This window comes from Onychostoma macrolepis, chromosome 10 (assembly GCF_012432095.1).
Source record: "Onychostoma macrolepis isolate SWU-2019 chromosome 10, ASM1243209v1, whole genome shotgun sequence".
Lineage (NCBI taxonomy): Eukaryota > Metazoa > Chordata > Actinopteri > Cypriniformes > Cyprinidae > Onychostoma > Onychostoma macrolepis.
Genome location: NC_081164.1, coordinates 1,397,427 through 1,541,605, shown reverse-complemented (window position 1 = coordinate 1,541,605; position 144,179 = coordinate 1,397,427). Strand labels below are relative to the sequence as shown.

The 144,179-nt window shown below is 39.9% G+C and overlaps 4 protein-coding genes across 6 annotated transcripts in view; 2 read left to right on the top strand and 2 right to left on the bottom strand.

Moving 5' to 3' along the window:
• Positions 1-3,453, top strand: part of ppp2cb (protein phosphatase 2, catalytic subunit, beta isozyme) — a 19,198-nt gene extending 15,745 nt beyond the window's left edge. Inside the window, exons 5-7 of the mRNA XM_058789255.1 lie at positions 972-1,133; positions 1,223-1,341; positions 2,705-3,453. Of these exons, the coding sequence (XP_058645238.1) occupies positions 972-1,133; positions 1,223-1,341; positions 2,705-2,777 (354 nt within the window). The 3' untranslated portion in view covers positions 2,778-3,453. The remainder of the gene's footprint in view (positions 1-971; positions 1,134-1,222; positions 1,342-2,704) is intronic.
• Positions 3,454-7,228: 3,775 nt separating this feature from the next.
• On the bottom strand, positions 7,229-12,204 carry ubxn8 (UBX domain protein 8). Of its 2 annotated transcripts, XM_058788345.1 has the most exons (8): positions 12,086-12,194; positions 11,622-11,747; positions 11,451-11,524; positions 11,210-11,332; positions 10,076-10,207; positions 8,605-8,646; positions 8,374-8,448; positions 7,239-8,296 (listed from the first exon to the last, which is right to left on the bottom strand). In XM_058788345.1, exons 1-8 carry the CDS (start codon positions 12,159-12,161, stop codon positions 8,126-8,128), a joined length of 819 nt encoding a protein of 272 aa, XP_058644328.1. In that variant the 5' UTR covers positions 12,162-12,194; the 3' UTR covers positions 7,239-8,125. The 2 variants fall into 2 exon arrangements, with proteins under 2 accessions (XP_058644329.1, XP_058644328.1); XM_058788346.1 differs by lacking the exon at positions 11,622-11,747 and having other exon boundaries at positions 7,229-8,296; positions 12,086-12,204.
• Positions 12,205-13,823: 1,619 nt separating this feature from the next.
• hint1 (histidine triad nucleotide binding protein 1) lies at positions 13,824-16,830 on the top strand. 2 transcript variants are annotated; one of them, XM_058789347.1, is made up of 3 exons: positions 13,824-14,015; positions 14,449-14,523; positions 16,535-16,830. In XM_058789347.1, the coding sequence occupies exons 1-3, from the start codon at positions 13,905-13,907 to the stop codon at positions 16,697-16,699; spliced, it is 351 nt and encodes a 116-aa protein (XP_058645330.1). In that variant the 5' UTR covers positions 13,824-13,904; the 3' UTR covers positions 16,700-16,830. The 2 variants fall into 2 exon arrangements, with proteins under 2 accessions (XP_058645330.1, XP_058645329.1); XM_058789346.1 differs by having other exon boundaries at positions 13,835-14,015; positions 14,419-14,523.
• A 33,557-nt stretch (positions 16,831-50,387) lies between these two features.
• Positions 50,388-135,304, bottom strand: LOC131548310 (chondroitin sulfate synthase 3-like). Its single transcript, XM_058789538.1, has 3 exons — positions 134,124-135,304; positions 132,707-132,990; positions 50,388-53,264 (listed from the first exon to the last, which is right to left on the bottom strand). Exons 1-3 carry the CDS (start codon positions 134,728-134,730, stop codon positions 51,693-51,695), a joined length of 2,463 nt encoding a protein of 820 aa, XP_058645521.1. The 5' UTR covers positions 134,731-135,304; the 3' UTR covers positions 50,388-51,692.
• Between the last annotated feature and the right edge of the window lie 8,875 nt (positions 135,305-144,179).

Here is a 144,179-nt window from a genome sequence, read left to right as displayed (position 1 = left end):
TCTGAAGTGCTTATGGCATGCAGAGCCACTGCTGAGGATGTGTGCTTTCACACTCGTTCACATGACCTGCAGTGCATTATGGGCTTTCGTACTTTGCGCTTATCACAGGGTGTCTACAGATATGAACAAGTTAGATTTAAGACCTTTTTAATACCACCATATGTAAAATTTAAGACCAAACCTGTGAAGGAAATACACATTATATTACATACGTAAATGTAATATTTAATGTGTTTTTAAATTTAAAAAGAAAACAAAATATCGCTGTCAAAAATGCTATTTATTATTACGATATACAGAGAACTTTTCATATCTGAAGACAATATCCCATACAAAATATCCCTCAAAAGCTCCACATCAGCAATATTTTTGGTGGTGTAAATGAAGCAATATTTTCATCAGTTTTCTATTCAGCATTTACATATTTAAATCTGCATGTTTTTAATATTTACCCCAGGTTGTTATTTACCTCCATAAAGTCCAATATTTTTAAACCTTATTAAATGTATGTGTCATCTTTCATGTCAAATTCTTACAACTGATGAAGAAATTGAATATACACAACAGGGCTGTTAGCAATCAAATGAAATAATTTGCACTGCAAATTTACAACCGCAATAAATAATGTTATGAGATTCCGTCTGTCCAATGATTGTAAACAGTCCCTGGGTCCGTCAGACTGGTGAAACTTTTGCGGTAATGAGACCAAAGATATTTAACACCCACTGAATCTGAATTTAAGACATTTTAAGACTTATTAAGGACCCGCGGCCACCCTGTATCAAGATCAGATTCATGGGTTTTAAGCTGAACTTTGTCTCTTCAACTTTTATTAGCTCCTTAGATGAAATAACCAAGATAACAGCTATGCTTGTAAATGTTGAGTATTTAAAATGTGTTTAAGATATGTGGCATCTGTATGAAATATTTGGCTGGTTTATGGAGAATGGCTGCACATCTTTGTGTTTCAGGGACCCATGTGTGATCTGCTGTGGTCAGACCCTGATGATCGCGGTGGCTGGGGAATCTCTCCACGTGGAGCTGGTTACACGTTTGGACAGGACATTTCTGAGACCTTCAACCACGCTAACGGCCTCACGCTGGTGTCCCGCGCTCATCAGCTGGTCATGGAGGTGAGAGATTCACAGTCCAGCTCTTCACAGCCCTTCAGTGGGATAAAGATCATAATTAGATCAAATAAAACTACTTTTCCCCCCCCTAGGGATACAACTGGTGTCATGATAGGAACGTTGTCACGATCTTCAGTGCTCCAAACTACTGCTATCGCTGTGGAAATCAGGCAGCCATTATGGAACTGGACGATACTCTTAAATATTCGTTGTAAGTTGGCGCATCTTATGATAATCTTTTAAATATGTACTGTCATAATTCAGACATGTAGTTGAAATCACATTTTATATGTCAGTTCAAGAATACAAATGAAGCTTATTTCTTAGACTATAGAGGTTTTTTAAAAATCTTTTTGGCATTACTACCCCCACAATATTTTATTGCTGCAATGCAAACGGTCTTTAATTTTAAAGTGAAGTGTGTTGTTGCCCACAAAAGGTTTTCTGAACACTCCCATGAGTGTTCACAATGTAATGTTTTCACAGCACTTGTTGGACACTTCAGTTGGGCCCTATGAAATTTTTTTCCAAATTCCGTTTTTTTTTTTCTTCGTTTACGTTTTTCAAGATGGTTAAATTAAATTGTATTCATCAAAAAGCATGTCTAATTAATTGAAATCATGAAACTTATATTAAACCGCAATTTATTAAATATTGAACAAAGTTTTTTTTTTTTTTAAAGCCCTATTAAATGTTTTTCAAATTCAGTTTTATTTTTTACCAAATCCATTAATTTTCTGGATTCTATTTTAATTAAATATTTGCTTAAAATAAGTAATGTTTTATTAAATATTAATAATTAAAAGCATAAAAAAAGCAAAAAAGTTATTTATTATTTTATTTACATTTTTCTGCCAAATAAATTCTGGTAAATAATTTTCCTGCTAAATATTCCTTTAAAAATAATGTTTTAATACTTTTCTTAGTAGTAGTAGTAGTAGTAATATTTTTGTCATGGTTTCTTTAAATTAAACCAAACTTTTGCTTTGATGGGTTCCTGTGAAGACGAAACCGCATATCTGTGCCATTCATTCACACACAGATGCATGTAACATGCAGGATTCATATTTAAATGGTATACACAGACACTAGTTCATATCGCGTTTTGATTTAAGTGTACTAACCTACTTTTGACACATCCATCCAAAATTTGGCAAATTCCGTGACTTTTCCGCGTTAAACTGTAAATTCCATTTGTATGGTTGGATTCCACGATTGCTTCCGCTTTCTCCGCATCGTGGAAATTATAGAGCCTTACTTAAGGAAGATCAACCTATAAATGTCTCCCTGCATATAAACCTGGATAGGAGAGAGAATAAATGACTTACAGTAATAAAACTAATGACAGTGGTTATAAAAAAATAAAACTCCAGACAGATATGAGAACTGTGGGGTAAAATGTACTTAATTGCCATTATTCAGAGTCTTTTTTGCACTTAAGACATTTTAGTCTTAAAATGATGCTTCATTGTTATGCCTTCTGCAAAATATATTTTCTTTTTTATTGAGGTTTTGGAGTGAAAGTAATTTGAACAGTGAGATGTGCATTTAAGCGGCTTTTTTCTTTTCCCCAGCCTTCAGTTTGATCCAGCTCCTCGACGCGGAGAGCCTCACGTCACCCGCCGCACCCCTGACTACTTCCTATAAGCGAGCACTGGCCTGCCATGAAAGAGCCCTGAAGCAAGCGGAAAATGATGACAAATCCAAACGTGTATACATCTGTTCATCCAATGTGTATATAAAGTGGGGAAATATTCTGACACAACACTAACACGGACCAAAATGTGCCATACAAGCATTTAATGCCCAAATCTGATCGCTCTGTCTCAGTACTGCTACAAAGTGTCTCGTTTTAGCCTATAGTGCAAATTGCCTGCTGTATACAATGAATAGAGATGTTCCCTTCGTTCTTCAATTGTAAATTACTCTTGAGTAAAAAAAACAAATGTAAGTGACTAGCTTTCTCTCTCACAGTATCACTGGATTTAAAAAAAAAGTCCTTTAAGTTGGCAATGCCAGGCATGTGAAAAACGGTAACATTTTATACAAGTGCACAAGCTGACATCCTTTCCTTATCTTCACAAAAAAAAAAAAAAATCCAATTGGGAAGGAATGTTGAAACCGAAGGACGTGCCTCTTCCGTTCTGGGAGTGTACACACAAGTGTATATGGACTTTACCTGACTGTCCCTCTTTGTCTATCCTTACCATTTTCTTTTCTTTTGTGTTACCTGTCTTCTGTGTATTTGTCAATAAGTGATAGCCTCTTCTTTGGTGTATTTGAACTAATAAACTACTTTTAATCGCAAGCTACTCCAAAACTACTACACACTAGTTGTGCTTTTGTTTGAAATTGATAGATCATGTTATCCATAATGAAACAATACTGACAATGTGAAACAGGACATATTAGCAGCCACAAATAATGTAGAGTTGCATTCTATTGTTCTATTTTACATTAAGAATTGACTGGATCATAAAAAATGGTGCAGATCATTTTTCAAGGTTTGACAGGTTAGCACAGTCCTCTGCTGATACAAGTTGTAACTACAATCTCTGGCTGCAAAGCGTTTCTTATCATTACTTATAATAATCATTGCTTTGTTTTACCAGTGACTGATATCTTGGTTTAGGGGGCTCTTTTGGGGATTTGTGACCCTGGATCACAAAACCAGTCTTAAGTCGTTGGGGTATATTTGAAGCAATAGCCAAAAATACATTGTATGGGTCAAAATTATACATTTTTCTTTTATGCCAAAAATCATTAGGATATTAAGTACAGATCATGTTCCATGAAGGTATTTTGTAAATTTCCTACCGTAAATATATTAAAACTTAATTTTTGATTAGTAATTTTCTCGATTTTGTCAATATTTAGATTTTTTTTGCACCCTCAGATTCCAGATTTTCAAAGAGTTGTATCTCTGGCCAAATATTGTCCTATCCTAACGAAACATATATCAATGGAAAGCTTATTTATTCAGCTTTCAGATTATGTACAAATCTTAAAAACGATTTTGTGGTCCAGGGTCACATTTGTTCCGGATGACTAACCGCCATTGATGCTAACGTTAAGTAGCGCTGTATACAATACAGATTGTGTCGAAGTAGCTTTTCAGTGTTAAACAGGAAAATAAAAAGAGGACAGTACTAACCAGTCAATTGTTCAATTCATTGTTGATTCAGTTCAGTTTAATAACTGTGAAGTTCATCGATTATGAAATGAGTTTAATTCAAATACTATAAAGCACCTATGTAGAACAGTGATGCATCGTCCAGTTCAGTTCTCATCCAATAGTGTGTGTGCAATCAAGTTGATAATATTGCCAAGAATCACGTGTCCCCAACTAAGCCAAAAGGCGACAGTGGCAAGGAACCAAAACTCCATTGGGGCCAGACGAAACCAGTTTAGGGATCAGGGGGTGGAGACAGGTAGGTTTAAGTAAATATAAGGTGGGAGGAGTTGGATCTAGGTCCAACCACACCCCCTGAATCTTGTGTTCTGCAGTGAGGACCATCTCAAAGGAGTCAAAGCAAATGGTTAGCTCTCTCCAGATATTAAGTCTGAAGCCCGAGCTGAATGTAAGTTTGTAGTGGATTGTGGGGGATCCACTCCTGAGACGTGGAGGTTTAAGGTCACTACCTAGAATATCACACATCCCAATAGGGACACTTTTTTCAGTTCTAGTATTATAAACTGTTATTGCTGTAACATTTACGTGAATAATGGTGAATAATTGACAAGGTGTGAACAACTGGCAAGACCGCAGCACCTACAACAGCAGCCATTAGTTGTTTTAGAGGTGGGGCAAGTTATTACATTTTGGTGAAATATATTCATGAGAATAACAAACTGATGTATCATTCACACTAAGACCAGGGTATGTTTTTGAATTTAAAATAGAATTTATTTTGTGGTCAGTAAGTCTCTTCTGCTCACAAAGGATGCATTTATTTGATGAATCCATAAAAACAGTAATATTGTGAAATATTATTACAACTATGTTTTCTATTTTAATGTGTTTTAAAATTTAATTTATTTCTGTGACAGAAAAGCTGAAAAGGAAAACCAGTAGGTGTTTATAAAAAATATTTATCAATGTTGAAAACAGTCAGTTCTAGAAAACCAATAAGTAGCACAACTGAGATCCCTTTTTTTTAAGGATCCAGGCATCAATTTAATGCACCCTTGATGAATGAAAGTATCAAATTAAAAGGTCAGACTGACCCCAAACCTTTTAGTGTATGAACATTGTGATAGACAGCTAAATCATCTCAAATAAAATTAATCTTTTATACAGCATGGTAGCATTTGTTGTATTCAGTGTTGGGAAGACTACTTTGGAAATGTAAAAGGTTACAACAAGTTACCCTAAAATGTAGTGTAACTATTTAAATTACTTTATTAAAGTAACTGATTACACTGATTACTTTTCTAAATTTCTAACGAATATTTTCAACTGATAATCATTTTCAAACATTTAAAGCAGGCAAGGTTAATCTTACAGTAGTGCTCAACACTGATTACTGTCAGACTTTGAAATCCTCCATCACTTGAATTAAGATGATAATAATTTAATTTGCCAAGACGAAATCAGACTTTAGCACCTCTTTTTACTTTGAGATCTCTGAGCATAAATACAGAGAAGTTGGGACGTTTTATAAAATCAAGAATCTGTGATTTGTTAATTCTCTTGAACTTTTATTTAATTGACAAAAGTACAAATAAAATATTTCCAAAGTTTTCACTGACCAACATAAATGTATTTTGTAAACATGAACAAATTGTGTTTTTGACGGCTGCAGCATATTCCAAAAAAGTTGGGACAGAGGCAAAATAAAAGTGAAAAGGTTATAGAATATCCACATTAAACTGTTTTGAAACAGTTCGCAGTAAGCAGGTGAATTGGTAATGGGTCAAGGTATCATGTTTGGGTATAAAAGGAGCATCTCAGTCTTTGCAAGCAAATCTGGATCATGGCTCATCACTTTGTGCCAGATTTCACGAGAGAAGTGCCAAAAAAATCCCAAATCACATTTCACATTGCAAAATTGCAAAGAATTTAGGTCTTTCACCAAGTACCGTACATAATATTATGAAAAGATTCAGGGAATCCAGAGAAATCACAGTACATGTAGGGCAAGGCAGGAATCCTCAGTTGAATGTGCTTGACTTTTGGGCCCTCAAATGGCATTGCATAAGAAACCATCATGCTGTGGTGTTAAATATAGCCAAATAGGCTCAGGAGTACTTCAGAAAACCACTGTCATTTACCACAGTGTGCTGCTGCATCAAGAAATGCAACTTGAATATCTGTTACTCTAGGAGAAAGCTATACATCAATTCAATGCAGCGATGCTGCCAGGTTCTCTGGGCCAGAGCTCATCTCAGATAGTCAAAAAAAACAGTGAAAATGTGTACTGTTCTCAGATGAGTCCACATTTCAACTTGTTTCCGGGAAAAATGGATTTCTAGTTCTCAGTCCCAAAGGCCAAAGGGACCATCCAGACTTTCATTAGCGACAGAAGCAATAGCAAACGTCTCTCATGGTATATGAGTGCATCAGAGCAAACAGCATGGGTGACTGGCATATGTGCGAAGGTACTATTGACATGGAGGCATATATTGGGATTGTACAGAGACATATACTGCCATCAAGATGATGTCTTTCATGGGAAGTCTATGGTTATAAGATCAAGACAATGCCAGGCCTCATTCTGCATGTGCTACAACAGCGTGGTTTCGTAGAGACAGAGTGAATGTGCTAGATCAGTCCAGATCTGACTCCTATTGAAAATCAAATGTATGACCAGTCATGAAAAGGAGAATCAGACAACAACAGTCACAGACTGCTGAGCTTCTGAAGTCTTGTATCAAGCGAGCCTAGACAAAAATTCTGCTTGCTGTACTTTAACAATTAGTATCCTCAATTCCCAAACAATGAAACATTGTAATTAAAAGGAAGGCTGATGTGACACAGTGTTAAACATGCCTCTGTTCCAACTTTTTTGGAGTGTGTTGCAGCCATCAAAATCTAAATTTGTTCATATTTACAAAATACATTTACGCTGGTCAGTGAAATCTTTGGAAATCTTTTCTTTGTACTTTTCTCAATTAAATAAAAGTTAAAGAGAATGAACAAATCACAGATTCTTGATTTTATTGCATTTTACAAAATATCCCAACTTCTCTGGAATTGGGGTTGCAGTTTAATAGTTATGATGCTGTTTTTGAAATCAAATCCTTGCATTGCTATGACAGGGAACACTGGAATATAACAATGCTTTGGAAAAAAAAAAACGTTAATCTTAAAAAAAAAAAAGCAATATACATTTTGGGATAGAAATCAATTCAATCTGTATGTGTGTGTGTGTGTGTGTGTGTGAGAGAGAGAGAGTAAATATTCAGATGTAACCCCCTATGTAATCGTTAACATTTTCAGAAGTAACTAATTTAATTACACATTTTTTTCTCAGTAACTAACAGATTATAGTTACACTTAATTTTTATTTTGTCCTTGTTACACGTTACATGTAATTACTATAGTATTAGCACAAAATTATGTAATAATTACATGCAATAACCCTAAACAAACCTCTAATCCTAATCCTACAGTAAATACGTGTTGTTAATTAATATTACTCAGTACTTAAATGTATAATTACACTGTAACAAGGAGACCTTAAAATAAAGTATAACCTTATTTGGTCATTAAATTACGTAATTCCATTACATGTAACTCGTTACTCCCCAGCACTGGTTGTACTGGCTTTCATTTTTATGAAAATTTTATTTTATGAAAAGGTTGATTCTCAAGTCTTATAGAAAATCTAAGATCAGCAAATGAAAAGCATTTGCACTGAAATGTATCCCAATTATGCCACATGTAAAGAATAAAGTCCTGTCAACTGGTGCATGAGATTACAGCACTGACATTGATATCCATAACCAGCTCCATTCAGTCCAATAAAAGCTTTTCAGAAACAGAAGCGCTCTTAGGTAATGGACGGCTCTTTCTCCTCCACATTCAGCACAGTGTTGGTGAGAACGCCAGCCTCCTCCAGGCTCACGTCTGCAGCAGCGATCAGCTCTGTCCTGGGGTAGGATGTACACAGCGTGTAGAGAGCAGGATGGTATCCTGTCTTCATCATCCAGTCAAGAAGCAGCTAATGATAATAAGACATGAACATAAGCTTTTCATCTTCTCTACTCAAATCAGATCACAGTAATCAGGGAGACTCACCAGAGAACTCCAGGTTTTGAGGAATCTCCTGCAGATCGTTCTTCCACTTGGACATCTGAGAGCTATTTTTACAACCTGTCAGTAAATTACACAGCAGAGATGTAACTATAAATACATGCCTTCACAGAAGAAAGTACCAGTTATTATTGGGTCATGATCTGCTTCTTGTTTTTATTTCTGTGGAAATAAAATTTTCTTATTCTATATTTTCTGTGGTGTAAGTTCACTCACCCCCTCAGTATCCGCTGACGGCTCGTCAGGCAAAACTATGACCTTTAACAGGAGAAAAAAAAAAAAAACCATTTCTTCCACACAGGACCTTAACCACAGTTTCTGAAAGTGCTACATAAATACACAGTTGTGCTCAGAATTATTGCCCCCTCCCTTGGTAAATATGGGCAAAGAATGCGCTGGAAATAAAATTCTGCATTGTTTCTACTTTTGATCTTTCATTCAAAATATTCTTTCCGTGGTTATAAAATACCTTCTGATGTTCATTCATGTTTATTTTGTGCTTTAAGTAAATATGAAAAGATGATCGGTTCACGTGTGTCGCTTGAACTGAGCCGCTACATGATCCGTCACTGCATTTGTTTTTCTGGTCACACTTTATATTAAGTGGCCTTAACTACTATGTACTTACATCAAAAAATAAGTACAATATACTTATTGTATTGCAAAACACCTTTACTGCTATTAAGGTGGGATATGGGTAAGGTTAGGGACAGGTTTGGTGGTCTGGGTAGGTTTAAGGGTGGGTTAAGGTGTAAGGGATGGGTCACCAGTGTAATTATAAATGTAATTACAGAAATTAATTACAGATGTAACTACATACAGGTATTTTTAAAAATATAAGTACAATGTAAAAACATGTATATACACAATAAGTGCATTGTATCAAATGATTAATTTAAATGTAAGTACATTGTAGTTAAGGCCACTTAATATAAAGTGGGACAGTTTTTCTTTTTTATACGCAAGTGCAAGTTTTTTTATATGCAATATGCAAGTTGAATAGTGCACAGAAGATTTTTTCTCTTGAAATCCTCCCAAACAGCTTGTAAATGATTTCTGATATATTTTTAAGGCTTTTTGACCCCAAGACTCAACTAATTTCTGCAATCTTCAGCTGTGATACTTGGAGAGTCTTTGGCCACTCAAACTCTCCTCCTCACCACGCAACAAGACAATACACACGTCTTCTTCCAGGATTTGTAGCAATTTTCAATGCTTTAGTTTTCTTACAGCCACTTTCTAATTTGTGAAATTTAGCAGTCTTGTTCTGCACATCATACGTGATGGATGATGAAGGGATTTTGGCCTTTGTGTTCCCTATTTATATTTGTAGTCCTGTGAAATAGAAAAGTCATGGCTTTTTATTCAACCTGATGTGCTAAAATGCAAATATGAATAGGAATTTGCTTCAGAGATATTTTATTAATGAGAATTTATCATTAATTCTCATTATTTCTCATTAATTTCATTAAAAAAACATTAATTTCATAATGTGATTTTCCCTCCCGCTTTCAACTGTTTTACTTCAATGAAAGGAAATTGTTTTGAGTGAAAGATCAAAAGGGTAAACAATGCAGAACTTTCCACAGCCCTCGTTGCTCATATTTACCAAGGGGGCCAATAATTCTGGTCACAACTTTATGTCTATAATCAAAGGCTCCTTTCCAAGAAAAATCCTTTTATTCACCTTCTTCTGCTTGGGCACTTCCTGTTGGACAGGATCTTGGGTAACGGTCTGAAGAAGCTTGCGTCTCCTTCTGGCTCCCTGATTAGGATTCTCGTCTGCATCAGCATCACCACACATCTGATCCTCTTCCCCCTGAACCATATCATAGGTGCAGTCAGTAATCTAAATTGTTTATCTATGTTTCCAATGGTTCCTATGGTGTCATTTCAAACTACTTTTTTTTTTTTGCTGCTCGCATAAAATTCAAGGCATTGATTTTGCCTACAAAACCACCACTGGCTCTGCTCCCCTTTACCTAATTTCATTACTTCAGATCACTCTCAAAACACATTTTTTTGTGTTGACTATTATAACACATTTTGTGTCATTTTTTGTACATAATTGACACAAATTGTGTAACTATAACACATTAGTGTGCAGAAATTAGCAGGAATAGCACATTGGTTGTGTTAAAAGTAACACAAAATGTGTTGTCCTGAACTAGACACAGAGGTGTGTTAAGAAACAGCACAGGTTGTGTTATTTTTAACACATTCTTTTTAAGAAGTTTGCGTTCTGCAAGTGAACGTTGCTTTATTGTGCATCCCAAAGAGGCACAAAATCATGTTCACTGCTGGTGGAATGACCTGCCCAACTCAATCCGAGCAAGAATCGGCTAAAAACACATCTCTTCCATCTTTATTTGACTCTCTAACTCTACCACTCTCTATTCTAATTCTATTTAAAAAATAAATGAATTAATTAAAAAACTTGCCCCTTTTAGAGTTGCACTCTATTCATTTACTAACTGCTCGTTTTCTTAAAAAAAAAAATAAATAAAACTAACACTAGCTTCTCTATTCTATCCGTTTTCTTTATATTTATTATATAATTAATAAAAAACCTTGCTACGTGCACTGCGTTATGCTAACTGAGACTTGTCATAGCACTTGCATATCATTGCTCTTTTGTTGATTTTGATTGCTTCCATTGTCCTCATTTGTAAGTTGCTTTGGATAAAAGCATCTGCTAAATAACTAAATGTAAATGTACTTTAATTCTTATTTTTAATTGTTTAAAAATAAATAAATAAAAGAAGTAGACAGAACAAGTCATGTCCTGGTGCATGTGGAAGGTGATAATGCGTTTGCTCACCCCGACAGGAAAACCCTGGCTCAGTTTCCAGGTCTCTCCTGTCATCCGATGGTATCTTTCCATTCTCTGCTGGAGTAACACGCTCTGCCTCGGCTTTATCACACTTTCAGCATAGTCAGATGTCTTCATATTATGAGAAACAACACAAGTATCGTTAGAATATTTTATATTCATATCATACTCATCTACAGTGGAACATTTAATATTGATTCACTTTTAAAGGCAGTGTCATGTGTTGAACCTTGTCATTGTGTTGATGTTGTTGAACTCTTCTAACTTGCTCTTGTTTCTGTCTGTTGGATTCATGCAGGGGGCCTGCGAGATGACATACCTCAACTTCAGTTATAAAAATAAGCTTTTACAGAAAATACACAACTACACAAACATCAGATTGTCATCTGAAAGTACGCACTGTCTGGGAGCTCCTGACACACTGGAAAGAAGAAATATTTCAGTCTCGGGAACATGTAAATCAGCCATGTGCATATGCCCAGGAATATGAACCCGCGTCCAGCTAACTTCAGAGCATCTTTAACACCTTTAACACACAAGATCACACACGTATAACACCTGTCCTCTTGAATTTTAGCTGCCCTGGCTCACTTTATCACTTGCAGTAGCATTAGCCCAAGCTGATTTTCAAGATTTATAGCAATGATCTCAAAATAAGAACAATACCCAATTCCACTGAAGAAATTTCATAATTTGATAAACAATAAGATGATGTAATGATTCCATGTTAACATTAGGAATTTCATTTTTTTTTTCTTCTTGCTCTCCTAAAAGTGAGCTCAGCATGATGAAATTCTGGATTTTCTGCTTTAATTTTTATGTATTTTTTTTGCCAGAAAAATGATTATCATGATAATGTCTTACCAATCAACGAGTGTTTCCATGAAATGAAGCAAAATCCTGCCAGTAAAACACAGAATACAACACATCTGTTAGACATGTCAGCAGTGATAAAAATCACAACACGGAAGTAACACGTTTCAAAATAAAAGCCAATGGACGCGGGGAAAAAATGTCTGCAGAACAGTAATCTGTGGGCGTGGCCTAAAACGGAGGGGCTTTCGGGAAAATTTCACATAGGCCTACACGAGAAGAAATGGTCAGGATCCAAGCCAAATTTCATTCATTTTCTTTAAGAGACTAAGGACTACTGCACCAGTTTGGAGAACATTGTTAATAAAATAGCAAAGAAGACTTAATATAAGAATAACATTTTTCACGAATATGCAGGTTTTGATTCATGAATCAGTGGTTTGTTTCTACATTCTGGCATGTTGTTATACATTTTTGTAAACTGTTGTATATTTTTTTTCTGGTCAATAAAAAAAGGCATCATTTTTGTTAGTTTGAAGTCACCAACTTTTGCTCTGCAGAGACCCCACATTCCGAAAATAACGCTGAAATACATAAACAGTTAAGTGTTACTAGACTTTACTTTATTACTCCATTATGGAGTTCTTAGGTTTGCATTGAGCTTTATACTGCTCTAATTCAGTTTCCCCCCCCCTGTTCTGTGCTGTAACGGATCCATGCAAATTTCAGCAGCAAGATCACAGTCATAGAATATTAAAATTAAGGAATAATAAAACCTAATTCAAATGAAAGATTCCATACTCTGTGACTGCGATCTTGCTGTGATTTTATTATTCTGTGACTGGAATCTTGCTGCTGAAATTAGCATGTATCTGTTACAACACAGCAAAAATAAATAGAAATAGAGCACTCTAAATATCAATGTCATTCAGTTAATATAGGTAATTTGGTTTAATTAGGTTTATATTACATTTACATTTAGTCATTTAGCAGACACTTTTATCCAAAGCGACTTACAAATGAGGACAATGGAAGAAATCAAAATCAACAAAAGAGCAATGATGAACAAGTCTCAGTTAGCCTAACACAGTACACGTAGCAAGGTTTTTTATTTTTTTATGTAATAAATAAAAAGAAAACAGATAGAATAATAAAAAAGAATAGATCAAGCTAGTGTTAGAGGTCTTATATATATATATATATATATATTAGTTTATTAGTATGAATATAGTAGACTACCACTGTACTGAATGCATATGTGACCCTGGACCACAAAACCAGCCATAAGGGTCCATTTTTGGAAATTTTTGGATTTATACATAAAATGAAAGCTGAATAAATAGGCTTTCCATTGATGTATAGTTAGGACAATATTTGGCCGAGATACAATTTGAAAATCTGGAATCTGAGGGTGCAAAAAAAAAAAAAAAATCGAAATATTGAGAAAATCACCTTTAAATTTGTCCAATTGAAGTTCTTAGCAATGCATCTTACTAACCAAAAATTAAGTTTTAACATATTTATGGTAGGAAAATTACAAAACATCTTCATGGAACATGATCTTTACTTAATGATTTTTGGCATAAAAGAAAAATGGATAATTTTGACCCATACAATGTATTTTTGGCTATTGCTATAATTTAATATGCCCGTGCTACTTATGACTGGTTTTGTGGTCCAGGGTCACGTATTAGATGAAATAAACTTGGAAAAATTAGCTTGAGAAAAAAAATAGGCTTTTATTATGAAAAATAGTTAATTTTAGCTGTCCAATTATGTGCTCGATCGTCAGTGGGAATTGTCCAATCGTCGTTGTCGTTCTGTGCTGGTCTGCGCTGTGTGTGATTGACAGAAGCAGATCTCTGTGATCATGGCGGATGAGGTGTCTCGAGCGCAGAGCGCGCAGCCGGGAGGAGACACGATCTTCGGCAAAATCATCCGCAAAGAGATTCCTGCCAAAATCATCTATGAAGATGATCAGGTGCGATCTCCACTGTTTGTGCAGCTGCGCTGCTTCAGCGCTGATACGCTAATGCGGTTGATTCTGCAGCATTAAAATGCGCTTGAGTGACAAACTCTCTGATCTCTGTTATTATCGATGTATCTGCAGTTCAGTTGCAAATTCAGCTCGTGCTCTGCAGTTCAGCTGAAATAGAGGCGGTCTGGAAATGTGCCATATTTTTGTGCTAGTTCACGTGTATCTTGACTTGACTATGAACTGTCGCATTTCTCCACAACTTTGTGTCGTGCATTTCGATTGCGTATATTTTAATTAATGGTTTTAGTTGCACAGCAACTGTATTATTTTTGTTTTTTAAATATATATTTCATATACCTAGTTGAATGTATAATATACGTTGTTAAACTTTCTCTGTGTTTATTAGTGTATTGCCTTCCATGATGTGACCCCTCAGGCTCCCACTCACTTCTTGGTGGTCCCCAGAAAGCCCATCACTCAGATCTCTAAAGCAGAGGACGCTGATAAAGAGGTCAGTATTAAACTGATACTGGAACACAATGTGTTTGAAGTTACTACTTCACTAGCCACAGACCTCCAAATGAATCTAGTGCCCATGAATCTGTTGATGTACATATTCCTGGCTTTGTTTCTGAAGTATTTTCTTTGTTTTCTCCATGGACACTTAAAAATTATTTAATAAACCGTTCTGCACACAACATTAAGTCAAGTCACCTTCTAGTTCTTTATACAGATTTTTTCAAAGCAGCCTAAGAGTAATAAACAGGAAAATAACAAAATCATTGATGCAGACAACTTTAAAAAAGATATGAAAAAAAATTCAAATTCTGCTGTAAAGTAGCTCTAAAGTAGAGCTCTATGGAAGACAAAAGTGTTGTTATTCAGCTCAGGTCAGTTCAATGTTCAAACCGATTGAAGGTTTATCTTGTCGCATAGAAGAGACAGAATTCCACATCCAGAGATAGATTTGCAGATATTTTAATTTTGAATGCATAAATTTTAGTATTTAAAAAGCCTATATTTGCCTTTAGAAACACCAATGTGTATCTGCCCAAACAAGCTTTCATCAGGGTGCCAAACAGTAGCAAACAGGAAGAGATTAAATGAGTTCACCTGTGTTCATGGCCGGACTTACCATTGTGCTTGACTGGGCTGCAGCTCATGGCCTTTGCCTGTTTACGTTTGTTTGATTTGTTCAGTTATATGCATTTCCACTGCACACGCAAGGACTAAACGGGCCAGCCGGGGCTAACAGTTTCCAACTACGACCTTCAAGGCCATAATCAAACGGCATAAACTGGTATTTATGATTATTTCACATAGAAGAAGGACACGTATTGATCGCGTTTGTGCCGATTAGTTTGTAATTACATTGCACACTTTGAACAGCTCCAATAAACCTTTAGCCTAAAAGCGCGCAGCGCACATATAGAAAGATAATGATAAATTTGTGAAATGTTCATGCCTCGTTTCATTCCAGATGATGATTCTATATTATATTAATATTCCATTAAATTATGTGATTTGAGCGCTCTCTGTGGGGCAGAAATGTCATCAAAATGATTTAAAAAAAAAAAAAAAAAAAAAATAGCCATTTAATGTGTTTCTGTTTTATAACATATGCCTTATGATAGGACTTGGCCTATCACACAAACAAGAGTCCTGTTTTTTTTCCCCAAATATCTGCACCATCGCAAATGTGGTTTCATATTTTAAAAAAGTAGCTTATTTCATTTTTTGCAGTCATTTAATATTTCTACATTTAAATGTTATATTTAAACTTTTCATGAGTCTGTTTGTTATTTCAGGGTTTTGATCTCTCAACTGAGAGAACACATGTTGCTTATTGTATTATAATGACTATTTAATATTACATCTAAACTTTGACTATAGGCTAGACATGTTGCAAATTAATATGTGAACCTCAAAGTATATTGTTATTTTTGTGTATTTTGTGTTGCTCCATAATGATGTTCTAGTTGAGGGCATTTGTAGTGTATAGGGCCCAAACGTAACTGCAAGCCCAGGGGCCCCCGGTCCCCAAAGTCCTGCCCTGCCTGTGTTCATCCATTTTAGCAGCGTCTCTAACCACTAGATGTCTCTTAGGAGTAAAAAAAAAAAAAAAAAAAGTGAACAAAAAGTGTATAGTGTAAGCAAAAAAGGGAACAATTACAAAAGTAAGTCTCAGTTAAGCAACATCACAACAATATATTTTAACAACAGAGAAAAATAACAATATCAGACTGCTATAAAAAATTCTCTTTTCTGTGAATTCGTGACTTCTCTGATTGGTAGATTGAAGATTCTCTTCATGGATTGTGGGTAGTGTAGATTTTCACCAGTAATTCAGTTATTAAACAATTGAAAGGTATTTGTTAAAAATACATTTTCATTATTTAAATGAGTATTACTGTCTAGTTTCGTCAGCTTTATTATTGAGACAATTTTTAAAACTATGCCACTAGACCTACTGGTTAATGTCTGTTTTGAAGTGTTATGATTGTTTGTTTATATTGGCACAGCTGCTCGGACACCTGATGATCGTTGCTAAGAAGTGTGCGGAGGAGGTGGGATTGCCCCGAGGATATCGACTGGTGCTCAATGAGGGTCCTGACGGGGGTCAGTCTGTTTACCACGTTCACATCCACGTGCTGGGGGGTCGTCAGCTGGGATGGCCTCCTGGCTAACTGCTGTTCTCAGGATATCACTGTATCTCTAGTAGTGTCATTGTTCGCCATAAGTGAGGTTAATTGTTACATGTCGATTAGGAGTCCATCAGAAATACAACTAAGGACATCAATAAAAACCATTAAATGCTGTTGTTTGGGGTCATTATTTCAGTCTTGCCACAAATATTCCAGAAGTTTTTGGTTGTTTCCTGGGCTGACTTTTGAATGCCATCCTATGTGTTATGAATTACTGCTTTGTTAACCTTGAGAAGTAAACATGCAAATAAAGATTGTGTTGAGCATTTCCCCCCAATGATTAAAGGGATGGTTCACTCAAAAATGAAAATTGTCATCATTTACTCACCTTCAAGTTGTTCCAAACCTGAGTTTTTCTTCTGTTGAACACAAAAGATGTTGAAGAATGACAGCAACCAAACAGTTGCTGATAGCCATTGCGTTCCATAGTATGAAAATAAAATACCATGGAAGTCAATGGCTACCATCAACTGTTTGGTGATCATCACTATATCTTATTTTGTGTTCAACAGAAGAAATAAAATAAATTGCATTTTTGGGTGAGCTGTCCCTTTAACGTGAGCATCTGAGCAACAGAGTGAGTCAATGTATGAATCTTTTAAAATAATGTCAGCTTTACAGTGTGTGCATTCAAGTTGCATTTGCTCAGTAACTTGTATAATAAACACTGATCACACATTTGTACAATTCAAACAGGCTTCATGACATAAATGTAAATAACAGGAATGCTGACAGCCACGACACAACTTTGGTTCATAACCTATACATTGAAATAAACGAAATGGATGTTTCTTGCGTTATAGCGCCCTCATTTGGTTCATGTGGGTCACTTGGCTGAGATTTTCCAGGAAAAATGTAAAAAGTTTCATGCGCCCCCTGCAGTTACAGTGATTGCTAAACCAAGAAAACAGAACAGCTAGAGAATCAAGAAACAACTAAAGACACATCTCTCCCATCTACACTTGATCCTCTAACACCAGCACTCTTTACTCTGTTTCTATTCTATCTATTTGTTTTCTTTTTATTATAAGACTTTATTATTTACCCTCTAACACTTGCACTCTCTATTCTATCACTTACATTATTGCTATTTTGTTGGTTTGATCGCTTCTCTTGTCCTTATTTGTAAGTTGCTTTGGATAAAAGTATCTGCTAAATGATTCAGTGTAAATGATTAAATGTAAATGTTATAATAAGGCCATAATGAAAATTAAGAACATAAAATAAATAAGAAACTATTTACAACCCGAATTCCAGAGAAGTTGGGACATTTTGTAAAATGCAATAAAATCAAGAATCTGTGATTTGTTCATTCTCTTTAACTTTTATTTAATTGACAAAAGTACAAAGAATAGATTTCCAAAGTTTTCACTGACCAACATAAATTTATTTTGTAAATATGAACAAATTTTGATTATGATGGCTGCAACACACTCCAAAAAAGTTGGAACAGAGGCATGTTTAACTGTCACAACGGTCCTTTTAATTACAACGTTTCATTGTTTGGGAAATGAGGATACTAATTGTTAAAGTTCAGCAAGCAGAATTTTTGTCTAGGCTCGCTTGATACAAGACTTCAGAAGCTCAGCAGTCTGTGACTGTTGTTGTCTGATTCTCCTTTTCATGACTGGTCATACATTTGATTTTCAATAGGAGTCAGATCTGGACTGATCTAGCACATTCACTCTGTCTCTACGAAACCACGCTGTTGTAGCACATGCAGAATGAGGCCTGGCATTGTATTGATCTTATAACCATGGACTTCCCATGAAAGACATCATCTTGATGACAGTATATGTCTCTGTACAATTCCAATATATGCCTCCATGTCAATAGTACCTTCACACATACAGTGGGGCAAAAAAGTATTTAGTCAGCCACCAATTGTGCTAGTTCTCCCACTTAAAAAGATGAGAGAGGCCTGTAATTTTCATCATAGGTATACCTCAACTATGAGAGACAAAATGAGAAAAAAAAAATCCAGAAAATCACATTGTAGGATTTTTAAAGAATTAATTGGTAAATTCCTCTGTAAAATAAGTATTTGGTCACCTACAAACAAGCAAGATTGCTGGCTCTCACAGACCTGTAACTTCTTCTTTAAGAGGCTCCTCTGTCCTCCACTCGTTACCTGTATTAATGGCATCTGTTTGAACTCGTTATCAGTATAAAAGACACCTGTCCACAACCTCAAACAGTCCAACTCCAAACTCCACCATGGCCAAGACCAAAGAGCTGTCAAAGGACACCAGAAACAAAATTGTAGACCTGCACCAGGCTGGGAAGACTGAATCTGCAATATGTAAGCAGCTTGGTGTGAAGAAATCAACTGTGGGAGCAATTATTAGAAAATGGAAGACATACAAGACCACTGATAATCTCCCTCGATCTGGGGCTCCACGCAAGATCTCACCCAGAAAAAATCCCAGAACCACACGGGGGGACCTAGTGAATGACCTGCAGAGAGCTGGGACCAAAGTAACAAAGGCTACCATCAGTAACACACTGCGCCGCCAGGGACTCAAATCCTGCAGTGCCAGACGTGTCCCCCTGCTTAAGCCAGTACATGTCCGGCCCGTCTGAAGTTTGCTAGAGAGCATTTGGATGATCCAGAAGAGGATTGGGAGAATGTCATATGGTCAGATGAAACCAAAGTAGAACTTTTTGGTAAAAACTCAACTTGTCGTGTTTGGAGGAGAAAGAATGCTGAGTTGCATCCAAAGAACACCATACCTACTGTGAAGCATGGGGGTGGAAACATACTTTGGGGATGTTTTTCTGCAAAGGGACCAGGACGAAAGTAAAGGGACCGTGTAAACGAAAGAATGAATGGGGCCATGTATCGTGAGATTTTGAGTGAAAAGCTCCTTCCATCAGCAAGGGCATTGAAGATGAAACGTGGCTGGGTCTTTCAGCATGACAATGATCCCAAACACACCCCCCGGGCAACGAAGGAGTGGCTTCGTAAGAAGCATTTCAAGGTCCTGGAGTGGCCTAGCCAGTCTCCAGATCTCAACCCCATCGAAAATCTTTGGAGGGAGTTTAAAGTCCGTGTTGCCCAGCGACAGCCCCAGAACATTACTGCTCTAGAGGAGATCTGCATGGAGGAATGGGCCAAAATACCAGCAACAGTGTGTGAAAACCTTGTGAAGACTTACAGAAAACGTTTGACCTCTGTCATTGCCAACAAAGGGTATATAACAAGGTATTGAGATGAAATTTTGTTATTGACCAAATACTTATTTTCCACCATAATTTGCAAATAAATTCTTTAAAAATCTTACAATGTGATTTTCTGGATTTTTTTTTTTTTTTTTCTCATTTTGTCTCTCATAGTTGAGGTATACCTATGATGAAAATTACAGGCCTCTCTCATCTTTTTAAGTGGGAGAACTTGCACAACTGGTGGCTGACTAAATACTTTTTTGCCCCACTGTATGCCAGTCACCCATGGTGCTCTGCTGCACTCCCATACCATGAGAGACGTTTGCTATTGCTTCTGTCGCTAATGAAAGCTTAACAAGATTACTGTTACAAACATGAACCGCAAGATTACTGTTACAAACATGAACCGCAAGATTACTGTTACAAACATGAACCGTGTCCAAAAGGTAAAGGGGGAGGTGTTGCTACAATTTATAACAATATTTTCAGTATCTCTCAGAGGTCGGGTTTCAAGTATAATTCGTTCGAAGTAATGGTGCTTCATATAACGTTATCCAAAGAAACAAGTATTAATGATAAATCCCCTGTGATGTTTGTACTGGCTACTGTATACAGGTCACCAGGGCACCATACAGACTTTATTAAAGAATTTTCTGATCTTCTATCGGAGTTAGTGCTGACTGCAGATAAAGTCCTAATCGTTGGTGATTTTAATATCCATGTTGATAATGAAAAAGATTCGTTGGGATCAGCATAATGAGCACACTCACGCCCTAAAGAGAGCAGCCCGGAAAATGGAGCGCAGCTGGAGGAAAACTAAATTAGAGGTATTTCGTTTAGCTTGGCGGGAAAGTACCCTATCCTACAGAAAAGCATTAACAACTGCTAGATCTGATTACTTTTCGTCTCTTCTAGAAGAAAACAAACATAACCCACGGTATTTATTCAATACAGTGACTAAATTAACGAAAAATAAAGCATCAACAGGTGTTGGTGTCACAAGGTGATGGACGAAGAGGAACTATTATCACGGGAAATGTTTCCGGGTGGGGGCAGTTATAGTGGGACACCGGGCCGGTTCCGGTTTTTCCCCCATGTCTTGTGCCCGGGCGCAGCTACTAAATGAAGAGACGAGCGTCAGCTGTGCGAGAGGAGGAAAGTTAACAGTGATTGGGACACGTATCCACAATGTGGATTATAAAAAGGGCATTCTGGCGTGAAGAGCGGGGGATACGGAGCAGAAAGGATTAACGCGGCGTGAAGGCGGAACTTTATTCTCGGCGTCTCGGGGAACTAGAAGAATGGATCTATGAAGTGAAAGCGATAAGGATTGAAGAGTGGCTGAGCATCCACATCATCTATGCAGCATATACTCCTTACAGCGTTGGATATTCAGACCTATTAATGGGAGAGGACGCCGGCTGGGACCGCGAGTGGGAGTCTTATTCACTGTGAGTTTGTTGTGGAGTGCAGTGCTTGGTGTGAAGTGAACACGTGTGACTCTTTGAAGTGATTTATGCACAAGTGTGGGTGTATGATTTTGCTTCCACCCGTTGGCCCAGTGGGCAGATCTGTGAGTAGATCCCTTACCATTGTCTGTTCCATCATCTGCTGTCTGTTCTGAAGAGAAGCCGCTGTGTGAAAGTCTCTTATCACAGTCTGTTCCATTGTCTGCCGCTGTTTGTTCTGAAGAGAAGCCGCTTCTGTTCCATTGTCTGCCGCTGTCTGCTCTGGAGAGAAGCCGCTGTGTAAAGATCCCTCACCAAAGTCTGTTCTATTATCTGCCGCTGCCTGCTCTGGAGAGAAGCCACTGTGAGTAGATCTATTGCCATTATCTGTTTCATTATCTGCTGTCTGCTCTGCAGAGAAGCTGCTGTGTGAAGATCTCGCACCACAGTCTGTTCTATTATCTGCCGTTGCCTGCTCTGAAGAGAAGCCGCTGTGAGTAGATCTATTGCCATTATCTGTTTCATTATCTGCTGTCTGCTTTGCAGAGAAGCCGCTGTGTGAAGTTCTCTTCCCATTTACCTGTCCCATTATCTGCTGTCTGCTCTGGAGTTAAGTCGCTGTATGAAAGTCTTTTACCACAGTCTGTGCTATTGTCTGCCGCTGCCTGCTCTGAAGAGAAGCCGGCGTGTGAAGTTCTCTTACCACAGTCTGTGCCATTGTCTGCCGCTGACTGTTCTGAAGAGAAGCCACTGGGAGCCGCTCTGCTGTCTGTTCTGGAGAGAAGCCGCTGTATGAAAGTTTCTTACCACAGCCTGTTCCGTTGTCCAAGGCGGTGCGGCAAGTAAGATCCTTTCTGGGTTTTGTGGGGTACTATCGGCGTTTCATAAAGGACTTCTCCAGGACTGCCAACCCATTGAACCAACTTCTTGCAGGCTCGGGCCGCCCTCGTGGCCGAGGATCTCCCCCCGTCACTTGGGATTCCGCATGTGAAATAGCCTTTCAAAGGCTTAAACAGGAATTACTGCAGGCTCCCATTCTGGCCTATGCGGATTTCACCCAACCCTTCATCCTCTATACTGACGCCAGTAATACTGGGCTGGGAGCAGTGCTGGCCCAACGACAACAGGGAATGGAACGGGTTATTGCTTATGCGAGCAGGAGCCTCCATCCGCCGGAGCGGAACGATTCCAATTACAGTTCCTTTAAGATCGAGCTGCTGGCCATGAAGTGGGCCGTGTGTGAGAAGTTTAAAGATTACCTGTGGGGAGCACAGGTACTCGTGGTCACGGATAACAACCCGTTGGTACACTTACATACAGCCAAATTGGGGGCAGTCGAACAGCGGTGGGTTGCTCAGCTGGCCAACTATGACTACCAGCTACAGTATCGACCGGGCCGAGAGCATACTAACGCTGACGTACTGTCCAGACTCCCGGTGTCTGATACTGGTGGCCCTCCGCCAATGCGTTCAGCTGAGCATGAGGAGGAGCTGATGGTAAGAGTGGTAGAGGCGTCCGGATGTCACCCGGAGGAAACTCCTGCTAGTTGGGGCTGGAAGCCTCAGCGATGGAAGGAACGGCAAAAGGAGGACGGTGACCTGGTGGTGGTATGGTCTTGTCTGGAGAGGGGGATTCTTCTTGGAGCAGCAGAGAGACAGACTCAGACACGGGTAGTGAAGAAGCTTCTCCGACAACGGGAGCGGCTCTGCCTAAAAGGTGGAGTGGTTTGTCGCTCCGTCCAGGACCCGGTAACCCACGAAGCTGTGCTCCAGGTGGTAGTACCGGAAGGTCAGATTCAGCTGCTGTGACAAGTTTATCATGCCCAGTTGGGACACCAAGGGCAGGAGAGAACTGTGTCCCTGTTGCGGAGATGCTTCTACTGGTCTGGGATGGAGGCGTCAGTGAATTCGTTCATCCAGGGATGCCCTCGCTGTATGCTCTTCAAGGCCCGAAGAGAGGTGAGGGCCCCTCTGGTTCCATTGCGCCCTAAGGCCCCCTTACACATTGTGGCTATGGATTATCTGACGCTAAGCCGACCCACCGATCGTTTCCAGAATATCCTGGTGGTGACAGATCTATTCACAAAGTATGCCTGGGCGATTCCAACTCTAGACCAAACAGCGACCACTACTGTGAATGCCCTCTGGAGGACGGTGTTTCAACCGTTTTGGGTGTCCGGAAACCTTACATTCTGATCAAGGGCCAAATTTCGAGTCCAAGGTTGTGCAGGAACTGTGCCGGCTCTACGGGTGTAAGAAGACCCACACCACTCCGTACCACCCTCAAGGCAACGGAGGGTGTGAACGGTTTAATCAGACCCTGTAGAGCCTATTAGGAACTCTGGACACAGACCATCAGAGCCATTGGACAGACAGCCTCCCTGCCCTGACACAGGCGTATAATAACAGTGTGCATAGTACTACCGGCTACGCCCCTACCTACCTGATGTTCGGGAGACATGTGCGCCTGCCCACGGACCTGCTCTGGGGGACGGCTACGGTCGGAGAGTCTCCGAGTCTTACCGATTGGGCGAATCGTCATCACCAGCAACTCCATGCGGCCTACCAACGAGTCACGGATCAAATCGGTAGGGCGGCTGTTAAAAACAAGAGGTTGTACGATCGAACGGCTCAAGAGGCTCCCTTGTTACCTGGAGAGCGGGTACTCATACGGGATAATCGGTGTCGAGGGAAGGGGAAGCTCAGTGATCGGTGGGAGGCTCAGCAGTACGTGGTGGAGCGACAACAAAGACCCCACCAGGATACATCGTTCGGCCCGAAGGGAAGTCTGGTCCTGAGCGGGTGTTGCATCGGAAACCTACTCCGCCCTTGCCCAAATTATCCGAAGCCCACGGCAGGTATTCCTGCAGTCCCGGTGTGGAGGTGAGAAGAGTGGACCCTGTTTCGCCCCCTAGACGCTCCCAACGGGAGACATGAGGACAACCCCCTGAGAGGTATGGAGATTGGGTTTCGATGCCCCCGGTCTAGGGACTAGACCGAAATGGTGGGGGAGGATGTCACAAGGTGATGGACGAAGAGGAACTATTATCCCGGGAAATGTTTCCGGGTGGGGGCAGTTATAGTGGGACACCGGGCCGGTTCCATTTTTTCCCCTATGTCTTGTGTCCGGGCGCAGCTACTAAACGAAGAGACGAGCGTCAGCTGTGCAAGAGGAGGAAAGTTAACAGTGATTGGGCATTCTGGCGTGAAGAGCGGGGGGATACGGAGCGGGAAGGATTAATGCGGCGTGAAGGCGGAACTTTATTCTCGGCGTCTCGGGGAACTAGAAGAATGGATCTATGAAGTGAAAGCGATAAGGATTGAAGAGTGGCTGAGCATCCACATCATCTATGCAGCATATACTCCTTACAGCGTTGGATATTCAGACCTATTAATGGGAGAGGACGCCGGCTGGGACCGCGAGTGGGAGCCTTATTCACTGTGAGTTTGTTGTGGAGTGCAGTGCTTGGTGTGAAGTGAACACGTGTGACTCTTTGAAGTGATTTACTGCATGCACAAGTGTGGGTGTATGATTCTGCTTCCACCCGTTGGCCCAGTGGGCAGATCTGTGAGTAGATCCCTTACCATTGTCTGTTCCATTGTCTGCTGATGTTTGTTCTGAAAAGAAGCCGCTTCTGTTCCATTGACTGCCGCTGTCTGCTCTGGAGAGAAGCCGCTGTGTGAAGATCCCTCACCACAGTCTGTTCTATTATCTGCCGCTGCCTGCTCTGGAGAGAAGCCGCTGTGAGTAGATCTCTTCCCATTTGCCTGTCCCATTATCTGCTGTCTGCTCTGGAGATAAGTCGCTGTATGAAAGTCTCTTACCACAGCCTGTTCCGTTGTCTGCCGCTGCCTGTTCTGAAGAGAAGCCGGCGTGTGAAGTTCTCTTACCACAGCCTGTTCCGTTGTCTTCCGCTGTCTGTTCTGAAGAGAAGCCGCTAGGAGTCGCTCTGCTGTCTGCTCTGGAGAGAAGCTGCTGTATGAAAGTCTCTTACCACAGCCTGGTCCATCGGTTGCCGTTGCCTGCTCTGAAGAGAAGCCGCTGGGTGAAGGTCCTTTTACCACTGTCTGTACGATCACCTGCCGTGCCTGTTCGAAGAAGAACCGTTGTACGCTCGACCCTTACTATCGTCTGTAAGGATACGTATCCTTCACTGTCCTGAAGAGGAATTACTATATCCATCATCGACTGTTCCGGAAAGGAACTGCAGAGTGGAGATCTCGTAGCATTACCTGTTCGATCCCTTACCATCGTCTGCTTTGAGGAAGACCTATTGAGGGACCCCTCCCTTACTATCGCCTAAAAGGCTACTTACTAGTGCTGTCTGAAGAGGAACGATTGAGCCGATCTTCCGTTCTGTCATCCGCTGGGTTGTGACTGTTGCACCAAGGGCTCCCACCGCTGCTGGACAGAGGAGAACAGAGTTGGAACTCTTCCACTACGTGTTTTAGTAGTTAGGATTTTAATTCAATAAAACTGAACTTTTATTACTTACCTTGTTGTCCGTCTGTGGTGTCTCTGGGTAACTCCTATTCAATAGGGGCTCGTTTCGGCCTGTGACATTGGCATTTCCCAAGAGCATAGCAGTAATGACTTTATGAACTACTTCACTTCCAAGATCGATACTATCAGAGATAAAATTGTATCCTTGCAGCCGTCAGCTACAGTATCGCATCATATAGTGCACTATAGATCCCCTGAGGAACAATTCCATTCATTCTCTACTGTAGGAGAGGAAGAATTGTATAAACTTAAATCATCTAAACCAACAACATGTATGTTAGACCCTATCCCATCTAAACTACTAAAAGAGCTGCTTCCAGAAGTCATAGATCCTCTTTTGGCTATTATTAATTCATCATTGTCATTAGGATATGTCCCCAAAACCTTCAAATTGGCTGTTATTAAGCCTCCCATTAAAAAACCACAACTTGACCCCAAAGATCTAGTTAATTACAGACCGATCTTAAATCTCCCTTTTCTGTCAAAGATACTAGAAAAGGTAGTATCCTCACAATTATATTCCTTCCTAGAGAAAAATGATATCTGTGAGGAATTCCAGTCAGGATTTAGATCGCGGTGAAACACACCAAATTGAGAAACTAACGGAATGCATAGTCGATATAAAAAACTGGATGACGAGTAATTTTTTACTGCTAAATTCTGAAAAAACAGGTGTTAATTATCGGACCTAAAAACCCCACATGTAATAACCTAGAACATTATCTAACACTTGACGGCTGCTCTATCAATTCTTCTTCATGAGTTAGGAACCTAGGTGTGCTGTTTGATAGCAATCTTTCATTTGAAAGCCATGTTTCTATCATCTGTAAAACTGCGTTTTTTCATCTCAAAAGCATATCTAAATTGTGACCTATGCTCTCAACGTCAAATGCAGAAATGTTAATACATGTGTTTATGACCTCAAGGTTAGACTATTGTAATGCTTTATTGGGTGGTTGTTCTGCACACTTGATCAACAAACTACAGTTGGTCCAAAATGCAGCAGCTAGAGTCCTTACTAGAACCAGGAAATATGACCATATTAGCCCGGTTCTGTCAACACTGCACTGGCTCCCTATCAAACATCGGATAGATTTTAAAATCTTGTTAATTACTTATAAAGCCCTGAATGGCTTAGCTCCTCAGTACTTGAGCGAGCTCTTATCACACTATAGTCCTCCACGTCCACTGCGTTCTCAAAACTCTGGCCGTTTGATAATACCTAGAATATCAAAATCGACTGCGGGCGGCAGATCCTATTCCTATTTAGCACCCAAACTCTGGAACAATCTACCTAACACTGTTCGGGAGGCAGACACACTCTGTCAGTTTAAATCTAGTTTAAAGACCCATCTCTTTAGCCTGGCTTACACATAACACACTAATATGCTTCTATTATAAGAGTCCAACACCGTGGTATAATGAGCACACCCGCGCCCCAAAAGAGAGCAGCCCGGAAAATGGAGCGCAGCTGGAGGAAAACTAAATTAGAGGTATTTCGTTTAGCTTGGCGGGAAAGTACCCTATCCTACAGAAAAGCATTAAAAACGGCTAGATCTGATTACTTTTCATATCTTCTAGAAGAAAACAAACATAACCCTCTGTATTTATTCAATACAGTAACTAAATTAACGAAAAATCAAGCATCAACAGGTGTTGGCATTTCCCAAGAGCATAGCAGTAGTGACTTTATGAACTACTTCACTTCCAAGATCGATACTATCAGAGATAAAATTGTATCCTTGCAGCCGTCAGCTACAGTATCGCATCAGATAGCGCACTATAGATCCCCTGAGGAACAATTTCATTCATTCTCTACTGTGGAGAGGAAGAATTGTATAAACTTGTTAAATCATCTAAACCAACAACATGTATGTTAGACCCGATTCCATCTAAACTACTAAAAGAGCTGCTTCCAGAAGTCATAGATCCTCTTTTGGCTATTATTAATTCATCATTGTCTTTAGGATATGTCCCCAAAACCTTCAAATTGGCTGTTATTAAGCCTCTCATTAAAAACACAACTTGACCCCAAAGATCTAGTTAATTACAGACCGATCTCAAATCTCCTTTTCTGTCAAAGATACTAGAAAAGGTAGTATCCTCACAATTATATTCCTTCCTAGAGAAAAATGATATCTGTGAGGAATTCCAGTCAGGATTTAGATCGCGGTGAAACACACCAAATTGAGAAACTAACGGAATGCATAGTCGATATAAAAAACTGGATGACGAGTAATTTTTTACTGCTAAATTCTGAAAAAACAGGTGTTAATTATCGGACCTAAAAACCCCACATGTAATAACCTAGAACATTATCTAACACTTGACGGCTGCTCTATCAATTCTTCTTCATGAGTTAGGAACCTAGGTGTGCTGTTTGATAGCAATCTTTCATTTGAAAGCCATGTTTCTATCATCTGTAAAACTGCGTTTTTTCATCTCAAAAGCATATCTAAATTGTGACCTATGCTCTCAACGTCAAATGCAGAAATGTTAATACATGTGTTTATGACCTCAAGGTTAGACTATTGTAATGCTTTATTGGGTGGTTGTTCTGCACACTTGATCAACAAACTACAGTTGGTCCAAAATGCAGCAGCTAGAGTCCTTACTAGAACCAGGAAATATGACCATATTAGCCCGGTTCTGTCAACACTGCACTGGCTCCCTATCAAACATCGGATAGATTTTAAAATCTTGTTAATTACTTATAAAGCCCTGAATGGCTTAGCTCCTCAGTACTTGAGCGAGCTCTTATCACACTATAGTCCTCCACGTCCACTGCGTTCTCAAAACTCTGGCCGTTTGATAATACCTAGAATATCAAAATCGACTGCGGGCGGCAGATCCTATTCCTATTTAGCACCCAAACTCTGGAACAATCTACCTAACACTGTTCGGGAGGCAGACACACTCTGTCAGTTTAAATCTAGTTTAAAGACCCATCTCTTTAGCCTGGCTTACACATAACACACTAATATGCTTCTATTATAAGAGTCCAACACCGTGGTATAATGAGCACACCAGCCCCAAAAGAGAGCAGCCGGAAAATGGAGCGCAGCTGGAGGAAAACTAAATTAGAGGTATTTCGTTTAGCTTGGCGGGAAAGTACCCTATCCTACAGAAAAGCATTAAAAACGGCTAGATCTGATTACTTTTCATATCTTCTAGAAGAAAACAAACATAACCCTCTGTATTTATTCAATACAGTAACTAAATTAACGAAAAATCAAGCATCAACAGGTGTTGGCATTTCCCAAGAGCATAGCAGTAATGACTTTATGAACTACTTCACTTCCAAGATCGATACTATCAGAGATAAAATTGTATCCTTGCAGCCGTCAGCTACAGTATCGCATCATATAGTGCACTATAGATCCCCTGAGGAACAATTTCATTCATTCTCTACTGTGGAGAGGAAGAATTGTATAAACTTAAATCATCTAAACCAACAACATGTATGTTAGACCCGATTCCATCTAAACTACTAAAAGAGCTGCTTCCAGAAGTCATAGATCCTCTTTTGGCTATTATTAATTCATCATTGTCATTAGGATATGTCCCCAAAACCTTCAAATTGGCTGTTATTAAGCCTCTCATTAAAAACACAACTTGACCCCAAAGATCTAGTTAATTACAGACCGATCTCAAATCTCCTTTTCTGTCAAAGATACTAGAAAAGGTAGTATCCTCACAATTATATTCCTTCCTAGAGAAAATGATATCTGTGAGGAATTCCAGTCAGGATTTAGATCGTATCATAGTACTGAGACTGCTCTCATTAGAGTTACAAATGACCTGCTTCTATCATCTGATCGTGGTTGTATCTCTTTATTAGTTCTACTGGATCTTAGCGCTGCGTTCGACACTATCGACCACAACATTCTTTTGAATAGACTAGAAAACTTTGTTGGCATTAGTGGAAGTGCCTTAGCATGGTTCAAATCGTACTTATCTGACCGCCATCAGTTCGTAGCAGTGAATGAAGAGGTATCATATCGATCACAAGTGCAGTATGGAGTACCTCAAGGCTCAGTACTAGGGCCGTTACTTTTCACGCTTTATATGTTACCCTTGGGAGATATTATCAGGAGACATGGTGTTAGCTTTCACTGTTATGCTGATGATACTCAGCTCTATATTTCTTCGGCCTGGTGAAACACACCAAATTGAGAAACTAACGGAATGCATAGTCGATATAAAAACTGGATGACGAATAATTTTTACTGCTAAATTCAGAAAAACAGAGGTGTTAATTATCGGACCTAAAACCCCACATGTAATAACCTAGAACATTATCTAACACTTGACGGCTGCTCTGTCAATTCTTCTTCATCAGTCAGGAACCTAGGTGTGCTGTTCGATAGCAATCTGTCATTTGAAAGCCATGTTTCTAGCATCTGTAAAACTGCATTTTTCATCTCAAAAGCATATCTAAATTGCGACCAATGCTCTCAACGTCAAATGCAGAAATGTTAATTCATGCGTTTATGACCTCAAGGTTAGACTATTGTAATGCTTTATTAGGTGGTTGTTCTGCACGCTTGATCAACAAACTACAGTTAGTCCAAAATGCAGCAGCTAGAGTCCTTACTAGAACCAGGAAATATGACCATATTAGCCCGGTTCTGTCAACACTGCACTGGCTCCCTATCAAGCATCGGATAGATTTTAAAATCTTGTTAATTACTTATAAAGCCCTGAATGGTTTAGCTCCTCAGTACTTGAGCGAGCTCTTATCGCATTATAGTCCTCCACGTCCGCTGCGTTCTCAAAACTCTGGCCGTTTGATAATACCTAGAATATCAAAATCGACTGCGGGCGGCAGATCCTATTCCTATTTAGCACCCAAACTCTGGAACAATCTACCTAACACTGTTCGGGAGGCAGACACACTCTGTCAGTTTAAATCTAGATTAAAGACCCATCTCTTTAGCCTGGCTTACACATAACACATTAATACGCTTCTATTATTCAAATCCGTTAAAGGATTGTTAGGCTGCATTAATTAGATCAACCGAACCGGGAACACTCCCCATAACACACGATGTACTCGTTACATCGTAAGTTGAATGGCATCTACGCTAATATTTGTCTGTTTCTTTCCTAGTCTGTTTCTCAGTCCGTATCCGATCAGATGGTGGATCAGCACCAAGAGATGATGTCTACAGCCCTGATCGTCAGCGGAGACCAGCACACCCAGATGACCCCCAGATATATCAACCAAAAATAACAAAATAACTAAAATATAATAAAATACCTAACTACATAATACTACTATTGTTAGAAATTGCAACAAAATTAAAATAGAAATATAAACTTTTGAACTGCGGGTTTCGTCTGGTCAGAGGAGAACTGGCCCCCCGACTGAGCCTGGTTTCTCCCAAGGTTTTTCTCCATTCTGTCACAGAGGGAGTTTTGGTTCCTTTCCGCTGTCGCCTCTGGCTTGCTCAGTCAGGGACACTTAATTTCTAGCGATTATCGCCGATTTGATTGCACAGATACTATTTAAACTAAACTGAGCTAGACAATGACATCTCTGAATTCAATAATGAAATGCCTTTAATTGAAAATTGAGTGTTTAATCTTATCATTATACATTACTGACACTCTATCCTCCAATTTGATACTGTTAAGTGCTTTGACACAATCTGTATTGTAAAAGCGCTATATAAATAAAGGTGACTTGACTTGACTATTATTCAAATCCGTTAAAGGATTGTTAGGCTGCATTAATTATATCAACCGGAACCGGGAACACTCCCCATAACACACGATGTACTCGTTACATCGTAAGTAGAATGGCATTTACGCTAATATTTGTCTGTTTCTTTCCTATTCTGTTTCTCAGTCCGTATCCGATCAGATGGTGGATCAGCACCAAGAGATGATGTCTACAGCCCTGATCGTCAGTGGAGACCAGGACACCCAGATGAGCCCCAGAGACATAGTCCCAGTGAAGACCTCGATTAAAATACAATAAAACTAAAAATATAACAAAATAACTAAAAATATAATAAAATACCTAACTACATAATACTACTATTGTTAGAAATTGCAACAAAATTAAAAATAGAAATATAAACTTTTGAACTGCGGGTTTCATCTGGTCAGAGGAGAACTGGCCCCCCGACTGAGCCTGGTTTCTCCCAAGGTTTTTTTCTCCATTCTGTCACAGAGGGAGTTTTGGTTCCTCGCCGCTGTCGCCTCTGGCTTGCTCAGTTGGGGACACTTAATTTCTAGAGATTATCACCAATTTGATTGCACAGATACTATTTAAACTAAACTGAGCTAGACAATGACATCTCGGAATTCAATAATGAAATGCCTTTAACTGAAAATTGAGTGTTTAATCTTATCATTATACATTACTGACATTCTATCCTCCAATTTGATACTGTTAAGTGCTTTGACACAATCTGTATTGTTAAAAGTGCTATATAAATAAAGGTCACTTGACTTCACTTGAAAGACCCAAATTCTTTGAAATTTAGCATTGTGAAATGTGTTTTTATATTTCTTAGCATTTTAGATTTCTAGAGTGATGAGACATGCCCATCAGGGGGCGCTGTATGCATCATAGTTTGAGTAGCACTTCATCATCTGAATGCGAATAGGAAGGTTCTAGGCCTTCTGTGGGTGACAAACTGTCTTAGCCAGAATGTTTTTGAAGGTGATGAACAGATGTGCGATGTGTGTGAATAGTGCTGAAGACAGTAACCAGCTTACAGTTTAGAGTCCGGTTGTTTTCAGTCCAGATTGGTGGTAAGACTTCTTTTCAGAGCCAGCACCATTCATGACATTATAGGGATTCACACAGATTCACTGTTACTCAAATATACTGTTATGTTATCAGTGTTGGGAAGGTTACTTTGGAAATGTAATAAGTAACAGATTACAAGATACCCTATTTAAAATGTAATTACTTTATTAAACTGATTACATTTTGATTAATTTTTCAACTGATAATCATTTTGAAACATTTACAGCAGGCAGGGTTAACCTTACATCACAACACAACACAGATTACTGTCAGACTTTTAAAATCACTTGAATTAAGATGATAAAAAAATTAATTTTAAAACAGCTACCACAAAATCTTACTTAGCACCTCTTTTTACTTTGAGATCGTTTTGAGGTTAATACAAAATTAAAATCATAACAAGATATAGTTTAATAGCTACAATACTGTTTCTGAAATCAAATCCTAACTTTTGTAATTAAATTACGTAATTCCCTTACATGTAATTAGTTACTCCCCCAACACTGTAATGATCACAAATCTGTAATGATCTGCTCTGGCAAAGTCTGCATTTCATGCACACTGAGCATGCTTTAATCAATTTCAACACTTTAGCAGCAGCACGTTATGAGATCTGAAGAGCGTGTCAATTCATTTGTTTTCCCTTCATTCAGATGATAATGTAGCAGTCACTTCATCACTTCTACAAGCAAAATATTATTCATACCTCTTCTCATTAAAAAAGCAAAGACATCCAATTACTGTTACAGTTTTACCAATTGTTTACACGCTAAAATTCGAACTTGAAAAACTTTAAGCAAAACCTGAAAGTCATGTCCCAATTCCAGACTAAATCTGCAAAATGGCAAGCAGTTCTTGCTTCACACTCATGTTTTAACAGGTTGCATAAATGTACTGATGGGATGTTCATAGTAGTATAATATAACATTATTTAATAATTAATTAATAGTCAGGTGCCTCAACAAGTCATAGCATAATGATATCTTATAATAAATAAGTAATTGAACATAATAAATGTGCAATTTTTTTCAAAAGTTTAACCACAAAAAAAACAAACACACAAAATGTATATAAAAAAAACATTAAGCTGCATGCTGCCTTCTACTTTGGCCTGGCCACTACACCTCATCTTTATCACAAGCAATATTCTCCCTGGCTCAAAGGCAGAGAAAGAATTGTGGAGTGACAATTCAGTTGCTGAAAGCCCACACATCAACTTCAATTCAAGTCACCTTTATTTATATAACGCTTTTAACAATACAGATTGCGTCAAAGCAACTTTACAGTATCAAATAGGAAAAATGGTTGCTCTGACAGAGCAGTCCTACTTTTAACACTCAGTAGGACTGACTTTCATTCATTAGATGAACTAAAGTTTTTAAGTTGTCGGTTGCTAGTTGAGTTAACTTAAAAAGTTGATTGCGATAGGTTGCCTTTTTTTTTTGAGTTAGGTCAACTTTTTTTTTTTTACAGTGTGTGTCAATAATGTAAAATGACAAAATTAAACATTCAATTTTCAGTTAAAGGCATTTCATTATTGAATTCAGTGATGTCATCGTCCAGCTCAGTTAAGTTTAAATAATATCTGTGCAATCAAACCGATGATATCGCTGGAAATTAAGTGTCTCCAACTAAGCAAGCCAGAGGCGAAAGAGGCAAGGAACCAAAACTTGTAAAGCGTGAAAAGTAATGGCCCTATACTGAGCCTTGAGGTACTCCATACTGCACTTGTGATCGATATGATACCTCTTCATTCACGGCTACGAATTGATGGCGGTCAGATAAGTAAGATTTGAACCATGCTAATGCACTTCCACTAATGCCAACAAAGTTTTCTAGTCTATTCAAAAGAATGTTGTGGTCGATAGTGTCAAACGCAGTGCTAAGATCCAGTAGCACTAATAGAGAGATACAACCACGATCAGATGATAGAAGCAGGTCACTTGTAACTCTAATGAGAGCAGTCTCAGTACTATCTTGGATCACCTTCCAGTTCCTGCCGTGCTGCTGAGAGGTTGGCGAATGTAGCTCTGTGTAGCTTTGTTTTTCTGTTGAATCTCTATCTTACTATCACTCTTTGTTGTTTAAAGTGAAAAAATATAACTTAATTCCCACCTTATTTCTGATATAATCTATCAAACTAATCTGACTAATTTGATCGCTTTTAATTTAAAACCGCGAGTGCAGCGTGCTAGCATTCGTTAGCCAGTTAGCTTGTCATTAGTGTGTCCATTTGTGTTTCTATTTGCACCCATTACTGTTTTCTTTTTCTTGCTCTGTTTCATTTCTCTCTCGCTCCATTTTTTACAAGTTCATCAAACAACAGTACAAGTCGAAATCATTCATCAATCACGGTGACTAATGGCTTCTCCTCCTCCAATTGTTGTTTGCACCGCTTGCCAAGTGTATAGTTTATCTCTCTCTGTCGGTGATAAGGGATTCACATGTGATAAATGCAGGGAAATAGTTAGGCTGACAGAGAAGATTTTAGGACTAGAGACACGCATCCAATCTTTAGCTGAGGATAGTAAGAATGTGAGGGCTGTAGATACGGCTTTGGATGCGACTAGCTCAGGGAGTCCCGTACATTGTTAGGTTCTGGTTACAGAGCAGGGAAACTGGGTGACTGTGAGGCGGCATAGTCGCAGGTCAAAACACCGCTCTTCTATTCCGATCAAAACATCAAACAGGTTCTCCCCACTCGGTGACGCACCCGAGAAACCTGATGAAAGTGCTCTAGTTATTGCTGAACGTGAAAATTGAGACACCAGCCACCATAGTCCATTGTTTACTGGGAGCCAGAGCGCCTGACATCTTGGCAAATTTAAAAGTGCTGGCTAATGCTAAACGTAAATTCAGTAAGATTGTTATTCATGTCGGCACTAATGATGTTCGACTTCGCCAGTCGGAGATCACTAAAAATAACATTAAAGAGGTGTGTGAACTTACAAATGCGATGCCAGACACTGTAATATGCTCTGGTCCCCTCCCTGCTTACCGTGGTGAAGAGATACATGGCAGACTGTTGTCACTCTGGATGTCTAAGTGGTGCCCGCAGAAAAACATAGGTTTCATAGACAATTGGACGAGTTTTTGGGGCAGACCTGACCATTTTTCTCTAAGAAGGAATGTAATTGGGAGGATACTACCTTTTCTAGTACCTTTGACAGAAAAGGGAGATTCGAGATCAGTCTGTAATTAACTAGATCTTTGGGGTCAAGTTGTGTTTTTTTAATGAGAGGCTTAATAACATATTTTGGGGACATATCCTAATGACAATGATGAATTAATAATAGCCAAAAGAGAATCTATGACTTTTAGTAGTTTAGATGGAATAGGGTCTAACATACATGTTGTTGGTTTAGATGATTTAACAAGTTTATACAATTCTTCCTCTCCTATAGTAGAGAATGAGTGGAATTGTTCCTCAGGGGATCTATAGTGCACTATTTGATGTGATACTGTAGCTGACGGCTGCATGGTAACAATTTTATCTCTGATAGTATCGATCTTGGAAGTAAAATAGTTCATAAAGTCATTACTGCTGTGCTGTTAGGAAATGTCAACACCTGTTGATTATTTATTTTTTGTTAATTTAGCGACCGTATTGAATAAATACCAGGGGTTATGTTTGTTTTCTTCTAAAAGAGACGAAAAGTAATCAGATCTAGCAGTTTTTAATGCTTTTCTGTAGGATAGGGTACTTTCCCACCAAGCAATACGAAATACCTCTTGTTTGGTTTTCCTCTTGCTGCGCTCCATTTTCCGGGCTGCTCTCTTTAGGGCGTGAGTGCGCTCATTATACCACGGTGTTGGACTCTTTTCCTTAATCTTCCTTAAGCATAAAGGAGCAACTGTAAATAAAATCCTAGAAAAGAGAGAGTCCATAGTTTCTGTTACATCATCAAGATTTTCTGTGCTGTTGGATATGCTGAGGAATTGAGATAAATCGGGAAGATTACTTACAAAGCAGTCTTTTGTGGTAGAAGTGATGGTTCTACCATACTTGTAACAAGGAGTAGAATTTACAGTTTTAGCTATATGGAGTTAACACGAGACTAGATAATGATCTGAGATATCACTTTGCTGCAGAATTTCAACACTATTAACATCAATTCCATGTGACAGTATTTGTGATGGCCAAATCTGAGGCCACACATTGATAAGGGTAACTCATGCATTCATAAAGCATACCTTTTCCCCCACATACATTTCGTTATATATTCATTTACATATTTGAGTCAGTTTTCTTACTCTGTATTTATCTTTAAGTTTATAATGTAGATTTAGGGTTTGTTATATGAAATAAGAAAATTGATACACAGATCTTGTTTGACAGTTGTAACACTTTATTCAGTTTAGTGCTTCGTTCGTTGGTTTGGAGTGCACACTTACTAACTTGCATTGTGCTATTCTGGTTTTCTTATATTTGTTTCTATTGAGTTTAAGTTACCGTGAGGTGAAGTGGAGCTGGGATGAATGGCGTTTGGCGGTGAGGTGTGCGTCCATCTGTTCCATCTCTTGATTGGCAAAAGGCTGAGGGCCGTGCAGCAGTGCAGATTTACGGCCTGAGGGTGCCGCTCGCCGATACCAATTAAATCTACGTCATAGGGGGTGAAGGAAATGGACTTTGATCTTGGTTGATTTTCTTTCCCCTTATTTACTATTATTAATATTTGTTGTTTGTATTAAAATTTTCTTTTGTATGTTCATTTTTCACTTGTTGAGTTGTAAATTTATTTCTTAATTTATAAAATGTTGATTGCCTGTTTCCCCTGTCTTGTTTAAGTGAGCTCACCGTTTGTCTTAAATACCTGTCGGTTATGTCAGTTAGGAGGTCAGTTTTGTTCTGTTCAGTTCTCCTTAATTTTTCTTGATAGTGAGTTAAAGTTTGTTTTGACCTCAGTTATTCCAGTCTAGCTAGATTGTTTATTGGACCTAGTTGATTTACCTTTGTATTTCTTTTGTGACTTTTTCTTATTCTTTTTGGATAAAATAAAATTCTTTTTTTTTTTTGGAATCATGTGTCCTCCTGCCTGTTTACCTGGCTTCTTCACAGTATTAAATCTAGAGTATGATTTCGACAATGAGTAGGTCCTGACATGTGTTGTCTAATCTCAACAGAATTCAGAATGTCTATGAATGCTGATTCTAATGCATCTTTTTCATTATCAACGTGGATATGAAAATCACCAACAATTAAGACTTTATCTGCAGCCAGCACTAACTCGGATAGAAAATCAGCAAATTCTTTAATAAAGTCTGTATGGTGCCCTGGTGGCCTGCATACAGTAGCCAGTACAAACATCACAGGGGATTTATCATGTTTGTTATGTTTCTCTAGATAATGTTATATGAAGCACCATTACTTCAAAGGAGTTAAAGCCTGCCCTCTGAGAAATACTGAGAATATTGCTATAAATTGTAGCAACACCTCCACTTTACCTTTTGGCTCATTTTTAGAACAGTAATCTTGGGGAGTAGACTCGTTTAAAATAATGTATTCATCTGGTTTTAGCCAGGTTTATGTCAAACAGAGCACATTTAGGTTATGATCAGTGATCATATCATTTACAAAAAGCGCTTTCGTAGAAAGGGACCTGATATTCAGTAAGCCAAACTTTATCGTTTGTTTCTCTGTACATTTTTTATTTGTTGAACATCAATTAAATTGTTACTCATAAATCGGTTTGGACGTTTTTTGTATTTTCTAGTTCAGGGAACAGACACAGGTATCTAGGTGAAAGAGTCTCTATGTGCTGAGAATTAACTGACTTCTGTGGCGTGAGGCGGCTAGCAGTCTGTCTGCTTCCTGACCTGGGCCCTAGTTAGTCACGTACGAACTCTAAGACTATGTGCCATATTTCTAGAGAAGAGCGGCACCACCCCAGGAGGGATGAGACCATCTCTTTTCACAAGTTTCCTCCAGCATCTGGAAAAGAGGCATATCACCATATGGGTCATACATTTTAGCAGATGCTTTTATCCAAAGTGACTTACAAATGAGGAACACAACAAGCAATTCATCCTAAAGAGGTGAATAACACAAGTGCTCATAATACATACTTTCAGACATTGTTTAGAACAAGTTAGAACGGGGAGGATTAAGGGAAAGTGAAAGCATTGAGCGATTTGGCATTCCAGATGAAGGTGGGAAGAAGATCATTCCACCAGCAAGGAACAGTGAACAAAAATGTTCTAGAAAGTGATGTTGTGCCTTTCTGCATTGGTACCATTCGGTGTTGCTCACTTGCAGATCAGGCTTCTGGAGGGGATGTAGATTCGTAAAAGTAAGTGGAAACATGAGAGCCTGTGGCTGTTCTGTACGCAATGTCTTGAACTTGATATGAGCTGTAGCAAGTGCAGAGAGATAAAGAGAGACAAAAAAAAAAAAAGAGCATTGCAGTAGTCCAGCCTAGAAATGTCATGATGTTGTGCAGTGCAAACCTGCATGATAAAGTCATCTTTGCAATATGGTATTTGAAAGGCGGCTGGTCATCAAAGATTGCTCCATGATTTCTGACCGAACTTGATGGGGGTAATTGTTGATAAACCTAGCCGGATTTGATTTTACCTATCAAATACATTAAATCAAACAATTATTATTGATTAAAACAAACGCATTATTAAAGCAAACACAACAAACAGTAAGTTATTGTTTATAAAGCTTTTATTGAAGATTCACATTTAAGTACTTTTATATATCACAAATTATCTATTTTCTCTCATCTCAGAACAGGATGTCTGCTGTGCATCTGCTATGGTAACACGGCAACTTTTAAAAACAGTTAAAAGAACAAATAAAACAATTAGTTGTTACCTCTATCCATTTACATTCACCAGGATCTTAATATTCAGATATTACAAATGCTGATATTCAGATAATATTCTGGAGGTCATTTGGTAGGGCTCTGGTAGTGCTCATCCTGTTCCTCCTTGCGCACAAAGCAGCAGATACCAGTCCTCCTGATGGGTTAAGGACCTTCTATGGCCCTGTCCAGCTCTCCTAGAGTAACTGCCTGCCTCCTGGAATCTCCTCCATGCTCTTGAGACTGTGCTGGGAGAAACAGCAAACCTCCTGGCAATGGCACGTATTGATGTGGAGGAGTTGGACTGCCTGTGCAACCTCTGTAGGGTCCAGGTATCGCCTCATGCTACCAGTAGTGACACTGATCCTAGCTAAATCCAAAACTAGTGACTGCCTGAATTAAAATGAAATTGAAGTGCAGACTTTAAGATTTAATTCAAGGGGTAGAACAAAAATATAACATAAAATGCTTAGGAATTACAACCATTTTTAAAAAAAAATTTCATTTTTAATATTTTGTTGAGAATCCTTTGCCGGCGATGACTGCCTTATTTCTGGAACTCATGGACATCACCAGAGACTGGGTTTCCTCCTTTGTGATGCTTTGCCAGACCTTTGCTGCAGCTCCCTGACTGCATGATGTGGGTTCACAGCAACAGCTTCCAAATGCAAATGGCACACTTAGAATCAACTCCAGACCTTTTACCTGCTTAACTGATGTAGAAATAACAAAGGAATAGCCCACATCTGTCCATGAAATGGCTTTTGAGTCAACTGTCCAATTACTTATGGTCCCTTGAAGGTGGGTGGGGGTGACCTGTATGTTTAAAGTATAACCGCACAGGCTGACATGATAGAAATTTTAAATCATTATATATAAAATGAAAACTTTTTTTCTCAGAATTGCATGATATAAACTCGCAATTGCGAGTTAAAGTCCAATTTGGGGGGGGGGGAAAGACTATGTTCTCAGAATTGCGAGTTTATATCTCACAATTCTGACTTTATAACTCGCAATTCTGACTTTATAACTCGCAATTCTGACTTTATAACTCGCAATTGCGTGTTATAAAGTCAGAATTGAGAGTTTATATCTCGCAGTTCTTACTTTATTTCTGAGAAAAAAAGTAAGAATTGCGAGTTTGTATCACGCAATTATGAGAAAAAAAAAGTCAGAATTGTGAGATAAAAAGTCGCAATAACCTTTTTTATTTTTATTCAGTGGCGGAAACGGGCTTCCAGACTTGTCTGTATTCTTTAAATGTCACATCAGTAAAGATTAGGATGTGTTATTATGGCAGTAGGCCTACTTCAAAATGCATCAAACAGTGGTTTAAACAGACAGAAGTTTCATCAAGACATAATAAGCAACTTGTTGAAGTGACTCCCACATTCACAGTTGGTGGAGCTGAAACCACTAGATAAACAGTTCTGGCCACAGGTTCACACAGACTCTGTGTAATTTACATGCACAGGGACATTTTTCAGCGTAACAGCAGGAGAATTGTGGATAATTTCTGTGAGTGGAAGCTTCAGATGAAGGGCTTCAGTCGCTGATTACAGGCTCCTGCAAAGGTATTTAAGTGCATTTCAATATCACAGTTTTTCACAACAGTTAAATGTTTGCTGAATCTTTGGCTCATTGTCCCAAAATTCTAAACAGAACCACAACCACAAAATGCAAATCTCTAGCAAAAGCAAATACTTAATCCAAAATACTTGAGTACTTGAGACTTGAGTAAATTGTAACTTTATGCAAATGAAAAGCAACTTTTGGGAGTCACAACCAATATGAATGAAGCAGGAAAAATGTGTCCTTTCTGTTAGCAATTAAAGCAAACAAATCTATATGCTGTAAATTATTATTATTATTTTTTTTACATTCATCAGATGTAGTAAATAAAAGTTAACATTAATATTGATTGTCAAGTCAAGTCAAGTCACCTTTATTTATATAGCACTTTTAACAATACAGATTGTGTCAAAGCACTTAACAGTATCAAATTGGAGGATAGAGTGTCAGTAATGTATAACGATAAGATTAAACACTAAATTTTCAGTTAAAGGCATTTCATTATTGAATTCAGAGATGTCATTGTCTAGCTCAGTTTAGTTTAAATAGTATCTGTGCAATCAAATCGGCGATAATCGCTAGAAAATTAAGTGTCCCCAACTGAGCAAGCCAGAGGCGACAGCGGCAAGGAACCAAAACGCCCTCTGTGACAGAATGGAGAAAAAAACCTTGGGAGAAACCAGGCTTAGTCGGGGGCCAGTTCTCCTCTGGCCAGACGAAACCCGCCGTTCAAAAGTTTATATTTCTATTTTTTATTTTGTTGCAATTTCTAACAATAATACAACAATAATGTAGTTAGGTATTTTATTATATTTTTAGTTATTTTGTTATATTTTTAGTTTTATTGTACAGAAAATACTGTTAGACGTCCTACACTAAAATAAATAAATCAATAATTAGCGGATGGTTTGTTTCTGTTTACCTATGATCATGAATACCTGCCAAGGGACCGTGGATGAAAACTAGCCATTGGCTAAATTCGATACAATGCATGAAATGGAAACATTTGTGTTAAAATTGTACATGGTCCATTTTCAAATAAATTTTAATAAAATAAATAAAATGTTGGGTCCCACTTTATATTAGGTGGCCTTAACTAGTACTTACATTTAAATTAATCATTTGATTCAATGCACTTATTGTGTACATACATGTTTTTACATTGTACTTGTAAAAATACCTATATGTAATTACATCTGTAATTAATTTCTGTAATTACATTTATAATTACACTGTTGACCAATCCCTTACACCTAAACCCACCCTTAAACCTACCCAGACCACCAAACCTGTCCCTAACCTTACCCGTATCCCACCTCAATAGCAGCAAAAGTGTTTTGCAATACAATAGGAACACATTGTACTTATTTTTTGATGTAAGTACATAGTAGTTAAGGCCACCTAATATAAAGTGTGACCAAATGTTGCAAACATTTATTTATCTATTCTTCATTGTAAAATAACTTTAAAATAATTGTGTATATCCTTTTTCTAATAAATAGGTTGAGATGCTTATTCCATTATTTTAAAAGAAACGAGACTGATTCATAAATTCAGGTATGACTGTGTAATATTTTGAATATTGTGACGAGTGTGTGTACCACACTGGAGTTGACTAAGGTCAAATTTTACTACTATTTACTATTTTACTATACTACACTATTCTTTCAGCTTGTAACGATCGGCCTTATCGGCCGAATTACATGATTTTAAAATGGGGTCAGATTAAACGTCTGTTCCTCGAGGGAACGAGACGCTGCGTCCAAGAACGCTAGGGGAACGCCTCCAGCGTGACCACGCTCTGATACAAATGTAATCTGTCCAAAGGATGGGCGAGACGTCACGGGCGGGTGACGTAACGGCCAGGAGGCATAAAAGCACGTGCGGTGGAACCGGCGTCAGCTTCAGGAATGAAGCAACCGCTCGTAGGGATGCCGGAAGTATGGCCTTGAGACGCAGCGTCTCGTTCCCTCGAGGAACTGGGGTTACATACGTAACCTAAGACGTTCCTCTTCAGGAACTCGAGCTGCGTCCAAGAACGCTAGGGGAACGAGATCCCCACGCCAGACTGACAAATCCCTGCCTAGTGTGGATGGAGCACAGCTAGGGCGAGAGAAAAAAGGCCACAGGTGGCTAGGTGAGAGGGGCCTGCGTCCCGAAGGCCAACTTCTGAAGAGTGAGTCTTGATCCCCAAGAGGGGAGAGCAGAGGACTCGAGGCTATGGAATAGCATCCTGATCCACCACATAGCAACGCTCTCTGGCCGGAGGCCTCAGCCTCTGGAGGAAACATGTACTAGGGGGTGTCTACCCACTGAAGGTCACCGAGAAGGGCGCGGTAGGCCGGTATAGCCGCCACGTAAACCCTCAGGGTGGAGTGGGTTAACCCTGCGGAGGAACAGGCCCGCACGAACTCCAGAACTGTACCAAACGGGCAGTTGGCTGGGTCGAGCTGGCAACCTCTGCACCATGAAGTGACACTTCACTTCAGGGTGTACAAGTCCCTTGTGTTGTGGAGAAAGCATGTAACTAGGGGGTGCCTACCCACTGAAAGGCCACCGAGAAGGGCGCGGTAGGCCAGTATAGCCACCACGTAAACCCTCAGGGTGGAGTGGGTTAACCCTGCGGAGGAACAGGCCCGCACGAACTCCAGAACTGTACCAGTCGGGCAGTCGGGCTGGCGGTCTCCGCACCAAGAAGTGAAAAGTTCCACTTCAAGGCATATAGTTTCCTCGCTGAGGGAGCTCTGGATTGGAGGAAGGTCTCAACAACCTCGGTTGGGAGACCGGAAGCTATGGGCTGTGCCCCCTCAGGGGCCACACCCACAACTTCCAAAGCTCCGGGCGGGGGTGACAGACTCCCGCCTGTGAGAGGAGATCCCTCCTGACGGGAATCTCCCATGGAGAGCCGTCGAGGAGAGAAATCAGGTCCGAGAACCATACTCGGTCCGGCCAGAACGGTGCTACCAGAAGTAGACTGACCTCGTGCCAGCGCACTCTCGCCAGAACTCCCGGGAGCAGAGCGATCGGGGAAAAATGTACAGACGAAGCCTCGGCCACGTCTGTACCATGGCATCCAGCCCCAGTGGAGCAGGATGAATTTAGAGAGTACCAGAGGGGACATGCGCTGTATACTTACCCGAGTAGCGAAGAGGTCCACCTGAGCCTGGCCAAACACTCTCCAAATGTGCTTCAACCCCTCAGGGTGAAGCATCCATTCCCCGGGCCTCAGCCCCTGCCTCGACGGGATGTCTGCTCCCACACTGAGATGCCCAGGCATGTGAACTGCTCTCAGCGAGAGGAGTTTGTCCTGGGACCACCCAAGGATCTGGTACGCCAGCCTGTGCAGGGGGCGTGAACGCAGACCTCCTCGGTGGTTGATGTAAGAGACCACCGCAGTGTTTTCGGTGCTATCGCACCAACACCGGCGATCTCTAGGTCTGGGAGAAAGTGTTTCTGTGAAACACCGCCAGCATCTCCAGGCAGTTGAAGTGCCACATGAGACGGCGAGTACTCCACAGACTGCGGGCAGGGTGAGGGACACGTCCGTCGCTAGCGTACACAGCAACACGGAGCTCCCAACACCAGGCCCTGAGACAAGAACCAAGGATGTCTCCACATGTCTAAGGCACGTAGGCACCACCACGTGACCTTGATCATGTGAAGCGGTTTTCCCCTTGGGGAGAACCCCTTGGTCTTGAGCCACCACTGTTGAGTGACTGGCCTTCTTTCACTCTCCTGACTGCTGTGAGGATTGACTCGATCCGAGCAGGGGACACACGTGCCTGCATCGTGGTCGAATCCCACACCACACCAAGATAAGTGGTTCTCTGTAATGGAGAAAGCACACTCTTCTTGGCGTTCAGTCTTAACCCCAACACTTTCATGTGAGCAAGAACAACATCTCGATGTTGAGCCGCCATCTGCTCTGATAGAGCAAGAATCAACCAAAGTGGATATGCGGATGCCTTGTAGCATAGCAACGGAGCTAACGGCATCCACACACTTTGTAAAAGTGCGTGGTGAGTGTTAGGCGAAGGAAGAACCCGATATTGGTGAGCTTCGCCTCGAAAGCAAACCTCAGGAACTCCCTGTGAGTGGGAAGGATGGAGATATGGAAGTATCGTCTTTTAGATCGATCGCGACAAACCCGTCCTCGGACCTGATCTGAGACACGACCTGTTTGAGCATCTTGAACTTCAGTCTGCTGACTGAGTGGTTCAACTGATGCAGATCTAAAATGGGACGCCAACCCTTCATCCTTCTTGGGAACTATGAAGTACCGGCTGTAGAACCCGGAATCTCTTTCGTAAGGAGGGACCACCTCGATCGCCTCCTCTCTCAAGAGAGTACTCTACTTCTCGTTCCATTACCAGAACCTGCTCGGGGCCCACCAGAGTGGGATTCAACCCGTTGAAACGAGGCGGAGGAGAACCAAACTGGATTCTGTAGCCTCTTTCTACAGTATGCAGGTCCCATGGAGACACATTTGGCAGTAGTTTTCACGCTGCCAAATAGTCTACTAAGGGAACCAGTTTCTCAAGACTGGCCTCTGGTATAACCAGGGCGGCTAGCTCGGTGTCCTGGAATGGCACGCCGGCAGGAGACGGCCAAACTAGCTGCTCTAGAAACCCCTGAAGGGGGTGGCGAGCATCTCAGCTCCGCTACGTTTCCGGGCGGAAGAAACTGAGATGTGTGCTCGCTGGAGATCGCTGCGCCCTGGAACACCGACGTGGCAGGGTTGGCAGACCGATCTCCTGAGGGCACTGAGGAGAGACGGGCACTGTGTACCGCGGTGTACGCTGCTCTTCCCCAGAGGGGCCTGCCCTCATAAGTTCTGGGCCATGGGCACCAGGACTGCCTCAGCCGAAGTCTCCTATTGAAGCGACTGTCCTCAGACTCGCGTCATCTTCAAGGAAGACTAGACTGGTAGAACCAGAGCCTGCAATGCAGGACCCAATGAGACACGCTTGGCAGGGGCTCCCACACCGCCAGGTGCCTACTAAGGGAACCAGTCTCTGGAGACTGGCATCTGGTATAATCAAAGCAGTTAGTTCGGTATCCTGGAACGGCACACCGGCAGGAGAAAGCCAAACTAGCTGCTCTAGAGACCCCCGAAGGGGTGGCGAGCATCTCAGCTCCGCTACGTTTCCGGGCGGAAGAAACTGAGATGTATGCTCGCTGGAGATCGCTGCGCCCTGGAACACTGTACGTGGCAGGGTTGGCAGACTGATCTCCTGAGGGCACTGAGGAGAGACGGGCACCGTGTATGCCGCTCTTCCCCAGAGGAGCCGGCCTTCAGAAGTCCTGGGCCATAGGCAGCAGGATGTTTTTAGCCAAAGACTATCCAGCGAGTGACGGTCCGCAGATCCGCCTTCTGCTAGAAGGCCTCGGCCGGGCGCCACTCTGACTCCAACATACTGGGGAGTACGAGAAGTGACGCTCCCTATAGGAGGAGCTGGAACACGGTTGGGGCTGCTCCGCCCAGCAGCCCCTGCTGACCACATCAACCTCCTCAGAGGAAGAGAAGTAAAACATAGTGCTCTCACTCGAGAAAATCCCAAGTTTTCTTAGGCTCCTTACACATACACATCTAACTTCTCCTAGTTAGATGAAATAGATCATTTAATTCCTCAAAATTAAATGGAGAAAAACAACCAGACAAGTAAACACGGTCTGATATGAAAGGATTCATGAAACGAACGAGAATGACATAATGCACGCGTCGCCTTGGCAACGCGCACTGCAACAGTGAGCTCTCACTCAAAGGGGGAAGAACCGCACCGCGGGCTTCCAGCCCCGAGCGAGAGCGCTAGATCTGGGGATTGCAGGTGGAGAGAGGGCGAACCCGTCTCCAACCCGTCTGCCAGATCTATGTGCGATCCCCGCGATCTCATTCGCCGCCGTGCCTCAGCAGCGGCGGACCGGTTTCTTTTTAACCGCGAGATCATACGGCGGGGAGAAGCACGATCAGCCCCTTTTTTTCGAGCTGACAGCGCGAACTCCGTTCCTAAGCAGGGACACTGCTATAATGACAAACTCGTTCATAATAAGCTTGTGCAAACACTGCGATTTTACAAAGCTCATCGACACCATTCACCACGTCTACCTCCTCGGAGAAAGACAGGCGGAGCGTCTCATCCTCTCTCTCTGGGGGGGAAGTACCCGCGGGGCTTCCGAACCCAGAGAGCGGGCGCTGGATCTGATGGGAAGGAAGAAGATAGGGGCTCGCCCGTCTTCATTCCCTCCACCTGATCCATCTGCGATCCCCGCGAGCGCAGCGTGCTCTGCTCTCAAGCAGACCACACACGGACTGTTAGGAAAAACACACAGCCTGTAATGCGATCTGCTCTCGCCCAAGTGCTAGTTTCTCTGCACTTTAGACATTGTGGAGCTTATTTCAAGTGACAAACAACACTAAATAAGACTCACAACACAGATCGACAGACACACAGAGTAGCGGTAGCTGAATGACAAAAGCTGACGCCGGTTCCACCGCACGTGCTTTTATGCCTCCTGGCCGTTACGTCACCCGCCCGTGACGTCTCGCCCATCCTTTGGACAGATTACATTTGTATCAGAGCGTGGTCACGCTGGAGGCGTTCCCCTAGCGTTCTTGGACGCAGCTCGAGTTCCTGAACAGGAACTGTGTGAGGGCTTTGAGTGTTTAAAAAAATGAGTCAGACAACAATGTTAAAAGTGAAAATCAAATATGTATTTACAATGTTCACAAGGGAGCTAAAACAACATAATAAAACCGTCGTTTAAAAACAATAAAAGAGTCTTTCCGTTCCATACCATTAAAACAGTCCTTAAGAATTCCAGCATGCTGTAAGTCCCAATGTGAATGTGAGAAGTGTCCAACCGGTGTATATACAATCCAAAGAGGGTGAGAATCCAATAAAGTGAGATTCTGGAATGGTAAATCCACAAAGGTAACTCGTCAATCCAGCCCCCGATTGTTTTGCATGCTGCCTCCTTTATGCTGTCCCGCTTCCTATTTCCTGTCATGTGATCTGACATGACAGGCAGAGCCAGACTCATTTAAAGACATACACACATTAAAATGGTTAAGAGGAATAAAATGGCTAAGACAACATGAAAACCTATTAAAACTCAAATATACATAAAATCATTATAATATACTGAGCAGGTTAAAACATGTGTTCTGTGAGACAGTGTCACAAGCTGTTTTTTAGTAATTTTTAAATGGGCTTCATTTCATTGTAAAATGATCTGAGAAGTAACAGATTGAAGCATTGCTCTTTTAGTTCAAACGTGGGTGGCTCTTTTAAAAAAAATAAACATAAAAACATGCTGATTTTCCATAGACACACTGGAGATATTTATATATAAATGGTTGCCCAACAAATTATTCATTGTATCAGCCTGTATCAGAAAAAGAGTATGTAAAAGTAGTATTTAGCAGAAACAAATATTGTTAGCCCCACAGTACACTGGAGTGTTTACCAGCTCTTATGTTTCATTAATTATTCTTAAAGTGTGTGCATACCTCACGAATCCAGACATTAACCTTTAGAGCAGGATGGCCACAATGATTCTTTACACCTGTCATGATGATACTACTAAATCAAAATGTCTCAAAGGTCAAGAGGCTTATTTACAAAGTTTTTCTGACAACACAACCCTCTGGACACTTTGGCAATTTAATCACCATTGGCTAGTATATGTTTTAGTTTACTCACCAGACTGATATACTATATGTGTGTGTGTGTGTATATAAGCCATTTTACAAATTTTTAAAAATGTTTATATATATATATATATATATATATATATATACACACACACCCACGTATGTATTATAATACTATATATAATACTATATATAATATAATATTATAACTATATATAATGTATTAGAATTAATATGTATTTTAATGTATTGGAATTAAGGTAAACTGGAGGGAGCTGGTCAACTGATTTATCTGAAAGATTGCTGGCATATCTAACTTGTAGAGCCTATTACTGTATTATCAGCACAAGAAAGACATGTTTAATAAATTTTATTAACAAAAAATAAACAAAAGTAATCAACAACTACTAAATTAATACCATGCATGAAAAGGAGTAAAGTACATAAGATGTATAAAATTATTAAGTTGTATATTATCTTAAGGTAAACTGTTGCTTCTTTGAGACTAATAAGGTCAAGAAACTTATTATCATCAAACAAATAAACAAAGATTTGTTATTAACTGATATTAGCTATAACATCTGATGTAAAATAAAAAATCATATACTGCTAATATACAATGCCAATGTTGGACAGTTTGTTTGTTTGTGTTAGTCCACCAAGTTCCAATCAAAATGTTGCAAACCTTTGTTAACTGTCGTTGTCAGAGATGAGCCCTGCAATAAAACTGGACCCTGGAATGTGCTGTCCACAGCAGATCCTTCAATTTGAGACGTCCTTCAATGGAGCTTGATGATGTGGCAGCCTAGTTATGCAGTTTCACTAGGATATGTCTTTCCATTTGAGAAGCACCCAATGTGAACCAGGCCTATGGGGTGCCTGAGGGTGTTCAGCAACCTCAAACGACAGCAAGAGCACCCTCAGTTACACTTGTAATAGCATATTGGCGAAACAGATATGGCAAATGATTCAGTGTGTGTCTGCGCTCTGGACAGCATCAAAGGTTTCTGTTTACAACAAGACTACAACATTGTTTTAATACTACAACAATGTAGCCAATCACAGACATATCTGTTGATTTTTGAATACAATAGGCAAACGAACAATAGAGTTCAAAGTGATCTTGCGATAAACTAAGATTAGAGACAGCTTTTTAGTGATTATAAAGGGAGTGCTCTTTGTACCATAGCAATGGACAGGGTAAGAATATGTCACAACAGATGTGAATCAAGGCACCCTTCACTATTTTCAGAAGCACCTTCAGTGATTTGATTCTGAGACCAGGCCTGGTGTGAATGCTAAGCAAACCAGGACTAAATGTATTTTCTGCTTTGGTCTGCACCAAAAGAACCAAGAGAACGGAACTACAAGTGTAAACACACCACAAATCTCAGATCAAATCATAAAGAGTTTATATAAGCACATCATACACAAATTCAGTTTAAAGAAGGAACAATTTTATTATTTACCTCACCTATGTCACAGATTTTTCTGAGCTAAGCAAATTAGAAAGAGGCTTACAAACTAGTGTGATTTTTGGCATCCATGTAGAATTTAGCAAATGTTCTCAGTCTTTCTTTATACTGATGTAAATTTAAGGTGCACTGTAAAGAAGCAGATCTCCAGCGAAGCTCTTGTTCATTTTCTCTTTAGTCCCTCTTCTCCTTTTGCATAATGAGCCTTATAATGTGGACAAAGATGTGAAGCTGCTTATCTCAGCAGAAGCGCAGAGGAACCATGGGAGAAGAATTGGCTGAGAAACATGAGCACAAAGCGGTTGTGTTGTACAATTTGGGTTTTAAATGATGTACCACCTAACAAAATAATTAGCTCAGTTGTACAGTGGGAACAGTCTGCACATACAATATCTGTTTTAAGAAAAGTTCCTAAATTTTTTATAGGCAGAAAATTGTATACTATAATTATTTCATGATGATATGCTGATATGTTATGTGCATACCTAATCTTAGCTCTTGGAAACGGACATTTACTGTAACATTTGGATCCATTTCATGATGGACTTTTAATATGATGGATAATTGCATCCTTCCTGGTATCAGATGGATGTCTAAAATCTACATGGTCTAGGATTTCTCACATAAAATCTGACATGAAAGTAAAGGTAATATTGTAATTAAAATAAAGGAAATAATGTAAAAACACCAAAAAAACAAAAAAAAATTAAACCACAGACAAATGCATATCAATGTTTTTTTTATTATAAATAATTTTAATGTCACTGAATTTTTCCCACCAACAAATGAAAAAAAAATCATAAAAGCCGCAAAGCAAAAACAATTGTAAGTTGTTCACTGGAGCACACAAGAATAAAGAAAAAAGACATAGCCACATGGTAACCAGTACCGTTATATTATGGAACAAATTTAAGTAAAAAATAAAATCATTGAATAGTTCATTAAAAAAATACTGCAATAAGGTACAATATTTCTCTTTGTATAAATCAGATAACTCAATTTGTCTTGTCATTTTCCTCAGCGAGGAAATTTAAAGCACATTTGTGGCACTTTCTGTACATTATTATTGTCATCTTTATTATTATTATAACCACTGAACTAGCTAGTTTCTATTGAATGACATACAGAGAACACCAGTTTCCTTATTCCATGTTGTGTTCATGTGACAGAACGTGCTCCTGAGTGTATGAGAAGATTGCAAGATGGAAAACAAAATAAGCTCATTGCATAAGTTCCAAAATGACCTTTCCAGACAGCAAGCAGTGTCGGCTCAGATCCGGCCCACATCTGGCCCGCATGGATTTCACACGGGCCAGATGTGGGCCGGATCTGGGTCAACACTATGTTGCTGTCTGGGTTCTTTTCAGACCTGTTCAATAGATTTCCTTCTGAAGATGCTGCAACATACTTAGATAGCAAGAAAAACTTTTGAACATTGCACTAAAGGAGTTGGAGTGTACTTATTTGATAGGACGTACATTCATCCAGAAAATACAAATAATCACACATACAGTGAATGAATTGCTTTGCACTTTTGAAGATCTGAGGTAAACTCCAGGGATTGCTGGGGATTGTTTGCAACATCAGGAGGAAGTCCTGTTATAACCGACGCCTAAATGTTTGGACAACCACAATTCTGCCAGCTGCATTGTGGATGCATAAGTGCTCGCTTTGGACCCGACACACATTTTGTATTGCTTAGGGTCTAAATGTGTGTCACACAGGACAGGATGATAAATATGTACAATACCTGCTTCTTGAGAGCGAAACACTTTCAAGCCAGAATTAACGACTTTCGTGAACAAATCGACATCCTCTAAACCCCAGCCTTGTATTGAGGTGTCAAAACCCCCAGCTTTAAGCAAGTCACTTTTGAATATGCAGGTGATACCAAATCCATAATCTCGCCAGAATCCACTCTTCTTGGTGAAAACAAAGGCGCTGTCTTCAGGAGGACCCCCAGCATAAACTATTTTTGGATCATACTGACTGAAGACGATAGGGAAATATACTTGACTTCCTTCGACGGTGTTGTCTCGACACCTTTGGAGGGCGTCAGCATTCAAGACCAGGTCCACATCACAGAAAAACAGCAGTGAGTTGTTAGCCAGCTGAGAAGAGCCCATCTCAAGGGCCAGGCCTCGAGAAAAGTCTCCCGTCATGGGTATGATAGACAGGTCTGCTTTAGGATATCTGTTATGATATTCCTTTATCAGCTCCAAGTGTCTCTCCTTATCCTGGTTTGTATCACTGTCAACCAGGATTATGGTCAGTTTCACGTTCTGGTTCGGGATCAGGCAGATTCTCTCAAAGTTTTCCATGTATCGTACAAAGACTTCATAGCGGCCCGTGAGTGGTACAAGGAAGTGTATTTTCGTTTGCCTTTGCTCTTGCACCTCTTTTGTGGATTCTGAGATCTGGAAAGAAGAGAAGATCTTGAGCGAGCTGGAGAGGAAAGAGAGCGAATGAGAGTCACCGTTGATAGCGTCTACTAGGTCGCCAACATGCAGTTCCTCTGCCTCACTGAAGAATGGTTTACTGAAGGACTGCTGAAGGTAAGCGTGCCTCCTCACTGGCACCGACACTTTCCTGCCCTTGTGCTTCTTGTAAAGCAGCAGAAGGTCCAAGATGTATTCGGCACCGTGAAGCGGATCCACCCTTCTATAGCCATACTGGATCTCCTTGAAGTCTATAATGCGGCCTCGAGTTTTGGAGTTCTCGTTGATCATCTCCATCACTTGAAGCACTGTATCTTCGAGCGCCGAGCGGACCAGGTTTCCAAGGCCTTGACGGGGCATCTGCCTCTCTCCGGGGGAGTACAGGTGCCTGCCGGTCAGAAAATCCCACTCTATGACATCTCCCCGCTCTGTGGGGCGGTAGCGTGTGTAGGACGGTGGAGCCCCCAGTAGCTGGTCCTCCCACTGCACTGCAGCATTGCCCAGTCGGCTCATGGTGACGCCTTCACGGTGCAGCTGAATCGTGCGATACCGGAGCTGAGAGATCTTGCGGCTGAGCAGGTAGCTGTGCAGTTTGTACTGATAAGCTGGACGCTTGTTGGGGTGCAGTGTGATGGCATTGTGGATCTTGCTACTGTGAAGGTCCTGGATGAATCCTTTCTTGTTGTGCTCATAGTTCTCATAGAACAACTGCTGCATCTGCAGAGAGAAAGAAGAAAACAACAGGCAATTTGAGTATTTTAGTGATGTGTGTCAACTAGTGGTGTAATGGTACACATATTTATACCGAACATTTTCAGGAAAAAAGGATATTTAAGACAATAAATGCCGTTTTGACGCTCTTTGATGTGGTGTGACAAGCTTGCTGTTTAAACGCCTCAGTTCTGATGAAGTGTTAATTTCGTTAACGAAAACTATGATGAAAAATGTTTGTTGGAATACCTGACACAATAAACACTATTCTGATGGCAGCGCTGAGCACTATCATCCCTTCATCTTTATAACTAGTTTTAATGTGAAATAAACATGAATTAACATCTCATGCCTCATGTAATCGCTCAATCAGTGTTTCACTCGCGGAAAGGTGTGTTTAAAATGTCACATAGTATTTCATTTACCTCAGGCAAGTCGTCAGTGTCTACAGCTCATTATTTGCTAGAGAAATTAAGTCTAGAGAAGAGCATTTCATGAAATATTAAACTATATACTCATTGTATTTTACTTTACTTGTTAGTGATGTCTTATTTAATGTAGGCTATATTTAAATAAATCTTCTATGAAACAAGTTATGACAGCCACTGTGTAAATGATTGTATTTCAACAACAAATGGAAAGTGTATAATTTAGAAGTTAATTTAAAAACTGCATTGAGTGCAATTTACATGTTTGCATACAATTATTTAATTTGAGTGTTGATTATTATAGTTAAAAATAAATGGTAATTAAATTTAAGTTTGGGCTCTTTTGTTAATTGTAACTTTATAGTAGGCCTAATGTAAAAGGGCTTCCTGTAGTTTACAGAGCAGGATAGATTTTTATAGATTTTTAAATTTTTTAAATTTTATGAATTGAATTTATTAGAAAGAGAAATTTGTTCAATAAAACATTGTTTAATTCCATTGATGTATGGTTTGTTAGGATCAGACAATATTTGGCCGAGATACAACTATTTGAAAATCTGGAATCTGAGGGTGCAAAAAAATCTAAATATTGAGAAAATCGCCTTTAAAGTTGTCCAAATGAAGTTCTTAGCAATGCATATTGCTAATCAAAAATGTTTTGATATATTTACGGTAAGAAATTTACAAAATATCTTAATGGAACATGATCTTTACTTAATATCCTAATGATTTTTAGCATAAAAAAAAAAAAAGATAATTTTGACCCACACAATGTATTTTTGGCTATTACTACAAATATACCCCAGCGACTTAAGACTGGTTTTGTGGTCCAGTGTCACATATGTTTAGTATTTTTTCCTCCTGCTGTACCGAAACAATACCGAACCGTGATGTCAAAACTGAGGTACGTACTGAACCGTCATGTTTGTGTACCATTACACCCCTAGTTTCAAACCATCCAGTCAATATGGAATAGAAATATCTGATTGAAAAGAGCATGGAAAGCCGTCCTCCTGTGCTTACTGTACATGACAAAAAGCCTTTATCCTTCCCTATGCTGCTACAACAGCTTCTTACACGAAGACCTGATTGGTGAAGATCTTCCGCACCAGACACTGTAAACTACAAAAAATCTTACAACACTGTAAGAATACAGTTTTTGCATTATCTGGTACAAATCCAAGTGTGTTAAACACTTTAATAAGTGTAAGGAAAACTGTGTTAGTGTTTAAATTATGTTTCAGAATGTTGCTTTATGCAAAAACCCTGCAATAGACTGATTTCTTAAAGACGAGTCAATAAAAATAGTTCTACAAGGCATCATTTTGAAAGTAGCATGTCTGTTGCAAAGATCTGAGCAATACTGTGTGAAAGTTTTGAGGACGTTTGTGCTGTCTTCCAAGACTTGCCTTTGCAATAGTGAGCAAACTCCTGATTACAACAGAGAATAGATAGATCTGAACAACTGATGAAGTCATAATCCCTCAAGATGTATAACATCTTGTGCAATTATTAGAAATGATTCTTATATTAGATTATTAGTTTTAACCCATGTGTTAGATGACTCATATTGTATGTGACACCTTGAACCAGCACTATAACTGCAAGTGTGCTTCTTTGATGTTGTGCTTTGATGTGCTTCTTGACATTCAGGACAAACATTAACACTTTTATTCTGACCTGCACTGTACTCATCACACTCATGTGCATTCCTTTGCTCTGAAAGTCACTGCCGACACGCCACTATTGATGTGATTTTGTTGTTTGAGCGACTGATGTAACACTGGACACATTTCTTGGCTGTGGTGTTTTTCCACCGTTTTCACACCAGAACTGCAGACGTGACCAATCACAATCCTTGTCATTCCTCCAATGAGATGAGGCAAGTTCTCTGCAGTCATTAGAACTGTTCAGACACATCTACTTCCACAGATAATCAGGATGCCCTAAAAACCCTTAAGATCTTACTTTTGTTTTTTGTTTTTTGTCACGAGTGAATTACAAAATAAATAAATAAATAAATTTTAAAAAAATAATAAAAATGCTTGAAACAAAGCTCCAATTGCGATTGTAATAAAGAAGTAAAGCGGAACATTCTCAAGGTAAATCTCTTATGACTCATTTCTAGTTATCAACAGCAGTTTCCTAATGTGACAAATGCTGATGTCTGCAACTTAACCCTGATCATTTATCTACTGACAGGATGTAAATGAAAAGTTGGCGCTTGGCTCTAGCACTCAGTTTATAAATGCTGCAGTCATGCAGTCGTCAGCGTTCAGGAGGTCCGGGATATTTTGCATCCAGCATAAAGCAGCCAGTGTCTCCAGAGCAAAACAGAACAAAACTCCGCTCTGAAAAGCATGACTTTGTATTTGGTGTAAATGTAAATATGTGAATGCAAAACAAGCAAACATGGCCCTAGATCAGAGGTGGGACACAGTAAACCCTCTCTGATGCTTTAAACCTACCATGAAATATGTACAACAAGTCCAGTCAAGTGTCATGTGCAGACAGAAATATATGAACTTCTGCAATATGTGGAAGAGTGAGAGGAGAACGTGTCAAGTCACTTTTATTTATATAGAGCTTTATACAATACAGACTGTTTCTACAGTTTTTAAAAAAAATTGGTTTGGTACTATTTTTACAAGTAAGGTGTACATTTATAAAACTCTTAGTACAAAACTTTAAACTGATCACACTTGTAAACCACTAGTCATTCTTTCAAAACCTGATCTCATGATTTCATTGTAGTTGCGCATATTTTCATTCCACATAATCATTGTTTCAGAACACATGGTCATTGTGATATGTATTGAGAACATTTGGTTTAATCACCAAAACACAACAGTAAGATCTTCTTTCAACTTAGTGCTTTTAACAATCAGTTCATTCAAGTGCAAACAATGCAAGATTCATGTTTCAAATCACCTTTGTTGCTGAAATAATTACAGTAATACAGGAAATAACTGTCATGTTAGAAAATATACATACATTACCTAACTTGCATATCTCACATAAAATCAATAATGTTTGTAAAATGTTTATCCAGTGTGTTATCAAAAGGTGTGATGAAGGTATGACATGGCCATAACGTTTTGTGCTAGAACAGAATTCACTGTCAATGCAGTAAATGTCCTCACTGTGCCATTTGACTAAATCTATATTCTAGCTGAATTTTTCAGAAGAAGGGTGAGTTATAGTAATGTGCAGTCTTTACCATGGTAATGCTTCTATAAACAGTATCACATGGCATAATGTAATGTAAAATGTTGTATTTGATGCCATCTGTCTCCCTTCTTGTGATCCATCTCCTGATCAATTCCTCTCCCTTGTGTCCGGCTGTATGTTCACAAATAGCAAAACACACGGTTTTACAACTGAGGACGTCCTCAAAGGAAGATTTTAGGTGATTTTGTCAAGTTTTGCTTACTTCTGGGTACCAATTTGTCCCCAAAATATGGTTACAGTAAGTAGGCACACATACACACACAGGTTTTCCTATCATTATGGTGACATTCCATAGGAGTAATGGGTTTTATACCGTCTCCCCCTACACTAACCCTACCCTTATGAAAAACATTTTTTTTCTCATTGAACCCAAAAAAAGACAATGATTTCAGATATTGCCATCTTTGTGGGGACATTTTGTCCCCATAAAATAGGGTTTACCTGAAACACACACACACCCCCCCCTTACAAAATAGTGGTTATCATCTTCGATAAATCACTTTTAGTGTAAAAATAATTCAGTGCTTTTTGTTATCCCTAAATTGCTAAAATATCTATTGAATCTATATCTATAGATGCACAAAATGATGAACTGATTAACCATTAAAATGAGTTAGATTAAATAATAGACAAATGTATTAAACTGAATGAGAAGGCATGCTAATGAAAAGTTTGATAGTAATAGATTTATGAAAGGCAGTTACTGTGAAAAAAAAAATCTTCCTGCATGGCAAATACAGGCCTGACATTGGTCTCCTGTGATGTCATTGCACGCATCAATGGCCTGGAGAGACTTGTTTGTGAGGAGCCTATTGAAAACCTTCCACCTCCATGTGGAGAAAAACTCCTCAGTCGGGTTACAGTAAGGAAAGGGGAGTATGGGGTAAATACAAGGTGATAAACTGTGGATGGGCCTGAAACTGATTGCTGTCAGTTGCAAGGAATTCTGGGCCCATTGCACTGATTTTGCTATGGGGTCCCCTCAAAATCACATTCAGTGGGGGGTGGTCGGGCCCCCCAGAGAACACTGTTCTGGGACGCTGGGCTCTCAACCTCTCCTCCATCTCTTGGCCAGGTTAAAGCCTGCCTCATCCAAAAATATGAATGGTTTTCATCAGCTTCCAGCTCTATCACCCTCTAAAAAGACATTTACTGTAGGAAAAAAGTAAAAATACTGATAACAATGATATAGAATTTTTGGGGATTTTTTTTCTCTCCCAACAACAGGCATCTTGAAACTGATCATATGTGAACATACTCAGTCCTCAGTTGCTTTCATAATCTAAACATCTAATATTGTTCATCATTTTCCATTCAAGAGTTATTCAACAGTTACGTAGCATTTTGAGCAGTTGTATCGATTGATAGTTAGATCATTGTAATGAAATGAATATTTGAAATAGTAATACTTTGATGTTAAGTTGTGTCATTTTGAACCGGTGATTTTAGGTCAATGAACAAAATATCTTTGGCTCATGTGTATTGTATCCAAACTGTTATGGAGCTGAACTAGGATTGTATTCTAAGGTGGTTCGGATTACTCTAGCCTTCCTCTTGGTGTGTTGATCAGAACACAGGAGTGGATCAGGCGGTCAACTTCAATCAAAAGGGTTTATTGAACACTGAAGATGCATTGAAGGGTGTATGTGTGTGTGTGTGGTTAATTAGTCACACACGCACAATATAACACACAAAAGGAGATTATTTCTCCCGCTCCCAGGACAAGTCTCTCTCTTGCTTCATTTTGCTGCGTCATGGCGATGACCGAAAGGGGTGCGCTAAGCCCCGCCTTTCCAACACAAGCATTTGGAAAAAGTGTTAAGTGTTTTGAAAAATGTGCATTTTGATCATCGATTGTGAATCATGCGTCTAGAAGCTTCTGTTATTAGTGCAAAAATGATTGTAAAAAAACTAACTATTATGAAAACATTTGAGAGTTTTGCTCACAGTGTTTTGAGAAAATTATTTGCATGATTTGTAATTTGTATGAAATTAATGAAAATGTTTAGGACAATTATAAAGTGTTCAGATGTCAAAACAGTGACATGAGTTTAGAGAAATGTGTCAAATCGATTGAGAAAAATTTAAATTTTTAGCATCCTCATTCAATAATCAAATATTTTACTGAATATTGTCTTTAAACTCTACCAGGAAATAGTAGAGAAAGAAAAAAAAAAACTTGGGAGAAAGTTTAGTCAGGGAGGTCAGTTATTCTAACAGCATGAACACAGCAAGTTACAACACAAGTCAATGTTTTTGTAATTTGATCTTTTTGTAAATTAGCATTTTTATCACAACAGCTCCTTCTCCTTATAGCCCAGCATGAGCCATAATGGAACTGGCTGAAATCACTGAGGTTCCCTTTTGAGGCTGTCATATTGATGCTATGGGAATGCACTTTTTCACTTTTGAAATCTAGGTTGATGTACAGAAATGAAGGCGGATTTAATAACTTCAGGCACCTGCTCTCTCTGCTCACTTTTCCAGCATTGTATTAAGAGGAGTAGTTTGGACATGTTGAGTAAGAAATAAAATCCTTGTCAGCACGCTCTCCTAAGGGGTTTGTTAGGCAGTGCTGAGAGTAGGAATGTATCTTGGGTTTAAAAGTGTTCTGCTCTCCTCCAGTGTTTGACTGGAATATGATGCATGACAGCGTGCTTCTCTACTCTGCGGTAAAGGACTTTCAGTTCTCTCCTTGCTCAGTAGTGTGACTGTATCACTCTGTTAAACATTGTTTCATGGTGGACTGATATAAACCTCTGGAGGCCGAAAAAAGGATCTTATATAAAGTCAGCCAAGGAGCTTGTTGCCTGTGAATCTCATGGTCTTTGGCTCTAATGGTCTTTGGATTGACGTCTGCAGTCTGTGAAAAGGATCAGCCGGTAAATCAAGTGATCAGATGTGTTTCATTGGCATTTCTGTAATGTAATCAGCTCATGTGACTCCACAATGCTCTCTACTTATATGATGATCAAACACCCTCACCTTCATTGTGTTTCTGCCTAATATTGCCATTGGTACATTTATATAAATAAATAAAAAATAATAAAATGTGCCAGGGAAATTACTCTATAAATTGATTTCACTATGACTTCTCCCTTTGATCTTCACAGAGACCGAGTGTCTGTATTTGGGGAGGTGAATAATGACATTTCATCTGGAGACACATGCCACACACACACACACACACAAAATCAGAGCAGAACACATGTCTTAGAACAAGTCTACATTTGCTCTTAGCTATTTATTTAGGACCCCTTAAACTACGTGACAGTTAATTTTTTTAACTGCTTACACACAAAATCTTTACTTGTCACAATTTCTGTCACTCAAACACCAGAATCACACACCAAATCTGCAAAACCATATACTAATTCTCTGCCTTTGACTGTTTTTGCAAAACACAATGCACAATTCTCTATGTGACACACAAACATCTAACAGGAAGTACCTCGATTTCCTTTTTCAAACAAAACCAATCAAAATGCCACACATTCATCAGTGCCTCACACTCACTCGTCACGTGCTTTACTTAACACCAACCAATCATGGCTTTAGAATAGGCCTATAAATACACATCTACAATTCTTCAGCATCTCTTTGCCAATTACTTTCAGTCTTGTACAGAAATACACATAGGAGCTCATGAAAGAAGAGCATGTGAATTTTGCAAGAGATGTGAGGCATTTTGCATTTTGTGTGTGCAATTATTAGATTTGTGTGTAAAGTTTTGAAAAAAAGAGGCAAAATGTGTGTAAGCAGTTGAAAAAAACTGTAAGATCTGAATTACATAACTGATTCACATACAGCATAATGGTAATTACAACTTGGCGTGAACACAGTACAGTATACACAGTATAGCCCTATTGGTTCATTTGTTTATAGCTTTGTTATTGTAACCTGCTGTTGTTAAGTTGTCCTGTTTATTGTTGAGTCAAGTCTGTTCAAGTCTAATTCTCATTCTTCATGTCATGGTTTAGTTAGGTTATTTTTGTATTTGATTATTCTGTTTCTGTTTATTAAAGGGATAGTTCACCCAAAAATGAAAATTCTGTCATCATTTACTCACCCTCAAGTAGTTCCAAACCTGGATGAATGTCTTTGTTCTGCTGAACACAAAGGAAGATATTCTGAAGAATGTGGGATACATAGCAGTTCTGGGGCACCATTGACTTCCATAGTATTTTCTTTTCCTACTATGGAAGTCAGTGGTGCCCCAAAACAGCCTGGTTACAAACTTTCTTCAGAATATCTTCCTTTGTGTTCGGCAGAACAAAGACATTCATACAGGTTTCGAACTACTTACGGGTGAGTAAATGATGACAGAATTTTCATTTTTGGGTGAACTATCCCTTTCAATAAACTGCACATGGGTTCTGTTGTAGTACTGTTGTTTCTTCATAAATATAATCAAGTACAAGCACAAGGAATCCATTTTTAAATGCTCTTGAGTAAAGTACAAATCCCCCAAAATAATACTTAAGTACAGTAACCAAGTAAAATTAATCAAGTATTTTACACCCCTGAGTAAGGTTGTGAATTGAAAATCGATTCCAATTCTGGAATCGGATACGTAAGGTTAGGAATCAGATACTTGTTATATATTTTCAGATATACCAGATACCTTTTTTTTTCTTTTCTTTTACACATCATCTCTGAAGACCTGACCTGGCAATCTGAAAGGACCTTCTGCACTAATCTAAACATTAGTTTACATGATGGACTGCAGGAATTGCTCAAAAATGTGGCTACATTTTGCAAAGCCTAAAGACAAAGCTAAGTGTAATTATTGTAATTAACTAATATGTTGCAAGAAAGGTATCATCACCAATATGGCAAAGCATCTGCGGTTGGTTCACTGTATAAAAATTAAAAGAAGTCACCGTTTTTGATGCATTGCACATCCTGAGTGCCGAGTGCCCTTTCATTAGCCAGCACTAGTATGGCAACAACGGCACTAAATGTTACATGTGAAACCCCATTCTCCCTTGCTTTGAAGGGAAAGCTTACACAAGTACTGTATACTGTATACTGAGGAGTGTCACAGGTCAACCATAGCATTTATGGCCAAAGGGTTGCATCCCTTTTCTGTTGTTGAGTCACCATCGTTTAGGTAGTTGTTACATTAGAGCGAAAAAACAAACAAACAAACAAACAAAATAATCATAATAGTAATAATTTGAGTTAGCCAAGCGATGTTTGTTTATACTCAGATGACCAGGGCTTCAACTCAAAGTACAAACCTTCCAGGCACAGCTTGTCCAACATCTTAATACTTGCATGGTACAAGGTAAAGACAAACAGTGCAAACTAATGTGAGGAAAGCTTCTCTGACCAGCGGCAGAGAAGGTCAAGCATCTCCCAAGATCAGTATCTCACAGTGACGGCACCCTACATTCTTAAAGAGGAATATAATGGATAAAATAGTGGCTGTCAATGACGACAATGCTGTGAATATGGATGTGGCAATAAAAAGGCTAAAATTCATAAAGCTAGGTTGGTTTGCCCATACACTTAATCTTGGAGATCAGAGTGGCATCAGTGACTACGTTTACATGGACATCAGTAATCTATAGTGTTGGGTGTAACTAGTTAATATAATTAGTTACTGTAATTTAATTACTTTTCCCTTGAAAAAGTAAAGTATGGGATTACTCTTATTTTTTTTCCCTATAATTTAATTAAAGTTACTTCTTATGTAATTGAACTTAATACTGTGTAGACTGTAGAACATTTATATACAATAGTGAATTTAACATCAAAATTTTAAGTCTAACTTTAAAATGCATGCTTTTTATGTACCCTTCTCACTTTAAATACTTTGGTGAGTTAATAAGAATATTGGTAACACTTTAGTGTCCAATACTCACTATTAACTTGTTGATTATTAGCATGAATATTACTGGGATATTGGCTGTTTATTATTACTTAAAAAGCACATATTAATGTCTTACTCTGCAAGACCTTATTCTAAATCCGCAATCCTACCCCATTCTTAAACTTTACAACTACTTTACTAAGTATTAATAAGCAGTAATTAGGAGTATATTGAGGCAAAAGTCATAGCTAATTGGACCCTATTTTAAAGCGTGACCAGAATAATTTATGTAGTTATCCATTATTTATTTGAAAGAATAAAAATAACTGTTTTATGTCTATCCTTGTATCATTTACTTGTCGAGGTTGATATAGGATTTAGAAAGTAATTAGTAAGAAGGAATTAAATACTTTTTGGAGAGAGTAATTTGTACAGTAATCTAATTACACTGTTGAAGATGTAATTAGTAACTAATTAATTACTTACTGATTACCCAACACTGGTAATCTAGTTATTTACCTTATTCTGAATGAGACAATATTATGATTAAAGTGTTTACATGAGTTGCTTTTAGAATATTCCTTTCATGTTCCCGTTTTACATATTATAGTACATAGATCGATTAATGGCACACGTCATTACGTCCCCACGTCCCCTCGAAAATTTCACATATCAACATACAGTCCGTCTTCATTTTGGGGCCATATACAGTTTTGGGTGTTGCATTTTTAATTTTACGAAAGCTTTAAGTGCAGGTAATTATTTGTCATGCTATACGTGCAAACAGACGACGCCATTGTTGAAGCCATGCTCTTGTTTGCCGTCAAATGTTTGACCACTGCTGTGTGTATCCTGTTGCAAAATGTGACAAAAAGTCCTATACGACGGTAATAGTGTGATTAAGGTGCACATGTCTATACTGAACTTCAATAATGTGACTAAAATAGGAATACTCCACGTCTTACAGTTTTTTCCAACTGCTTGCACACAAAATCTTTACTTGTCACACAATTTCTGAAACCTGACACTCAAACACCAGATTCACACACCAAATCTGCAAAACCATACACTAATTCTCAACCTTTGACTCAGTTTTTAATTTCATAAAACACTTTTTGCAAAACACAACACACAATTCTCTATGTATCACACAAAATCTAACAGGAATTACAGTAATAACTGTAAAGTCCACCAAATGTGCATACACTCTGTATATACAGTGTAACTCCTTCACACTGGATTCCCAAATTAAATCTCTTCATAATATAAAGTGTCTCTTCAGAAGAATCGGATTAGATTGCTTGATTCATTGGGATTATTTTTATGATGTCTTTATGAACTTTTTGAAGACTGAAAATTTTAGATTAATAAAATCATGATGGAATATTAAAAATACCTTTGTATTCTGAAGATGAATGGAAGACTAATGGGACATGAGAGTGAGCAAAAGATGACAGCATATTCATTTTGAACTGTCCCTTTATAAAGATATTACAGCACAACAGCATTCATCACTCAAGTGGTGTTGGTCTGCTGTTGTGCAGATATTATCTTAAAGGATGATCTTGTTTTATTATGGTGTATTTGAAAAACACATACTGAGACAATGACTGAATGACAGTGAGATAGTCAGAAATGAACGTTCATTAGTGTCTTTATGATAAAGTCTGTTCAAATGATGTGTTTAGCAGTATTGAGTGCATTTATCATTGTAATTTGAGCAATGTGAATGTAAGAGCATCAAATGTAGTTCATAGGTCCACAAAAGCGGCTGAACACAGATAATAGCACAGAGAGAAAACAGCTATGTGACTGATACAGAGATGAAAAGGACTGCAGTATGTAGTCAACACTCAATCTGTGAGTAGGCGTCATTCCTCAGAGAATGCTGTGGAAAGATCTCCAGCAGAGAAGCTGCCGTGTGTGCTGTTAAATCCATTTATACACTATGACATGATTTCATCCATCTTCAAATTCCTGTTTCAGAAATACTCAATAATATGTTAACCTCTTTAATTTATTGATAAGCAATACACTTTTTTAATAAGACTGAAGATGTACAGATGCCTTTAGAATACAACAACAAATCACTCTATAATTTCATTTACAACCCAAATTCCGGAAATGTTGGGACATTTTTTAAATTTGAATACTGTAAAATGAAAACTAAAAGACTTTCAAATCACATGAGCCAATATTTTATTCACAACAGAACATAGATAACATAAATGTTTAAACTGAGAATTTTAAATGCACAAAATGAGCTCGTTTCAAATTTGATGCCTGCTACAGGTCTCAAAATAGTTGGGACGGGGGCATGTTTACCATGTTGTAGAATCTACTCTTCTTTTCAAAACAGTTTGAAGATGTCTGGGCATTGAGGTTATGAGTTTCTGGAGTTTGGTGTTGAATTTGGTCCCAATCTTGCCTGATATAGGTTTCCAGCTGCTGAAGAGTTTGTGGTCATCTTTGACATATTTTTCGTTTAATGATGCGCCAAATGTTCTCTATAGGTGAAAGAACTGGACAGCAGGCAGGCCAATTCATCACCCGGACTCTTCTACTACGAAGCCATTCTGTTGTAATAGCTGCAGTATGTGGTTTTGCATTGTCCTGCTGAAATACACAAGGCCTTCCCTGAAATAGACATCGTCTGGAGGGGAGCATATGTTACTCTAAAACCTTTATATACCTTTCAACATTCATAGTGCCTTCCAAAACATGCAAGCTGCCCATACCGTATGCACTTATGAAGCCCCATACCATCAGAGGTGCTGGCTTTTGAACTGAACGCTGATAACATGCTGGAAGGTCTCCCTCCTCTTTAGCCCGGAGGACACGGTGTCCGTGATTTCCAACAAGAATGTCAAATTTGGACTAATCTGATCATAGAACACTTTCCACTTTGAAACAGTACATTTTAAATGAGCCTTGGCCCACAGGACACGACGGCGCTCCTGGACCATGCTGACATATGGCTTCCTTTTTGCATGATAGAGCTTTAGTTGGCATCTGCATATGGCACGGCGGATTGTGTTTTCCGACAGTGGTTTATGGATTTATTCCCTGGCCCACCATTTAGTAATGTCAATGACAGAATCATGCCGATGAGTGATGCAGTGTCGTCTGAGGGCCCGAAGACCACAGGCATCCAACAAAGGTCTTCGGTCTTGTCCCTTACTCACAGAGATTTCTCCAGTTTCTCTGAATCTTTTGATGATGTTATGCACTGAAGATGATGAGATTTGCAAAGCCTTTGCAATTTGACATTGAGGAACATTGTTCCCTTTCGATACTTCCACACAGAGACTGCGCACTCACTGGCTACGTTTACATGCACAATTTTTGGTTCAGTCGGACTGAATTCATTCCGATTGAAATAAAGTGATCGGGTTGATGTGCGTGTTTATATGTCACAAGCTTCAAATCGTAATTGTTTTTTTTTTGGACATGCGCACACTGCACAAATATGTTTCTCACACTGTTTCCACATAATAACTAATCTCTGTTTCTATTTGTTTTTAACAGCAGAATTTATATTTTTCCATTTCTGGACAAATATACATATAAACCGCAGTGCTGTGCTGCTCATATTTATCATGCAGAAAAATGCCCCTCCCCGTGCACAAAACGGGTTGCCTGTGGATGAGAGTCCGAAACAAGGACTGGTGGGAGTTTGTCCTGCTCCACTTCACAGTTGCTGAGTGAAAGGAGAGTTTTATAATGACAAGACACACATTTACACAACATTTTAATCAAAAGAATGACCCGCTTGTTCTGCGCCGCGCGTCATATGTCATTCCGCTATTTCTACGTCATTGCACATGCGCAGTCCTTTCAGTTTCGGTTTTCAATCCGATCGAGTGTTTACATGCACGCTCAATCGGATTAGAAAAGGAATAATCCACCCCCTTCAATCCGATCGAAATTTCATTCCGATCAAGCTCAATCGGATCGATTAAGGTGTTTACATGAAACCTTTTCAGTCCGATTGAGTAATCCGTTGATTACAAACGGATTATTTGGTTGCATGTAAACGTAGCCACTGAGGCGGAATGCTCGCTCTTCTCCACTCGCTGACCTTCTCAATGAAGGCAGCTCCGCTCTCCCGTTTCTCCCCTCTCAGCAAAGCTCGGAGAATAAAACAACAGAGCCAAGGAGCTAAGTAACTGGTTTTGAACGATCCCACGCCGGCTCAAGAGTCCGCGTGCTCGTTCTTACAGCAGCGCTCTGATCCGCCGGTGTTTTTACACGTGAGAATCACCGCCCCTTGTTACAATGCGCGGCTCAATCCTCTTGGGCTATCAGAGTAGAAAGCTATCATTGACCGCTTTGCATTTGTGCTTTCACTGAAAGCCGTCCCTGATTCGCTCGCTATCCTCTATAAGGTGTCCACCGCCTTCCCCTCTTTCATGTTTCTCTTCTCCCAGTCACCTTGAAGAAAGGAATGCTTAACTTGCGAGGCAGAGCGATCAGGCCAGCGTGTGTTAACACGTGAGGATTAGCGCCCCTCGTTACAATCGGTTGGCTCAATCCTTCTATGCGGATTTTACAATTTTGCGCTGGTTGGCTCCGCCTTCCCCGCTCTCACGTTTCTCTTCTCCCTGTCATCTCGGAGAAAGAGACCGTAAAATCGCGTCACTCTGAATCGTTTCAATCTGCACGGAGCGCTTGATCTGCCAGTGTGTTTACACTAAGGATTAGCGCCTCTCGCAGCTCTTTGATCTGCTACAGCTGCTTTTAATATGAAAGTGTCTGTACTCGCTGCGCTCGCGGTTATCCTTCTTCAACGAAGGTGGCCCCGCCTCCCCTGCTCTCGCGTTTCTCCTCTCCCAGTTACCTCGGAGAAGAAATAGCGACTCGCAGGTTTGAGCGTTCAAGACTGAGTGAATTTACGCTGGCCAAGCATCCGCGTTTCACTCTCCACGTAGCTATTTGATCTGTCAGAGCAAGAGTCTGTGTCTCGCCCTGCTTCGCTCGCGGCTCGCCTTCTTCTACTAAGATGGCCCCTCCCCTCGTCTGCTACAAGTGGATCTGAGAGAATGGAGAATGCGCGCAGCACTTTTGATCTGCCTGGGTGTTTACACATAAGGATCATCAGTACCCCTCTTCTATGAGTGGTTTGGTCATTTTAAGCAGATTGATAGAAAAGGGCTGTCATTATGATTATCTCTGACAGCTGCAGACTCTAGACGCGTCTGGGCCACGCCCACGGGGGCTGACTGCTCTCGTTATGAAAGCATTGAATCTAGCGCCCCCAAATGGCCTCTGTCATGCCTCCGAGCACCCCGTTCAGCTCCCGGTGTCGACAGTAATGTGTTTGTGGTAAATACTGTTGTGAACACTGGGATGGGCCCACTCAAGTAGCGCCCACACAGCCGATCACTGTTATAGCAAGGAAAAGTAAAACACAAACATTTTCAAAAAAGTAATTTTCTCTTATCATGATCATCAGGTCCCCGCTAGGTGGCCTGTCACTCGAACCAATTCAACCCCTCGCCACACGGGCTGAGGCCTGGCAGGCCACCCCCGGAGTGTCAACTGGGTTTTTGGGGATAGTAAAATGAGGTTACACACTCTATTTCACTCGAAGACCCACGCGGTTCAGCGGCGTGTCGCCACCTCAGTGCAGAGCAGGAACGCTCATGTTCTGCGAGCCGAGGTAAAGAATTTGCTGGCAAAAGGAGCCGTAGAGACAGTTCCGCCAGCTCAGAGCGAGTCAGGCTTCTACAGCTGCTACTTCCTCATCCCCAAGAAGGATGACGGCCTTCGGCCCATCCTCGATCTCAGACTACTGAACCGCGCCCTCATGAAACGGCCGTTCAGAATAATTACTCTGAAGCAGATCCTCTCGCAAATTCGCCCAGTCGACTGGTTCTTTTCTGGATCTGAAGGATGCTTACTTTCACATCCAGATAGCCCCCCATCACAGATGATTCTTGAGATTCGCCTTCGAGGGAGTGGCTTATCAATACACGGTCCTGCCCTTTGGGCTATCCCTGGCTCCCCGCACTTTTACAAAGTGCATGGACTGTCTCCCCTCTAAGACAGATGAGAGTCCGTATCCTGAAAGCCGAACCCCTCCCCCACCTCGGGTAGTCGGACCACATCTCTGTTATGCTAATCCCAGCATACAGACCACTTCTCAAACTTGCCAAACCAGTTCTAAAGCAGATCACGGTATGGCCAGAAAATGCTACCTCAGCACTGCAGGACTGCTTCCAGGACACAGACTGGAACATGTTTAAAGAGGCGGCCACCTACAACAACCACACAGACCTGCAGGAGTACACTGAAACTGTGACTGCTTACATCCAAAAGTGCACTGATGATGTGACAGTCACCAAGACCATCACCACACGCGCCAACCAGAAGCCATGGATGACAGCAGAGGTTCGTGGGCTGCTAAAGACCAGAGATGAAGCTTTCAGATCAGGAGATAAAGCAGCCCTCAAAACAGCAAGAGCCAATCTGTCCCGCAGCATCAAAAATGCAAAACGGTCATATGCTCAAAATATCAACAATCACTTCACAGACAGCAGAGACACATGGAGTCTGTGGCAAGCCATTCAGACCATCACAGACTACAAGCCCCCGCCACAGGCCTGTGATGATGACACATCCCTCCCAGATACACTCAACCACTTTTATTCACGGTTTGAATTGCAGAATGACACACCTGCACAGAAACTGCCCACACCTCCCAACGGCCAGGCACTCTGTCTGTCTCCAGCCGACGTAAGGAAGACCCTATCTAGGATCTACCCACGGAAGGCTGCGGGTCCCGACAACATACCTGGCCGTGTACTGAAAGACTGTGCTGAACAGCTGACAGATGTCCTAACAGATATCTTCAACACCTCGCTGAGCCAGGCAGTCGTCCCCACATGTCTCAAATCCACAACAATCATACCGGTACCAAAGAAATCACCTGTGTCCTGTCTAAATGACTACCGTCCCATAGCACTGACTCCAATCATGATGAAGTGCTTTGAGAGGTTAGTCATGCACAACATCAAAACCAGCCTCCCCAACACACTCGATCCGCTCCAGTTTGCATACCGTCCAAACCATTCTATGGACGATGCAATTTCCTCCACCCTCCACCTGGCTCTTACCCACGTAGAAAACAAAGATTCTTATGTTAGAATGCTGTTCATTGACTTCAGCTCAACATTCAACACAATAATCCCACAACAGCTCATAAATAAACTAAACCTGCTGGGCCTTAACAATTCCCTCTGTAATTGGATTCTGGACTTTCTAACCGGAAGACCTCAGTCAGTCCGTGTCGGCCACAACACCTCGAGCACTACCACACTGAGCACAGGTGCCCCACAAGGCTGTGTGCTCAGCCCGCTGCTCTTCACGCTGCTGACCCACGACTGCACTGCCAAGTCCAGCGCCAACCACATCATCAAGTTCGCTGATGACACAACAAGTCAAGTCAAGTCACCTTTATTTATATAGCGCTTTTACAATACAGATTGTGTCAAAGCACTTAACAGTATCAAATTGGAGGATAGAGTGTCAGTAATGTATAATGATAAGATTAAACACTCAATTTTCAGTTAAAGGCATTTCATTATTGAATTCAGAGATGTCATTGTCTAGCTCAGTTTAGTTTAAATAGTATCTGTGCAATCAAATCGGCGATAATCGCTAGAAATTAAGTGTCCCCAACTGAGCAAGCCAGAGGCGACAGCGGCAAGGAACCAAAACTCCTCTGTGACAGAATGGAGAAAAACCTTGGGAGAAACCAGGCTCAGTCGGGGCCAGTTCTCCTCTGACCAGACGAAACCCGCAGTTCAAAAGTTTATATTTCTATTTTAATTTTGTTGCAATTTCTAACAATAGTAGTATTATGTAGTTAGGTATTTTATTATATTTTAGTTATTTTGTTATTTTGGTTGATATATCTGGGGATATATCTCTGAGGGTCATCTGGGTGTCCTGGTCTCCGCTGACGATCAGGGCTGTAGACATCATCTCTTGGTGCTGATCCACCATCTGATCGGATACGGACTGAGAAACAGACTAGGAAAGAAACAGACAAATATTAGCGTAGATGCCATTCAACTTACGATGTAACGAGTACATCGTGTGTTATGGGGAGTGTTCCCGGTTCCGGTTGATCTAATTAATGCAGCCTAGCAATCCTTTAACGGATTTGAATAATAGAAGCGTATTAATGTGTTATGTGTGGTAGGTCTCATCAGCAACAATGATGAAACGCACTACAGAGAGGAAGTGGCACAGCTGGCGAAATGGTGTGGCACTAACAACCTGTCCCTCAATGTGAATAAGACAAAGGAGGTTGTGATGGACTTCAGAAGAAACTCCGGTGATCACCCCCCATTGACCATCGACAGCTCGCCTGTGGAGAGAGTCAGCAGCACTAAATTCCTGGGGGTGCACATCACAAAGGATCTCACCTGGACCACCAACACCATGTCACTCTCCAAGAAGGCACAACAGCGCCTACACTTTCTCCGCCGGCTGAAAAGAGCAAGTCTCCCTCCACCCATCCTCACCGCTTTCTACAGGGGCACCATTGAGAGTGTGCTGACCACCTGCATCACTGTCTGGTACGGGAACTGTACCGCAGCAGACTGCAAGACCCTCCAGCGGACAGTGAACACAGCTGCAAGGCTCAGTGCTTGGACCACTTCTCTTCTCCATCTACATGTCGTCATTAGGATCGGTAATTCAGAAGCATGGCTTCTCTTATCACTGCTATGCTGATGACACTCAACTCTACTTCTCATTCCAACCAGATGATCCGACGGTAGCTGCTCGCATTGCAGCCTGTTTGAGCGACATTTCTAACTGGATGAAAGACCATCACCTTCAGCTCAACCTTGCCAAGACAGAACTGCTCATGTTCTCAGCCAATCCATCACTTCAGAATAACTTATCTATACAGCTAGGTTCGTCAACCATAACTCCTTCCAGGACGGCCAGGAACCTTGGAGTTGTGATCGATGATCAGTTAAGCTTCACAGACCATATTGCTACAATGGCTCGGTCGGACCTGCAGATTTGCCTTATACAACATTAGGAAGATTAGACCCTTCCTGTCGGAGCATGCCGCACAACTCCTTGTCCAAGCTCTTGTTCTCTCCAGACTGGACTACTGCAATGTTCTCTTGGCTGGCCTTCCCGCATGTACTATCAAGCCTCTACAACTGATCCAGAATGCAGCTGCCCGAGTGGTCTTTAATGAACCAAAGAAAGCTCAAGTTACCCCTCTCTTCATCAGGTTACACTGGCTACCAATAGCCGCTGGCATCAAATTCAAGGCACTGATATTTGCCTACAAGACGACAACTAGCACTGCACCAATATATCTAAACTCACTAGTTCAAACTTATGCACCCTCCAGAAGCTTGCGTTCTGCAAGTGAACGACGCCTTGTGGTGCCATCACAAAGAGGTACCAAATCTCTCTCACGGACCTTTTCCTGGACTGTGCCCGGCTAGTGGAATGACCTCCCGATCTCAATTCGGACAGCTGAGTCTTTAGCCATTTTCAAAAATCATCTAAAGACATATCTTTTTCACCAGCACCTGACCAACTAATACTAACACTTATCTATTCCATCTATTTATTAAAAAAAAAAAAAAACCTGGCTATATATACTGTGCTGGGCTAACTGAGACTTGTCATAGCACTTGTATACTGCTGCACTCTCGATGGTCTTATTGCTTCTATTGTTCTCATATTGTACGTCGCTTTGGATAAAAGCGTCTGCTAAATGATTAAATGTAAATGTAAATGTAAATGCAAGGATCATCGGTGCCCTTCTCCCCTCCATCCTGGACATTTTCCTTACACGATGCTCCAGCAAAGCCAATAGTATCATGAAGGACTCCACACACCCCTCCTACATTCTCTTCCAGCTCCTACCATCAGGAAGATGGTACCGAAGCATCAGAGCCCGCTGTGCCAGACTACTCAACAGCTTTTTCCCCCAGGCTGTGAGAGCCCTGAACTCAAATCACCCCGCCCCTCTCTGAAACCCCATACAAACCCCCTACCTCCTGAAACATGGACCATCTGAAACTTATGGAACTTTTTTTGTGCAATCGAAGTGTGCTACACACAGGTGAGTGGGCCTGTACAAACCACCTGTAGTAGCACACTCTCCTCCTCTATGCGCACTAGTCACTTTTCACACACCCTGCTGTGTGTATACAAATCCCACAAAAAGACTCAGTAATATGTATGTTTACATGCTCATGCACTACAAATCATCCTGCACTGTTCCCCAGCCAGCTGCTGACTCACAATGTTTCTCTTCGCACATGTACAGTATTTATCTTAAGCACTCGTATAGTTTGTATCTTTCAGTTTATGTATAGGTAAAACAATTTTTTATATATAGTATATTTATAGTCAAAATCTATCAGTAGAATAGTTGTGTATAGGTTTATATTGTTTAACTTCATTGCTGTATGCCTGTATGTAGCACCGTGGTCCTGTGAGGCATGACATTTCGTTCCACTGTATGCCCCCGCATGTAGCGGAATGACAATAAAGCTCAACTTGACTTGACTTGAATTACTTCGACGACTGGCTCATTCTGGCACAGTCAGAGGCAGAGCTGTTAGCCCACAGGTCCCTCCTCCTCAGCCACTTGGAGCGCCTGGGATTCAAGATCAATTTTGCCAAGAGCTCACTGTCCCCCAGCCAACAAACTTCGTTCCTGGGAGCAGTTTTCGACTCAGTCCACATGAGGGTGGCAGTCGCACCAGATCGTGCACTGGCTATACAACAGCTCGCGGCATCATTCAAAGTCGGAGCCTTATATCCTCTCAAAGTGTTTCAAAAGATGCTGGGCCTCATGGCCTCTGCTGCTTCAGTACTTCAGTTGGGCCTTCTCCGGATGAGACCCCTTCATTACTGGTTGAAACCTTTGATTCCGCCGCACGCATGGCATCAGGGTGAGCCCCCTGGATGAACACGCAATGGTTCAAACAAGGCGTGATGATGGGAATGGTCTACAGAAGGACGGTTGTCTCGACAGATGCTTCCAACACAAGTTGGGGAGCTCTGTGCGAGGGCAATCCGACCTTCGGCTCCTGGTCGATAGCAGAAGGTCGGTTACACATCAACTGCCTCAAAATGATTGCAGTATGTCGAGCGCTTCAAACCTTCCTGTCGGACCTGAAGGGACACCACGTGCTAGTCCGCTCAGACAGCATGATGGTGGTGGCCTATATAAATCGCCAAGGCGGGCTCACTTCGAAACACCTTTTCGAGATGGTAAGGCACCTCTTGGAGTGGGCACATCTCAACTTACGTTCATTGAGGGCAGCACACGTGCCTGGCGTGCTGAACCAGGGAGCAGACATGCTATCTCGGAGCAACGTCCCCTCAGACGAGTGGATGCTCCACCCGCAAACGGTTCAGAAAATCAGGGAGATCTTTGGCAAGGCAGAGGTCAACCTCTTTGCCTCAAAAGACAACTCTCACTGCCAAACTTATTTTTCGAAGAGCAAGGATGCGTTGGCCCTTACGCTTTCCTCCCGATCGCTCTGATCCCCCAGGTAATCAGGCGAACCAGGGAACACAGACACAGAGTACTATTAGTGGCCCCTCTCTGGAGAAACCCCTTTGAGCCACTTCAGTCTGCAACCTTGAAAGTGCTTTCGCTGACTTGCAGGCTCTTTCGATAAACCCTGCAGGTCTTGAGTTTGGGCCTAACGACTCCAAGGTCGTCCTAAAGCCCAGACAAGGGTATGTCCCTAAGGTGCTCTACACCCCATTTAGAGCCCAGGTTATTACTCTCTCTGTGCTCCCTCCTTCTGAGGAGGACCAGGAGTTTAATCTTCTCTGCCCAGTCAGGGCACTGAGAATTTACATCGAGTGTTCCGCCCCTTTCAGGCAGTCAGATGCTTTGGTTTTTCGTATGCTTTGGTGGCCGCACCAAGGGGTCTCCGGTCACAAAGCAGAGTATCTCTTGATGGTTGGTAGGCGCTATCGCACTGGCCTACTTCTCCCTGGGTCTTCAGAACCCTGTGGGAGTGAGAGCCTATTCCACTTGAGGCGTGGCATCTTCTTGGGCGTGGTCTAGTGGTGTGTCCATAGCAGACATCTGTGCGGTGGCTGGCTGGGCCTCGCCGTCCACCTTTGCCAGGTTCTATAGCCTGGACGTTACGGCCTTACAGGCCCGGATTTTATCTGCTTAAAGAGGCATATGCCTATCTAGGTGGTCTGACTCTCAGGCTTTGCCCGTTTCTTCAAGAACGCTTTTGGCCCTAATAATAGTGCTGAGGCTGTACATTAGACCCTTGGAACGATTATCCAAAGCTGGGCTGACCTCTACGGCTGCATATAATTGGTCCCTCTGAGTCCTTATCACTCAAGGCCAGTTTATATCAGTCGTTCCCCTTACATGGCACGGCGGGATTGAATTGGTTCCCCATTAGCGTCTAACGACGCAGTACGAGTGAAGTATCGAAAGGGAACATACTCGGTTACTTACATAACCTCGGTTCCCTGAGATATGGGAACAAGTACTACGTACATTGCCGTGCCATGACGCTGCACGACTCAGTGTTGTCGCTTCAGTCGAATTTACCCGAGATCCTATGACGAAATGCCTGCTTATACAGCCAGATGGCCCTGCCCATTCTGGCAGGCTTCACCGCCATACTCATTTCCCGTATTTCAGAGAACCGAGGTTACGCAAGTAATCAAGTACGTTTTTAAAGTATTCCACAATCTTTTTACACACTCTTTCACAGATTGGAGAGCCTCTGCCCATCTTTACTGCTGGGAGCCTCTCGAAGACATCCCTTTCATGTTACAGACTTGATATCAGTTAACTTAATTAGTTGCTAGATGTTCTCCCAGCTGAATCTTTTCAAAATGTCTTGCTTTTTCAGCCCTTTGTCGCCCCCGTGCCAACTTTAAGAGCTGTAGCAGGCATCAACTTTGAAATGAGCTCATTTAGTGGAAAATGTCTCAGTTTAATCATTTATGTTATCTATGTGTGGTCAGGTAGGGGAAGTTACCAATAATAAGAAGAATCCTATAATCGACTACGCCACCTGGAATACACCAGGACAGAACAGCCCCATATAAGGGCACACAGGTTCGTTGCCAAAGACAGGGTGAGCATAAGAATAAACAATAATCAACAAGAATCACTTTATTCAAAATTAATAGAAACAGTCAGTCAATACAATACATCACAAGGTCTCAAATCACAATACCAGTAACATACAAAATGATTAAATGGAGATAATCTAGTAAAGAGGGAGGTTGCACATGACACACACTCTTGTGAAAAAGGCAAAATGTTAAGCACAGCACTCCATGTGGACACACCAGTACAGGGTACCATGGCCAACCCCTCCCACTTTGAAGACCTAAATCCACACACAAAACACCACAAAAAGACGCACACAAATCAAGTCAAATTCAATAACGGTTTACACAAAACACCAAAGCACAAACGAACACAGCCACTGGCACGGAAGGGGGAAATAAAATGGCAAAGAGCAGCCAGATTATAGAAACTTAGCCTCCCAGCTAACTCACACGCATACCATCGCAATCCAGTGCCAGTGCTTCAAACAGACATAAAACAAACAAAATAACAGAATGGACCCATGTGAGTTCCAGACAAAACTGTTAAAATGATAACACCACAAAGACAAAACGGAGCAGCAGTGCAATCAGTTACTCGATGGTCGTTAGGCTTTAATTAAGATCACTTAATCAACCTGCCGGATATTGAACAGAAATGTTACTCATAAAACTTGTTAAAAACAAACAATAAACTACGTACATACCAAAGAAATGGTGCAATGCTGCAATGCACATGGTCGCTCACCGCGCAGGATTACAGCTACTTGCAGGCCCATGACTGAGAACAAACAAGATAACACTGAACAGGCAAAAGGCATCTTTAAAACAGGGACTAACCTGAAAACTGGCCAACAACCAGCAAGCATGACAGACAGAAGGGTAACCCAACTGCTAGCACTCATTCAAACATGCCACATATCACAAAGGGGCACTACCAAGGATGATTCATCCCAAGCGACTACACACTTCCCTCTTTTATATTCACCACACCGGCACTAATAGGCTCATAAAACTTAAATGACTAACCAATCATAGTGAAGTACAAACACTGATTGGTTCACCTGGTTGGATGACGCCAGCCAATCATACCGGGGCTATACCTCACTCTGCTACATATGTTCTATTGTGAATAAAATATTGGCTCATATGATTTGAAAGTCTTTTAGTTTTCATTTTATTCAAATTCATTTTTTATAGTACAAAGTACATCCTTTTATTGTACAAAGCTTGTGGCTACAGAATCATATCATAGGCTACTATAAAATCATACGTACTAGACTATATGACTACAAAATCATAGTTGGGTTTTCCCCAAACTATAATTCCTGACTACAATGTTTGAAATCGTGTAAACATTTTTGAATATGATAGGCAATTCATTGTATTTAAATTTCTTACGGCGCAATGATGTTTTCATGCTCTATATAAAACAATAAAAGTAATATGAGTGTACACTGTAACATGATGAATGCTACGAATCTAAGTATGTTTAGTACATGTTTATTATTAATAGCCTACTCTGTTCAGAAATAGATTTTAATAACGTGCTAAACAATAATAATTAGTTTCTCAGATATAAGATTTCTTTCTCTTTTTTTATGATAGTACAAGCATGTGTGAGTCAATGGCTACAAAACCTATATATATACAGATGTTCCTGATATTATCATGCTCACAAATGGGTTTTTTTTTTTTTGGTTGTTTGTATTTTATTGAATCAGATACCAGCATCAGATGTATCCTGATTTCTCTTCAAACTGTTTTCCTCTGAGAGCGCTGTACCAACATCAGATGTTCAATTACAAACAAGCTCCTTTTCTTCTGATTATGTTTTTTTCTTCTTGAATCCATGGAAAGAAGTAGAAACACTTAAATAACACATGTAAATATCAGGTATGATTTACTTGTTTCACTTGTTGAACAGAATCTGTTGCAGGAATGACTCAAAGTCTGTTCACATCTCTGTGGCTAGATCAGTGTGCACAATAATGTGTCTTTGACCTTCATTATGTATGTTTTGATTATATTGTGTTGTAAATAAAATACAAATAATTTAAAAACCCCTTGTTTTCAATCTCCTCACTTTCTCTCTTACCTGCCTCAAAGTCACAGTCACACTGATGGGCCATTAGGGGAGGGCCCTTTGTTTCTCAGGTGAGACTCACTTAATATTCATGGCCATTGCCACTCCCTCGCGTATAGACCCTCGATCACAAAACATGTCTTGAAAATTTTAAATAATAATAATTCCTTACATTTATATAGCACTTTTCTAGGCACTCAAAGCGCTTTACATTGTGAGGGGGGGGGGTCTCCTCATCCATCACCAGTGTGCAGCATCCATCTGGATGATGCAACGGCAGCCATAGTGCGCCAGAACGCCCACCACACACCAGCTTATTGGTGGAGAGGAGACAGAGTGATGAAGCCAATCAGCAGATATGGGGATTGTTAGGAGGCCATGATGGTCAGAGGCCAATGGGCAAATTTGGCCAGGATGCCAAGGTCACACCTCTACTCTTTTCGAAAGACATCCTGGGATTTTTAATGACCACAGAGAGTCAGGACCTCAGTTTAACGTCTCATTCCAAAGGACGGTGCTTTTTACAGTATAGTGTCCCCATCACTATACTGGGGCGCTAGGACCCACACAGACCACAGGGTGAGCACCCCCTGCTGGCCTCACTAGCACCTCTTCCAGCAGCAACCTAGTTTTCCAGGAGGTCTCCCATCCAGGTACTGACCAGGCTCAACCCTGCTTAGCTTCCGTGGGTAACCAGCCTTGGGCTACAGGGTGACATGGCTGCCGACAAAAACAAACTGGCACGGAAGCATCATCAAATCAATATATTGTTTTCTGTGAATGAGTAAGCAGAATGATTTTCACATAATTTTGAAGTAAATATTCTAGCCTACAAGACAGATTACTCAAAAGTCTTATTCAGAACTATTTAGTGTGGGTTTTAAGGCCTTATTTCAGCTACATTTTTTTCCCCAAAACTTACTAACCACGCATAATATTTTTTTTCAAAAAAATGCAAACATGTACATCCATCTTGGTCACATATTATTGAAGCACAGTTTGTGCTGAATACAAAAAAAATTACATGTTGGTCAATAGTATGTTTTAAGTAGTTAAAATAAGCACAAATATCAGGGCATGTCAAAACATCTCAAGGGCCCCAAAATGACCTCAGACCCCAGAGGGTTAAAAAACGTCCCAACATTTCCGGAATTCGGGTTGTATATAGGGTGACCACACGTGCCATTTTTCCTGGATGCGTCCTGGCCAGGATTTCTATATTGCCTAAAACATCTAGGTTTTGACTTTGTTTGCGTGTGCAGACCGATCGGTGTATAACATGAAAGTACCATACGAACGGTTCCTTTATGCTTTCAAAATGCTCTTGAGGTACTTTGATGTCAAACACTGATGATCTGAGCTGTGCCGCGTTAAGTCAAACACACCTAAGATGTACGCGTTTTTGCAACGATTTGACCATACATTCCACCTTCTCACACACCATTATGTACCATGCCTGCATGTTATTGGTCAAACTACTTTTCGATGAAAACAGCATGAAAACAGGAAAACAAAGCCAAAACAAATCTTGGCAAGAACGTGTCCGGGAAAAATGGCATGTATGGTCACCCTACTTTATACAAAAGACACAGATCTAATGGTCCAAACAACACATGGCCTGGACTTTGCAGCTCATTTGTCACATTTACAGGTATAAAATTTTACGTCATCTAACAATGTAAAACTCTTAAAACTACAATGGATTATGCATTTATCAAAGGTTTAATCACTTCTTAAATTCAGAGGCGGCAATCTAAACATTAGCTGGCAGACAATAACTGGAAGAAAGACAAAGATAAGATGATAATTCAATGAGAGACACACAGAGCAGTGGTAGATGGAGGGAGTGTTCAGAAAGCCTGTTTGAAAATCATTATTATTGCAGTTTGTCTGGTGATGCCAGTGGCAACAAATCCTGGATGCCTGGACATATTCAGTAGCTCAAGAACTCAAGAACTGCTTGACCAATTCACTCCATGAGAGTTGATGGCAATGACAACGATGCTTAAGAGTGGGGATACTTAAGATACTTGGTGGGGACATGTCACCCATGGATATTCAGATCACTAACAATACAAATACAGCCAAAGTGACATGTTTGAGCACAAGGCATAATTGACACTGCTTTATTTAAATAAAGCAACCCTCCCAAAAATTTATCTCAACATGTTATATTGTTTTCAGTGAAAACTTACACCGCTATCTGCATTAACATAACGTGTCCATGGCAACAATCGATTTTTTTAATGCCAAAACCTGGGTCACTGTCGTGAAACACTTAACGGTTTCCCTTTGCTAAGGGAAGTGTTTAAGGGATTATATGCAACACCCTTAAGTCATTCCCTTAGGTAAGGGGAAATCATGCCTTAAGTCTCATACTTGATTGTCTTCAGAAACATTTTTTGTTATGCTGGTTGAAAGTCAGCATCCCGATAGCAATCATTAAGTTAAGTGGTCTAAATGTATTTATCTGTATTTATATATTCTGTGTGTATTTATATATTCTGTGGAAGGCGTAGGACCAAGAAATGTTCATCAATTTGCACTGGCTACCAATAGCTGCTCACATAAAATTCAAGGCATTGATGTGCACCTCTTTACCGAAATTCACTACTTTAGACTTATGTGTAAGATTGTGGTCCCTGCTGGTGGGATGACCTGTCCAACTCAATCTGAGCAGGTGAGTCTTTAGACATCTTCAAGAAACAGCTAAAGACACATATCTTCCATCTACACATGACCCTCTAACACTTGCACTCTCTATTCTATTTCTATCTACTTGTTTCCTTTTCCTTTTAAAAACAAAACAAAAAAAACATTGTCCTCCAACTGTTAGACTTTACCCTCTAAACTCTAACTGTTGATTCTTAATAAATAAAAAATCTATAATATGTCTAATATTATAGAAAAGTTCTAGAATAGAAATTGAAGAGAGTACTAGTGTTAGAGGAAAATAATTTAAAAAAAACAGTGTTAGTTTAACTTGACCCTCTAACATTAGCACTCTCTTTTCTATTTCTATTCTAGATAGTTTTCTAGAATGATAGAAATTTTCTAGATTGTTTTCTTTTTATTTATTAAAAATCAACAGTTAGAGGTTAGATAATGGCATAATTTGATAACTTCACCCTCTAACATTAACTCTATTGTATCTACTTGTCACGGTGCACACAGCAGGGAGGAACGAGGAACACGCAGACGAGGAGTAACTTCAAAATAACAGTCTTTAATGAGGACATCAAGGCAGGGCAAGACAAGGCAAGGCAAGGTTCACACAGACAGGAACACCGGGGAATAACGAGTAGACCAGACAAACACTAACTAAACAGGCAGGAACTAAATACACATGACAATCACTGATAATTACTGAAACACGGCTGGACAAGACTTAACTAATAATCACACACGTAACAAGGACAGGAACAAGACCAAATATGGAAACAAGAGGCGGGAACACATGACAGACACGACAGAGGATGTAACACTACTTTTGCTCTTTCTATTTATTATTTAAAAAACAAAAAATCTCTTGCTACGTGTGCTGCATTAGACTAACTGGGACTTGTCACAGCACTTACAAATTGTTGGTCTTTTGTTGGTTTAATTCCTTCTATTGTCCTCATTTGTAAGTCGCTTTAGATAAAAGTGTCTGCTAAATAATTAAATGTAAAAGTCCATTTCTCTTGATCATCTTTGAGATGCTTCTACACTTTGACTGGAGTTGTAACAGGGCAGACGAGATGTGAGACGTGCGGATCCATGTGCAAGCTTTTATAATGAAACATGGTCATAACACAGGCAGGATAGAACAACAGCAAACAAGTATGGCACTGGCAAGACACAAGAGTATTCCTAGGAAAAGCATGAGTCTCTGATCTGCCAACAACATCCAGAGGGCTTGATCCGATAACGTGAGCAATAATCCAGACGAGGAACAAACAGAGTCCGAGCGGTGAAACAATGGTTAATGCAAGGAACACGGGCAGGAATCAGGAAACAGGAAACAAGGCAACATGAAATGACAAGACTAAACTAGAACTAGAAACTAGGCTCCGTAAAGCAGCAATCACTTGGTGAGTGATAAACGCTAGCTAGACAATATTCGGCAATCTGAACAGGATCTGAGTGGGTGTTAAACAGAGTGTGTAATAGCTCTCAGGTGAGCGTGTGATTAGTGACAGCTGTGTGATCAGTGAGTTCAGCTGTGTCAGTGCAATGGATGATGGGAACTGTAGTCCAGTGTGACGTGCAACAGTCTGTGCGGTGCGAGAGTCAATATGATGGAAGGGTGACCTCCGATGGCGAGTGGACAGAAGATCATGAACCGGATTCGTGACAGAGCCCCCAAACCCATTCCCAGATAGTACAAAACCTCCATGGCGGAGCAAACAGAGCAAGAGCCCACCAGTGCGGAGCAGATGGAGCAGAAGACCTCCACGGCAGAGCAGACAGAGCAGGAGTCCACCAGTGCAGAGGAGACAGGGCAGAAGTCCTCCACGGTGGAGCAGACAGAGCAGGAGCCCACCAGTGTGGAGCAGACAGGGCAGAAAACCTCCACGGTGGAGCCCACCAGGGTGGAGCAGACGGGACTGGAGCCCACCAGGGCGGAGCAGATGGAGCAGAAGCCCTCCATGGCTGAGCAGAAGACCACTACAGCAAAGCAGGTGGAGCAGGTGGAGCAGAAACCCCTGGTAGGGACTGGGACCTAGGGAAAACTGAGACACAAGAAACAGAGAGAGCATGTAGGAACTCAAAGACCAAGGCAGGCAACATAGGAAGTCCATCAATATTTTCCCTGGTGGCAACTGAGCGGGCAGACAGTCCATAACCAAACTCCCTGATCAAAACTGAACAGGCAGACCATTTTAAAATTTAACTCATTAACTGGAACTGGACAGGGAGACAGTTCAAGATCTGACTCATTGACAGTGACTGGACAGACAAGCAGTTCAAAATCTGACTCATTGACTGGAACTGGACAGGAAAACGGTTCAAAAGCAGATTTGACTGCAGAATTCAAACCAACAGACAGTTCACACTTGGATGCATTGACGGGTACTGGATTGGCAGCCAGTTCAGGGATTGAAGCTGGATAGACAGACTGTTCATAATTAAATGCTTTGGCTGAAATGGGACTGGCAAATAATTCACAATCAAAGGCATTGACAGAGGCTGAAGCAGACAGTTCAGTGACAAAAACTGGCAAGACAGACAGTTTAAAATCAGACGCATTAGGGAAAATGGGACAGACAGACAATTAAAAAACGGATTCATAGGTTGATCCTGGACAGACTGACAGTTCCTGATCAGATAGATTGACAGAAAGGGGTAAGACAGAGAGTTCAAAATCAGCATCTAGACAGACAGACAGATCACAATCAGCTTCCAAGGCTGATTAAGAGCAAGGCAAGAGTTCACTGACGGCCTCCATAGCCGTGACAGGACAGACAGAGAGTTCACAGGCAGCCCTCATAGCCGTGACAGGACAGGACGAGGGTTCATAGGCAGCCTCCATAGCTGTGACAGGACAGGCAGAGAGTTCACAGACGGCCTCCATAGCCATGACAGGACAGGACGAGGCACCACCTCTGGAGGTTCTACAGCAGTAACAGTCTCTTTGACCGCAACACGACAGGCTGAGAGTACATTGCTGGGCGCCACCACCATACAAGGAACTGAAGCGAGCACCGCCGCTTCGGGAGGTTCTGCAGCATGTGCCACCACCTCTGGAGAAGCTGCAGCGAGTGCCATCGCTTCAGAGAACACAGCAGCGAGTGTCACTATCCCAAGATGTTCTGCAGCATCAGCCGCCATCTCTGGAGACATCACAGTGGACGTCGCCACCTCGGGCAGTTCTGTGGTGGTGTACGCAGCCCAAACGCAACACAAAGCGATCTCCATCATGGGAAGGGCTTCAGACAGGAGAATTAGTTCAGGAAAAGAAGGGCTAGCTTGAGTGGGTTTGGAGATACCAGCTGCACTTGCAGATACCAGCTGCGTGTGCAGACACCAGCGGTGCATCCTTTACACTGGAAACCAGACTGGGATATCGAAGGACTGACCTTGAATATCCAGGTGCAAACAGACAGGGTGTGATAAGACTCTGGATGAACAGCTGTGAGGTGACAAGTCTCAGGATGATCAACGGTGATGTGACAAGATTCTTGAAGATCAACTGTGACTTGACTTGATTCATGACGATCAACTGTGACTTGACTTGATTCAGAAGTAGCAGCTGTGACTTGACTTGATTCATGAAGGTCAGCTGAGAAATGACGGTACGTTGTTGTGCCCGCCATTTTGTGAGTGTGCTCTGGTGCGTCAGCCATTTTAGTCACAGACGCGGTGTCATGTCCCTCGTCCGCGACTCCCGCTGTAAACAAAGAGGCAGCACACAGCAAAGCATAGTCCACAAAGTCCTTTAAACTACAATTAAACTTCCCCTCAGGTAACCATGACTTTATGGGCTCAGTCAGTCCGAAACGGAAAATGCCTTTTAATACAACCACGTCAAAAGGTACCTTAATAGATAACTCACAAAACTGAGTGCTCAATGGACAAACTCCCTAGTCGCAGGTCAAGCAGCTGATCGAATGGGTCCATACCTGGCCAGAGTCCTTTAGAAAAGCCGCTGGATCCTCGTGTGGCCGAGTATTCTGTAACAAGGCAGTCGAGACGTGAGACGTGCAGATCCATGTGCAAGCTTTTATTATGAAACATGGTCATAACACAAGCAGGGTCGAACAACAGCAAACAAGAATGGCACGGGCAAGACACAAGAGTATTCCTAGGAAAAGTGTGGGTCTCCGATCTGCAAACAACATCCAGAGGGCTTGACAAGAGAGGTAGTCCGATAGCGTGAGCAATAATCCAGACGAGGAACAAACAGAGTCCGAGCAGTGAAACAAGGGATAATCCAAGGACCACAGGCAAGAATCCGGAAACAGGAAACAAGGAAACATGAAATGACAAGACTAAACTAGAACTAGAAACTAAGCTCCGTAAAGCAGCTATCACTTGGTGAGTGATAAACGCTAGCTAGACAATATTCGGCGATCTGAACAGGATCTGAGTGGGTGTTAAACAGAGTGTGTAATAGCTCTCAGGTGAGCGTGTGATTAGTGACAGCTGTGTGATCAGTGCGTTCAGCTGTGTCAGTGCAATGGATGATGGAAACTGTAGTCCAGTGTGACGTGCAACAGTCTGTGTGGTGCGAGAGTCAATATGATGGAAGGGCGACCTCCGATGGCGAGTGGACGGAAGACCATGAACCGGATTTGTGACAGGAGTCCTGTGACCTGTGGCAAATTTAATATTTAATATTTAAAAAAATGCACACCTAGGTTCCTAAGAGCACAGTGACCTCCATAATTCTTAAATGGAAGAGGTGTATAACATCAGGACATTTCTGGAGCTGGCCATCCAGCCAAAGTGAGGAGAAAGGCCTTTGTAAGAGGCAGGACCAAGAACCCAATGGCCAAATTCATTACTTGCACAATACCATGCCAGTGATGAAGGGTGCTATATAGCATGATGCTGTAGCAGTGTTTTTAGCAGCAGAGCCTGGGGGACCGGTCAGGATAGAAGCGCAGCTTGTTTATTAGTACTTATAAAGCACATATTCTGCATGACCATATTCTACATCTCTAATCCTACCCAATACCTAAACTTAACAGCTACCTTAATAACTACTAAGAAGCAGCAAATTAGCAGTTTATTGAGGCAAAAGCCATAGTTAATGGTTTGTAAATAGCGAGAATTGGACTTTAAAATAAAGTGCGACAAAATTTTCAAACTGTATGACTAATTCATGCCTAAATATAGGTCAATCATATACTGTACAATTAACATGGCACTTCAATGTATTACCACAGTATCAAAAATAAACCCTTTGGCAGTTTCAGTTTAGCAGACAATAAAAGTGTGAAATGAATAATGTTGAATTGCAAAGAATGGGTACAGCATTCAGTGTACATAGCGCAGCTACATCAATTTTTCCCCAGCCCATAATAGTAGGCTGTGTATAGAAATAATCACCATATGAATAATAATGTGCTGTTAGGAAATCATTCACATGAGAGGAACACAGAAAATACACAGCATGATAAGAGTGCTCTCAGAGTTTACCACTAAATAAAAGAGGCCCTTCACTATTGTGCCCAAGTCTACAGCAAACAGTGGAAGTGTTAGGATTTTCCAAATTAATGGCAGGTGAACGTGTGGGAAGTGTCTCAAGTGCAGTGTTTGAATGGCTCATATCCTGAATATCATTATGACACACTGCTGCTGCTGTAGTGTCTGATGAAATGAAGGAGGAGGAGGATGGAACAGTAGATATGAAAGATGAAATGACAATCACACAGGCTTTAATTGAATAGTGCTCAGAGACAAACTCATGCCTCTTACACTGTCACAGTTTCATCTGTGGCAGTCCAAAACGCACACTCACAGTTTAGAATACTGTGACACTGAATGCATCTCAAAAGTTCCCATAAAATGTATCATTGATGATGGTTTGATATAGTACATCTTTTTCTCTCACTGCTTTCTTGCCAGTAAACCATTTCAAAATTAATAATTCTTATCTTTTTAGGTCAGAACACTAATTAAAATAACACCCAAATGATGAGAGCTGCTTAGTACTGAATGACAACCTCTCAACTCTCATTAATCATGTCTGCAGGGAAACATATAGTACACAGTCTTAACATTTAGGATACAGTAATAAGAAGAACAGTAATGAAACGAAGGTAAGGTGACAGAGAGCATCATGAATGTGCTTTTCTATTTTTCTACAAAGATCTGTCTGTTTGTGTTTATTCAATTCTGCGACACTCATTCTCAACACACCTTTATTCTTCACATACTGTGTGGATTCTATACTAGGGTTCACTGTTGGGCAGTAACTAGTTACAGTAATAATATTACTGTGTGCAGTAACTAGTGTAACTAATTACTGGATTAAGATTTCAGTAATACTATTACAGTTACCATCCATACAACAGCTCGTTACTTAGTTACGTTTGATGCCTCATACCCTACTGATCTGAAATCCAACAATCCAATAACTCCTAGATTTATTTTCATAATTTTCACAACTCACATGAAGTCACCAGAGCAGCAGGCAAGCTTGGAATATGAAAAAGCTTACATTCAACAGATGTAAATATTACCATTACATCGATTTTGTCAGAAGAAAAGATGATCTTACCTACCCACATCCCTCTGATCCCAATGTAAATTGAATTACTATAATTTAAAAAATTTTTAGAAAATAAAACATTTTCTTACGAACTTATGTGATGACTTTTGATAAAATACATCATGAAATATAATCGTATATGGGTAACAGAGAAATTATAATTACAATTAGCTTCAAGCTACATATGGCAATTAATGAGGTTAATACAACACTTTTACTTAAAAGTCACTATCAATCATCATTGAGTGTTTGTAATAACTGACTGCAATGGATTTTGTGGATTTTGTGGATTTTGGTCGAATGATGAGGGAGAAATTTATTTTGTTAGTAACATTTCAGAAGATTTTTTTGGGCAAGGTACGAGATTACAACTTCTGTGGGTGTAATGCCACGCCAGCAGAGGGAGCCCTCTCCCGAGTATTGACTGTGTTCAGCTCCCTCTGCTTCACAGGTTACTTCCTGTTTGGTAGATATTTAAAAGGGCCTGGCTAACAGGCCGTTGCAAAGTATTGCCAGTCTACCTGCCTTACTGAGCGTTCTACTATCATTGTCTTATCCAGTGTATGACCATTGCCTGCCTTATTCTGTTTACTGTTTCGGATTGTCCCTTGCTCTGACGTTTGGATTGGACTGCCTTTCTGTTTATTTGAACTTTGCCTGCCTCACGTGTATGCTATCTGCCCACCGATTTGGATTTGTTTGCTGTGGATTTTAAAGGTCCTATGGCATGAAAATTTCACTTTATGAGGTTTTTTAACATTAATATGAGTTCCCCTAGCCTGCCTATGGTCCCCCAGTGGCTAGAAATGGCGATAGGTGTAAACTGAGCCCTGGGTATCCTGCTTCGCCTTTGAGAAAATTAAAGCTCAGATGGCCCAATCTGGAATCTTCCCTTTATGTCGTCATACGGGGAAAGGTTACCTCCCCTTTCTCTGCTTTGCCCGCCCATGAGAAAATGAGCTACTACCGTGCGAGGCGAGCGTAATATTTTTTTTTCCTCAAGAGACATCATGGCTTGCAAACGAGCGAAGCATGACAGTTGCTCAGTGTTTGGATGTACAAATGAACACCAAAGTATTTTTTTAGTTCCTTCATCCAAGCCTATGAAGTACGTATATTGAAGCCCATGTGTAACATGGCTTCAATATACGTGAACATGGGCAACTTTGTCATTAAAAAAATTATCCAGAGTACAGTCTTCTCTAAACTACAAAGATTACTGATATAGATGCTAATACAGCTTTAGAACCATAGCAAATCAGAGCAACATGAAAAGCCAACAACTTAGGCTAGCATTAGCTACATGATAAAAATTGTGACAGCATACATAATCAAACCAACTAAAGTACCGTATCCAGACACAATATTTTAAACTAACCATTCGGAGACGTCCTGCTGTAGGCTCTGAGTTGCAACTTCTTCATCCGATGCTTCTCCATCCGGATCAGATTCTGGGTCAAACTAAAAAGCTTGAACTACTCTGTCTACGAGCCATTGCGATACATCCACTGTCAACATTAGCGCATGGTAGCGCAAGCTGGTTAAGGCCACACACCCACCCTCCACCTTGCCCCGCCTCTCTCCTCCTCATTAGCATTTAAAGCTACAGACACAGAAATGGCATGTCCTAAGGAAAGCTCATTGTGGAACTGGCTTGTAGTGGCTGAAATTCTACACCAAGGCTGAATTTCGGGAAAGAGACTTCAGATACAGTACTAGGGACCACTTAGGCCTATATAAAAGCATCCAAAAAGCAGCATGTCATGGGACCTTTAATAAACAACAGCATATGGATCCTAACTCTGCTTCTGCCTTGTTACATAATACTTTGCCTCCGATGGATCCAGCGGTAGTTTCTAATCTACAGGCGGCGTTTGCTTACCAGAGCGACATTCTCAAGGGATACCAAGAACAGCTGGGTAACCTGTGAGCTGCTAAGGACTACCTGACGCAGTATATCCGATCGCTACCACCAGCCATGCCCAAGAAGGTAAGCTTTGCTTTACCCGATAAATTTGATGGTACAGCTAGCAGTGTAAAGGATTTCTCCGGCAAGTAGAAATCTTTTTCAACCACCAAGGCGAAGGTTTTGAGTCTGATGAGAAGAAATGTGCGTTTCTCATGTCTCCGTTAACCGACACAACTTTTACAACTATCTCAAGGCCGCCAATCAGCCGCTGATTACGCCATAGAATTCAGAACTTTTGCAGCTCAGAGCGGTTGGAATGACATTGCACTCAAGGCTGTGTTTCAACTGAGTTTGAATGTTGAACTACAGGCAGAACTAGCGTGCAAGGGAGAAAACCACTCATTCTCGGAATATGTGACACTTGCTATCAAGATTGATAATCTTGTGCGCAGCAACCTCACTAAATCTAAGTCACCACCATCAAGAATCATTCCAGCCAACTAAACTTCTCCGTTACCCATTCCAGCCCTATCTACTGTCCAATCCAACCCTGAACCCATGCAGCTAGGAGTTACAAAACTCTCTACAGAGGAAAGATCATGCCGGCTGATACACAACCTGTGTTTTTACTGTGGAGAGGCAGGCCATGTTAAAGCTGCGTGTTCACTAAAAGCCCAGAGGATCACCGCAACTACCAACCGGGTGAGTGTTGACAGTCTTTCTCTCCCAATTACGAAATTTCTCACTGTCAGTATCAAGATTACTACTGAAAATGATTCTATTGATTTCAAAGCGTTAATTGACTCCGGGTCTGCATTGAACTTGATCCATCAAGACCTCATCAAAAAATTTGACATCCCCACGCAACCCTGTGATCCACCACTCAAAGTTAATGCTGTTGACAATAAACCCATTGGAGATGGAATCACTCAACAAACACTGCCCATGCAACTGCAAGTAGGATTATTTCATCATGAAGTCAAGTCAAGTCACCTTTATTTATATAGCGCTTTTAACAATACATATTGTGTCAAAGCACTTAACAGTATCAAATTGGAGGATAGAGTGCCAGTAATGTACAAGATTAAACACTCAATTATCAGTTAAAGGCATTTCATTATCGAATTCAGAGATGTCATTGTCTAGCTCAGTTTAGTTTAAATAGTATATGTGCAATCAAATCGACGATAATCGCTAGAAATTAATTTCATAATTAATGAAACCATCTCATTCTACGTGATTGATTCCCCACACCACAAAGTTATCCTGGGATACCCTTGGCTATCTGTTCACGACCCAGTCGTCTCTTGGCATCATGGTGAGATTACACAATGGTCCCAATTCTGCCATTCCTATTGTTTGAGCTCCATAGTTGCCAAGTCTTGTCTATCCACAAGTGTTGAAAGCCCTACTTCTAAACAAGTCACCATTCCATCGTGCTACCAGAAGTATCAAGAATTCTTTAACGAGACTAAAGCTACCCTGCTTCCACCTCATCACTCCTGGGATTGTGCCATAGATCTCCTACCCAACGCGATACCTCCCAAAAGTAAGATCTATCCCCTGTCACGCCCTGAAACCCATGCAATGGAAGAATACATAGAGGAATCTCTCAGTTCTGGTTTCATTCGTCCATCCACTTCCCCAGGTTTCTTCTTCGTGGAAAAGAAAGATGAAGGACTTCGACCTTGCAATGCCTACCGTGGTTTGAACAATGTCACAGTTAAATTCCGGTATCCACTACCATTAGTGCCTGCTGCCCTAGAACAACTCAGAGAGGCAACAATTTACACCAAGTTAGGCCTCTGGAGCACCTACAACCTCATCAGAATTAAAGAAGGTGTTGAAGGGAAAACAGCATTTTTGACCACTAGGGGGCACTATGAATACCAGATTATGCCGTATGGGCTAGCTAATGCACCAGCAGTCTTTCAGTCCCTTATCAACGAGATTTCAGAGATCTCTTGAACAAGTACGTAATTGCATATATTGATGACATCCTTATTTACTCCAAGACAGAAAGTGAACACACAGATCATGTCAAGACTGTGCTATCCAGACTGTCAGAGAACCAACTTTATGTAAAAGCAGAGAAGTGTGAATTCCACGTCAAACAAACTTCGTTCCACATCAAGCAAACATCAGCCATCAAGGCATGGAAATGGACAGTTCCAAGATTTCTGCAGTCACTGAATGGCCCCAACCATCCACAGTCAAGGAACTTCAACGTTTCCTAGGATTTGCCAACTTCTATCGACGCTTCATCCGTAATTATAGCATGATTGCTGCACCACTGACATCCCTGCTGAAAGGTAAACCTTCAAAATTATAAAGGTCAGAAAACGCCACACTAGCCTTTACCAAACTCAAGGACAGTTTCACGTCCACACCCATTCTCAAAAATCCAGATTCCGACCTGTTGTTTATCGTAGAAGTTGACGCTTCGGATAGAGGAATCGGTGCAGTGCTCTCTCAACGCCACAGACAGCCAGGCAAGCTCTACCCATGTGCCTATTTCTCAAGAAAACTTGAGAAAAAAACAGATGCAGACGCAACTATGATGTCGGCAATAAGGAACTCCTATCTATGAAAGCAGCTATAGAAGAATGGAGACATTGGCTGGAGGGTTCCACTCCAGGTAATCAAAGACCATAAGAATCTGGAGTACATCAAGAGTGCCAAGAGATTAAACTCTCGTCAAGCGTGCAGGTCACTTTTCTTCACAAGATTCCAGTTTACCGTAACTTACCGATCTGGCAGCAAAAACCACAAGGCCGATGCACTATCCAGGCGACATGATCATCCTCAAACAGAATCCAAGCCAGAGCCCATCCTACCACCATCAGTTATCATTGCACCTGTTACATGGGATCTGATGGATGAGATTCAAAGAGAGCAACAGAATGAGCCCGCACCACAAGGTTGTCCCCCCAACAAGCACTATATACCTGGAAATCTTCGTGTAAGAGTCATGCAATGTGTCCATACATCACTTTGCTCAGGCCCTCCATCTCACACAAAATTAATTCTGGTGGCCATCAATGATTAAGGATGTGGCCAAATATGTCAAGTCCTGCTCAGACTGTGCCCAGTCCAAAACACCCAAGGAACTACCCTCGGGTCTGCTACAACCTTTGGCCATTCCCCAACACCCTTGGTCACACCTTTCACTACAATTCTAGTTATCATTGATCGCTTCTCAAAAGCCTGCCATCTCATACCCATGAAAGTCCTTCCCACTGCCATGGTAACCGCTCTAGCGCTGTTTTCACCATGTTTTCAGAGTTTATGGCATACCCGAAGACATTGTTTCAGATAGAGGGACACAGTTCACCTCACAATTATGGAAGGCCTTTTGTAGACAACTGGACATCAACATCAGCTTAACCTCTGGATATCATCCTCAGTCCAACGTACAAGTGGAGAGACTGAACCAAGAGATTGGCAGGTATTTACGGTCATACTGTGGTCGTGAACAGCAGCGCTGGTCAGAGTTTCTACCATGGGCAGAGTACGCCCAGAACTCGTTAAGGCATTCTTCAACCGGTATCACCCCATTTCAATGTGTGCTTGGATACCAACCCCTATGTTCCCATGGTCAGGAGAGCCATCTATGGTACTTGCAGTCGATGTCTGGATTCGTCGTAGTGAGAGGGTGTGGGACAGTGCTCATGTACGTCTGCAAAGGGCTGTCAGGAACCAGAAGATCCAAGCCAATAGGCGACGTCGCCCACACCCTCCCTACCAACCTGGACACAGAGTCTGGCTCTCTTCACGGGACCTCAAACTGCGGCTACCAAGCAGGAAGCTCAGCCCAAGGTATGTAGGCCCATTTAAAATCTTAAGACCAATTAATGAGGTCACATACCAGTTGGAGCTTCCTGCTAATTATCGTGTCTCTCCATCCTTCCATGTTTCCCTCCTCAAACCGCTGGACATTGATGGATCTCCTGCATACGCGGCAAAGGAGTTGTTGGACTCCAGGAAGAGAGGGGGGCGGCTCCAATATTTGGTGGACTGGGAGGGGTACGGACCTGAGGAGAGATCTTGGGTAGCTGCTCACGACATCCTGGATCCATCACTCATTGAGGATTTTCATCGAGCCAGACCTGATCGTCGAGCGCCAGGAGTTCTGTAATGCCAAGCCAGCAGAGGGAGCCCTCTCCCGAGTATTGACTGTGTTCAGCTCCCTCTGCTTCACAGGTTACTTCCTGTTTAGCAGGGCCTGGCTAACAGGCCGTTGCAAAGTATTGCCAGTCTACCTGCCTTACTGAGCGGTCTACTATCATTGTCTTGTCTTATCCAGTGTATGACCATTGCCTGCCTTATTCTGTTTACTGTTTCGGATTGTCCCTTGCTCTGACGTTTGGATTGGATTGGACTGCCTTTCTGTTTATTTGAACTTTGCCTGCCTCACGTTTATGCTATCTTCCTACCGATTTGGATTTGTTTGCTGGGGATTTTAATAAATAACAGCATATGGATCCTAACTCTGCTTCTGCCTCATTACAGTGGGGCGTGAAGGAAAAGTAATGTAACTAGCAGTGTAACTAATTACTGTTACCAGAAAGTAATAAGTTAAGTAATAATATTACTTTTGAAAGGACTAACTAGTAATGAGTAATACATTTTTAAAAATTGAGTAACGAACCCAACACTGCTAGGTGTATAAATGTAATAGGTAATTATAAATGTAGTGTATCGTCAGTTTTCATCAGTATATTAGCTACTGCACATATATCAGCTACTGCACATACTGAGCATGATCATCTTTGATGCTCTGTGATGGTCTGGTCTGTGGTGCTTTGTGAGTTATGTGGGTGTTTCATACTGAAGTTCTCCAGGAATATTAAATATTACATCTGCATAACTGACCTGAGCAGTAATCAGCCTGCAGCACTAACGCATTAAACCCATGAGAATTTACACAGATACTGGTCTGCTGGGCTAATCTGAAAGATTTCCATTTAAAAAGGAAAACAAATTTGCACTGAGAATAACGAGCAGCACACTACCACTCCAACACTGCTTCTATACAGAAACAGATCAATTATTATGAGCAACTAACAGGAGACTTATGAGAAACAGGGAGAGTAAAGGAAAGAGAACAAAAATTCTATTTAATGGCAGATTCACAAGTCCCCATTATAACTGAAAACAGTGATCTCTATTTTCTCAATCATTTAATATAATCTGCATCTAATTAGTCCTGCTGAGCATAATCTTTTTCATGCATTTATCAAGAATGTACGGTGGCCGAGAGAGCTCAACGCGCTGCAAATAGAAAAAACACCTGCAAATTAAGAAAACAACTTCATCAATTTGACAACACGCGCGCTGCAAATGCTCACAACACAACCCAATAAAGAAACGCACTGCAAATAGAAAAAAACGCCTGTAAATTAAGAAAACAACTTCATCAATTTGACAACACGCGCGCTGCAAATGCTCACAACACAACCAAATAAAGAAACGCACTGCAAATACTCCCAACACAACCAAACAAAACAAAGAAACGCGCTGCAAATAAAATTCTTTATTTGGTTGTGTTGTGAGAATTGGCAGCGCATTTCTTTATTTGTTTGCGTTGTGAGCATTTGCACCACCTGCTGTCAAACTGAAGAAGATGTTTTCTTGATTTGCTGGTGCTTTTTCTATTTGCATGTGTTTTCTGAAGTTGCAGCGCGTTGAGCTCTCTCGGCCACCGTAAGAATGTCTTGTATATACTGTATACCTGAAAGTGTATTGTGTTACAGTGTGGCTGCTCTAATCTGTTAACATAGGCAGGAAAGGAAAGGAAAATCAACACGCAGCAAACCCGCTCCGCGACGCGTCCGCCACAGCAACAGCAACATCAGTCAAAATAGAACATATATTTATTTCAAACACGATTAAAATACGAAAATGTAGTGAGCTAAGCTAACAGTTACTCTTCATTAAATTGAGCTTCACTACACTAAAGCTACAGCCCTGGGAAATGTAGTAAGCTAAGCTACAGCAACATGGCAAAAGTAGTTTACCTCATCTAAGCTATTTTTTAAAAATTCATTTTTATATTGAATCAACATCATACCAAGTCAAGTCAATATCAGTGATCAATAAAACTGTCAGTCAAGCAGATAGACAGGCATAATAGTTCAGGTCAATTGTTTATTCAACAACTGTTCCAAACCAATTTGTCAGCAAAAATCAGTATCATGTACAGGGCCGGATTTACCTCATATTGTGACATAGGCAAAATACATTTTTGCTGTCGGCCGGAAACCTCCTATTGGTAGTTGGTATTGTGGCTTTATTGTATACAGATACATTTAAACAAAGGGTAACACTTAACAATAAGGTTCACTAGATAACATTAGTTAACAAGAGTAGTTAACATGAACTAAGAATGAACAATACTTCTGCAGCATTTATTAATCTTAATGTGCATCGCATTTACGTTTTCATTCTGTCACTATGTGGGCGCTCAGTTTTTTCTGTTATTTGGCCAAAATATCATATCATAAAAGATTCAGCGCTTCACACAAGCTATTTGGCAGTGACTCGACAACAAATGATAGACTAAGGCACTCTTCTCTGCTCCTTAAAAACAAAAAAAAAACATTAGCCTTCATAAATATAGTGTTTCTTGAGTAAAGAAAACACCACTTATTCAATCAACAGTTCTTTTTTTACCTTCAGACTGCAAACAAGCAACTCATTTATATATATTTTTGTATTTTAAAATGCATTCAGACAGAAAAGTTATTTTTAATTGTAAATATAGTACTACATAATATTACTGTTTTTGTTGTATTTTTGAACCAATAAATGCAGCCTTTGTGAGCAGAAAAGACTACTTCATAAACATTAAAAAATCTATATCATTATAGTGTGCGGTGGTGTTCTGAAATTAGGTTTTTTAATACGTTTTTTTTTTTTTTTTTTTAATCAAATGTAAATTCATGTCCCAGTCACATTTTCTTGGTTAAATAATCATTGCTTACACTATCAGAAAAAAACTTCTATTTAAAAATTTTTACATTAACAATGTAATCACACCTGCAGCATCAGTCATAACTGGTAATATTATTTCCCCCCCATTCCCTTTGCAGCGGGGAACAAGGCAGGGATGTCCGCTTTCCCCTTTATTGTTTTGTCTATCTCTTGAACCCTTAGTACAAGCCATCAGGAAATCTGAAGTATCGATTAAGATTCATGATCATAATCATAGTATTTCATTATACGCTGATGATATTATTCTATATTTAGACCACTTTGATGTTTCAGTCTCTAGTATAATTAAGGAATTTGATAATTTTAGTAGCTTATCAGGATATAAAATAAATTGGAGCAAATCTGCTTTAATGCCAATTAACAATGTTAAAGTTAATTCTTCTATTCCCTCATTTATCCCTATTAAGGAATCTTTCATCTATTTGGGCATTACCATACATAAAAACATTCATAAGATTGCCAGAGACAATTTTAATAATATTTTAGTTAAGGTCAAAAATGACATTCAAAGATGGAAGAATCTTAAAGTCTCTCTTCAAGGAAGAATCTCCACTGTTAAGATTAATTTGTTACCTCGATTTAATTTTTTTTCTCTATGCTACCACTTTCTCCCCCTCCAGGTTACTTTAAGGAGATCAACTCCATAATTTCTAAATTTATCTGGAATGATAAATGCCCCAGAATTAAGCTTACCACATTACAACATCCTAATAGCGCAGGAGGACTGGCTGTACCAAATTTTGAACTGTATTATTGGTCGTTCCAGCTTAAGGCTCTTCATAATTGGGTTGATCCTCAATCTACAGTTTCTTGGAGAGTGATTGAAGCTGACAAGGTTAAACCAAATAGACTCCAAGATATGTTATTTACTGGCACAGGAAAAAAAGGGGATAATTATAAATTTGGTCCGGTTGTGGCCAACTCTATTAAAATCTGGAAAACGGTGGAACGTCGGATAGGAGGAACCTTCAAATTTTGTAACAGTACACCTTTATGGCACAATTTTAATTTTGTATGCGGAAATCGTCCATTTGTCCAACCCTCTTGGTCCTCTTTGGGTGTAAACACATGCGGTGATATATATGATAACCAGGGCTTATGTTCATTTCAGACATTAAGAACCGAATTTTGTCTACCAGCATTCGCATATTTTGTCTTTCTTCAATTACGTTCTGCTCTCAAAGCGTATGGAGTTCCTTGGGCATCTCCCATCTCCTCTCATCCTATGCAAGATTGGATTGCACCATCTGTTGGTCGGCCGTCTGTTTCTTTAATATATAATATGATTATTGATTGCATTACAAAACCTCTTTCTATTAAAACTATTTGGAATAGGGAATTATCTGACCTTAATTTGTCTGTCGACTGGGAGAGAGTGTGGTCTAATCTCAGTTTAACATCTAAAAATCTGGCTCATCGTCTTATTCACTTCAAAGTCATTCATAGAGCATACATAACTCCTTACAAAAGATTTAAAATGAAACTACAACCGAATCTCAACTGCCATATATGTAATACTACATCGTCAGGTACTTTTCTGCATATGTTTTGGGAATGTCCTGTTGTCATCAGTCTACGGACACATGTAAACCTGGTTCTATCATCCTTACTGCATATTGATTGGTCTGTTAATCCAAGTTTGTGTCTTCTTAATGATGATTCTGGCCTCTGTATAACTTCAATGCAAAAGAGAATGTTGTTTGCTGGTTTTACAGCTGCAAAGAAGACAATAATACAAAACTGGTTTACACCGCACATGTGTGGAAAAACATATTGGATCCATAGCCTCCTGCAAATAGTGACTTGTGAATGTACAACAGCACGAATCAATGGGGCCAAGCCTTCTACTATTGATGCTTGGCAGTGCTTTCTCTTTGATATACGTGACTGTATAAAGGAGTGACTTTTATGTTTTTCTTGTCCTTCCCTCTCTCCCTCCCTTTGACTGGACTTTGAGATATTGAGTATGTGTCTGTTGTTGTTGTTTTTTTTTTTGTTTGTTTTTTTTATTATTATTTTGTATTTTTTATTTATTTTTTATTTTTTGGATGTTATGTATGAAAAATAAAAAATGTTGATAACCAAAAAAAAAACAATGTAATCAATATTCTATTTATTAAAGTCAAGTATGAATCACATCACGTTAGTATTTTTTTTTAAGCATTTTACATTTATTCCAAAATAACACTTCAAGGCAATAACAAGGTAGCCTAAATATTGGTTGCAGACATGGAGATTTACTTTAAATGACACCAAACCGATTACTCACTAAAAACTCTCACAGAGTTTTCAGGCCATTTCAAGTCTTATTTTGATGTTACAAATTGGTTATATAAGTGTGTGAGTTGTTTACTTACTTTCTTCCCATTACCACCATTACATTGTTCATTCAGACCAAATCGCGAATGCGGGAGGCGGGATTTACCGCATGAACCAATCACGGTTGAACATAACCAGTCATGTCCAATCATATCACGATAGAGGCATTCCTCCTCTCACATGACTTTCCCCCATTCATTCTCAATTACCCACCACCAATGTCACCGCACGCTTTAGGGGTCTGTTGTAACAGACACCTGCCAGTGTCACTTTATCTACCGTTAACACCTCCAGCAGCAGAGACGGAAAGCACCAGGCCCAGACGGTGTCACACCAGCCTGTCTGAAAACCTGTACTGACCAGATGGCCTCCATCTTTTCACAGATCTTCAACAGATCACTGGAGCTGTGCGAAGTCCCTGCCCGCTTCAAACGCTCCACCATTATCCCCATCCTAAAGAAACCCAAAATTACAGGACTTAATGACTACAGACCTGTTGCTTTAATATCTGTGGTCATGAAGTCATTTGAAAGACTGGTGTTGGCTTATCTGAAGAACATCACTGGACCCTTACTGGACCCCCTACAGTTTGCTTACTGAGCAAACAAGTCCGTGGATGATGCAGTCAACATGGGACTGCATTTCATCTTGCAACATCTGGATAAATCAGGGATTTATGTGAGGATCCTGTTCATGGACTTCAATACCATCATCCCAACACTCCTCCAGACCAAACTTACCCAGCTCTCTGTCCCTAGCTCTATCTGTCAGTGGATCACCAGGTTTCTGATAGATAGAACAGCAACGGCTAGTGAGAACTGGTAAATTCACATCCAACAGTCGCACCATCAACACTGGCGCCCCCCAGGATTGCGTCCTCTCGCTACTGCTCTTCTCCCTGTACACCAATGACTGCACCTCTACTGACCCCAGGGCGTTTCCTCCGAGGAGACATACAGTACAGGTGCTGGTCATATAATTAGAATATCATCAAAAAGTTGATTTATTTCACTAATTCCATTCAAAAAGTGAAACTTGTATATTATATTAATTCATTACACACAGACTGATATATTTCAAATGTTTATTTCTTTTAATTTTGATGATTAGAGCTTACAGCTCATGGAAGTCAAAAATCAGTATCTCAAAATATTAGAATATTGCTTAAGACCAATACAAAGAAAGGATTTTTAGAAATCTTGGCCAACTGAAAAGTATGAAAATTAAAAGTATGAGCATGTACAGCACTCAATACTTAGTTGGGGCTCCTTTTGCCTGAATTACTGCAGCAATGCGGCGTGGCATGGAGTCGATCAGTCTGTGGCACTGCTCAGGTGTTATGAGAGCCCAGGTTGCTCTGATAGTGGCCTTCAGCTCATCTGCATTGTTGGGTCTGGTGTCTCTCATCTGCCTCTTGACAATACCCCATAGATTTTCTATGGGGTTCAGGTCAGGCGAGTTTGCTGGCCAATCAAGCACATTAACACTATGGTCATTGAACCAGCTTTTGGTACCTTTGGCAGTGTGGGCAGGTGCCAAGTCCTGCTGGAAAATGAAATCAGCATCTCCATGAAGCTTGTCAACAAAAGGAAGCATGAAGTGCTCTAAAATTTCCTGGTAGATGGCTGCGTTGACTGTGGACATCAGAAAACACAGTGGACCAACACCAGCAGATGACATGGCAGCTCAAATCATCACAGACTGTGGAAACTTCACACTGGACTTCAAGCAACATTGGATTCTGTGCCTCTCCACTCTTCCTTCAGACTCTGGGACCTTGATTTCCAAATGAAATGTAAAATTTACTTTCATCTGAAAAGAGGACTTTGGACCACTGAGCAACAGTCCAGTTAAGATGCTTCTGACGTTGTTTCTGTTTCAGAAGTGGCTTGGTAGCCCTTTTCCTGAAGACGTCTGAGCGTGGTGACTCTTGATGCACTGACTCCAGCTTCAGTTCTCTCCTTGTGAAGCTCTCCCAAGTGTCTGAATCGGCTTTGCTTGACTTTATTCTCAAGCTTGCGGTCATCCCTGTTGCTTGTGCACCTTTTCCTACCCAAATTCTTCCTTCCAGTCAACTTTGCATTTAATATGCTTTGATACAGCACTCTGTAAACAGCCACACCTTTCAGTAATGACCTGTGACTTACCCTCTTTGTGGAGGGTGTCAATGTTCGTCTTCTGGATCATTGCCAAGTCAGCAGTCTTCCCCATTATTGAGATACCCAGAATTTATGCTGTAGGGATTGTCATTTATTCAAACTCAAATGTAAATATTCTAATATTTTGAGATATTTATTTTTGACTTTCATGAGCTGTAAGCTCTGATCATCAAAATTAAAAGAAATAAACATTTGAAATATATCAGTCTGTGTGTAATCAATGAATATAATATACAAGTTTCACTTTTTGAATGGAATTAGTGAAATAAATCAACTTTTTGATGATATTCTAATTATATGACCAGCACCTGTATATACATGGATATCACATATAGCAGATATGAATTTCATCATTGTTGTTTTTATGGAAGAAGAATCTGCACAATTACTGTTACAAGTATTTTTAGCTGCTGATGTGATGAGGAAATACTTCAAAGGAGAGACCTACAGAAATGTATTAATGTTAATTGCAGCCGTGGGACATCTTGACTAACAAGATGTATGCAAATACAATACAGAAAGATGAATTTAACAGATTAATATTATGTTCCATTGGTAAGTAAGTTCCATCATATTAAAAATTCCATCATGGACCACCACTGGTAATGTTTTTTTTTTTTTTGCTGCAATGGTTCTTAAACTATATTGGTATCCGATTTTATCAGTAATACATGCAGTTTGTGATCATATTTTCAAAAGATATGGCCATTTTATCTTATGGCCATTCATGCCATTTTAGCTTAAAATGTTCCCAGCGTTACTTGTCATAATTGCATTTGTACTAGTAAGAATTAGAGAATTTTAGTCATATTAAAGAATTAAATTAATGTAACTGATTACATTTGATTACTCAAACATGTAAACCAGGCAGGGTTAACCTTACAGTAGTACTCAACACTGATTACTGTCAGAGTTTCGAAATCCTTCATCACTTGAATTAAAATTATATTTTAATTTTAAAGAAGACATTGGATGCAAAATATCTTCATTTATCTTCATTTGCATATAAATGTGTCTTAGCAGTATGTGGACACAACCACCCTACAATGATAAAAATTCAGTCATTTTTTTTAATCCCCCAAAACCTAACAGTCTCAATTATCAAGCCATTTTGATTTTGGAGTGAATACCAGCGCTCTCTTCCACCTTCAGTACCACGACTGAGGTGAGACCCTTGAGCAAGGCAAAAACCCCCAACTGTTCCCCGGGCGCCACAGAAGTATGGCTGCCCACTGCTCCGGGTATGTGTTTATGGTGTGTGTATTCACTACCAGAGCATGTGGGCAGAGCTGAGCGGTGAGAATTTCCGCTCCCCGCTCACGTGGGTGTTCGCTCAATTCCACACCCCGCTCACCTACAATTTCATCCCGCTCCGGTGAAATCGCTCCACGCTCGCTCAAATTTAAAATTCCTCTGCATGCCTAAAAAACCTGCCGTTTTCAACCGAAGCCTAGGACAATGCCTGCGTGGCGGACATGGAGCGGGTTTGTTGCGTGACTCCTGCGGAAAAAATCCGCTACACTTCTGTCGCGGGGCCATGGTTGCGGTGTGGTTGGACCGCACCTGATACGCGCGTATTCTGCAGGCAGTGTGGCTGCTCTAATCTGTTAACATAGGCAGGAAAGGAAAGGAAAATCAACACGCAGCAAACCCACTCCGCGACGCGTCCGCCACAGCAACAGCAACATCAGTCAAAATAGAACATATATTTATTTCAAACACGATTAAAATACGAATCCTCACATACTGAAATCGTATCACCACATTCCTGTTCATGTTCAACATCATTATCATCTAGTTTTTTGAAAGGAATTGTGCACCTGTATGTCGGTTTGCTTTTGGAAATATTTCACGAACTCCATCTCTCCTTCACAACGAACGATTTTTGAAGTGTAGGCTGACAGTTTTGTTAATTGTTGAAGGCCAGGTGAATTCTGGGTGGATTTGTGCATGCCCTAGACTCGTGGTGTGAGCGGTATCGGAGCGGAACCGGAGCGAGACAGAGCGATCGCTCCGGCCTTTGGATAAAAACCCGCTCCCCGCTCCGCTCACATGCTCTGTTCACTATTGTGTGTGTGCACTTGGATGGGTTAAATGCAGAGCACAAATTCCGAGTATGGGTCACCATACTTGGCCACACGTAACTTCACTTTCACTAAATTCGTTTATGTCTGGCTGCGCAAATCATTTGACTCCAGACTGATTTCTGAATGAGGGACAATTCAAAGCAGGTTTTGTTAAAAAAAGTTAAAACTCAAGGATGGATCAGTACCCATTGTCCATGATCCAGCTGCACCTCCAGAAGAAGTAAGTCTCACACTTTTTATTTTTTATGATTATTTGCGAATCGCGTTTTCTCTTCCACAGAAGAGAGGGGCGGGGTGAGCAGAGCTCATTAGCATGTAAAGAGATATGCAGCAAAACGAGTCACTGTGAACAGAGCTGTTTTACACGACCACTGAGACCATTTCAAGAACGTGCCAGGGACCAGACCATTTGTCTGTCTTCACAATTCCCAATACACGTCACACACACACCTAAAGACATTTTCTCTATTTAGGCCATAATTAAGCAGTTATAAATGTATCTGCTATATGCATGTGTTGTATGTATATTCCCCTGTTATATTAACTTGGTTAAAACCCTTTTCTTGTATTAGTTAGACGTTAAATGCCTATATTCCAGTGTATGAGTGTATCTCTTCTTTAATATCATTTGGAGGTTACCTTCTTGGTATCAAAATGATCTTCTCTTTATTTCTCACACAATAATGTACACTATGTGATCGTGAAATGCATCGAACAATTCTTACTATGTTTTGAATTAAAAGCCTTCATTCTATATATGTATGTTTTGCTTAGTTTGTTTGTATGTTAGTTATAGTTTCATTTATTAAATCCCTTATATTCACAATTGATTGTTTCTGTGTTCCGCTCACATTTCAAAGTCACTGAATGATTGCTCTTTGCTACATGCTAAACTACTGCTAGCACTGTATAAGTTGGAAGGCTATTGTTCCTTGGCCAGGAAAGTAATCTTCCTAGAATTGATAAATAATTATATTGTCTGCTCGGTGGACGGACAGATCAAGTAATTGTAATATCGATTCTGCTACAGTTAATTCTAAGATCTAATCTAAATATTTATTATTAATTATAACCAGTTATAATTAATTATAAATAATTCCCTTTTTAAGCTAATTTGCTACAAAATGCAACTACGACGAGTAACACTGGTGTCAGATTCTGTCATGGTGCACTGGGGATGAAGGAGCATGGAAACAAGGATAATCTTCAACGAAGCAGTCTTTAATAATTACAAAACCAAAATGACATTTAACAGCAGACAAAAACGAAGGGAGAACACAGGGCTTATAAAGACATGGAACTTAATCAGGGAGAACAGAAACAGGTGAGGAGTAATCAAGGAACTTAACAAGAACAGGAACTACCAAATAAGGGCAAAACGGAACAAACACGTGACAGCTGGGGAGCTAAAACAGCTTGCCATACCCAACAACCATCGACCAACAGTAAAGAGATGAAACTGCTGACAGAGTGAATAGGGCTAATAAATTAAAAAAGCATCCTGACAATCATTGGCTATTTCTGGTCTTTGTTTATTAAACTATTTAATTTAAAAATTCAGCAACAGTCTGACATGAATCGTCCACATCTATGTTTCTACAGTATAGCACACTGTACACAGTGTAACACACAATGACTCAGGATATGTTTGAGCAGAGAAAGAAATGACAAGGCAAAGAGACAGATAGCAGCAAGATTAGAGCAAGAGACGGTGTGCAGATGGCGGTGTGTCTTGTATTAAAGTGTTTGCTCATGTAAGAGCCTTACATAAGCAAATACACAGTTTCACATATACTGTTTTGTAATTTGGCCAAAGAACTTTTGCTGTTAAGTACAGGGTGACCATACATCCTCTTTTTCCCAGACATGTCTTCTTTTTGGACCTAATAAAATGCGTCCGGCCGGGATTTCTAAATTGCCCAAAATTTCCGGGATTCGGCTTTTGCTTTCTACAGTCGCCATTCATTGTGTGCGTTTTTGTATTAAAGCCCTGTATTAAAGCGACTGTTTTCTTAATCCCGCTCCTGCTGAATTTCTGACCATTATTGCCTGCTCCCGCAATCACTTTGGATGCAGCTCGAGTTGGCAGGGTTGCCAAATCCGCATTTTTTGCATGGAACTGGGCTGATTTTAAATTGTTACAGATGGTTGATTTTCACCCGCGGGTTAAAGGTTTGAAATATTGCATGAATTACATTTGACTGAAATGTTTGTATTGAAACATTTACCTTTGATAAAACTGTGGTAGATGTTAGGTTTTGTGAAGGAAGGCCACTGGTAGTAAGGCTTTTAGCTGTGTTTTTTGATCAATCATGTTCACATGTGTGCACAAAAATTGCTTTCAAATATTTGCAAAGGTTCTTTATAGCAAGACTGGATCCTGCAACTTCATGTATAATAGATTGCATAACAGTATTCAAATTTAGATGGTAAATCTCAAGTAACTTGCAACGGCTAATTAAAATACTCGATTCTCATGGCAGCTCACGCCTGCCGGAAGTGCGGTTCTCATTACATTCACATAAATAAAATAAACCTCACTGAATATAAGAATTTATTCACAGGCATAAATAAGTTTTGTTTCAGATCTATTTTTGTACTTTGATTAGTATACATTATGCTCACCCAACCACTTGTAACAAAGAAACAACAGGACAATATCTGACTATTATTTCCTAATATAGGGGCATGAGACTTGTTTGAGTGGAGATGGAATATCACGTCTCTTTGTTTTAATACTTTGTGCCCCACTACCACTTTCTGACAGACAGTTTATTTATTGGTTAGTTCACTAAAATTACATTTTTATAAAAACTTTCACTACCAGTAGGTCTCCCACCTTCATTCTTTTTTAAGTCTAAGACTGATTCTGACAGGAATCCCCCAAATCAGGAACGAATTAATAAAATATCCTCATATGCTGGCGCTGATAGCCTCATGGTTAATGCGTTTACATCAGAGCATGTGAGCGGAGCGGAGCGGGGAGCGAGCGGGGAGCGGAGCGTGCGAAATATAGTCGGAGCGCGGAGCGGGTTTTTATCCAAAGGCCGGAGCGATCGCTCTGTCTCGCTCCGGTTCCGCTCCGATACCGCTCACACCACGAGTCTAGGGCATGCACAGATCCACCCAGAATTCACCTGGCCTTCAACAATTAACAAAACTGTCAGCCTACACTTCAAAAATCGTTCGTTGTGAAGGAGAGATGGAGTTCGTGAAACATTTCCAAAAGCAAACCGACATACAGTTGCGCAATTGCTGTCAAAAAACTAGATGATAATGATGTTGAATATGAACGGGAATGTAGTGATACGATTTCAGTATGTGAGGATTCGTATTTTAATCGTGTTTGTTTGAAATAAATATGTTCTATTTTGACTGATGTTGCAGTTGCTGTGAGTTCTTTATAGGATATAGGCTGCGTCGCGGAGCGGGTTTGCTGCGTGTTGATTTTCCTTTCCGCGCCTATGTTAACAGATTAGAGCATCCACACTGCCTGCGGACTACGCGCATATCAGGTGCGGTCCAACCACACCGCAACCGCGGCCCCGCGACAGAATAGAAGTGAAGCGGATTTTTTCCGCAGGAGTCACGCAATAAACCCGTTCCACGTCTGCCACGCAGGCAGTGTTTCCCAGGCGTAAGGCTTCGGTTGAAAACGGCAGGTTTTAGGCATGCAGAGGAATTTTAAATTTGAGCGAGCATGGAGCGATTTCACCAGAGCGGGATGAAATTGTAGGTGAGCGGGGAGCGGAATTGAGCGGAGCGGTCTGGTGCGACTTTGAGCGGGGGAGCGGGGGGAGCGAACACCCACGTGAGCGGGGAGCGGAAATTCTCACCGCTCAGCTCCGCTCACATGCTCTGGTCTACATACAGCACAACTGTGCTCACGGCGATGCAAGTTTGATACCCATCTCGAGGTCCTTTGCTAATACTGTTCTTCTCTCTCCACCCAATGCTTTCCTGTTGTCTCTCTACTGTCCAATCCTAATAAAAGCCCATAAAATAACTTTAAAAACATGTCCTCATTTTTAAACTAAAGCAAAAGATTAACAGAAGTCAAAATGAGTTGTACAGTAAATTTTTATTTTGCCATTTCAGATTGCTTAGTTGTGTTATTACAAATAAACAGGCCAATTAATGGCTAAAGGGGATATTTGTTAAAAACATTGAGCTCTTTGACAAATGGAAAAAGTGGATTTGTTGGTGTCTGGTGGATTTGTTGCACATCCTAGGAAAAAATATTACACTCTCAGAAATTATAACTTCTTTTTTCCTTTCCCTTTTCATCCTGGTTTGATTGCAGAGATGCAGCAGAGAAATACAGCCCAACAATCTACTCCTGCATGTGGATTTATTAACCCCAGAGGACACTGAATTGGAGTTGAGGAGTTCCTGTTTTCAGTATGTCTGACCTGCTGGATCATTAGATTGGATCAGATGCAATTGTGGTATTTCTCTGTTAATGATTTTATCTCCTCTAACATGCTGTCTATTATTATTTGTATTTTATTGTATTCTGTTTTATTCTTATGGTACAATCTGTGGCTTTTAATTTGCTTTATAAATAAATCTTGATTTGATTTTGGGGTTTGGTTTGAACTGCTCCTGAGTTTTTTTTCCTGTTCCAATGACCGTGGGCCTTGTTTAAGGGCAAACAATAGACTAGTTGTGTCCATACCTGACCAATGTCCGTCTGAGAAGTTGCTGGATCCTTGTGTGGCCGAGTATTCTGTAACGGGGCTGACGAGACGTGAGACGTGTGGATCCAAGTGCAAGCTTTTATTTACAGGCATGGTCATAAATACAGGCAGGGTCGAGCAATAGCAAACAGGTATGACAGGGACAAGACGAAGAGTAATCCTAGGGCAAGCAAAGGTCGGTCGACAGCGAACAGTATCCGAAGGGGCTTGACGAGAGAGGTATCTGAAAACGAAGCAATAGTCCAGGCAGGGGAAAACACAATCCAAAACAGGCAGGGGAAAACTATCAGGGGCTCTGTAGAGTTGCTACGGCTAGGGGAGCGGTAAACACATACAATACTCGGCCATGAGGGAAACAAAGTCCAGGGTTTAAATAGAGGCCGTTTCTCAAACGGAAGGCTGCATCCTCCAGAGGTCGCATTTGTAGGCTGCATACGCCATCAAGCCTGGTTTATTTCAGTTAACTGAGCATTACATTTGCGAGTCAAAAGCATATTACAACAATTTACACTTAACTAAGAATAATGGTCAAATTTAGAACTGTTAATATTCTAAGATAAGATCTTCTTTATGACGTATGCAGCCTACAAATGCGACCTCCGGAGGATGCAGCCTTCCGTTTGAGAAACGGCCAGTGTGTGATTAGTGAGAGCTGTGTGATCAGTGCCTTCAGCTGTGTGTGCAATCAGTGCAATGGATGATGGGAAATTGAGTCCAGCATGATGTGTGCTGTGAGAGTCAATGTGGTGAGCGAGTGACCTCTGGTGGTGAATGAACGGAAGTGCAGGGACAGGATTCGTGACACACACGTCCTCTTCCAGGCATCATAAATATTTTTAATATAGGTATAAATACTAATTTTACTATGGGTACAATATGGTGTAAACTACTAAAAAAAGGGTCTTAAATGACAGTATTATATAAAAATTCATCATATAAATATTTTTAATATATAAATACTATGAGGGTACTACTTTTCTGGTGCAGCGCTTGGGTGAAGAACTGTGAGTGTACTTCACATATGGTATAAACTTACAACTTCAAATATTCTGAGTATATATGTTATAATAATATATTGCCTTATAAGACAACATATATGAGAACACCATTCGCGAAATAGGGACACATATCACATTTCTGTATGTGTTTTGCTTAAGCAAGCTGAAAATGGTTTATTTTATTTTACTGTTATAACTCCAGAACCTTATGTGGAGACATTTCTGCTATTAAACCACTGAAATATGAAGAACACATTTCAGTCATCACCACTTTAAAGGGTTAATCCATCCCAAAATGAAAATTTTGTCATTAATCACTTGTCGTTCCCCCATGTCGTTCCAAACCCGTAAAAGCTTTGTTCGTCTTTGGAACACAATTTAAGATATTTTGGATGCAAACCGGGAGGCTTGTGACTGTCTCATTGACTGCAAAGTAAATTACACTATCAAGGCCCAGAAAAGTATGAAAGACATCGTCAAAATAGTCAAAGAAAAAATTGTTAAATAAAGTATTTTTGTTTTCTTTGCGTACCAAAAAGTATTCTCGTAGCTTCGTAACATTACGGTTGAACCACTGATGGCAGATGGACTATTTTGACGATGTCTTTCATACTTTTCTGGGCCTTGACAGTGTTAATTCTTTGGTAGTCAATGGGACAAGTCACAAGCTTCTCGGTTTTCATCCAAAATATCTTCGAAGACGAACAAAGCTTTTACAGGTTTGGAACGACATGGGGTTAAGTGATTAATGACAAAATTTTCATTTTGAGGTGGAGTAATCCTTTAAGTTGTCTTAAAACAGAAAATCCTGCTCAAATAGCTGGTAATATACAGCAGTAATAATCCTTCAGTAACGAGGTCTAGAGCAAAACCAAACAGCTCTGAAATGAATCACAACATAACAGTGTTTAATTTAAAGCAAACACATATCTGTAATTGGCAAACAAAGGTACTAGACACTCAAGTGTGAACAAAATATGTTGAGTTAAAATCACATTGGCTGTATTAATTATAATGCTAGGTCTGACAGGTTTATACGCAATTTATGAATAAAAATTAAAAATAAAATAGATTATTGGGGAATTTGAATGGCATTGTTACTTTCTGAACCCTACTTAGAAAAGAGAAGTGCAGTCAAAAAAAAAAACCTCAACTCTACAATGGGTAAGTTGATGCCGTTTTATTTACTGCATCATGAGATCACTCAGTGGTGTCTCACTCTGTGTATGTGTATATGCACCAAAAAACTTTTTTAAAATAGGGTGGTATCCTACCTTGCCACACTGACCCCAAGCTAAGACGTCAAGCTACGGCAGAAATCATGGACAATGTTTATGGCAAAGCTCCTGTCAATTCCAGATGAAGACAGCTTCCCAGGACATTAGAGAGTTCTACATCTTAACCCCATTTGTTCGACCTTGCCTGCAGATGTAACTTCATTAGCTTTCACATCACACAGTTTGCTCTGGGCAGCAAGACGTAAAATAAGGAAAACTTTGATAATTCCGTGACAGAAGCTCTGGTATTTTTCAAGCATGAGTTCTCCTGGGAACGGTTCAGGACACTGGAATGAATTTCTGGAGATACTGAGTGCTGCCCGTCTGCGTTACTCAACTACATAAGTAGATCCACGGAGAATTCTTCACAGGTGAGCAGGGAGCACTTCCTCAGAGCTTCAAAGAGTCAAAGATAAAACACATAATGAGCTGTTCACAGATGTTCATGTTTCAATGATGTTTGATTTTTTTGCTCACAGGCACTTCTGAGTTCCACTAATTTACATGATCCTTATTTTTCCACCATCAAGGCCTATTCACAACAAGCACGAATATACATTGTGAATGTTCAGTGTAAAACTACATTTGGAATAGAATCAATGCATACTTATGGACCTTTTCACTACCTCTACAAAATGTTATGTATGAAGAGCAATCTAGTTTATTTTTCTTATTCCAACAACAGACAGACCAACTGCTGTTGTTTTGCCTACACTCTCCTGCCAGAAGAAATGGTCAGTCTCCAGAAGAACCAAAATCAGACCTCTTTCAGTGACTCAAAAACTAAACAGTAAACAGAGCAAAGAAAAAAAAGATCTCTCTGTATTCACATCTAACCTGTACTGTACTTCAGTTGGATATCTTTTTAATAGAAGAATTGACTTTCTTGAATATTTTGATATCAAACTACTGTATGTGATGGAGAGAGGTTCAGCACATCTCAATCTAATATTCCTGGTGATAGAGGTTGGGTCTCATTACACAGAGCGAATGAGAAAAGAGAAAGTAATTAAATTTCACAGAGCCATTTCACTAGAGGCAGGAAGCAAAATGTTCTAGGACGATACATTTACCAGAGGAGTCATATTCACACTGCACCCCGAAGCTGTTTACAGTATGAATACAGTTTTACTCCTATTCAAGCATGAATGGACTGTTTAAGGTCATGCCACAGCATCTCAATTAGATTTAAGCCCGGACTTTGACTTGGCCACTCCAAAATCTTAATTTTGTTTTTCTTGAGCCATTCAGTTGTGGACTTGCTGGTGTGTTTCGGATCATTGTCCTGCTGCATAAGCCAAGTGCGCTTGAGCTTGAGGCCACAAACTGATGGCCGGACATTCTCCTTCAGGATTTTCTGATAGAGTGCAGAATTCATGGTTCCATCAATTATGGCAAGTCGTCCAGGTCCTGAAGCTGCAAAGCAGCCTCAGACCATCACATGTTTGACTGTTGGTATGATGTTCTTTTTATGAAATCCTGTGTTGGTTTTATGCCAGATGTAACAGGACACGCACAAAAAGTTAAACTTTGGTCTCATCAGTCCACAGAATATTTGCCCAAAAGTCTTGAGGATAGTCAAGATATTTTTTGGCAAATGTGAGACGAGTCTTTGTGTTCTTTTTGGTCAGCAGTGGCTTTTGCCTTGGAACTCTCCCATGATGCCGATTTTGCCCAGTCTCTTTCTTATTGTTGAATCATGAACACTGACCTTAATTGAGGCAAGTGAGGCCTGCAGGTCTTCAGATGTTTTTCTGGGTTCTTTTATGACCTCCTGGATGAGTTGTCGTTGTGCTCTTGGAGTAATTTTGGTAGGCCAGCCACTCCTGGGAGGGTTCACCACTGTTCCAAGTTTTCTCTATTTGTGGATAATGGCTCTGACCATGGTTCACTGGAGTCCCAAAGGCTTAGAAATGACTTTATAACCCTTTCCAGTTTGATACATGTCAACTATTTCTCATCTGTTCTTGAATTTCTTTAGATTGCGGCATAATGTGTTGCTCTTTAAGCATGCTTCACATCGTCAGACAGGTTCTATTTAAGTGATTTCTTGATTCAACAGGTCTGGCAGTAATCAGGCCTGGGTTTGGCTATTGAAATTTAACTCAGCTTTCTAAAATAATGTGATTAATCACAGTTCTGTCATGATTTAACAGGAGGGAGTAACTAATTTTTCACGTAGGGCCAGGTAGGTTTGGACAGCTTTTTTCCCCTAATAAATGAAATCATCATTTAAAAACTGCATTTTGTATTTACTTGCATTATCTTTGTGTAATAATAAAATTTGTGTGATGATCTGAATCTTTTAAGTGTGACAAATATGCAAAAAATAAAATAAAAAACAGGAAGGGGGCAAAAACCTTTTCACGGCACTGTATATATTACCCCTTGTAGAGGCAGAACATTAGGACATTGTGGGGATAGAAGCATAAATAAAGTTGCTAGCTGACTTCTGCTTGTTCTATGATGTATTATACAACTTATACATCTAATAAGCAGGGGTCATTAATTAGCAGACCACAAACTGTATCCTTCCAGACTGCAAGACAACAGTTGCACCCCAACAACAACAACAACAAAAAAACATTTGACCATTTCTACAGTTTAAATAAGCAATGCATCAAAACAAAAGTAAGCAATGCGCTTTGAGCCATTTATTATAATCAATTATTTTAATCTAGCTCTGACATGTTTTTAAGCCTTTTACATTCCCTGCATTGACTCTCAGCGTTCAACTAAAGTTTGCAGCAAAATTAATGACATGTTACCTTTAATGACAAGTTTTTTCATCTACATTTAGGATATTTTTTATTTCAGAATGTTAAGAGCATTTCATAATAAACAATGTTCTAATAGGGAAAATTCTGACATTTCTGACATGGATGGGCAAAAAAGACACTGAAATTGCTATAGGTAGGCTAGTAACTTTTTTAGCCTAGTAACTTTTTTTGCTCATGCTGAGATCATTTTGTTTATAAACAAAATGATCTTAGCATATATGGTAGTATATGGTAGTCAATATTTGAAGTGGATCATTTTGTTTATAAACAAAATGATCTTAGCATATATGGTAGTATATGGTAGTCAATATTTGAAGTGGATCAAAAAAGTTCATCAAAGTTGTCCTAAGTTGTCCTTATTTCATAGGTATATTATTTTTGCTTTACATACAGTAGGGAAAGTACACTGTAAAACCCGACAAGTTAGGGCAACTCAAACCGTTTGAGTAAACCGATTGCCTTAAAACATTAAATTTTTAAAACTAACAATTATGAGTGCTCTGAACATATTTCAGTTGAGTTCAGTTAAGTGATTAATTAAGTGCTGATTGAGCATTAGTGATGAACACTTGCTGTTAACAAACAGAATCACTGAAGAAAAGAGAAACACAAGAACAACAGCTGACTTCAGCCATAGCCTTAGATGAAATCAACTGAAATAAAATACATTAAATCTCTCAAAACCTGATTAGGTTAACCTGACTTTATTTCTGTCAGACATCTACAGAAGATCTTATTGAGAATTAACTAAGGTTTAGATGTTGATTTGTTTCATTTGAAGTAACCATGTTAGAGATCAGTGTCGCTTTTAGTTGGGCTCTTGACCCTTGACTTCTGTATTAGCTGTTTTTTTTTTTTCTCAGGCTGTTATAACCATGTGTTTCTCGAACATATTTGTTACAACTCAAAAGCCCAGAAGAAATGATCAATAGTTGGTTGTTATGTCTTTATAATGACAATCATTTGTAAGTGAGCTGATCTTGTTGAGAGTGAAGACAGACTCATTGTGTGTCTAGTCTCTGATTAAATGGACGTTGTATTGATTACAGTAAAAGTGATTCTAAGAGCCACTGGTTCTGTGATAGTCAATTAATATAAAGGACTTTCTAAACAGTTTGTCCACAAACAGTTTTAATCTATAGTAGCAATTAGACTCACACAGACATCAAGAATCAGCTTGTGAACCTCAACAATGGTGACCATTAAAAAAAAATTCATGCTGCAATGCATGCTGGGAGCCATGGATGAGTTTTGTACTATGCTAGTACCCATTTAACCAGAGATTAGACACACAATGAGTCTATCTTCACTCTCAACGAGATCAGCTCACTTACAGATGATCGTCATTATAAATATATAACAACCAACTACTGATCATTTTCTCTGGGCTTTTGAGTTGCAACAAATATGTTCAAGGAAAACATGATTACAACAACTAACACAGAAGTCAAGGGTCAAGAGCCCAACTAAAGCAGACACTGATCTCTAACATGGTTACTTCAAATGAAACAAATCAACATCTAAACCTTAGTTAATTTTCAATAAGATCTTCTGTAGATGTCTGACAGAAATAAAGTCAGTCCGGTTATTAATAAGTGGAGCTGGTGATGCTGTTTATGGGGTTGTTTAATCAGATTTTGAGATTTAATGTATTTTATTTCAGTTGATTTCATCTAAGCATGTGGCTGAAGTCAGTTGTTGTTCTTGTGTTTCTCTTTCTGTCAGTGATTCTGTTTGTTAACAGCAGGTGTTCATCACTAATGCTCAATCAGCACTTAATTAATCACTTAACTGAACTCAACTGAAATAAGTTCAGCGCACACAAAATTGTTAGTTTTAAAAACTTAAGTTTAAGCAATAAGTTTCATCAAATGGTTTGAGTTATCCTAACTTGGGTTTTTAAGGCAATTGGTTTACTCAAACGGTTTGAGTTACCGTGACTTGTTGGGCATATATCTTATTTAATGAACTCAACTGAAATAAATTCAGAGTACTCATAACTATTAGTTTTAAAAAACTTAAATATTTTAAGACAATAAGTTTCCTCAAGCGGTTTGAGTTAACCTAACTTTTCAGGTTTTTAATGCAATCGGTTTACTCAAATGGTTTGAGTTACCCTAACTGTTGGGTTTTACAATGTACAATACTCCTTTCCTAATTTCTAAACTTGAAAGAGATATTTTGAATTTGGACTGCATTTAATCCGCTAACTGTCAGCAATTCATACTGCACTTTTAAGCTTTTATTTTTACGGAAATGGCAGTAGAGCTTTTATTTTGAAGGAAAACTCCAGCTTCAGTGAAAACATGCTTACAAAAATGGGTCTCACTACAAATCTAGTGAAATAAAGCCTAACTGGTGGCTGTTGCCTTCTGCTTTATACATTAGGCCTACTGATTGTGTCAAAGCAGCTTTACAGTGCCAACAGGAAAACAGTTTGTCAATAATAAAAGAAGACACTAACGTTGTCCATCATCAATGTACATTTTCCAGCTAAAGTCAGTTCATTGACGATTCAGTGTTGTCATCATCCAGTTCAGCTCTCTTTCAATAGTGTCTGTAGATATGTCAAAAATAATAGGCTAATAGTTTGAAACTTCTGATCTTACATTTAAATATTCATATCCACTTTGGCTGAAATGATTAAATATTTTAAGATTTTTAGAGAAACATTCTCAGACACCACACTGCTTTGGCCCCAATATACTTATCCTTGATGAGTATTTTAAATTGTTTTACAAAGGACTACAGCTGTTCATATGGAAATGTATAATTATTCGAAAAAAGTACTGTACAGACCTCCACTGGGATATAAAATAGAGATTGGTCCTATAAAAACCTTATTTGAACAATACTGATATATACACTACTATATGTGACCTGAGCACAAAACCAGTCTTAAGTCGCTGGGGTATATTTGTAGCAATAGCCAAAAATACATTTTATGGGTCAAAATTATAGATTTTTCTTTTATGCCAAAAACCATTAGGACATTAAGATAAAGATCATGTTCCATTAAGATATTTTGTAAATTTCCTACTGTAAATATATCAAAGCTAAATTTTTTATTAGTAATATGCATTGCTAAGAACTTTATTTGGACAACTTTAAAGGTGATTTTCTCAATATTTAGTTTTTTTGCACCCTCAGATTCCAGATTTTCAAATAGTTGTATCTCGGCCAAATATTGTCCTATACTAACACACCATACATCAATGGAAAGCTTGGTTTTTCAGATTTCAGATGATGTATAAATCTCAATTTCGCTCAAATATACACTAAGATACAAATGGAGTTAGCCAAATGGATTTTAAATGCAACTTCCAGAAAACAAAAAATAAATATTTTTACATTTTATAATTAAGCTCCATGATTATTGTGAGTACAACATTATTGTAGGTAAATACTTTTTGAATAATAGAAAAATAAAAATATTTTTTTTTTCTCATGGAATAAGAGATTTTTGGTAACGCTTTAGATTACAGCCCGCAATGTACCGCGTAATTAAACAGAATTTACAGCGTACCTATTTAGTAACTATAGAGTACCTCCACAGTACTCGTAGGTATAAGGGAACAATATGCAACATTTGGGGAATAAGGGGGTAATAACCTGCAAAATTATAAAGCATTTATACTGTAAGTATTTTATAACTAAAGGGTACCTATTCTGAAATTACGTGTATGTAGAGTCCGTGATTTTCCACGTCAGCATAACTTAAAGCTGAACGTACATGTAGGTAAACGGAAACAATTGGGGAATAAAAATGTGATGACTTGGAAAATTAAAAGTATTTACACTGTTAGTATTTCATAAGTAAGGTGTAACTATTCTAAGATTACATGGTATTTATAGCCTACTGTGTTAGGCAACAATATTATGATTTAGAACAAGTTTCCTTATTGTAACAACACAAAATATATGATGCAACATATTTTTACCCTACGTACTGGGTAGCCTACTTATTGTATTATTACAACATATATCTTACATGATATTGATAAAAATAGTAAACTGTAGTGTATACTATAGTACAGGGTTCCTCAAATCTTTCCCTGGAGGGCCAGTCTGCTGCAGAGTTTAACTCCAACCCTTATCAAACTCACCTTCCTGTGATTTTCTAATGATCTTGAAGACACTGGCTGTGTTCGAAATGCCATACTATCATACTACTCTTACTATTTCTGCAGCATCCAGTGTATGCTGCGAATAGTATGGAAATTTTCTGTATGCATGGAATACCCGGATGACCTACTATATTTGCCAGAATCTGCTAAATATAACTCAAGTACACTGAAATCAGTACAGAAGCTGTGTTCCGAATGGCATACTATCATACAACTCCTGCTTTATTGCAGTATGCTTTGTGAATACTGTGAATAGTATGTGAATTTTCTGTATGCATGAAATGCCCGGATTACCTGCTATATTTGCTGAAATTTGATGTATGCATCTGAAGACGCTGCATGGGATACTGTTTTCCAGAAAGCAACGCGCTCCATGTGACATTTCACCTTCAAACGCGTAAGTGAACTGGAGGCGGGGAATAGTAATTATAAATGTTACACTTGTACGTATACATGTAAACTACAAACTATCGCTGTGCATCTAAAAACAATATCATTAGTAGGACATAAATTGCACTTTAATCTCTACGGCACTTTTCCGATCAAGTCAGATGAGTCACCTTTATCTCTATAGCGCTTTATACATCGTTTCAAAGATATTAAATAATAATATTAATATTGTAGTAATATTACATATAAATAAAATATATAAATAAAATTAATATTTCAATTAAGCAAACAGAATTAAATTCCGCTGTCAAGAAAAAGAAACGAGTGTATTTACTCTAAGGACAAATAGACCAATTTGTTAGCAGAGGCTGTAATTAGCTCCACCCACCAATGCCTAGCTGCGATAAACAGCACTGCAGAAGACACGTGTATTACTATAGTATCAGTGGCGCAGTGAGTAAAAGACGCGAGATTTGTGCTTTGAACTCGTGCAACTCATTTTCCCATCACATACCAGATCAGAAAGGCATTTATTTTCAACATAAAATTAAGTAAATATTTGAAAGTGGAAATTAAACACCTCATTAATAATACAGTGTGCTTAGCTGAAGGTAGGTTTTTGTCCCAATAAAGTGGCTTTCATCAAATAAGATTTATGATAATTTACACTCAAAATGTTATTGCATACTGTTTTATAATGTACTTCAGTACTGAAGTATAGATATCTGCCACCTAACTACTATTTACACACCTGTTGCTAAAGAAAATGCTGCTATTTTAGTGTAAACAGAATTTATCATTATTTGCACTTGGTGTAACTAGAATATATCACTTTTTCCAATTAGTGTAACTGCCAAAAATATAATTAAACAGAGATCAGTTAAAGACAGCTCATTCAGTTCAGTCCAATAGCCTATGTAAAGTTCTTCAGTTATGAAATGAGTTCAATTGGGTAATATAGCATTTTTTACTAATATGAAGTTTGTAAGGTAACAACCTTGACAGCTGTGCTGAATTAATGTTTGTGTTTGTCATGTGACAATTAAGCATACTACTCTGAAACTCTGAAATTTGTTGCTTATTGTATACTGTTTCACACACTATTCTTTAAAAAATAGTAGGTAGTATGCACTGTGTACTGGGCAGTAAGCAGTAAGCAAGTATCCCATTTCGAACACAGCCACTGATTAGCATGCTCAGGTGTGTTTGATTAAGGTTAGAGCTAAACTCTGCAGGAAAGTGGATCTTGTGGGCCAGATTTGAGGATCACTAATTTAGTAATTATAGTGAAGTTAAAATCCACCATAGTCTTTATAAAATTTTACCACAGTTTACTAAAGAATATAAGCTATATTATTTACTAGTGTTATTTATGTGGGGTCATGGAGATTACTGATCAACTCAGCTGAAAGTATGGGGTAATTATGTGATGAGCTTCTGATATGATTTGATTCCCATATTCCTATTTGAAAATTTACCTGATGAAAGAGTATTGCTTATGGTCATCTCAGCAGCGAGTCAGGTCACCAGCATTGTACCGTCGAGGAGCAATACAGTGGAAAAGTAGATTACCTGTTTCCAGCTCCTCCCAGGATGTATAACAGCATAATACACAACATATATAATTACTGTATAATTTATGTTTTTTGATAGCTGTAGTGCTGTTGGTGCACTTTGGGCTTCTGTATGTGGTTTGAGGCAAGTATAATAAAATGTACCACAACCTTTTTCTTAACTACTGTGCAAACATACACCCTTATATGTAGTTATTGTGTATGTGTAACATCCGCGGGCTGTAATTTAAAGTGATCCCTTGTTACCCTCTTGTTAGGTGTAGTTACTGTGTAAGTGTAACATCCGGGGGCTGTAATCTAAAGTGATGCCTTGTTACCCTCTTATTACATATAGTTACTTGTAAGTGTAACATTAAACAATTTTAGTTATGCTACAATAGATGTGTTTCAAAGTTATTAACAATGAAATGTATTACATAGTTAAATGTAAGGTCCAAAGACCTTAGGTTAACAAAGAAATATTTTTATTATTTTACAAACTTTTAACAGATCTTTTCCAAGAACAGAATGCAGAAAAAAACTAATTTGCAACCACTTATACAAAATACAAAGAACTGTAAAACACACACACACACACACACACACAAAATCATGTTCTACATTTATTTTTAATAGGCATATTGTACATTTTTCCGTTCAGCTGTGGGCAGGAATCGACAAATTTCTGGAGATCTTTTGCATATGCTTGCAAAGTTGTCCCTGCAGTAAAGGAGGGAGCAGAAAAGACCTCTGTTCGTTCAGCAAATTATGAGGGTGTCACGTGATGAACGAACGACTCAAACCCGAAGACTCGGGATACGAACTAATCAATTCTCTTTCCGGCTCAGACTGCATAGGTTTAGATTATGAGGCTGTCACGTGATGAACGAACGACTCAAACCCGAAGACTCCGTATACGAACTAATCAATTCTCTTTCCGGCTCTGACTGCATAGGTCACGCGTATGGGGCTGTCACGTGATGAACGAACGACTCAAATCCGAAGACTCGAAACAGGTGAACTAATTCAGTGCAGAACTATAGGATGTTGCGCATGCACGACTGAACGAATCACTCTCCGAGACGACTGTATTTTTCTCTAATTGTGATCACAGGTGAAAACTGCATCAGAGGGGGAGGTCTTTTTCGCTCCCTCATATACTGCAGGGACAACTTTGCAAGCATATGCAAAAATCTAAGGTAACCCCGCCCCCAGTCCCTGACGCAAGCGGTTCTTCCTTCTAGCCCAGAAATTTGTCGACTCCTGCCCACAGCTGAAAGGAAAATTGGTAATATGTCTATTAAAATTAAATGTAGAACATGATTTGTGTGTGTGTGTGTGTGCGCGCGCGTTTTTGTGACAAATGAGGACATAAATTTGTATAATGACAAGGGTATGACATAGGTATTACAAGGAGAAGGTGACTTTTCAGGACATTACCCCATGTCCCCACTTTTCAAAACGCTTATAAATCACACAGAATGGAGTGTATTGAAAATCTGCACAAAGTAGCATGTAAGGGGTAGGGTTAGGTGTAGGGTTGGTGTAGGGCAATAGCACATACAGTTTGTACAATATAAAGACCACTACACCTATGGGATGTCCCCACTTTTCACAAAAACAAACGTGTGTGTGTGTGTTTTTACTGTTCTTTGTATTTTCTATAAGCGGTTGCGAATTAGTTTTATAGCACAAAGTTTCCTGTAAGGGGTAGGGTTAGGTGTAGGGTTGGTGTAGGGCAATAGCACATACAGTTTGTTCAATATAAAGACCACTACACCTATGGGATGTCCCCACTTTTCACAAAAACAAACGTGTGTGTGTGTGTGTTTTTACTGTTCTTTGTATTTTCTATAAGCGGTTGCGAATTAGTTTTATAGCACAAAGTTTCCTGTAAGGGGTAGGGTTAGGTGTAGGGTTGGTGTAGGGCAATAGCACATACAGTTTGTACAGTATAAAGACCATTACACCTATGGGATGTCCCCACTTTTCACAAAAACAAACGTGTGTGTGTGTGTGTTTTTACTGTTCTTTGTATGTGTTTTTTCTGCATTCTGTTCTTGGAAAAGATCTGTTAAAATTTTGTTAAATAATAAAAATATTTCTTTAACTTAAGGTCTTTGGACTTTGCATTTAACTATGTAATACAGTTCAATGTTAATAACTTTGAAACACATCTATTGTAGCATAACTAAAATTGTTTAATATTACAGTTACACAGTAACTACACTTAGTAATAGGGTAGCAAGGCATCACTTTAGGTTACAGCCCATGGATGTTACACTTACACAGTAACAAGAGGGTAACAAGGCATCACTTTAGATTACAGCCCGCGGATGTTACACTTACACTGTAACTACACGTAACAAGGCATCACTTTAGATTACAGCCCGCGGATGTTACACTTACACAGTAACTACACGTAACAAGAGGGTAACAAGGCATCACTAGATTACAACCAGTGGATGTTACACTTACACAGTAACTACACGTAACAAGGCATCACTTAAGATTACAGCCTGCGGATGTTACACTTACACAGTAACTACACGTAACAAGAGGGTAACAAGGCATCACTTTAGATTACAGCCAGTGGATGTTACACTTACACAGTAACTACACGTAACAAGAGGGTAACAAGGCATCACTTTAGATTACAGCCCGCGGATGTTACACTTACACAGTAACTACATGTAACAAGAGGGTAACAAGGCAAGGCTAAAATGACCATATGCAATGCTCTTATCAGGTAAATTGTCATATCAATTTTTAAACCAAATCATAACAGGAACTCATTACAAAATTTCCCCATACTTTAGTAATCTTGACTATGTTGGTTTTTAACTTTACTATAATTACTAAATTATACTATAGTATAGGCCTACTACAGTTTACTATTTGTTTCAATGTCATGTAAGATATATGTTGTAATAATACAATAAGTACCCAGTATGTAGTGTAAAATATACTGCATCATATATTTTATGTTATTACAATAAGGCAACTTGTTATAAATCATAATATTGTTGCCAAACACAGTAGGTCATGCATACCACATAATCTTAAAATAGTTACACATTACTTATGAAATACTAACAGTATAAATACTTTTAATTTTCCAAGTCATTACCCACTTATACCCCAAACTTTGCACATTGTTTCCGTTTACCTACACATACATACAGCTGTAAGTTATGCTAATGCGGAAAATTGAGCTTTGTGTGTCATACAAACCATGTAATTTCAGAATAGGTGCCCTTTAGTTATAAAATACTTATAGTATAAATGCTTTATAATTCCGCAGGTTATTACCCCCTTATGCCCCAAACGTTGCAGATTGTTCCCTTATAGCCTACCTATGCAACCTGGTCTCACAGAATTCCGTGTAATGACCACGGACCCTTAACTCCGAATCTGTGGTGGCATCACGGAATCGCCAAAAATTCCGTGATGGGCTCACAGAAGTGATACCAATGTAAGTCAGTGACAGGCATCAGCCGTGGTCCACACACGGATCCACTGGTTCAACACCAGTGCTGCCCCAATTGACGTGGACCACGTAAAAAGAGTGACTCCGATGCAGTTATATTTGTATATAAATTTATACTTTCACTGGAGCACCTAATTTAACCCACCCCTACCCTAAACCTACCCACTTCTGAACAATATAAAACACACACAGGCAAATATAAGTGCAGTCACAGGTATTTATTGCATAAACAAGCAGTTTAAAATCATTACAAACATGTCGTTTTGCATTCCAAGTCTTCTGAAGCCATACAAAATCTTTATGCAAAGAATAGAGTAAAACACAAGGTTTTAATCGCTGAAAATGATCCCGCTCCGTTAACGCGCTCACATCTCATTCAAATAGATACTCCCGTTCTGTAGCATGACGCAATCGGTCACGAGACATACAAGAACCAATAGCCTGTCACAACAGGATGACGCAATCAATCACGAGACACGCAAGAGCCAATGGCATTTCACAACCCAAGCTGACGTAAGGCTTCTTCTGGTGGCATTTTTTTAATTTACGCACAGCCTGCAGCACACAGGAAGAGCTTTATGGCGGACGGAGACGGCGATCACGTCTATTCCTCTCACAAATCAATCGTTTTGCCTTGGAAGACTTGGAACATCAATAACGTCTGCCCTGCCAAGGATGACTCCAGCCCCACTCACGATCCAGAGCCCAGCCAGCCCTCACCATCACGCTGCACAGAGTGTTCGCGGGCTGCGATTAAAGAGCCAGCACCATTTAAAGTGACAGAGCCTCTCATCGCCCCGGAGCCAGGGCTTAAGAACGTGACTGACCAGGTGTGTGAGCCGGCAACATCATGCGTCGTGGGAATAATTGTGGAGATCGAGGGAATGGAAGATAACCCCATCCACACTCCCACCACTGAGGGTGAGCTGTTACTGGATTCTGAACTATTTAACTGTTTGAATGAAGAGGAATTCTGGCTTCTCCCTTTCCCGCTGGTCCCGTCCAGCCCTCCTTCGACTCTACTGGTTCTGTCTAGTTCTCCAGTGCCCCTGCTGGTTCCGCCCAGTACTCCTTCCTTGGCCAGCTCCTCAACGAAAATCTCAAGGTGGTTCCCACCCAGCCTCCCACTCCCTCCTCCTCTGTATCAGCCAGCCAGTCCATCAGGCTTATCTCTGTTGCCTCAGGAAAGCCCCTCAGCTCACCCTCAGCACGCCATGTCCGGTGGGTCAGTTGTGCTTCGGGACTTCCTGTCACCAGCTACCTCGGGGTTGGAGGATCCCCAGTCTCCGCCTCCAGCCTTCGAGACCCGGATTCCACCTCGGCCCGCCGACCCATCGGCTCCACCTTGGCTCCTGGCTCCCTCGTCTACACCATGGCCCGTCATTCCACCAGCTCCACCGGGCTCGCTCGTCCCTCCGGCTCCGCCTTGGTCAGTCATCCCCCTGCCTACTCCCCGGGACTCCACTCGTCCAGCTCCACCTTTGTCCTCTGTCACTCCGGCTCCGCCGCGGCATTCCGGATCCCCGCCTTCGCCCTCAGTCGCCTGAGCTGCTAGCTCCACCTAGGCCCTCCAGATCCTCGATGTCACCCTGGCTCTGCGTCTGCTCGGCTGCATCCTGGGCTCCTACTCCACCGGCGTCATCTCCGTCAGTCGGCCCCCTGGTGTCGCCTGCCCGAACTCCACCATGGCTCCTCACACCATCGACTCCACCATGGGCCGCTGTCCTCTGGATTTCCACCTGGCTCCTCCTGCTCCAGGCTCCTCCCTGGCTCCTCCCACCCTCCACTCCCCATTGGACTGATTTTTGGACTCTTTTTGTTTTTGCCCCTTATTGGTTGCCTACCTATTTTATCGCACAATTCTGATTTATTTCATGCAAATGCAAGTTTATATCTCCTAGTTTGGCCTTGAAAGATTATTTGTTTTTAATTAACTTTTTTAATTAACTCAAACTAATGATTTGTCTGTGTAACTGAAATGGTCAGTCTCAAAGACTGCTGTTAATCTAAATCTGAATAAGCACATTTAACGACTCTTAACAGCTTTTGTTCTGCTTCTTTACATTTGAGAGCACATCTGCTGTACTGTCATGGCTGAGTCTACACAAGTCAAAAATAAGGACAGAGGCCAACCACAGAAAAACATGGAATAGAACCTCCAAATGTAACCATTGATGAGATGATGGATAACCTGTCTGAATATTTGAACAAAAGGCTGGGACTGAGAAAGTGCCATGATGATATGTGCCAGAAATATGGAATTAAACAATCAAACAGTGGATTATGGGACTTGCAGGACATTAAAAAGGCTTATGGAAAGACAAATCGTCTAAGGGTAAATACTAAGAGAGATGGATTATCTGTGATTTTGGACAAACAAATAACAACAACGTTATAATCTGGCAGGAGAAAGTGACAGCAGTTCAACTGGGTGTCCTGATGACAGTGATGTTGAACTTGACACACACGCTCATGTCACTAAGGATAAGGTAAAGGTTAGACTTGCTCCTGTAATTGTCAAGAACAGAAGGACTGAAATTGATGTTGAAAATGAAGAAGAGTATGAGGAGAATGGTGAGAGACGAACCCGAATTGTAAAAAAAACTGTTAAGAAATATGTTCCATGTAAGACATACCAGCCAGCTACACCGGGGCAAGTCGACAAGTGGTCAAAGGAATTGCCAGATGTGTACAAACAACCACGAAGAGTCTGGCAAGTTATACAACGCCTGCAGAAAATCTACAACTTGCATCCATTAGACGGGGCAATGATAATTAATATCAATCTAAGGGACAATGATCAAAAAAGGTTGACAAAAAGTGTTGAAACCAAGGTAGGCGAGTCTCAGAAAAACACTGAGGCTGGATGGGAAGCTGTACAAACCTTTTTGTTCGAACTGAAACCTGCAGAAGTTAATTGGGCTAAAATTACTTCCTGTATGCAGAAAACAGGAGAGAGTGTTGTAGAATATGAAGAACGATTTGGTTCTTCATGCTGGTTTAAATGGCAATGAGGATCTGGACAAGGATACTAACATGCCTCTAAAAACTGCTTTTGTAAATGGACTGAAACCTGAAATTTCAAAAGCCCTAAAAATCCGATATGATGACTGGGACGGCATTGGAACAGCTTTCAATCAGATTGTTGAGTGGTCAGTAAAAATTGAAAGGACAAATGAAGTCAAACTCAGAGCTCTGCAATCTAGACCCTCAGCATACAGTTACAAGAGCACAGAGAATGATCTTCAAGAAAAAGGAGGACGGAGATACACACAGACAAAACCACAACGACAAGGAAGATGTAATTATTGCAACAAAGAAGGACACTGGTTTCGTGAATGCAAAATAAGACTGAGAGATGAAAATAAAGATGTGAACGACCTGGACAAGAGATTTCAGCAGCTTACTCAAGAACAAAAACAATCCCTCCTAAATGCGGTTGAACCACAGGGAAACTAAAATACCCCTCTCTGCAGTACCTGCTAGCGGCAGTTCATCAAAAATCTGATGGACTTTATGTATGTGCAAAAATAAATGATTCTGATATCCATTTTTTACATGAATGGTTCACGGTGATTGACATGGCTAATGGCTTTTGGTCAGTGCCTTTGGCAGCCCTGTGTCAGCCCTGGCTTGCTTTTACTGTTGATGGACAACAATATCAATGGACACGTCTTCCACAAGGGTTCCACAACAGCCCTACTGTCTACCATCAAGCTCTCAGAACACATTTAACATCTCCAGAAATGCCAAATGTGACATCGGAGGTCATACAGTATGTGGATGATGTACTCATTTCCTCAGAGACTGCACAAGAACATGAGAAGGATGTCAGAGCTCTTTTGGATCATCTAAGCTCTAAAGGTCATTAAGCAAGTTTAGAAAAGGCTCAGATTATGCAGAAAGAAGTGATCTATTTAGGACAGAAGATATCCAAGGGTGAAAGAACAATAACCCAAGATAGAACTAAGGCAATTAAAGAAACCCCTGAACCTACAACGGTTCAAGAACTAAGAAAATTTTTAGGACTCTGTAACTACAACAGATCTTGGGTAGACTCATATACAGAAATTGCCCAGCCCCTTTATGACTTGCTAAAGGGAAATCCACATTCCAAAGAAAACATCACCCTCACTGAAGAAGCATGTACAGCCTTTCAGAAGCTAAAAAATGCTTTAAGCGAAGCACCTGCCATCGGAATACCTGACACAGGTAGACCTTTCACCAAGATGGATATATGACAGCCATGTTAACACAAGAACATGGGGGTGAGCAGAGACCAGTGGGTTACTACTCAGCAAAATTGGATAATGTAGCTTTAGGCTTTAGGCTTTGGACCCTGTCTGAGAGCAGTGCAAGCAGTTTACCTGGCAGTTGGACTGGTTTCCATTCTGACACTTGATCAGAAATTGATTGTCAAATGTCCACATACAGTACATGCTCTACTAACAATGCACAGAGCTTCACAAGTAACAGCAAGCCGATGGGGAAATTGGCTGGCAGTACTAGAAGCAAGTAACATTGTAATTGAGAAAGCCAGTGTCTCTAATCCCTCCACCATGATGATGGCGACAGAGATTAATGAAGATGATCACAAGTGTGAAGAGATTGTCACCACTTTGGAAACTGATAAACATATAAAAAAAACTCCACTGCAAAACCCTGACTTGGTTCTCTTCACTGATGGATCATCAACTTGTGAGATGGGGGTGAGAAAAACTGTATGGGTAAGTTTTGGCAAAAGGATCAATGCCTCCAGGAACATCAGCTCAACAAGCAGAACTTAAGGCCCTGATTGAAGCATGCAAACTAGCCCAAGATAAAACCATCTACATATAAAACATAAAAACATATACACAGTTTCTAGATATGGATTCGGCGTTGTTCATGATTTTGGACAGTTGTGGAGACAAAGAGGATTCATGACTGGAGCTGGGACACCTGTAAAAAATGGACAACTTGTTAAAGAACTTCTAGAAGCTCTTCAGTTACCAAATGAAATCACTATTCTTAAGGTAAAAGCACACACAAAAGACACAACAACTGAAGCCAAAGGCAATGCCCTAGCAGACTATGCTGCTAAACATGCCTCAAAAAAGAGGAGTTTGGAGACAGTATTATTAAGACACATGGGAAAAGATAGACAAACTGTTTCAGACATCAAAGAAATGCAGAGTAAATCCCCAAGAGAAAAATATGGTCATGAATGGAAAATGGAGCAAAACTACATGATGATAATATTTGGCGATATGATTCCTGAATGTCTTTTGCCCTATTTAGCCACCCAAATTCATTCATTGGGCCATGTAGGTGATGACAAAATGATCTACAGATTCAATCAAGTGTGGTGGAATCCCAAGTTTCGCATACAAGCACGTCATGTCACTAGAAACTGCATCACATGTGAAAAAAACAATCCAGGAGCCAGAATCCAGACTCCAGCTGTGGCAACACCAGCTCCACCTGGTCCATTCAAACACCTTCAGATGGACTACATAACACTTCCTAGGTGTGGGAGATTTCAGGATGTGCTGGTCATAATAGATAAATTTTCAAGATGGGTTGAAGCATTCCCAACAAACATGGCACATCAACACACACAGCCAAAATACTAGTCAAGGACATTATTCCAAAGTGGGGTCTACCAGAATGTATAGATTCTGACCAAGGAACACACTTTACAGCTGCAGTGTGCAAGGAAGTGTGTAGAATGTTGAACATTCAATGGTCATTACATTGCCCTTACAGACCACAAGCCTCAGGACAAACAGAGAGGATGAATCGAATCATAAAGGAACGATTATCAAAATGTCATCAGGAAGGAATTGCCTGGCCGGGTGCCCTACCCACTGTGCTCTGCAGCATTTTGGCAACACACAACAAGGAAACTGGATTAAGCCCCTCTGAAATCATCATAGGCCGTCCCATATCTTTACCTGGAACCATAGATTTACGAAAGGCCGATGTACACTTGATATCTGACAGCCTGGTCCAATACTGTGAAAGACTCAGCCTGGCAGTACAGGGTGCCGAGAAGCAAGTTCGGGAAGCATGGGAGCCTCCTCCAGAAAGGGGGCATAGTCTAATTCCTGGTCAATGGGTAATGATCCACAAACCTCAGAGATTACCATTGGAAACAAGGTGGGAAGGTCCATTTCAGGTTCTTTTAGTAACTAATGCAGCAGTTAAAGTATCTGGAAAGAATAAATGGATTCATGTGAACCATTGCAAATTAGCTAATCCACCTAGAGGAGAGGGATAGGTGGCAGTGGTGTTTATCAGAGTCCATACATGGCAGAACTAAAGTTTTTAGGCTTTAGCTTGTTGCCTGAGGATGAAGATCACACTATCACTGATAAACACTGTAGGGTCCTGCCAGATTAAATAGGGACAGTTTTAGCTGTAGAAAAAAGTAACTGCTCAAATATAAGTGCTATGGCAAGATATGTTTTTCTTTCCTTCTTGTGTGTTGCAGGTCTTCAGTGGTCCTAAGGATCTACACCATTCCGCACATGTCTTTAAAGTACTGGTGTACTTAAGTTTTCTGTATTCACAGTATTAACATCAGTAACTCTATCAGTACTTGTTACATCCATTCTGATAATTACACAAATCCAAACAAATACAACAAAAGAGGTCGAAAAAAGGCAGTCTACACAAATAAAATGATCTTGTTACCTCTTTAACTATTGTGTTTGAATGAATGCAGGTAAAATAAGCAACAAAACAAGGAATAAATGCCAACCCTGAATGTATTATACAAAAAGACACAGGAAAAAATATATACATATGTATGGGTGTAAATGTCCATAAAAGTGCAATGCTGTGGGTGTGTGTATGTTTCGGTCTCACCGGTGAAACTCTTTTAGTCCGGGAGCACGTTAAGGAACAGCGCTGTTCTGTGACGAAGTCCAAGGCAAAATAATCCCACTAAAACTATTATTTCCACAAGGAAGAAACTCTGAGTCACAGTCCAAAACAGCCAAAAGTAGAATTAGGTGATCGATCGCTATGTTTCCAGTTGAGCACGAAGAACGTTGCTGCTGAACGACACTAAACCGGCTTCTTTTATCGGAAGTGCAAAATCAGCTGATTAGGATGACGTCACGGGATTCCCCTGGTACGTCACGAGCGAACTCTCGTGAGAAGAAAACAGAGTACACAACACTCGACCGGGCAATACAAACAAAGGGACAACAATAACAGCTGTAATACATCAATAATCAAATTAACATATTGTCAACAGTTTTATAAATCTCTCCCTTATGTGGCCGTTCTACAATTGCATACTGTTTTATAATGTACTGCAGTACTGATGTATAAATATCTGCCACCTAACTACTATTTACACACCTGTTGCTAAAGAAAATGCTGCTATTTTAGTGTAAACAGAATTGATCATTATTTGCACTTAGTGTGACTAGAATATATCGCTTTTTCCACTTAGTGTAACTGCCAAAAATATCATTGTTCAGTTAAATACAGCTTCAGTTGTCTGATTCAGTTCTGTCCAATACGTAAAGTTCATCAATTATGAAATGAGTTCAACTGAGCAATTTAGCATTGTTTACTAGTATGAAGCCTTATTAACAAGCCTTTGTTTAAAAATAATTTGTTTGGTAACAACCTTGACAGCCGTGTTGAATTAAAGGTGCGTTCAAACCATATTGTAATTACCGTAATTATGAGACACCAACTTGTAAAAAGCATTCACATCCTCATAGAACTCGTAATTACAACTTGTGAACTGGGAGTTTTCTGACAGCTACGGCTTGTAGCTACCATGTGACCGCTGCACCTCACGCGGAACCAGAGAAACATGGCGGCGCTTTCAAAGAAAGCTATTACTACTCTGAAAAAGGAGAAACTATATACATACTGTATATAGATACTGTACTATAATATAAAAATAATATGTAAATGTTCATACTGTTATTATTTTGTTGTTGTTTGTTTGTTTAGGTTAATAATAACAAACAACAAACAAACAAACAAACAAATAAACGGTTAGTAATTATTTTTACCTGACACGCTTTCTGTGTTCTGCAATATTTAGTAGTAGCATACAAATGTAATGTTGTATTTAAGTTATTTGTTTACAGCTGCCAGTAACATTCTTTCACGTGGTCGTGGGTTCATTTTGTTGACTGTCGCTAGAGAAACAGATAATCCCCAGTTTGAGAACGTGAACGGCACGTAGTACACTTGAACCCATCTTTCATACACCAGTACACTCAAGTGTACTACAAGTGGTAGCTAAATAAATTTTTTAAATACAAAGATAGTATGTTAAAAGTGCATTTTAGTTCATATTAATGGTGTCTCAAAATAGCACAGTTGAGTACACTTAGATGATCTTAAGTTGACCTTAAGAAGTACTAAAGGATCATTTTTAGTATATTAAGTACAAAATTAGTGCGTGAAAATAGAGCACTTTAAGTGCATTATGGAAGTGTACTTATTTTTCACCTGGGCAGACACCCCTGCTGATTTGCTGGCTTCCATGGCTGCAATACACTGTGCTTTCCACCAACTGGCAACCCGGGGTGTCAAACTAGTATTGGGTAAATTGGAAATGGGCCAAACCACAGACCAAAACAAATGAAAGGCACATTTCAAAGTAGAATGGCAGCTGTAGCGTTGTTTTTCGAAGAAAGAAACATGTGAATTTAGCATGTTTCCTAAATATCTACAAACATATTATGTTTTTTATGCTTCCGTACAGTCAAAAGAAATTACACATAGCATATTAAAAAAATTCTTTGTCCCATGGCAAGCCACCAATATTACAGAAAGGCACACCTATTCCATCAACACAGCACTATGTGTGTACATGCAGTGTCAGCTAAAATGACAGATGGAAGACTATAATTTGACAACTGATTTAGAAAAGACATCTAGTCACATTACATTGGTGCATGTAACAACAAATATGATCCTGACCAGCACATATTTATGCCTAAAATGTAATGGTGTAAGAAATATAATGTAATAATGTTCTTTTAACTTGAAGCAAAACAGAAAATATAATAAGAGGGCAATTTATAAATCTGGAAGTAAAAATGAAGTACGTAACTACAGACCTATTAGTATATTACCTGTAGTTTCTAAAATTCTTGAGAAAGCCATTATAGAGCAGCTAATTGATCATTTAGACTGTAATAATTTGTTGCACTCCATGCAGTTTGGATTTAGACGTAACCATTCCACCGATGCAGCTTGCTGTTATCTGATAGAAAACATAAAGGCTAACTTGGACAGAGGGGGCACGGTGGGGGCCGTGTTTTTGGACTTGCGAAAAGCCTTCGACACGGTAAACCACCGTGTCCTTCTGTCTAAGCTTTCTAAGTATAATCTATCCATGGAGACATTGCATTGGATACAATCGTATCTTTTAAATCGGATGCAATGTGTGAGGGTAAATAATGCATTGTCCTCTCTGAAGCCCGGTACAACTGGAGTCCCGCAAGGATCAATCCTGGGACCATTGTTGTTCAGTATTTACATCAATGATCTTCCGGATGTGTGTAAGGGCATAGACATCATCATGTACGCAGATGATGTCGTCATCTACGTACATGGGAGGGATAAGGAGCAAGTAGCCATTAAATTGTCCTTAGTCATGGACAAAATAAAAGTAATTGGCTTAAATCTTCTTGCTTAACATTAAATATTGAAAAAACTGTTGGAATGTATTTCGTTAAGTCTAATAAGGTTAAAGATATGCCTAACATCTATGTTAATGGACAAAAAATTAACATTGTGACAGAGATAAAATATCTAGGTGTCCATTTGGACCAAACTCTGAGTTTTAAAAAGCATATTAAAAGACTGTGCAACTGTATTAAATATAATATTTCCACCTTTAGACATATTAGGAATAGTTTGACAACTGAAGCATCTTTCATGTATTTTAATGCCATGATTTCTTCACATATTACTTATCGTTTGTCCTGTTGGTCTCAGGCCAACGTGACCACACTTAAACCGCTTAGATCAGTTTATAATCAGGCGTTAAACGTGCTTGACAGAAAAGCCCCTCGCTATCATCACTGCAATATTCTCAGTAAATATAAAATATTAAGTTTTGACTCTTTAATTCGATATACAAATCTAAGAACTGTTTTTAAAATTATTAATAATATTGCTCCACCCTCAATGAAAAAAATCATAAAACTTTATTCTGAACAAACGAGCCGAACATCTCGCTCCACTGCTCACAGAAACTGTGCTGTCCCGAAAAAATTCTCTGCCTTTGCACAGACAGCCTTCTCGTTTAAAACCATTAAACAATGGAATCAACTTCCAGACAGTTTAAAGTTGTCTGTAGATTTGAATAATTTCTCTCGACATTTAAAGAAATATATCCTTGATAACCAGTTGTGTCAGCATCAGTACACTTAAAGTTTATAAATGTAATATTGAAGCAAAGGTTTTTTGACTATGTTGTATATATTTTATGTTGTGATGGTTTTTTGATTAGTTTTTCATTTGAACATTTGATTGGTTTTAAATGATCACTGTTCAATTAATATTGCATGTATTTCTTAGTATTATTGACAGTTATTTGTAATGTAATGTTTTTATAGTATGTGTACCTGCTCGGGGACTGCAGATGGAAATTAGCATTGCTAACTCTGGTACAAAGCATCTTTTCGTAAGATTAATGTTTTTTGTACATTGTCCCTGATAAATAAATAAACTAACTAACTAAGACAAACCTGAACACTATAGAATCTAAAAGTGAGCACTTCAACCCATTCAACCCAAATACCACAGGAGGACGTTAACCGACATTACCTCGTATGACCAGACGCACTGGGTCCCTCCAAAACGCCTGACACAGCGTCCTATCTCCACGTCTTCATGAGTAGTGTACAGCTCTCTAAGACAGGACCCGATATGTGGCACCATCCTGCGGAGAACTTCTCGGCTGAAGATCATCCCTGGACCACCCATACAGAAGTTCTCTCCAGGCTCCAGGGCCAGTTTACCCAGCTCCTCTGTGGTACCAAGACCTGTCTGACCCAGATACAGCGGTTTACTGCTGTTGAGAGAGCGAAGAAATAATTCCACCTTCTCACCTACAGGAAGCATTAGAGAAAACAATAAGATTAAGAGAAACAGAACATCAAACAAATATTTGCCATTTATATCAATTCTGCATGGTGAGTAATTGATGACTAATGTGCTTGCACATACTAATATTCATATAATGTACTTTTTAATGTAACGTTTTTCATAAAATGAAATATACAATATAAGTAGTGCATTAGGTTACCTTTACCTCACCTGCTCCATGTAAAATAATTTGCTACTAATACTGATTGATCAAGTATTTTTGCATGAAATGTATTCTTCAAAAGTATTATTCATATCTTTGTGTAAAACCATTTTGATGAGAGGAAAAAGGACTGACTGTACCAAATTTGTTTTGACCAATGTATTTGTGTTGACAGACAAGTTATTTTTATTTACCCTCCAATTCAGCCCAAGTGAAAAAAATACTAAAATATATTTGAAATAGTTATTTTGTGCTAACTATACTACAAATACATTTACAGATTTATGCGCTTAATAATAATGCTAAATTCGAGCTATATAACTATATTTGATTGTGCTAAAGTGGAACTATTGCATGTATACTTCAGGTGCACTTGCATTTAAAGACTGATATTATACAGAGATCATACAATCCTTATTAATAGTGATATTAAAACATAATATTAAGAAATTTGCATTGTGCAATGAAGAAATACTCTAAATACAATGATATGTCAATAAATATGATAATAGATTAGAAGTATACTTTAAAGGTTTTTTTTTTTACTAGGGTCATTAGACTAATATATATATAAAATAGTTATTTAAATTAAGTGTTTAGAGTCATAAAGTTTACTGTTACTGAATCAAATGAGAATCAACAACAACAACAACAAAATGTCTGGATGCATTACTATAATAAGTATTGGGGGAAGCTGAACTGTCAAGAAAATAACATGCACAATGCAAACGTAAATTCACAAAGCAAAACAATTCAATGGTCCTACAACAGGCTTCCAAAACTTTGTACTTTCTCTAATTTTCCAGGAAAAGGCACTTTAACTTATTGCCAATATTTCAAAGGCTGTTGGTCGTAGAAATATTTTTCAAGCTCTACTACTCATCAAATATGTTTCAATAAGGTCCCCTTTTTAATCATATCCCTATTATTCACCTCTAATGTAGACATCGTCATCAGCCCTCATAAACCACTCGTATTTATCCAAATAATGGTCGTGCATGTACTTCAGCATCATGAAAGATTTCTTCTGTGGAGGGTATGAATCATCCACTCCTGTCAGCGGGATGACAGGCACTGGAATTGGCAGGGGCACCTTCTCAGAGCCCTCACTGGAGAAGAACTCCACGCGCCCAGGGATGTTGGGGGTCCATGTCCTGTAGGCAGCTACAGCCCTGGAGGCCAGATACTTCTGAGCTGTCATGACCCCCACATACAAGAAGCTAGCTGGAGGTACAGGAGCCGCTCCATCACTACTGTTCCCTGTCCTATACAGCTCCTCTTCACCTTCATCGCTGCCTTCCTGGCTGGAGAAGAGTGGCTGCAGATGCTTGTGTCTGCCGATGGTAGATGAGGTACTGTGGGCAGTGTCTGAAACTTTAGCCTGAGCCTTGCCGCTACTGTAATATGTGCACACTGAAGACCTTCTGTTCTTCACACTGATCTCCACAACTCTGGGCACAACCAGCCACGATGCGGCTGTGAAGCCAAGAAAAACCCCCACGATGACACTCACCAATGGTCTTCTGGACCTGAGGGCCATCGTGCAGTTAGTACAGCAAATCACTCATACACAATCCTTCAAACAGACGTGCATGCTGGAGTCAAATGACTAACGACTGTGATTATCTAACATCTGCAAAGTGCGTTCTCGTACACGTTGCGCGACCCGAAGGTGAGTGTTGTCCCATTATACGTGAGGTAAACATATTTCAGATGTATCGATCAGAATATGCATCGGTCAAACTCATCCAAATGATGATAATGAAGCTCGCTGGTCACTTCTGTCTTGCTCGATGAAGACAGCTTTTTCGGTAGCTGCCAAGGGCGCGTACAATCCACATTACTGAAGTGAAAACGCGTCACGCTGAAACGTCTATAAAGTTGACGCTTCCTTTTCCATGCAATGAAGGCTCGCGCTGTGCCGTACTCCACTGAAGACAATGTTTCCTCACCTCACTGCAAAGATATAATCCATTCACATAACCCTTCTCCTTATTATTCAGTCGATTTAGTCTCCAAAGACTCGCCATTTTCCTCACAATTTGACAGGAGGAAACGGAACTTTTCCCCCTTGTCTTTCAAGCATTCTAGTTTCTCCGGGTTTAAGCCTCTGGGCGCACTGATGTAACGGGACAGTCACGGGGCGGAGCAAAGCAGCTGCGCTTTCTCTTTTCAACTGACGTTTGCAGGGAAATCCAAACAAGGCAGGAATTCTACTGCTCTGGGCTTCATCGGTGTACTGACTCTGGATATTTATCATAAGCATAGGCTACATACACGTTTGAGTCAACGGACAACTGGCCAAGTGTACCCAGGAAATCAGTGACAAATTAAAGCATTGTGAGTGATGTTTTTAAAAAAAATAAACACCATCTGCTCTTTGACATATCACCAACAAATCACACTTGAGTCACAGCATTGCACCGAATGACTCAGTTAGAACATTTGGGCAATGGCAATTCCCAGCCCTGCTGAAAAGAGAAACATTGAAAAATTCAAACCATTAAACAACAACAAAAAAGAAGTCTTTCTGTCGTGTGTTTTGGGACATAGGGCCATTCCATTAGGATTTATTGGTTTTAACAAGGATTTATTGTTTTTTCTTTTTCCTTAAAAATATGTTATTAATAATAATTTCTGTATGTGTGTGTGTGCGTGTGTGTGTGTGTGTGTGTGTGTGTGTGTATATATATATATAAACAGGTGCATCTCAATAAATTAGAATGTCATGGAAAAGTTCATTTATTTCAGTAATTCAACTCAAATTGTGAAACTCGTGTATTAAATAAATTCAATGCACACAGACTGAAGTAGTTTAAGTCTTTGGTTCTTTTAATTGTGATGATTTTGGCTCACATTTAATAAAACCCCACCAATTCACTATCTCAACAAATTAGAATACTTCATAAGACCAACATAAAAAAAAAAAAAAACATTTTTAGTGAATTGTTGGCCTTCTGGAAAGTATGTTAATTTACTGTATATGTTGTACTCAATACTTGGTAGGGGCTTCTTTTGCTTTAATTACTGCCTCAATTCGGCGTGGCATGGAGGTGATCAGTTTGTGGCACTGCTGAGGTGGTATGGAAGCCCAGGTTTCTTTGACAGAGGCCTTCAGCTCATCTGCATTTTTTGGTCTCTTGTTTCTCATTTTCCTCTTGACAAAAGAGAATCTATGGGGTTCAGGTCTGGTGAGTTTGCTGGCCAGTCAAGCACACCAACACCATGGTCATTTAACCAACTTTTGGTGCTTTTGGCAGTGTGGGCAGGTGCCAAATCCTGCTGGAGAATGAAATGAGCATCTTTAAAAAGCTGGTCAGCAGAAGGAAGCATGAAATGCTCCAAAATTTCTTGGTAAACGGGTGCAGTGACTTTTTGGTTTTCAAAAAACACAATGGACCAACACCAGCAGATAACATTGCACCCCAAATCATCACAGACTGTGGAAACTTAACACTGGACTTCAAGAAACTTGGGCTATGAGCTTCTCCACCCTTCCTCCAGACTCTAGGACCTTGGTTTCCAAATGAAATACAAAACTTGCTCTCATCTGAAAACAGGACTTTGGACCACTGGGCAACAGTCCAGTTCTTCTTCTCCTTAGCCCAGGTAAGACGCCTCTGACGTTGTCTGTGGTTCAGGAGTGGCTTAACAAGAGGAATACGACAACTGTAGCCAAATTCCTTGACACGTCTGTGTGTGGTGGCTCTTGATGCCTTGACCCCACCCTCAGTCCATTCCTTGAGAAGTTCACCCAAATTCTTGAAATGATTTTGCTTGACAATCCTCATAAGACTGCGGTTCTCTCGGTTGGTTGTGCATCTTTTTCTTCTACACTTTTTCCTTCCTCTCAACTTTCTGTTAACATGCTTGGATACAGCACTCTGTGAACAGCCAGCTTCTTTGGCAATGAATGTTTGTGGCTTACCCTCCTTGTGAAGGGTGTCAATGATTGTCTTCTGGACAACTGTCAGGTCAACAGTGATCAACATGATTGTGTAGCCTAGTGAACCAAACTGAGAGACCATTTTGAAAGCTCAGGAAACCTTTGCAGGTGTTTTGAGTTGATTAGCTGATTGGCATGTCACCATATTCTAATTTGTTGAGATAGTGAATTGGTGGGTTTTTGTTAAATGTGAGCCAAAATCATCACAATTAAAAGAACCAAAGACTTAAACTACTTCAGTCTGTGTGCATTGAATTTATTTAATACACGAGTTTCACAATTTGAGTTGAATTACTGAAATAAATGAACTTTTCCACGACATTCTAATTTACTGAGATGAACCTGTATATACACACACACATGGTCAGTATTGTTGGTACCCTTGGTAAATATGATCAAAGGAGGCTCTGAAAATAAACCTGCATTATTAATCCTTTCGATCTTTTTTTTTTTTTTTTACATCACAAAAATCTAACTTTTGATTGAACTAAAACAATTGAAAATGGGGGGAAATCTCATTATGAAATAAATGTTTTTCTCAAATACACATTGGACACAATTATTGGTATCCCTAGAAATTCTTATGAGTAAAATATCTCTGAAGTATCTCTAAAATATTCCCATTCATATTTACAATTTTGAGCACTCCAGGGTGATTATGAACATGAAATTATCCAGCCATGGCTTCCTGTTTCACAGAAATATAAATAGGAGGGAAAACAAAGTCCAAATTCCCTTAATCATCCATCACAATGAGAAAAACCAAAGAATATATTTCTGATGTGCAGCAAAAGATAATTGAGCTTCACAAATTAGTGAAGTGGCTTTAAGAAAAGAGCTAGAGCAGTGAAAATCCCCATTTCCAACATCAGGGCAATAATTAAGAATTTCCAATCAACAGAAAATCTTACGAAACTGCCTGGAAGAGGACGTGTATCTATATCATCCTAATGCACGGTAAGGAGGAGAATTTGAGTGGCTAAAGACTCTCCAAGGACCACAGATGGAGAATTGCAGAAAATAGTCTTGAGGTCAGAAAACCTTAAAAAAAATTCAAACAGCCCCTACATCACCACATGTTGTTCGTGAGGGTTTCAAGAAAAATTCTCCTAGCTCATCCAAAAACAAACTCCAGCATATTCAGTTGTCAGACACGACTGGAACTTCAAATGGGACTGGCTTCTATGGTCAGATGAAACTAAAAAATTTACTTTTTAGCAGCAAACACTCAAGATGGGTTTGGTGAACACAGGGATAAAAAGTACCCCATGTGTACAATGAAATATACTGCTGTATTTTTTATGTTGTGGGCCTATATTTCTGCTGGAGGTCCTGGACATCTTGTTTAGACGCATGGCATCATGGATTCTATCAAATACCAACAGATAAAAAATCAAAAAGTGACTGACTCTATTAGAAATCTTATAATGGGCCATGTTTGGATCTTCCAACCGTACAATAATCCAAAAACAAACCTCAAAAACAACAAAAAAATGGGTCACTGAGCACAAAGCCAAGCTTCTGCTATGGCCATTCCAGTCCTTTGACCTGAACCCTATAGAAAATGAGTGGGGTGAACTGAAGAGGAGAAGCACCGTCATGGAGCTGGGAATCTGAAGGATCTGGAGTGATTCTGGATGAAGGAATGGTCTCTGATCTCTTGTCAGGTGTTCTCTAACCTCATCAGGCATTATAGGAGAAAATTTAGAGCTGTTAAACTGGCAAATTGAGGTTTCATTGTGGCCAATGTGTATTAGAGAAAAACATTTATTTCATAATGATATTTCCCCCCATTTTAAATTCTTATTCTCCAATGAAAGGTTAGATTTTTGTGAATTTTTTAAATAAAAGATCAAAAGGATTAACAATGCAGATTAATTTTCACAGCCTTCTTTGATCATATTTACCAAGGGTACCAACAATTCTGACCATGCGTGTATATATAATAGAAATTATTAGGCCTATTATAACATATTAATAACATAACACAATAACACATAATAACACATTACACAATCCATTGCGTATTCAAATGAATGCTATAACTGAAATGCAAAATTGACTATTACTTAACACTCAGTTTTGGCCCCTCTCACCTGTTAGACCAGAGCTGCACCCCTGCATTTGGAAAGGAAAGGAAAGGACGTGTGGCCAAGTATGGTGTTCCATACTCTGAATTGTGCTCTGCATTTCACCCATCCAAGTGCACACATACAGTAGTGAACACACACCCGGAGCAGTGGGCAGCCATTTTTGCTTGTATGTTGTATAAATGTGTATTAAATTGTTTAAATCAGGGATGTGCACAGGCATTTGAAATCACCTCAGCTGACGAGTAGGACAGTGGCTTTAGTCACCAGGCCATCAATTTGTGCACGGCCCTGGTTTACTACATCCAACTTAAACATGTTGGCATTTGATGTTCTTTAACCTATGACACGCGAACATCGACTGTTTTGCCTTGACAGTATGCATTTTGTATCTTGATGCATTTTGTATATTTTTTAACCACTCACTTTCTCTAATCATTACATGGCAAACGGGTTTTGCAATCAATCACAATCATGTATTCAATCTAATTACTACTGCTTGTTTATTTTGTTTATTTTAAAGTTAAAGTTACAATATTTACAATATTTCATTAAGTTGACAATATTTATTAATATGTGCTTCACCTCGGGCTGATATGTTTTTCACATTCAGTACCATATTATTTTCAGAATGAAAATTACACTGAAACACTACAGTGCTAATGACATCAGCAGAGAAGTTTTAAAATGAGATCATGCTTTTTAAAGCTGTAAAATTACATGCACAAAAGCAGCTAGATGTCAAGCTGGTAGTTATTACAGCTGTCAAAAATAGCAGAGCAGTGGTTTGCTCAGGAAAAACATTCACAGTACTCTACAGTTAACCTGACAGCTCAGCCATTCATAGTGTTGCTGCTTTACCGGGTGGAGTCAAAACTTAACAAGAAGCAATTCACAGAACTCACACAGACAGATATGTTACACACAATAAAATGAATTCTTCAAGCTGGTGAAGATAAAAAAAATTTAAAAAAAGCTTGTAGGGAAACAAAACTTTAGCAAATGTTTAAACCATGTTTCTAATGATTTTTCAAAACTGTTTCTATTACACTAGCTTATAATGACAAAAAATACAAAAATGTTCATCATGAAAGCTTAAGTTTTCTGAGTGTTTTTTTTTTTTGTATTATGACACCTCCTAGTGGTAATATTTGGGCACTTTTGATCCCTTGGAAAAAAAATCATAAGAATCACACTACCCTGTCTTTACAACAACAACAACAACAACAAAAACCTAAAGAAATAAAGAAATAATAATAATAATAATAATTAATTAATTAATTAAAAATAAAAATAGAAATAAAAATAATATATATATATATATATATATATATATATATATATATATATATATATTTTTTTTTTTTATTAAATGCTAAATATTTATGACACAATAATGATCACAATCACAGGTTTGTTTGTTTGTTTGTTTGTTTCATTTATTTATACAGTGACAATGCATAACAAAATTGTTGTGCCAGAGTTAGCTATAAAGCTAATTTGCATCTGCATTCACATTACAGGCCACATTACACCATTCATTTATCCTACAATATTGCTTATTGTTAGGTCATTATACCCAGGGTTTAAATTGGGCCGGGGCCGTCCGGGGCTGAGCCCCGGCACATAGACTCCAGGGCTCGACATTAACGCTTCATTAACACCAGACAAGTAACATGATTAAAACATCACTAACCAAAAATAACTATGTAAACACCAAAACGCAAGTATTGTTCTGATTTTATTACATTTAGAGTAAGTGGCGAATAGTGGATATAGCTAATGCATCTATTTAACAGTATAAGGTTGCGCTGCTGAGGCGAGGTTCACGCAGCCTCTCCAGGAGAAATCAAAACACGCAACGCTAAGAAACTCAGCATACTGAGGTAAAAATTCAAAATGGAAAGTTTTTTTTATTTAAAATACAGTTAGTTAGGCAACATCACTCAACGTTTTCAACATTACGACTGTTTAATAGTTGTATAAACAGTTCAATGGGCAAATACAATAATATTAGGTCACTTACATTTTTGGCGGAATCACAGCGCATCTCAAAGCAACCATCCGATTCATTGCTGAATGATTCAGTGTTTTGAACGAATCGGTTGAGTCAAAGTTTCATTAGCTCATGCATAAACATCTGATGAATCTGCCGTTTGAACGAATCGTTTTGAATGAACGACTCAATGACTCACTCATAAAAGGCTCACACACACACACACACACACACACACATAATACATATATATTTCCATTGTCCTCATTTGTAAGTCGCTTTGGATAAAAGTGTCTGCTAAATTGTTAAATTACTAAATGTAAATATATATATATATATATATATATGCTCGATACCATAGAGCCCCCCCACAAAACAAATCCCAATTTAACCCCTGATTATACCTAATACATTAACTAATGTTAAAGAAAAAGTTATAGATATAAATAAATAAATAAGAAAAGCCAAAGAAAAAAAAAAAGTCCCATTTTCAGATACTGTATTTTGAAAAAGAGGAGTTTGTAAATTGTGCAAGCCTGATCACTGACAGTGACTAGACTGCAGAGAGAAGGTGCGCACTCTGACACACTGGTGTGAGGAGAACCACCTCTCGCTCATTATTAACAGACCAGGGAGCTGCTGGTGGATTTCAGGAGACAGGACAGAGAACATACCCCCATCGCTATTGGGCAGGGCAGCTGTGGAGGGGGTCAACAGCTTAAGTTCCTTGATGTTCACACCTCTGAGTATCTCACATGGTCTGCTCACACAGATGCAGAGCTGAAGAAGGCACATCAGCACCTAATTTTCCTCAGGCACCTGAGGAAGTTTGGAATAAGCCCCAACACCCTCAGATCATTTCACTCTAGAGAGCATCTTGACTGGCTGCATCATGTGCCTGGTTTGGAAAAACAGCACCACTGGCAGCCGCAAAGCTCTCCAGAGGGTAGTGCGAACTGCCTGCCACACTGTAGGAGGTGATCTACACCAGACCATGTATGAGGAAAGCCTGGATGACCATCAGTGACTCCAGCCACCCGTGCAACAGACTGCTGTTTCTGCTTTCAGGCAGACCATTCCATAGCAAACAGTCCTGCATGAGCCCACTGAGGGAAGGCTTTTTCCCTCAGGTTCTCAGGCTGCTCAACACCCAGAACTGATATGCCCCACTATATCCTCAACACTAATACACTCAATACACTCAAAAAAGATATTTTAAACTAACTTAATTCAACTATGGTCAGTGGTTCCACATAATACAGGGTTTCTGCAGGATTTTTAAGCTCAAATTTAAGACTTTTTAAGACCTGCACAAATAAAATTAATACCACATGAGCAGGGTAGGGCAATGTCTATGGTAAACTATTAAACTGTAAAATGACTGTAAAAAGCATGATTTACAGTTCAGATATAAGTGTTCAGGAAAACAAAACGTTTTATAAAATGATACACTTCAAATTTCAGCCTTTAAACCATTTTTTAAGAAAATGGATGAGTCAAAAATATTAATTACATTAATTTAAACAAGTATTAGCAATAAATTATTATATTAATTAAATAACATACAAACACATTTTACTGTTTAGATTTTTATAATGAATTATCTTCTTATTGACCCACCAGTTCACATTTACAGCTCTGCGTGTTTGCAAGGTAAAAACATGAGTCGATTTTCACATTGGTCTGAACAAAAAACCTAATGTTCCTGCAATACCGGAGGCTGCAGTTCTAGGACCATATTTTTTGGGACAGTGCTATCTACTCCAACAGAGGAGACCTGATTCAAACATTAAACAAACAGATGCAAAGACTAGATCCATGGAAACTATTCATTTTTTTATCTTTCCATCTTATTTTTAATGTAAGAGCTAGCGTGAACCATTTGAGGGGGAGTCAGCAATCTCCATTTAGCCTTTTTAGCTGTGCAAAACAGTTCATTGTGATGCTGGATGTTGTAAATTAGTATTTGTATTCAAATTATTTTACATTTATTGAAGTACTAATAATCACACCAATTTGTACCGCAAGTGTTTTACCATTTACTGCACTTTAAGTTTGTCATACATCAGACATGAAGCGCCATGCGGCTAATGAACTGAAGTCTCTTACAGACACAAGTCTTTCTTTCCAAGAAAACTGAATTTAAAACCAGAATATATAGAATATATTGAAATAAATTAGGTTAAATATTTCAAGAGGGTTACCAACGGGTATGTTTAGGGTTAGGAGTTGGTTAGGACAATAATTAAGTGTATACAATTAAACAACTACATAATTCCTTAAAAATAATAATATACAGAATTGAATAGCAAGTGCTATAAAATAGTATGAGCCACTAATATTTGGTCATTTAGCAGATGCTTTTATCCAAAGCGACTTATAAATGAGGACAATGGAAGCAATCAAAATCAACAAAAGAGCAATGGTATGCAAGTGCTATAACAAGTCTCAGTTAGCTTATTGCAGTACACATAGCAAGGTTTTTTTTTTTTTTTTTAAAGAATAGAATTAGAATAGAGAGTGCTAGAGTTAGAGGGTCAAATAAAGATGGAAGAGATGTGTTTTTAGCCGATTCTTGAAGATGGCTAAGTACTCAGTTGCTGGGATTGAGTTGGGCAGGTCATTCCACCAGGAAGGAACAGTTAACGTAAAAGTCTGTGAAAGTGATTTTGTGCCTCTTTGGGATGGTACAATAAAGCGACGTTCACTTGCAGAACGTAAGCTTCTAGAGGCACATGAGTCTGAAGTAATTAATTTAGGTAAAGGGGTGCAGAGCCAGTGGTCGTAGCTATTGGTAGCCAGTGCAAATTGATAAACAGAGGTGTGATGTTCTTCATTCTTTCTTACATTATTTTTGGCTCATTAAAAATTAATCTTGCTGCATGTTCTGGATTAATTGTAAAGGTTTGATAGAACTGGCTGGAAGACCTGACATAATACATACATACAAAAAATAA

Excerpts from the sequence above, each read along its gene's own strand:
- ubxn8 (XM_058788345.1), bottom strand. The coding sequence starts at position 12,161 with ATGTCTAACAGATGTGTTGTATTCTGTGTTTTACTGGCAGGATTTTGC. Across the intron at positions 11,748-12,085 it reads ATGGAAACACTCGTTGATTG|GTGTTAAAGATGCTCTGAAG; the intron begins GTAAGACATTAT and ends TGTGTGTTAAAG. Across the intron at positions 8,449-8,604 it reads CGTCAGCGGATACTGAGGGG|GTTGTAAAAATAGCTCTCAG; the intron begins GTGAGTGAACTT and ends ATTTACTGACAG.
- hint1 (XM_058789346.1), top strand. The coding sequence starts at position 13,905 with ATGGCGGATGAGGTGTCTCGAGCGCAGAGCGCGCAGCCGGGAGGAGAC. Across the intron at positions 14,016-14,418 it reads TCATCTATGAAGATGATCAG|TGTATTGCCTTCCATGATGT; the intron begins GTGCGATCTCCA and ends TGTGTTTATTAG. Across the intron at positions 14,524-16,534 it reads CAGAGGACGCTGATAAAGAG|CTGCTCGGACACCTGATGAT; the intron begins GTCAGTATTAAA and ends ATATTGGCACAG.
- LOC131548310 (XM_058789538.1), bottom strand. The coding sequence starts at position 134,730 with ATGGCCCTCAGGTCCAGAAGACCATTGGTGAGTGTCATCGTGGGGGTT. Across the intron at positions 132,991-134,123 it reads TGACGATGTCTACATTAGAG|GTGAGAAGGTGGAATTATTT; the intron begins GTGAATAATAGG and ends TGCTTCCTGTAG. Across the intron at positions 53,265-132,706 it reads AGTGCGTCTGGTCATACGAG|ATGCAGCAGTTGTTCTATGA; the intron begins GTAATGTCGGTT and ends TTCTCTCTGCAG.